This window comes from Lepisma saccharinum, chromosome 11, assembly GCF_977018435.1.
Source record: "Lepisma saccharinum chromosome 11, izLepSacc3.1, whole genome shotgun sequence".
Lineage (NCBI taxonomy): Eukaryota > Metazoa > Arthropoda > Insecta > Zygentoma > Lepismatidae > Lepisma > Lepisma saccharinum.
Window position 1 is genome coordinate 86,704,992 of NC_139239.1, and position 144,179 is coordinate 86,849,170.

The following is a 144,179-nucleotide window of genomic DNA, read 5'->3' on the forward strand; positions in this document are numbered from 1 at the left end:
CTTTCCAGAGAATAAAATGCGCTTTAATTATTACATTTCGCCTGTAGGATCAAAACTTGATTCTTCGAGAAATTCGCGTTAAATGCAAATTTTCATTTGAAACTCATTTTCTTTACAGACCTAGCCAGAAAAGATTTTCATTAAAACGTTGAATTATTAAGCTCTTCAGAGCCTGAAAAACGTTTTAATTATTACATTTCGAATATAGGATCAAAACTTGATTTTTCGAGAAATACGAGTTCAAAGCTAGTACTCGTTTGAAACTCATTTTCTCTACAGACCTATCCAGAGATGATTAACATTTAAATGTTGAATTATTATGCATTTAGAGCATAAAACGCGATTTAATTCTGAAATTTCGACTGTAGGATCAAAACTTAATTTTTGACGAAATTCGCATTCAATGCTAATACTCACTTAAGACTCATTTTCTCTACAAACCTAGCCAGAGCTAATTTTCGTTTGAAACTCATTTTCTTTACAGACCTAGCCAGAAAAGATTTTCATTAAAATGTTGAATTATTAAGCTTTTCAGAGCTTGAAAAGCGTTTTAATTATGACATTTGGACTATGGGATGAATACTTGATTTTTCGACAAATACGCGTTCAATGCTAGTACACGTTTGAAACTCATTTACTCTACAGACCAACACACAGACAATTTTTTTAAAGTGTTGAATCATTATGCATTTCTGAGCCTGAGAACCGTTTTAATTAATTCATCTCGCCTACAGGATCAAAACTTGATTTTTCGAGAAATTTTCGTTAAATGCTAATTTTCGTTTGATACTCATTTTCTCTACTGACCAAGCCAGAGATGATCATATTTAAAACGAGGAATTATTATTTTTTTCAGAGGCTGAAAAGCTTTTTAATTATGACATTTGGACTAAAGGATCAAAACTTGATTTCTCGAGAATTTCGCGTTGATAGCTAATACTCACTTAAGACTAATTTTCTATACAGAAGAAGCCAGAGATGATTTTCTTTAAAATGTTTTATTATTATGCTTTTCAGAGCCTGAACATCGTTTAAATTCTGGCATTTCGTCTACAGGATCAAAACTTTATTTTTAGAGAAATTCGTGTTCAAAGCTAACATTCCTTTTAAACTCATTTTCTATACAAAGTAAACCACAGATAATTTTCGGAAAAATGTTGTATTATTATGCTTCTCAGAGCCTGAATAGCGTTTTAATTCTGAAATTTCGACTATAAGATCAAAACTTGATTTTTCGAGAAATTCTCGTTGAATGCTGATACAACCTTGTATCTTATTTTCTATACAGACCAAACCAGAGATGATTTTCAGAAAAATGTTGTATTATTATGCTTTTCAGAACCTGAAAAGCGTTTTATTTCTGACATTTTGACTATAAAGCTAATACTCGCTTGAAACTTATTTTCTATACAGACCAAACCAGAGATGATTTTCAGGAAACTTACTTACTTACTTCCTCAAGTCCCCTTCTGCCATCATCGCAAAGGGTTGGTTGCCTCGATCCATCTCCTCCATTCCTGTCTGTTTCCCATCATTATCTTCATCATATTTATTGTCTTATTCCTTTCTCTTCCAATCTTTTCCATTCTGTCTTCAATCATTATCCTTGGTCTTCCTTTACCTTTCCTACCTTCCATCTTTACTTCTAGAATTTGCTTTACGTTTTTGTCTTCATTCATTCTGAATACATGTCCATACCACTTAAGCTGTCTCTTATCAATTATTTTCTCTAGCGACTCCTGTTCCACTTCTCTACTTATTCTTTCTTTCCTCACTTTATCTCTCTTAGTCTTATTAACAGCTCTTCTCAGGTATTTCATTCCACTAGCCTGAATTTTACTCAGATGTTTAGCTTGAAGTGGTAAACTTTCCATTCCATATGTTAATGTAGGGACCAATACTGATTTGTATAGCTGCATTTTTGTCTTTACTGCCACTTCTTTCTTTCCCATTATTGTTTTACTGAACTGATAATATACTGTATTTGCTTTTCTTTTCCTATTTATGATTTCTTTATCACACCTACCATCACTTGTTATGATGTTTCCTAAATATTCATATTCATCAACTTCTTCCAAGTTCTCGTTTCCATATCTAATTGCTATTTCATGATCTTTTTCTCCTTTTGCCACCTGCATAACTTTACTTTTCTTAATATTAATCTTCATCCCTTTTCTCGCAATTTCTTCTCCCCAATCTATTAATCTCCTCTGTAAATTCTCTTCACTGCTAGCAATTAAGACTATATCATCAGCATATAGCAGTACTTGCAGTTGTATTACTCTCATATTCCAATATCCTATTTGTACTCTTGGGGTTCTTCTTTTGCAAATTTTAGTTATTTCATCCATTACATTAATGAAAAGTAAAGGACTGACACTATCTCCCTGTTTAATTCCTTTTTCTCTTTGAAGTTCCTTAGACTCGTTTCCTTCTATTCTTGCTATTCCTTTTACAACCTTATATACACTTCTTATTGCTTTAATAAGTTCCTTAGGTTCTTCCTTAGGTAATGCCTCCCATAAATATTTTCTAGGTACCGAGTCAAATGCCGCTTTCAAGTCTAGAAATTCTAAATATATTATTTTATTTTTGTCCAGAATTTTCCCCATCATTGTTCTTAATATAAAAATGTGATCTTGAGTCTGTCTCCCAGGTCTAAATCCAGCTTGTTCCTCTTCAAGTTTTCCCTCCATGATTTATCTCAGCCTCCTTTCCAATATATTCGTATACATCTTATATACACCACATATTGCTCTATTTTTATCACATTCCTAATTACTCCCTTTCTTGTGTACTGGCACAATTATGTTCCTTTTCCACTCTTCTGGTACAGTCTTAGTTCTCCTACTTCCCTTAATGTATTCAGAAGTATTTCAGTCATTCTTGTTCCTCCATATTTTATAAATTCTGGTGCTATTTCATCAAATCCTGCTGCTTTCCCAATTCGTATACGTTTAATTGCTTCTGTCACTTCATTCTCTTATGTCGATGGAACGTGATGAAAAGAGAAGAAAGTGTGACTAAATATCAAGAAGACAATTCAGTCCAATCTATCTCTCAACTAATCATTCACTTTGATAAATGTCCTCGGTTATCTATGAAGTCTTGATTGGCACATCATTTTATGTAAATAACTGTCAAAAATTCAATTCAATGTTATAGCTCAGTAGGTAGGTACGGATATATGTTGAAAAGGAATACCAGCTTACATATGAAGAATAGTGCTTATATAATATAAAATAAATATTTTTATAATTATTACATTGATAAAATAACTAGAATTAACAAGAGTTACAAGATCATCAAATTATGCAATTATTTGAAAGAACATTTATAACATATAATGTTATTTATATGAAGAAAACACTTCTTCCTTGCGAGGCAGAGCAAGTCCTTCTCTAAATATTTTGGCATCTATCAGTTCTACATCTGATCACACTCAACATGTCAAATTCCTCAATCAGGTCTACAAGATGACTTCCTTCAATTTTCAAAACTTCACATTTGGCTTATTCACATCCAAAATGCAGAAAATATTTCACTCACTTAGTCTTATTTCTCATAACATTTCATTTTAGATAATGCAGATGCGAGCAGATAATAATTTCCTGCTTCCAATTATTAAACTAGGCACTTTACACCAGTTCCAAATCTTTCCTTTTTCGTTTTACAGATTATTCCATTATTAAAGCATTTTCAAGCTTCTGTTATCAACAAAATGTCTCTGTATAGTTTAAACAAACTATTAAAGATTAACTTATCAAGTATAATCTCTCAAAATATCCAGATTTTTAACGATATCAAACCTTCACCAATTGCTACATTTTTACTTATCTCCCATCCATCCTCAGATTACCCAAAGTCCAGACAACTAGTATTAGAGCAACTAGTTCAAGCCAGATTTTTTAGTATGAGTTATCTTCAATTGTTTTTGTTTTATACTTTAGTCCATAAGTGCTTAACAGCTTGAATATTTGTGTAGTAAATGTACATATTTGCTCTGTTACTGCTATTTTACTATGTATATCACAATATACTTATCTAATGATTACAATTACCATTTTTTGAATGTTGATACAAAATATCAAGTATGACATCATATTATACATTGAACAATTTTAAAGATTTGACCTTTGTAAACCTTGATGCCAATGCAAATGTACATAATTTCAATAAATTTAATTAAAAATTTGAAAGTATCATATCTTTCTTATCAGAAAGAACACATATGATTTAAAATATTTGTTTTTCATTTTGTCAGTCAAAAATAACTGTTATGAATATGAATTCAGAATATTTCACAAATTTGAAATTTTTGTCATGATATACAAATTGGATTTTTTAAACATCATATTTAATGGAATAGGTTTGCCACATACTTCCATTGCTGCATACAGTATCACTTCCTTAAATTTATCCCACATACTGTCAATTTCCATTCCTCTTATTTCCAATTCATTCAATTTTTCTTCTACTAGTTCCTTATACTGTTTTCTCTTCTCTTCCTTAGCCAGCTGCTTTACTTGTATCTTTTCAAACTTCCTATCTCTTTCTCTATTATTCCTCTTAAATCTTGTTATAGCTATTAGCAGTCTGTGGTCAGTACTCAATTCAGCAGCTCGAATTACCTTTACATCCATAAAGGCATATCGAAGTGCTCTTGTGTAAATTATGTAGTTTATTATACTCTTCGCCTCCCTTCCCTCAGCTTCATAAATAATTTTATGAATTTTCTTATGCTGGAAAGAGGAGTTTCCTTGTAGCAATTGGTTCTCTACACAGAATTCTATTAATCTTTGTCCATTTTCTTTCATCACACTTTCCCCTCCATATGGTCCCATACAACCATGTGACTTTATCCTATTGTTTCCAGTACTACCATTAACATCTCCCATCAATATTACCTTCCTATTCTCTACATTCTCTTTATTCACTACTCTTTGTAATTGAGTATAGAAAACTTCTTTCTCCAATATGTCCTGATCATTTGTCGGGGCATAAACTTGTATTATTGTTATTCTTTCTTCGATTTTCAGTATAACTACTATTATCCTTGAATTCATTGGTTCCCATGATTCCACAATTTCATCCATTTGCTCATTAACTATTATTACAACTCCTTCCTTAGCTCTTCTTCCTCTACCTGCTCCAACATATCTCAGCACATATCCTCTTTCAAGACACATTATACCACTGCCTTTCTTCTTTACTTCACTTAGTCCTAGTACTGCTATTTTATACTTTTCCATTTCTCCTACAATCTCCACTTCTTTTCCATTAATTGTTTTAATATTACAAGTTCCAATTCGAATATTTCATTTCCTTGCTTGCCGTCTTCTACTAAAGCCTTCCTTTCCGAGGCTACCTCTGAATCCGCTAGTTTAGTCTGGCGTGGGGTATTAGCCCAACGACCAGGCTGATTTTTATTTTCAGGGATTATCTCTTTCAGAGCCTGAAAAGCGTTTTCATTCTGACTTTTCGACTATAGGATCAAAACTTGATTTTTCGAGAAATTGGCGTTAAATGATAATTTTCGTTTGAAATTCATTTTCTCTACAGACCTAGCGAGAAAAGATTTTCATTAAAATGTTGAATTATTAAGCTTTTCAGATCCTGATAACCGTTTTAATTATTACATTTAGCCTATAGGTTCAAAACTTGATTTTTCGAGAAATTGGCGCTCAATGTTCATACTCGCTTGAAAATCATTTTCTATACAGACCAAGCCAGGGATGATTTTCTTTAAAATCTTGAATTGTTACGCTTTTCAGAGCCTAAAATTCGCTTTAATTATTACATTTCGCCTGTTTTAATAATGACATTTGGACTATAGGATTAATACTTCATTTTTCGAGAAATACGAGTTCAAAGCTAGTACTCGTTTGAAACTCATTTTCTCTACAGACCTATCTAGAGATGATTAACATTTAAATGTTGAATTATTATGCATTAAAGCATAAAAAGCGTTTTAATCCTGACATTTCGACTGTAGGATCAAAACTTAATTTTTGGCGAAATTCGCATTCAATGCTGATACTCACTTAAGACTCATTTTCTCTACAGACCTAGCCAGAGATGATTTTCATCAAGGTTTTAAGTTATTAAGCTTTTCAGAGCTTGAAAAGCGTTTTAATTATGACATTTGGACTATGGGATGAATACTTAATTTTTTGACAAATATGCGTTCAATGCTAGTACACGTTTGAAACTCATTTTCTCTACAAACCAACCCACAGACGATTTTTTTAAAGTGTTGAATCATTATGCATTTCAGAGCCTGAGAAGCGTTTTAATTAATTCATCTCGCCTACAGGATCAAAACTTGATTTTTCGAGAAATTCTCGTTAAATGCTAATTTTCGTTTGATACTCATTTTCTCTACTGACCAAGCCAGAGATGATCATATTTAAAATGAAGAATTATTATGCTTTTCAGAGCCTGAAAAGCTTTTTAATTATGACATTTGGACTAAAGGATCAAAACTTGATTTCTCGAGAATTTCGCGTTGATTGCTAATACTCACTTAAGACTAATTTTCTATACAGACCAAGCCAGATATGATTTTCTTTAAAATGTTGAAATATTATGCTTTTCAGAGCCTGAAAAGCGTTTTAATTATTACATTTCGCCAATTGATCAAGGCATGATTTTTCGATAAATTCACGTTCACTGCCAAATTTCGTTTGAGACTCATTTTCTCTACAGACGAACCCATAGACGATTTTCTTTAAAATGTAAAATTGTTATGCATTTCAGAGCCTGAAAAGCGTTTTAATTATTACATTTTGCTTAGAAGATAATAACTTGATTTTTAGAAAATTTCGCATTTAATGCTAATTTTCGTTTGAAACTCATATTCTATACAGAAGAAGCCAGAGATGATTTTCTTTAAAATGATTTAGTATTATGCTTTTCAGAGCCTGAACATCGTTTAAATTCTGGCATTTCGTCTACAGGATCAAAACTTTATTTTTAGAGAAATTCGTGTTCAAAGCTATCATTCCTTTTAAACTCATTTTCTATACAAATTAAACCAGAGATAATTTTCGGAAAAATGTTGTATTATCACGATTTTAAGAGCCTGAAAATTCTGACATTTCGACATTAGCATCAAAATTGATTTTTCGAGAAACTCGCGGTGAATACTAACACTAGTTTGAAACTCATTTTCTACACACACCAAACCAGAGATGATTTTCAGAAAAATGTTGTATTATTATGCTTCTCAGAGCCTGAATAGCGTTTTAATTCTGAAATTTCGACTATAAGATCAAAACTTGATTTTTCGAGAAATTATCGTTGAATGCTAATACAACCTTGTATCTTATTTTCTATACAGACCAAACCAGAGATGATTTTCAGAAAAATGTTGTATTATTATGCTTTTCAGGAGCTGAAAAGCGTTTTGTTTCTGACATTTTGACTATAAAGCTAATACTCACTTGAAACTTATTTTCTATACAGACCAAACCAGAGATGATTTTCAGGAAACTTACTTACTTACTTCCTCAAGACCCCTTCTGCCATCATCGCGAAGGGTTGGTTGCCTCGATCCATCTCCTCCATTCCTGTCTGTTTCCCTTCATTATCTTCATCATATTTATTGTCTTATTCCTTTCTCTTCCAATCTTTTCCATTCTGTCTTCAATCATTATCCTTGGTCTTCCTTTACCTCTCCTATCTTCCATCTTTACTTCTAGAATTTACTTTACGTTTTTGTCTTCATTCATTCTGAATACATGTCCCCACCACTTTAGCTGTCTCTTATCAATTATTTTCTCTAGCTACTCCTGTTCCACTTCTCTTCTTATTCTTTCTTTCCTCACTTTATCTCTCCTAGTCTTATTAACAGCTCTTCTCAGGTATTTCATTCCACTAGCCTGGATTTTACTAAGATGTTTAGCTTGAAGTGGTAAACTTTCCATTCCATATGTTAATGTAGGGACCAATACTGATTTGTATAGCTGCATTTTTGTCTTTACTGCCACTTCTTTCTTTCCCATTATTGTTTTACTGAACTGATAATATACTGTATTTGCTTTTCTTTTCCTATTTAGGATTTCTTTATCACACCTACCATCACTTGTTATGATGTTTCCTAAATATTCATATTCATCTACTTCTTCCAAGTTCTCGTTTCCATATCTAATTGCTATTTCATGATGTTTTTCTCCTTTTGCCACCTGCATAACTTTACTTTTCTTATTATTAATCTTCATCCCTTTTCTTCTCCCCATTCTATTACTCTCCTCTGTAAATTCTCTTCACTGCTAGCAATTAAGACTATATCATCTGCATATAGCAGTACTTGCAGTTGCATTACTCTCATATTCCAATATCCTATTTGTACTCTTGGGGTTCTTCTTTTGCAAATTTTAGTTATTTCATCCATTACATTAATGAAAAGTAAAAGACTGACACTATCTCCCTTTTGAATTCCTTTTTCTACTTGAAGTTCCTTAGACTCGTTTCCTTCTATTCTTAGTATTCCTTTTACAACCTTATATACACTTCTTATTGCTTTAATAAGTTCCTTAGGTACTTCCTTAGATAATGCCTCCCATAAATATTTTCTAGGTACCGAGTCAAATGCCGCTTTCAAGTCTAGAAATGCTAAGTATATTCTTTTATTTTTGAACAGCATTTTCCCCATCATTGTTCTTAATATAAAAATGTGATCTTGAGTCTGTCTCCCAGATCTAAATCCAGCATGTTCCTCTTCAAGTTTTCCCTCCATGATTTTTCTCAGCCTCCTTTCCAATATATTCGTATATATCTTATATACACCACATATTGCTCTATAATTATCACATTCCTAATTACTCCCTTTCTTGTGTACTGGCACAAATATGTTCCTTTTCCACTCTTCTGGTATAGTCTTAGTTCTCCATACTTCCCTTAATATATTCAGTAGTATTTCAGCCATTCTTGGTCCTCCATGTTTTATAAATTCTGGTGCTATTTCATCCCATCCTGCTGCTTTTCCAATTCGTATCCGTTTAATTGCTTCCCTCACTTCATTCTCTTATGTCGATGGAACGTAATGAAAAGAGAAGAAAGTGTGACTAAATATCAAGAAGACAATTCAGTCCAATCTATCTCCCAACTAATCATTCACTTTGATAAATGTCCTCGGTTATCTATGAAGTCTTGATTGGCACATCATTTTATGTATATAACTGTCAAAAATTCAAATCAATGTTATAGCTCAGTAGGTAGCTACGGATATATGTTGAAAAGGAATACCAGCTTACATATGAAGAATAGTGCTTATATAATATAAAATAAATATTTTTATAATTATTACATCGATAAAATAACTAGAAATAACAAGAGTTACAAGAGCATCAAATTATGCAATTATTTGAAAGAACATTTATAACATATAATGTTATTTATATGAAGAAAACACTTCTTTACTGTCTCCTTGCGAGGCAGAGCAAGCCCTTCTCTATATATTTTGGCATCTATCAGTTCTACATCTGATCACACTCAACATGTCAAATTCCTCAATCAGGTCTACAAGATGACTTCCTTCAATTTTCAAAACTTCACATTTGGCTTATTCACATCCAAAATGCAGAAAATATTTCACTCACTTAGTCTTATTTCTCATAACATTTCATTTTAGATAATGCAGATGCGAGCAGATAATAATTTCCTGCTTCCAATTATTAAACTAGGCACTTTACACCAGTTCCAAATCTTTCCTTTTTCGTTTTACAGATTATTCCATTATTAAAGCATTTTCAAGCTTCTGTTATCAACAAAATGTCTCTGTATAGTTTAAACAAACTATTAAAGATTAACTTATCAAGTATAATCTCTCAAAATATCCAGATTTTTAACGATATCAAACCTTCACCAATTGCTACATTTTTACTTATCTCCCATCCATCCTCAGATTACCCAAAGTCCAGACAACTAGTATTAGAGCAACTAGTTCAAGCCAGATTTTTTAGTATGAGTTATCTTCAATTGCTTTTGTTTTATACTTTACTCCATAAGTGGTTAACAGCTTGAATATTTGTGTAGTAAATGTACATATTTGCTCTGTTACTGCTATTTTACTATGTATATCACAATATACTTATCTAATGATTACAATTACCATTTTTTGAATGTTGATACAAAATATCAAGTATGACATTCCATTATACATTGAACAATTTTAAAGAGTTGACCTTTGTATATAAACCTTGATGCCAATGCAAATGTACATAATTTCAATAAATTTAATTATAAATTTGAAAGTATCATATCTTTCTTGTCAGAAAGAACACATATGATTTAAAATATTTGTTTTTCATTTTGTCAGTCAAAAATAACTGTTATGAATATGAATTCAGAATATTTCACAAATTTGAAATTTTTGTCATCATATACAAATTGGATTTTTTAAACATCATATTAAATGGAATAGGTTTGCCACATACTTCCATTGCTGCATACAGTATCACTTCCTTAAATTTATCCCACATACTGTCAATTTCCATTTCTCTTATTTCCAATTCATTCAATTTTTCTTCTACTAGTTCCTTATACTGTTTTCTCTTCTCTTCCTTATCCAGCTGCTTTACTTGTATCTTTTCAAACTTCCTATCTCTTTCTCTATTATTCCTCTTAAATCTTGTTATAGCTATTAGCAGTCTGTGGTCAGTACTCAATTCAGCAGCTCGAATTACCTTTACATCCATAAAGGCATATCGAAGTGCTCTTGTGTAAATTATGTAGTTTATTATACTCTTTGCCTCCCTTCCCTCAGCTTCATAAGTAATTTTATGAATTTTCTTATGCTGGAAAAAGGAGTTTCCTTGTAGCAATTGGTTCTCTACACAGAATTCTATTAATCTTTGTCCATTTTCATTTATCACACTTTCCCCTCCATATGGTCCCATACAACCATGTGACTTTATCCTATTGTTTCCAGTACTAGAATTAACATCTCCCATCAATATTACCTTCCTAATCTCTACATTCTCTTTATTCACTACTCTTTGTAATTGAGTATAGAAAACTTCTTTCTCCAATATGTCCTGATCATTTGTCGGGGCATAAACTTGTATTATTGTTATTCTTTCTTCGATTTTCAGTATAACTACTATTATCCTTGAATTCATTGGTTCCCATGATTCCACAATTTCATCCATTTGCTCATTAACTATTATTACAACTCCCTCCTTAGCTCTTCTTCCTGTACCTCCTCCAACATATCTCAGCACATATCCTCTTTCAAGACACATTATACCACTGAGTTTCTTCCTTACTTCACTTAGTCCTAGTACTGCTAGTTTATACTTTTCCATTTCTCCTACAATCTCTACTTCTTTTCCATTAATTGTTTTAATATTACAAGTTCAAATTCGAATATTTCGTTTCCTTGCTTGCCGTCTTCTACTAAATCCTTCCTTTCCGAGGCTACCTCTGAATCCGCTAGTTTTAGTCTGGTGTGGGGGATTAGCCCAACGACCAGGCTGATTTTTATTTTCAGGAATTATCTCTTTCAGAGCCTGAAAATCGTTTTCATTCTGACTTTTCGACTATAGGATCAAAACTTGATTTTTCGAGAAATTCGCGCTCAATGTTCGTACTCGTTTCAAACTCATTTTCTATACAGACCAAGCCAGGGATGATTTTCTTTAAAAATCTTGAATTATTATGCTTTTCAGATCCTGAAAAGCGTTTTAATTATTACATTTAGTCTATTGGATCAAAACTTGATTTTTAGAGAAATTCGCGGTAAATGCTAACACTCACCTGAGACTCAATTTCAATACAGCACAAGCTAGAGATGATTTTCTTTAAAATGTTGAATTGTTATGCTTTCCAGATCATAAAATTCGCTTTAATTATTACATTTAGCCCATAGGATCAAAACTTGATTTTTCGAGAAATTGGCGCTCAATGTTCATATTCGCTTGAAAATCATTTTCTGTACAGACGAAGCCAGGGACGATTTTCTTTAAAATCTTGAATTGTTATGCTTTCCAGAGAATAAAGTGCGCTTTAATTATTACATTTCGCCTGTAGGATCAAAACTTGATTCTTCGAGAAATTCGCGTTAAATGCTAATTTTCGTTTGAAACTCATTTTCTTTACAGACCTAGCCAGAAAAGATTTTCATTAAAATGTTGAATTATTAAGCTCTTCAGAGCCTGAAAAACGTTTTAATTATTACATTTCGAATATAGGATCAAAACTTGATTTTTCGAGAAATACGAGATCAAAGCTAGTACTCGTTTGAAACTCATTTTCTCTACAGACCTATCCAGAGATGATTAACATTTAAATTTTGAATTATTAAGCATTTAGAGCATAAAACGCGATTTAATTCTGAAATTTCGACTGTAGGATCAAAACTTAATTTTTGACGAAATTCGCATTCAATGCTAATACTCACTTAAGACTCATTTTCTCTACAGACCTAGCCAGAGATGATTTTCATCAAGGTTTTAAGTTATTAAGCTTTTCAGAGCTTGAAAAGCGTTTTAATTATGACATTTGGACTATGGGATGAATACTTGATTTTTCGACAAATACGCGTTCAATGCTAGTACACGTTTGAAACTCATTTACTCTACAGACCAACACACAGACAATTTTTTTAAAGTGTTGAATCATTATGCCTTTCAGAGCCTGAGAACCAAAATTAATTCATCTGGCCTACAGGATCAAAACTTGATTTTTCGAGAAATTCTCGTTAAATGCTAATTTTCGTTTGATACTCATTTTCTCTACTGACCAAGCCAGAGATGATCATATTTAAAACGAGGAATTATTATGCTTTTCAGAGGCTGAAAAGCTTTTTAATTATGACATTTGGACTAAAGGATCAAAACTTGATTTCTCGAGAATTTCGCGTTGATTGATAATACTCACTTAAGACTAATTTTCTATACAGAAGAAGCCAGAGATGATTTTCTTTAAAATGTTTTATTATTATGCTTTTCAGAGCCTGAACATCGTTTAAATTCTGTCATTTCGTCTACAGGATCAAAACTTTATTTTAGAGAAATTCGTGTTCAAAGCTAACATTCCTTTTAAACTCATTTTCTATACAAAGTAAACCAGAGATCGGAAAAATGTTGTATTATTATGCTTCTCAGAGCCTGAATAGCGTTTTAATTCTGAAATTTCGACAATAAGATCAAAACTTGATTTTTCGAGAAATTCTCGTTGAATGCTGATACAACCTTGTATCTTATTTTCTATACAGACCAAACCAGAGATGATTTTCAGAAAAATGTTGTATTATTATGCTTTTCAGAACCTGAAAAGCGTTTTATTTCTGACATTTTGACTATAGAGCTAATACTCGCTTGAAACTTATTTTCTATACAGACCAAACCAGAGATGATTTTCAGGAAACTTACTTACTTACTTCCTCAAGTCCCCTTCTACCATCATCGCGAAGGGTTGGTTGCCTCGATCCATCTCCTCCATTCCTGTCTGTTTCCCATCATTATCTTCATCATATTTATTATCTTATTCCTTTCTCTTCCAATCTTTTCCATTCTGTCTTCAATCATTATCCTTGGTCTTCCTTTACCTCTCCTACCTTCCATCTTTACTTCTAGAATTTGCTTTACGTTTTTGTCTTCATTCATTCTGAATACATGTCCCCACCACTTTAGCTGTCTCTTATCAATTGTTTTCTCTAGCGACTCCTGTTCCACTTCTCTTCTTATTCTTTCTTTCCTCACTTTATCTCTCCTAGTCTTATTAACAGCTCTACTGAATTTTACTCAGATGTTTAGCTTGAAGTGGTATACTTTCCATTCCATATGTTAATGTAGGGACCAATACTGATTTGTATAGCTGCATTTTTGTCTTTACTGCCACTTCTTTCTTTCACATTATTGTTTTACTGAACTGATAATATACTGTATTTGCTTTTCTTTTCCTATTTAGGATTTCTTCATCACACCTACCATCACTTGTTATGATGTTTCCTAAATATTCATATTCATCTACTTCTTCCAAGTTCTCGTTTCCATATCTAATTGCTATTTCATGATCTTTTTCTCCTTTTGCCACCTGCATAACTTTATTTTTCTTAATAATAATCTTCATCCCTTTTCTCGCAATTTCTTCTCCCCATTCTATTACTCTCCTCTGTAAATTCTCTTCACTGCTAGCAATTAAGACTATATCATCAGCATATAGCAGTACTTGCAGTTGTATTACTCTCATATTCCAATATCCTATTTGTACTCTTGGGGTTCTTCTTTTGCAAATTTTAGTTATTTCATCCATTACATTAATGAAAAGTAAAGGACTGACACTATCTCCCTTTTGAATTCCTTTTTCTATTTGAAGTTCCTTAGACTCGTTTCCTTCTATTCTTACTATTCCTTTTACAACCTTATATACACTTCTTATTGCTTTAATAAGTTCCTTAGGTACTTCCTTAGGTAATGCCTCCCATAAATATTTTCTAGGTACCGAGTCAAATGCCGCTTTCAAGTCTAGAAATTCTAAATATATTATTTTATTTTTGTCCAGAATTTTCCCCATCATTGTTCTTAATATAAAAATGTGATCTTGAGTCTGTCTCCCAGGTCTAAATCCAGCTTGTTCCTCTTCAAGTTTTCCCTCCATGATTTTTCTCAGCCTCCTTTCCAATATATTCGTATACATCTTATATACACCACATATTGCTCTATTTTTATCACATTCCTAATTACTCCCTTTCTTGTGTACTGGCACAATTATGTTCCTTTTCCACTCTTCTGGTACAGTCTTAGTTCTCCATAATTCCCTTAATGTATTCAGTAGTATTTCAGCCATTCTTGGTCCTCGATATTTTACAACTTCTGGTGCTATTTCATCCCATCCTGCTGCTTTCCCAATTCGTATCCGTTAGTTGCTTCCCTAACTTCATTCTCTTATGTCGATGGAACGTCATGAAAAGAGAAGAAAGTGTGACTAAATATCAAGAATACAATTCAGTCCAATCTATCTCTCAACTAATCATTCACTTTGATAAATGTCCTCGGTTATCTATGAAGTCTTGATTGGCACATCATTTTATGTATATAACTGTCAAAAATTCAAATCAATGTTATAGCTCAGTAGGTAGGTACGGATATATGTTGAAAAGGAATACCAGCTTACGTATGAAGAATAGTGCTTATATAATATAAAATAAATATTTTTATAATTATTACATCGATAAAATAACTAGAAATAACAAGAGTTACAAGAGCATCAAATCATGCAATTATTTGAAAGAACATTTATAACATATAATGTTATTTATATGAAGAAAACACTTCTTTACTGTCTCCTTGCGAGGCAGAGCAAGCCTTTCTCTAAATATTTTGGCATCTATCAGTTCTACATCTGATCACACTCAACATGTCAAATTCCTCAATCAGGTCTACAAGATGACTTCCTTCAATTTTCAAAACTTCACATTTGGCTTATTCACATCCAAAATGCAGAAAATATTTCACTCACTTAGTCTTATTTCTCATAACATTTCATTTTAGATAATGCAGATGCGAGCAGATAATAATTTCCTGCTTCCAATTATTAAACTAGGCACTTTACACCAGTTCCAAATCTTTCCTTTTTCGTTTTACAGATTATTCCATTATTAAAGCATTTTCAAGCTTCTGTTATCAACAAAATGTCTCTGTATAGTTTAAACAAACTATTAAAGATTAACTTATCAAGTATAATCTCTCAAAATATCCAGATTTTTAACGATATCAAACCTTCACCAATTGCTACATTTTTACTTATCTCCCATCCATCCTCAGATTACCCAAAGTCCAGACAACTAGTATTAGAGCAACTAGTTCAAGCCAGATTTTTTAGTATGAGTTATCTTCAATTGCTTTTGTTTTATACTTTAGTCCATAAGTGCTTAACAGCTTGAATATTTGTGTAGTAAATGTACATATTTGCTCTGTTACTGCTATTTTACTATGTATATCACAATATACTTATCTAATGATTACAATTACCATTTTTTGAATGTTGATACAAAATATCAAGTATGACATTCCATTATACATTGAACAATTTTAAAGAGTTGACCTCTGTATATAAACCTTGATGCCAATGCAAATGTACATAATTTCAATAAATTTAATTATAAATTTGAAAGTATCATATCTTTCTTGTCAGAAAGAACACATATGATTTAAAATATTTGTTTTTCATTTTGTCAGTCAAAAATAACTGTTATGAATATGAATTCAGAATATTTCACAAATTTGAAATTTTTGTCATGATATACAAATTGGATTTTTTAAACATCATATTAAATGGAATAGGTTTGCCACATACTTCCATTGCTGCATACAGTATCACTTCCTTAAATTTTTCCCACATACTGTCAATTTCCATTCCTCTTATTTCCAATTCATTCAATTTTTCTTCTACTAGTTCCTTATACTGTTTTCTCTTCTCTTCCTTATCCAGATGCTTTACTTGTATCTTTTCAAACTTCCTATCTCTTTCTCTATTATTCCTCTTAAATCTTGTTATAGCTATTAGCAGTCTGTGGTCAGTACTCAATTCAGCACCTCGAATTACCTTTACATCCATAAAGGCATATCGAAGTGCTCTTGTGTAAATTATATAGTATATTATACTCTTTGCCTCCCTTCTCTCAGCTTCACAAGTGATTTTATGAATTTTCTGATGCTGGAAAAAGGAGTTTCCTTGTAGCAATTGGTTCTCTACACAGAATTCTATTAATCTTTGTCCATTTTCATTTATCACACTTTCCCCTCCATATGGTCCCATACAACCATGTGACTTTATCCTATTGTTTCAAGTTCTACCATTAACATCTCCCATCAATATTACCTTCCTATTCTCTACATTCTCTTTATTCACTACTCTTGGTAATTGAGTATAGAAAACTTCTTTCTCCATTATGTCCTGATCATTTGTCGGGGCATAAACTTGTATTATTGTTATTCTTTCTTCGATTTTCAGTATAACTACTATTATCCTTGAATTCATTGGTTCCCATGATTCCACAATTTCTTCCATTTGCTCATTAACTATTATTACAACTCCCTCCTTAGCTCTTCGTCCTCTACCTGCTCCAGCATATCTCAGCACATATCCTCTTTCAAGACACATTATACCACTGCCTTTCTTCCTTACTTCACTTAGTCCTAGTACTGCTAATTTATACTTTTCCATTTCTCCTACATTCTCCACTTCTTTTCCATTAATTGTTTTAATATTACAAGTTCCAATTCGAATATTCCATTTCCTTGCTTGTCGTCTTCTACTAAATCCTTCCTTTCCGAGGCTACCTCTGAATCCGCTAGTTTTAGTCTGGTGTGGGGGATTAGCCCAACGACCAGGCTGATTTTTATTTTCAGGAATTATCTCTTTCAGAGCCTGAAAAGCGTTTTCATTCTGACTTTTCGACTATTGGATCAAAACTTGATTTTTCGAGAAATTCGCGGTAAATGCTTACACTCACCTGAGACTAAATTTCTATACAGCACAAGCTAGAGATGATTTTCTTTAAAATGTTGAATTGTTATGCTTTCCAGAGCATAAAATTCGCTTTAATTATTACATTTCGCCTGTAGGATCAAAACTTGATTCTTCGAGAAATTCGCGTTAAATGCTAATTTTCGTTTGAAACTTATTTTCTCTACAGACCTAGCCAGAAAAAATTTTCATTAAAATGTTGAATTATTAAGCTTTTCAGATCCTGAAAACCGTTTTAATTATTATATTTAGCCCATAGGATCAAAACTTGATTTTTCGAGAAATTGGCGCTCAATGTTCATACTCGCTTGAAAATCATTTTCTATACAGACCAAGCCAGGGATGATTTTCTTTAAAATCTTGAATTGTTATGCTTTTCAGAGCCTAAAATGCTCTTTAATTATTACATTTCGCCTTTAGGATCAAAACTTGATTCTTCGAGAAATTCGCGTTAAATGCTAATTTTCGTTTGAAACTCATTTTCTTTACAGACCTAGCCAGAAAAGATTTTCATTAAAATGTTGAATTATTAAGCTCTTCAGAGCCTGAAAAACGTTTTAATTATTACATTTCGAATATAGGATCAAAACTTGATTTTTCGAGAAATACGAGATCAAAGCTAGTACTCGTTTGAAACTCATTTTCTCTACAGACCTATCCAGAGATGATTAACATTTAAATGTTGAATTATTATGCATTTAGAGCATAAAACGCGATTTAATTCTGAAATTTCGACTGTAGGATCAAAACTTAATTTTTGACGAAATTCGCATTCAATGCTAATACTCACTTAAGACTCATTTTCTCTACAGACCTAGCCAGAGATGATTTTCATCAAGGTTTTAATTTATTAAGCTTTTCAGAGCTTGAAAAGCGTTTTAATTATGACATTTGGACTATGGGATGAATACTTGATTTTTCGACAAATACGCGTTCAATGCTAGTACACGTTTGAAACTCATTTACTCTACAGACCAACACACAGACAATTTTTTTAAAGTGTTGAATCATTATGCCTTTCAGAGCCTGAGAACCAAAATTAATTCATCTCGCCTACAGGATCAAAACTTGATTTTTCGAGAAATTCTCGTTAAATGCTAATTTTCGTTTGATACTCATTTTCTCTACTGACCAAGCCAGAGATGATCATATTTAAAACGAGGAATTATTATGCTTTTCAGAGGCTGAAAAGCTTTTTAATTATGACATTTGGACTAAAGGATCAAAACTTGATTTCTCGAGAATTTCGCGTTGATTGATAATACTCACTTAAGACTAATTTTCTATACAGAAGAAGCCAGAGATGATTTTCTTTAAAATGTTTTATTATTATGCTTTTCAGAGCCTGAACATCTTTTAAATTCTGGCATTTCGTCTACAGGATCAAAACTTTATTTTTAGAGAAATTCGTGTTCAAAGCTAACATTCCTTTTAAACTCATTTTCTATACAAAGTAAACCAGAGATAATTTTCGGAAAAATGTTGTATTATTATGCTTCTCAGAGCCTGAATAGCGTTTTAATTCTGAAATTTCGACTATAAGATCAAAACTTGATTTTTCGAGAAATTCTCGTTGAATGCTGATACAACCTTGTATCTTATTTTCTATACAGACCAAACCAGAGATGATTTTCAGAAAAATGTTGTATTATTATGCTTTTCAGAACCTGAAAAGCGTTTTATTTCTGACATTTTGACTATAAAGCTAATACTCGCTTGAAACTTATTTTCTATACAGACCAAACCAGAGATGATTTTCAGGAAACTTACTTACTTACTTCCTCAAGTCCCCTTCTACCATCATCGCGAAGGGTTGGTTGCCTCGATCCATCTCCTCCATTCCTGTCTGTTTCCCATCATTATCTTCATCATATTTATTATCTTATTCCTTTCTCTTCCAATCTTTTCCATTCTGTCTTCAATCATTATCCTTGGTCTTCCTTTACCTCTCCTACCTTCCATCTTTACTTCTAGAATTTGCTTTACGTTTTTGTCTTCATTCATTCGGAATACATGTCCCCACCACTTTAGCTGTCTCTTATCAATTGTTTTCTCTAGCGACTCCTGTTCCACTTCTCTTCTTATTCTTTCTTTCCTCACTTTATCTCTCCTAGTCTTATTAACAGCTCTACTGAATTTTACTCAGATGTTTAGCTTGAAGTGGTATACTTTCCATTCCATATGTTAATGTAGGGACCAATACTGATTTGTATAGCTGCATTTTTGTCTTTACTGCCACTTCTTTCTTTCACATTATTGTTTTACTGAACTGATAATATACTGTATTTGCTTTTCTTTTCCTATTTAGGATTTCTTCATCACACCTACCATCACTTGTTATGATGTTTCCTAAATATTCATATTCATCTACTTCTTCCAAGTTCTCGTTTCCATATCTAATTGCTATTTCATGATCTTTTTCTCCTTTTGCCACCTGCATAACTTTATTTTTCTTAATAATAATCTTCATCCCTTTTCTCGCAATTTCTTCTCCCCATTCTATTACTCTCCTCTGTAAATTCTCTTCACTGCTAGCAATTAAGACTATATCATCAGCATATAGCAGTACTTGCAGTTGTATTACTCTCATATTCCAATATCCTATTTGTACTCTTGGGGTTCTTCTTTTGCAAATTTTAGTTATTTCATCCATTACATTAATGAAAAGTAAAGGACTGACACTATCTCCCTTTTGAATTCCTTTTTCTATTTGAAGTTCCTTAGACTCGTTTCCTTCTATTCTTACTATTCCTTTTACAACCTTATATACACTTCTTATTGCTTTAATAAGTTCCTTAGGTAATGCCTCCCATAAATATTTTCTAGGTACCGAGTCAAATGCCGCTTTCAAGTCTAGAAATTCTAAATATATTATTTTATTTTTGTCCAGAATTTTCCCCATCATTGTTCTTAATATAAAAATGTGATCTTGAGTCTGTCTCCCAGGTCTAAATCCAGCTTGTTCCTCTTCAAGTTTTCCCTCCATGATTTTTCTCAGCCTCCTTTCCAATATATTCGTATACATCTTATATACACCACATATTGCTCTATTTTTATCACATTCCTAATTACTCCCTTTCTTGTGTACTGGCACAATTATGTTCCTTTTCCACACTTCTGGTACAGTCTTAGTTCTCCATAATTCCCTTAATGTATTCAGTAGTATTTCAGCCATTCTTGGTCCTCGATATTTTACAACTTCTGGTGCTATTTCATCCCATCCTGCTGCTTTCCCAATTCGTATCCGTTTAATTGCTTCCCTAACTTCATTCTCTTATGTCGATGGAACGTCATGAAAAGAGAAGAAAGTGTGACTAAATATCAAGAATACAATTCAGTCCAATCTATCTCTCAACTAATCATTCACTTTGATAAATGTCCTCGGTTATCTATGAAGTCTTGATTGGCACATCATTTTATGTATATAACTGTCAAAAATTCAAATCAATGTTATAGCTCAGTAGGTAGGTACGGATATATGTTGAAAAGGAATACCAGCTTACGTATGAAGAATAGTGCTTATATAATATAAAATAAATATTTTTATAATTATTACATCGATAAAATAACTAGAAATAAGAAGAGTTACAAGAGCATCAAATTATGCAATTATTTGAAAGAACATTTATAACATATAATGTTATTTATATGAAGAAAACACTTCTTTACTGTCTCCTTGCGAGGCAGAGCAAGCCCTTCTCTATATATTTTGGCATCTATCAGTTCTACATCTGATCACACTCAACATGTCAAATTCCTCAATCAGGTCTACAAGATGACTTCCTTCAATTTTCAAAACTTCACATTTGGCTTATTCACATCCAAAATGCAGAAAATATTTCACTCACTTAGTCTTATTTCTCATAACATTTCATTTTAGATAATGCAGATGCCAGCAGATAATAATTTCCTGCTTCCAATTATTAAACTAGGCACTTTACACCAGTTCCAAATCTTTCCTTTTTCGTTTTACAGATTATTCCATTATTAAAGCATTTTCAAGCTTCTGTTATCAACAAAATGTCTCTGTATAGTTTAAACAAACTATTAAAGATTAACTTATCAAGTATAATCTCTCAAAATATCCAGATTTTTAACGATATCAAACCTTCACCAATTGCTACATTTTTACTTATCTCCCATCCATCCTCAGATTACCCAAAGTCCAGACAACTAGTATTAGAGCAACTAGTTCAAGCCAGATTTTTTAGTATGAGTTATCTTCAATTGCTTTTGTTTTATACTTTAGTCCATAAGTGCTTAACAGCTTGAATATTTGTGTAGTAAATGTACATATTTGCTCTGTTACTGCTATTTTACTATGTATATCACAATATACTTATCTAATGATTACAATTACCATTTTTTGAATGTTGATACAAAATATCAAGTATGACATTCCATTATACATTGAACAATTTTAAAGAGTTGACCTTTGTATATAAACCTTGATGCCAATGCAAATGTACATAATTTCAATAAATTTAATTATAAATTTGAAAGTATCATATCTTTCTTGTCAGAAAGAACACATATGATTTAAAATATTTGTTTTTCATTTTGTCAGTCAAAAATAACTGTTATGAATATGAATTCAGAATATTTCACAAATTTGAAATTTTTGTCATGATATACAAATTGGATTTTTTAAACATCATATTAAATGGAATAGGTTTGCCACATACTTCCATTGCTGCATACAGTATCACTTCCTTAAATTTTTCCCACATACTGTCAATTTCCATTCCTCTTATTTCCAATTCATTCAATTTTTCTTCTACTAGTTCCTTATACTGTTTTCTCTTCTCTTCCTTATCCAGATGCTTTACTTGTATCTTTTCAAACTTCCTATCTCTTTCTCTATTATTCCTCTTAAATCTTGTTATAGCTATTAGCAGTCTGTGGTCAGTACTCAATTCAGCACCTCGAATTACCTTTACATCCATAAAGGCATATCGAAGTGCTCTTGTGTAAATTATATAGTATATTATACTCTTTGCCTCCCTTCTCTCAGCTTCACAAGTGATTTTATGAATTTTCTGATGCTGGAAAAAGGAGTTTCCTTATAGCAATTGGTTCTCTACACAGAATTCTATTAATCTTTGTCCATTTTCATTTATCACACTTTCCCCTCCATATGGTCCCATACAACCATGTGACTTTATCCTATTGTTTCAAGTTCTACCATTAACATCTCCCATCAATATTACCTTCCTATTCTCTACATTCTCTTTATTCACTACTCTTGGTAATTGAGTATAGAAAACTTCTTTCTCCATTATGTCCTGATCATTTGTCGGGGCATAAACTTGTATTATTGTTATTCTTTCTTCGATTTTCAGTATAACTACTATTATCCTTGAATTCATTGGTTCCCATGATTCCACAATTTCTTCCATTTGCTCATTAACTATTATTACAACTCCCTCCTTAGCTCTTCGTCCTCTACCTGCTCCAGCATATCTCAGCACATATCCTCTTTCAAGACACATTATACCACTGCCTTTCTTCCTTACTTCACTTAGTCCTAGTACTGCTAATTTATACTTTTCCATTTCTCCTACATTCTCCACTTCTTTTCCATTAATTGTTTTAATATTACAAGTTCCAATTCGAATATTCCATTTCCTTGCTTGTCGTCTTCTACTAAATCCTTCCTTTCCGAGGCTACCTCTGAATCCGCTAGTTTTAGTCTGGTGTGGGGGATTAGCCCAACGACCAGGCTGATTTTTATTTTCAGGAATTATCTCTTTCAGAGCCTAAAAAGCGTTTTCATTCTGACTTTTCGACTATTGGATCAAAACTTGATTTTTCGAGAAATTCGCGGTAAATGCTTACACTCACCTGAGACTAAATTTCTATACAGCACAAGCTAGAGATGATTTTCTTTAAAATGTTGAATTGTTATGCTTTCCAGAGCATAAAATTCGCTTTAATTATTACATTTCGCCTGTAGGATCAAAACTTGATTCTTCGAGAAATTCGCGTTAAATGCTAATTTTCGTTTGAAACTTATTTTCTCTACAGACCTAGCCAGAAAAAATTTTCATTAAAATGTTGAATTATTAAGCTTTTCAGATCCTGAAAACCGTTTTAATTATTATATTTAGCCCATAGGATCAAAACTTGATTTTTCGAGAAATTGGCGCTCAATGTTCATACTCGCTTGAAAATCATTTTCTATACAGACCAAGCCAGGGATGATTTTCTTTAAAATCTTGAATTGTTATGCTTTTCAGAGCCTAAAATGCTCTTTAATTATTACATTTCGCCTTTAGGATCAAAACTTGATTCTTCGAGAAATTCGCGTTAAAAGCTAATTTTCGTTTGAAACTCATTTTCTTTACAGACCTAGCCAGAAAAGATTTTCATTAAAATGTTGAATTATTAAGCTTTTCAGAGCCTGAAAAACGTTTTAATTATTACATTTCCAATATAGGATCAAAACTTGATTTTTCGGGAAATTCGCGTTCAATGATAATACTCACTTGAGACTCATTTTCTCTACAGACCAACCCAGAGATACTTTCCTTTATAATGTTGAATTATTATGCTTTTCAGAGCCTGAAAAGCGTTTTAATTATTACATTTCGCCAACAGGATCAAAATTTGATTTCTGGTGTAATTCGCGTTAAATGCTAATTTTCGTTTGAAACTCATTTTTTCTACAGACCAAGCTAGAAATGGTGTTCATGAAAATATTGAATTATTATACCTTTGAAATTCTGAAAAACGTTTTAATAATGACATTTTGGACTATAGGATTAATACTTCATTTTTCGAGAAATACGAGTTCAAAGCTAGTACTCGTTTGAAACTCATTTTCTCTACAGACCTATCCAGAGATGATTAACATTTAAATGTTGAATTATTATGCATTTAGAGCATAAAAAGCGTTTTAATTCTGACATTTCGATTGTAGGATCAAAACTTAATTTTTGGCGAAATTCGCATTCAATGCTAATACTCACTTAAGACTCATTTTCTCTACAGACCTAGCCAGAGATGATTTTCATCAAGGTTTTAAGTTATTAAGCTTTTCAGAGCTTGAAAAGCGTTTTAGTTATGACATTTGGACTATGGGATGAATACTTGATTTTTCGACAAATACGCGTTCAACGCTGGTACACGTTTGAAACTCATTTACACTACAGACCAACACACAGTCAATTTTTTTTAAAGTGTTGAATCATTATGCATTTCAGAGCCTGAGAAGCGTTTTAATTAATTCATCTCGACTACAGGATCAAAACTTGATTTTTCGAGAAATTCTCGTTAAATGCTAATTTTCGTTTGATACTCATTTTCTCTACTGACCAAGCCACAGATGATCATATTTAAAACGAAGAATTATTATGCTTTTCAGAGGCTGAAAAGCTTTTTAATTATGACATTTGGACTAAAGGATCAAAACTTGATTTCTCGAGAATTTCGCGTTGATTGCTAATACTCACTTAAGACTAATTTTCTATACAGAAGAAGCCAGAGATGATTTTCTTTAAAATGTTTTATTATTATGCTTTTCAGAGCCTGAACATCGTTTAAATTCTGGCATTTCGTCTACAGGATCAAAACTTTATTTTTAGAGAAATTCGTGTTCAAAGCTAACATTCCTTTTAAACTCATTTTCTATACATAGTAAACCAGAGATAATTTTCGGAAAAATGTTGTATTATGACGCTTCTAAGAGCCTGAAAATTCTGACATTACGACATTAGCATCAAAATTGATTTTTCGAGAAACTCGCGGTGAATACTAACACTAGTTTGAAACTCATTTTCTACACACAGCAAACCAGAGATGATTTTCAGAAAAATGTTGTATTATTATGCTTCTCAGAGCCTGAATAGCGTTTTAATTCTGAAATTTCGACTATAAGATCAAAACTTGATTTTTCGAGAAATTCTCGTTGAATGCTAATACAACCTTGTATCTTATTTTCTATACAGACCAAACCAGAGATGATTTTCAGAAAAATGTTGTATTATTATGCTTTTCAGAACCTGAAAAGCGTTTTATTTCTGACATTTTGACTATAAAGCTAATACTCGCTTGAAACTTATTTTCTATACAGACCAAACCAGAGATGATTTTCAGGAAACTTGCTTACTTACTTCCTCAAGTCCCCTCCTGCCATCATCGCGAAGGGTTGGTTGCCTCGATCCATCTCCTCCATTCCTGTCTGTTTCCCATCATTATCTTCATCATATTTATTGTCTTATTCCTTTCTCTTCCAATCTTTTCCATTCTGTCTTCAATCATTATCCTTGGTCTTCCTTTACCTCTCCTACCTTCCATCTTTACTTCTAGAATTTGCTTTACGTTTTTGTCTTCATTCATTCTGAATACATGTCCCCACCACTTTAGCTGTCTCTTATCAATTATTTTCTCTAGCGACTCCTGTTCCACTTCTCTTCTTATTCTTTCTTTCCTCACTTTATCTCTCCTAGTCTTATTAACAGCTCTACTGAATTTTACTCAGATGTTTAGCTTGAAGTGGTATACTTTCCATTCCATATGTTAATTTAGGGACCAATACTGATTTGTATAGCTGCATTTTTGTCTTTACTGCCACTTCTTTCTTTCACATTATTGTTTTACTGAACTGATAACACCGGGGAACAGTGAAATTGCGGCACAGTGTTTGAGAGCTAATTTAGGGCAATTTCATGCTGCTGAATAATGATATAATAATATATTTCCTGAATTGGCTCTAATTTATGAAATAAATGCAACTAAATCAAAATGGCGGAAACATAAGACATACATATAAATGAACTTCCAACAACAATTTAATATTTCTTTTTGTGATTACAATCATTATTATAAAAATAAATTTATATAGGCCTATGATCATAATAATTAAGAAAATATGTACACAATGACGCAACAAACTACGTGAAACGTTTTCTATACGATTTCCTGCTGTATTGCTTTTTAGGACAATCCCTCCGTAAGCTCCAAGAGTAGTCGGCCATCATGTGGCGATCCCACCGTCCCTGGTACCTTTCTTCCATTATCCTTATATCCTGATGGAACCTTTCTCCCCGTTCTTCACTAAAATCACCATGGTTCTCAGGGAATCTGTCAATGTGGCTATGTAGAAAATGTATCTTCACTCATATTAGCTCCCAATTTCTCAAAATTTTTCAACATATTTCCAACTATATCGGAGTACTTTTCTGCTTTGTGATTCCCCAAAAAGTTTTTGACGACGGACACAAAGCTCAGCCAGGCCTCAGATTCGATGTAAGACATGTAAGTTGTAAAATTGGCATCATTTATAAGTGTACGAATTTGTGGTGGTCCGTCAAAGATTCCTGCCTTCAATTTTTCAATACTTAGTCCTGGAAAAGTGTGGCATATATATTTGAAACAATCAGCACTTGTATGTAAGGCCTTGACAAACTGTTTTATCAACACAAGTTTAATATGCAGTGGCGGAAGGATGATTTTGTCCCTATCTATCAGCGGTTCATGAATGATATTAGCTTTTCCCACTAATATTTTCCCTTGGGGGCCAAACTTTTATCGTCCAATGCTTTTCTCTAGCACGACTATCCCACAAACATAGGAAACAGGGATACTTTGTGTACCCACTTTGCTGTCCTAGTAAAAAATTCACCATCTTCAAATCCACACACACGAGCCACTTATGTTCAGCATATTCAATTTTTTTCTAGTACCATTTTTATGTTTTGGTATTCTTCCTTAAGCTTTGTTGAGTGTCCGATATATTGCCTAGCAATGCTTCATAAGTTGCCTAGCAACAATGTACAAATAAATAAATAAGTTTCTTAATGGGAATTTCAGACCATTATCAAATTTTGATATTACAGAGAAAAGCGTAGAGTAATTTTACCTCCTACATTTTCCATGGTGTGTTTATTTTTATAACTGGAGTCAATTCAACTGAACCAATCATACAATTGGCAATCACAGCTGTTTTGTGTGCTGAAACTGTTATTAAACTTTATGCCGCAAAATAAAATCTTTTTTTTGTTCCCCAGTGTAATATACTGTATTTGCTTTTCTTTTCCTATTTAGGATTTCTTCATCACACCTACCATCACTTGTTATGATGTTTCCTAAATATTCATATTCATCTACTTCTTCCAAGTTCTCGTTTCCATATCTAATTGCTATTTCATGATCTTTTTCTCCTTTTGCCACCTGCATAACTTTATTTTTCTTAATAATAATCTTCATCCCTTTTCTCGCAATTTCTTCTCCCCATTCTATTACTCTCCTCTGTAAATTCTCTTCACTGCTAGCAATTAAGACTATATCATCAGCATATAGCAGTACTTGCAGTTGTATTACTCTCATATTCCAATATCCTATTTGTACTCTTGGGGTTCTTCTTTTGCAAATTTTAGTTATTTCATCCATTACATTAATGAAAAGTAAAGGACTGACACTATCTCCCTTTTGAATTCCTTTTTCTATTTGAAGTTCCTTAGACTCGTTTCCTTCTATTCTTACTATTCCTTTTACAACCTTATATACACTTCTTATTGCTTTAATAAGTTCCTTAGGTAATGCCTCCCATAAATATTTTCTAGGTACCGAGTCAAATGCCGCTTTCAAGTCTAGAAATTCTAAATATATTATTTTATTTTTGTCCAGAATTTTCCCCATCATTGTTCTTAATATAAAAATGTGATCTTGAGTCTGTCTCCCAGGTCTAAATCCAGCTTGTTCCTCTTCAAGTTTTCCCTCCATGATTTTTCTCAGCCTCCTTTCCAATATATTCGTATACATCTTATATACACCACATATTGCTCTATTTTTATCACATTCCTAATTACTCCCTTTCTTGTGTACTGGCACAATTATGTTCCTTTTCCACTCTTCTGGTACAGTCTTAGTTCTCCATAATTCCCTTAATATATTCAGTAGTATTTCAGCCATTCTTGGTCCTCGATATTTTATAAATTCTGGTGCTATTTCATCCCATCCTGCTGCTTTCCCAATTCGTATCCGTTTAATTGCTTCCCTCACTTCATTCTCTTATGTCGATGGAACGTAATGAAAAGAGAAGAAAGTGTGACTAAATATCAAGAAGACAATTCAGTCCAATCTATCTCTCAACTAATCATTCACTTTGATAAATGTCCTCGGTTATCTATGAAGTCTTGATTGGCACATCATTTTATGTATATAACTGTCAAAAATTCAAATCAATGTTATAGCTCAGTAGGTAGGTACGGATATATGTTGAAAAGGAATACCAGCTTACGTATGAAGAATAGTGCTTATATAATATAAAATAAATATTTTTATAATTATTACATCGATAAAATAACTAGAAATAAGAAGAGTTACAAGAGCATCAAATTATGCAATTATTTGAAAGAACATTTATAACATATAATGTTATTTATATGAAGAAAACACTTCTTCCTTGCGAGGCAGAGCAAGTCTTTCTCTAAATATTTTGGCATCTATCAGTTCTACATCTGATCACACTCAACATGTCAAATTCCTCAATCAGGTCTACAAGATGACTTCCTTCAATTTTCAAAACTTCACATTTGGCTTATTCACATCCAAAATGCAGAAAATATTTCACTCACTTAGTCTTATTTCTCATAACATTTCATTTTAGATAATGCAGATGCGAGCAGATAATAATTTCCTGCTTCCAATTATTAAACTAGGCACTTTACACCAGTTCCAAATCTTTCCTTTTTCGTTTTACAGATTATTCCATTATTAAAGCATTTTCAAGCTTCTGTTATCAACAAAATGTCTCTGTATAGTTTAAACAAACTATTAAAGATTAACTTATCAAGTATAATCTCTCAAAATATCCAGATTTTTAACGATATCAAACCTTCACCAATTGCTACATTTTTACTTATCTCCCATCCATCCTCAGATTACCCAAAGTCCAGACAACTAGTATTAGAGCAACTAGTTCAAGCCAGATTTTTTAGTATGAGTTATCTTCAATTGCTTTTGTTTTATACTTTAGTCCATAAGTGCTTAACAGCTTGAATATTTGTGTAGTAAATGTACATATTTGCTCTGTTACTGCTATTTTACTATGTATATCACAATATACTTATCTAATGATTACAATTACCATTTTTTGAATGTTGATACAAAATATCAAGTATGACATTCCATTATACATTGAACAATTTTAAAGAGTTGACCTTTGTATATAAACCTTGATGCCAATGCAAATGTACATAATTTCAATAAATTTAATTATAAATTTGAAAGTATCATATCTTTCTTGTCAGAAAGAACACATATGATTTAAAATATTTGTTTTTCATTTTGTCAGTCAAAAATAACTGTTATGAATATGAATTCAGAATATTTCACAAATTTGAAATTTTTGTCATGATATACAAATTGGATTTTTTAAACATCATATTAAATGGAATAGGTTTGCCACATACTTCCATTGCTGCATACAGTATCACTTCCTTAAATTTTTCCCACATACTGTCAATTTCCATTCCTCTTATTTCCAATTCATTCAATTTTTCTTCTACTAGTTCCTTATACTGTTTTCTCTTCTCTTCCTTATCCAGATGCTTTACTTGTATCTTTTCAAACTTCCTATCTCTTTCTCTATTATTCCTCTTAAATCTTGTTATAGCTATTAGCAGTCTGTGGTCAGTACTCAATTCAGCACCTCGAATTACCTTTACATCCATAAAGGCATATCGAAGTGCTCTTGTGTAAATTATATAGTATATTATACTCTTTGCCTCCCTTCTCTCAGCTTCACAAGTGATTTTATGAATTTTCTGATGCTGGAAAAAGGAGTTTCCTTGTAGCAATTGGTTCTCTACACAGAATTCTATTAATCTTTGTCCATTTTCATTTATCACACTTTCCCCTCCATATGGTCCCATACAACCATGTGACTTTATCCTATTGTTTCAAGTTCTACCATTAACATCTCCCATCAATATTACCTTCCTATTCTCTACATTCTCTTTATTCACTACTCTTGGTAATTGAGTATAGAAAACTTCTTTCTCCATTATGTCCTGATCATTTGTCGGGGCATAAACTTGTATTATTGTTATTCTTTCTTCGATTTTCAGTATAACTACTATTATCCTTGAATTCATTGGTTCCCATGATTCCACAATTTCTTCCATTTGCTCATTAACTATTATTACAACTCCCTCCTTAGCTCTTCGTCCTCTACCTGCTCCAGCATATCTCAGCACATATCCTCTTTCAAGACACATTATACCACTGCCTTTCTTCCTTACTTCACTTAGTCCTAGTACTGCTAATTTATACTTTTCCATTTCTCCTACATTCTCCACTTCTTTTCCATTAATTGTTTTAATATTACAAGTTCCAATTCGAATATTCCATTTCCTTGCTTGTCGTCTTCTACTAAATCCTTCCTTTCCGAGGCTACCTCTGAATCCGCTAGTTTTAGTCTGGTGTGGGGGATTAGCCCAACGACCAGGCTGATTTTTATTTTCAGGAATTATCTCTTTCAGAGCCTGAAAAGCGTTTTCATTCTGACTTTTCGACTATTGGATCAAAACTTGATTTTTCGAGAAATTCGCGGTAAATGCTTACACTCACCTGAGACTAAATTTCTATACAGCACAAGCTAGAGATGATTTTCTTTAAAATGTTGAATTGTTATGCTTTCCAGAGCATAAAATTCGCTTTAATTATTACATTTCGCCTGTAGGATCAAAACTTGATTCTTCGAGAAATTCGCGTTAAATGCTAATTTTCGTTTGAAACTTATTTTCTCTACAGACCTAGCCAGAAAAAATTTTCATTAAAATGTTGAATTATTAAGCTTTTCAGATCCTGAAAACCGTTTTAATTATTATATTTAGCCCATAGGATCAAAACTTGATTTTTCGAGAAATTGGCGCTCAATGTTCATACTCGCTTGAAAATCATTTTCTATACAGACCAAGCCAGGGATGATTTTCTTTAAAATCTTGAATTGTTATGCTTTTCAGAGCCTAAAATGCTCTTTAATTATTACATTTCGCCTTTAGGATCAAAACTTGATTCTTCGAGAAATTCGCGTTAAATGCTAATTTTCGTTTGAAACTCATTTTCTTTACAGACCTAGCCAGAAAAGATTTTCATTAAAATGTTGAATTATTAAGCTTTTCAGAGCCTGAAAAACGTTTTAATTATTACATTTCCAATATAGGATCAAAACTTGATTTTTCGGGAAACTCGCGTTCAATGATAATACTCACTTGAGACTCATTTTCTCTACAGACCAACCCAGAGATACTTTCCTTTATAATGTTGAATTATTATGCTTTTCAGAGCCTGAAAAGCGTTTTAATTATTACATTTCGCCAACAGGATCAAAATTTGATTTCTGGTGTAATTCGCGTTAAATGCTAATTTTCGTTTGAAACTCATTTTTTCTACAGACCAAGCTAGAAATGGTGTTCATGAAAATATTGAATTATTATACCTTTCAAATTCTGAAAAACGTTTTAATAATGACATTTTGGACTATAGGATTAATACTTCATTTTTCGAGAAATACGAGTTCAAAGCTAGTACTCGTTTGAAACTCATTTTCTCTACAGACCTATCCAGAGATGATTAACATTTAAATGTTGAATTATTATGCATTTAGAGCATAAAAAGCGTTTTAATTCTGACATTTCGATTGTAGGATCAAAACTTAATTTTTGGCGAAATTCGCATTCAATGCAAATACTCACTTAAGACTCATTTTCTCTACAGACCTAGCCAGAGATGATTTTCATCAAGTTATTAAGCTTTTCAGAGCTTGAAAAGCGTTTTAGTTATGACATTTGGACTATGGGATGAATACTTGATTTTTCGACAAATACGCGTTCAACGCTGGTACACGTTTGAAACTCATTTACACTACAGACCAACACACAGTCAATTTTTTTTAAAGTGTTGAATCATTATGCATTTCAGAGCCTGAGAAGCGTTTTAATTAATTCATCTCGACTACAGGATCAAAACTTGATTTTTCGAGAAATTCTCGTTAAATGCTAATTTTCGTTTGATACTCATTTTCTCTACTGACCAAGCCACAGATGATCATATTTAAAACGAAGAATTATTATGCTTTTCAGAGGCTGAAAAGCTTTTTAATTATGACATTTGGACTAAAGGATCAAAACTTGATTTCTCGAGAATTTCGCGTTGATTGCTAATACTCACTTAAGACTAATTTTCTATACAGAAGAAGCCAGAGATGATTTTCTTTAAAATGTTTTATTATTATGCTTTTCAGAGCCTGAACATCGTTTAAATTCTGGCATTTCGTCTACAGGATCAAAACTTTATTTTTAGAGAAATTCGTGTTCAAAGCTAACATTCCTTTTAAACTCATTTTCTATACAAAGTAAACCAGAGATAATTTTCGGAAAAATGTTGTATTATGACGCTTCTAAGAGCCTGAAAATTCTGACATTACGACATTAGCATCAAAATTGATTTTTCGAGAAACTCGCGGTGAATACTAACACTAGTTTGAAACTCATTTTCTACACACAGCAAACCAGAGATGATTTTCAGAAAAATGTTGTATTATTATGCTTCTCAGAGCCTGAATAGCGTTTTAATTCTGAAATTTCGACTATAAGATCAAAACTTGATTTTTCGAGAAATTCTCGTTGAATGCTAATACAACCTTGTATCTTATTTTCTATACAGACCAAACCAGCGATGATTTTCAGAAAAATGTTGTATTATTATGCTTTTCAGAACCTGAAAAGCGTTTTATTTCTGACATTTTGACTATAAAGCTAATACTCGCTTGAAACTTATTTTCTATACAGACCAAACCAGAGATGATTTTCAGGAAACTTGCTTACTTACTTCCTCAAGTCCCCTCCTGCCATCATCGCGAAGGGTTGGTTGCCTCGATCCATCTCCTCCATTCCTGTCTGTTTCCCATCATTATCTTCATCATATTTATTGTCTTATTCCTTTCTCTTCCAATCTTTTCCATTCTGTCTTCAATCATTATCCTTGGTCTTCCTTTACCTCTCCTACCTTCCATCTTTACTTCTAGAATTTGCTTTACGTTTTTGTCTTCATTCATTCTGAATACATGTCCCCACCACTTTAGCTGTCTCTTATCAATTATTTTCTCTAGCGACTCCTGTTCCACTTCTCTTCTTATTCTTTCTTTCCTCACTTTATCTCTCCTAGTCTTATTAACAGCTCTACTGAATTTTACTCAGATGTTTAGCTTGAAGTGGTATACTTTCCATTCCATATGTTAATGTAGGGACCAATACTGATTTGTATAGCTGCATTTTTGTCTTTACTGCCACTTCTTTCTTTCACATTATTGTTTTACTGAACTGATAATATACTGTATTTGCTTTTCTTTTCCTATTTAGGATTTCTTCATCACACCTACCATCACTTGTTATGATGTTTCCTAAATATTCATATTCATCTACTTCTTCCAAGTTCTCGTTTCCATATCTAATTGCTATTTCATGATCTTTTTCTCCTTTTGCCACCTGCATAACTTTATTTTTCTTAATAATAATCTTCATCCCTTTTCTCGCAATTTCTTCTCCCCATTCTGTTACTCTCCTCTGTAAATTCTCTTCACTGCTAGCAATTAAGACTATATCATCAGCATATAGCAGTACTTGCAGTTGTATTACTCTGATATTCCAATATCCTATTTGTACTCTTGGGGTTCTTCTTTTGCAAATTTTAGTTATTTCATCCATTACATTAATGAAAAGTAAAGGACTGACACTATCTCCCTTTTGAATTCCTTTTTCTATTTGAAGTTCCTTAGACTCGTTTCCTTCTATTCTTACTATTCCTTTTACAACCTTATATACACTTCTTATTGCTTTAATAAGTTCCTTAGGTAATGCCTCCCATAAATATTTTCTAGGTACCGAGTCAAATGCCGCTTTCAAGTCTAGAAATTCTAAATATATTATTTTATTTTTGTCCAGAATTTTCCCCATCATTGTTCTTAATATAAAAATGTGATCTTGAGTCTGTCTCCCAGGTCTAAATCCAGCTTGTTCCTCTTCAAGTTTTCCCTCCATGATTTTTCTCAGCCTCCTTTCCAATATATTCGTATACATCTTATATACACCACATATTGCTCTATTTTTATCACATTCCTAATTACTCCCTTTCTTGTGTACTGGCACAATTATGTTCCTTTTCCACACTTCTGGTACAGTCTTAGTTCTCCATAATTCCCTTAATGTATTCAGTAGTATTTCAGCCATTCTTGGTCCTCGATATTTTATAAATTCTGGTGCTATTTCATCCCATCCTGCTGCTTTCCCAATTCGTATCCGTTTAATTGCTTCCCTAACTTCATTCTCTTATGTCGATGGAACGTCATGAAAAGAGAAGAAAGTGTGACTAAATATCAAGAATACAATTCAGTCCAATCTATCTCTCAACTAATCATTCACTTTGATTAATGTCCTCGGTTATCTATGAAGTCTTGATTGGCACATCATTTTATGTATATAACTGTCAAAAATTCAAATCAATGTTATAGCTCAGTAGGTAGGTACGGATATATGTTGAAAAGGAATACCAGCTTACGTATGAAGAATAGTGCTTATATAATATAAAATAAATATTTTTATAATTATTACATCGATAAAATAACTAGAAATAAGAAGAGTTACAAGAGCATCAAATTATGCAATTATTTGAAAGAACATTTATAACATATAATGTTATTTATATGAAGAAAACACTTCTTCCTTGCGAGGCAGAGCAAGTCTTTCTCTAAATATTTTGGCATCTATCAGTTCTACATCTGATCACACTCAACATGTCAAATTCCTCAATCAGGTCTACAAGATGACTTCCTTCAATTTTCAAAACTTCACATTTGGCTTATTCACATCCAAAATGCAGAAAATATTTCACTCACTTAGTCTTATTTCTCATAACATTTCATTTTAGATAATGCAGATGCGAGCAGATAATAATTTCCTGCTTCCAATTATTAAACTAGGCACTTTACACCAGTTCCAAATCTTTCCTTTTTCGTTTTACAGATTATTCCATTATTAAAGCATTTTCAAGCTTCTGTTATCAACAAAATGTCTCTGTATAGTTTAAACAAACTATTAAAGATTAACTTATCAAGTATAATCTCTCAAAATATCCAGATTTTTAACGATATCAAACCTTCACCAATTGCTACATTTTTACTTATCTCCCATCCATCCTCAGATTACCCAAAGTCCAGACAACTAGTATTAGAGCAACTAGTTCAAGCCAGATTTTTTAGTATGAGTTATCTTCAATTGCTTTTGTTTTATACTTTACTCCATAAGTGCTTAACAGCTTGAATATTTGTGTAGTAAATGTACATATTTGCTCTGTTACTGCTATTTTACTATGTATATCACAATATACTTATCTAATGATTACAATTACCATTTTTTGAATGTTGATACAAAATATCAAGTATGACATTCCATTATACATTGAACAATTTTAAAGAGTTGACCTTTGTATATAAACCTTGATGCCAATGCAAATGTACATAATTTCAATAAATTTAATTATAAATTTGAAAGTATCATATCTTTCTTGTCAGAAAGAACACCTATGATTTAAAATATTTGTTTTTCATTTTGTCAGTCAAAAATAACTGTTATGAATATGAATTCAGAATATTTCACAAATTTGAAATTTTTGTCATGATATACAAATTGGATTTTTTAAACATCATATTAAATGGAATAGGTTTGCCACATACTTCCATTGCTGCATACAGTATCACTTCCTTAAATTTTTCCCACATACTGTCAATTTCCATTCCTCTTATTTCCAATTCATTCAATTTTTCTTCTACTAGTTCCTTATACTGTTTTCTCTTCTCTTCCTTATCCAGATGCTTTACTTGTATCTTTTCAAACTTCCTATCTCTTTCTCTATTATTCCTCTTAAATCTTGTTATAGCTATTAGCAGTCTGTGGTCAGTACTCAATTCAGCACCTCGAATTACCTTTACATCCATAAAGGCATATCGAAGTGCTCTTGTGTAAATTATATAGTATATTATACTCTTTGCCTCCCTTCTCTCAGCTTCACAAGTGATTTTATGAATTTTCTGATGCTGGAAAAAGGAGTTTCCTTGTAGCAATTGGTTCTCTACACAGAATTCTATTAATCTTTGTCCATTTTCATTTATCACACTTTCCCCTCCATATGGTCCCATACAACCATGTGACTTTATCCTATTGTTTCAAGTTCTACCATTAACATCTCCCATCAATATTACCTTCCTATTCTCTACATTCTCTTTATTCACTACTCTTTGTAATTGAGTATAGAAAACTTCTTTCTCCATTATGTCCTGATCATTTGTCGGGGCATAAACTTGTATTATTGTTATTCTTTCTTCGATTTTCAGTATAACTACTATTATCCTTGAATTCATTGGTTCCCATGATTCCACAATTTCTTCCATTTGCTCATTAACTATTATTACAACTCCCTCCTTAGCTCTTCGTCCTCTACCTGCTCCAGCATATCTCAGCACATATCCTCTTTCAAGACACATTATACCACTGCCTTTCTTCCTTACTTCACTTAGTCCTAGTACTGCTAATTTATACTTTTCCATTTCTCCTACATTCTCCACTTCTTTTCCATTAATTGTTTTAATATTACAAGTTCCAATTCGAATATTCCATTTCCTTGCTTGTCGTCTTCTACTAAATCCTTCCTTTCCGAGGCTACCTCTGAATCCGCTAGTTTTAGTCTGGTGTGGGGGATTAGCCCAACGACCAGGCTGATTTTTATTTTCAGGAATTATCTCTTTCAGAGCCTGAAAAGCGTTTTCATTCTGACTTTTCGACTATTGGATCAAAACTTGATTTTTCGAGAAATTCGCGGTAAATGCTTACACTCACCTGAGACTAAATTTCTATACAGCACAAGCTAGAGATGATTTTCTTTAAAATGTTGAATTGTTATGCTTTCCAGAGCATAAAATTCGCTTTAATTATTACATTTCGCCTGTAGGATCAAAACTTGATTCTTCGAGAAATTCGCGTTAAATGCTAATTTTCGTTTGAAACTTATTTTCTCTACAGACCTAGCCAGAAAAAATTTTCATTAAAATGTTGAATTATTAAGCTTTTCAGATCCTGAAAACCGTTTTAATTATTATATTTAGCCCATAGGATCAAAACTTGATTTTTCGAGAAATTGGCGCTCAATGTTCATACTCGCTTGAAAATCATTTTCTATACAGACCAAGCCAGGGATGATTTTCTTTAAAATCTTGAATTGTTATGCTTTTCAGAGCCTAAAATGCTCTTTAATTATTACATTTCGCCTTTAGGATCAAAACTTGATTCTTCGAGAAATTCGCGTTAAATGCTAATTTTCGTTTGAAACTCATTTTCTTTACAGACCTAGCCAGAAAAGATTTTCATTAAAATGTTGAATTATTAAGCTTTTCAGAGCCTGAAAAACGTTTTAATTATTACATTTCCAATATAGGATCAAAACTTGATTTTTCGGGAAACTCGCGTTCAATGATAATACTCACTTGAGACTCATTTTCTCTACAGACCAACCCAGAGATACTTTCCTTTATAATGTTGAATTATTATGCTTTTCAGAGCATGAAAAGCGTTTTAATTATTACATTTCGCCAACAGGATCAAAATTTGATTTCTGGTGTAATTCGCGTTAAATGCTAATTTTCGTTTGAAACTCATTTTTTCTACAGACCAAGCTAGAAATGGTGTTCATGAAAATATTGAATTATTATACCTTTCAAATTCTGAAAAACGTTTTAATAATGACATTTTGGACTATAGGATTAATACTTCATTTTTCGAGAAATACGAGTTCAAAGCTAGTACTCGTTTGAAACTCATTTTCTCTACAGACCTATCCAGAGATGATTAACATTTAAATGTTGAATTATTATGCATTTAGAGCATAAAAAGCGTTTTAATTCTGACATTTCGATTGTAGGATCAAAACTTAATTTTTGGCGAAATTCGCATTCAATGCAAATACTCACTTAAGACTCATTTTCTCTACAGACCTAGCCAGAGATGATTTTCATCAAGTTATTAAGCTTTTCAGAGCTTGAAAAGCGTTTTAGTTATGACATTTGGACTATGGGATGAATACTTGATTTTTCGACAAATACGCGTTCAACGCTGGTACACGTTTGATACTCATTTACACTACAGACCAACACACAGTCAATTTTTTTTAAAGTGTTGAATCATTATGCATTTCAGAGCCTGAGAAGCGTTTTAATTAATTCATCTCGACTACAGGATCAAAACTTGATTTTTCGAGAAATTCTCGTTAAATGCTAATTTTCGTTTGATACTCATTTTCTCTACTGACCAAGCCACAGATGATCATATTTAAAACGAAGAATTATTATGCTTTTCAGAGGCTGAAAAGCTTTTTAATTATGACATTTGGACTAAAGGATCAAAACTTGATTTCTCGAGAATTTCGCGTTGATTGCTAATACTCACTTAAGACTAATTTTCTATACAGAAGAAGCCAGAGATGATTTTCTTTAAAATGTTTTATTATTATGCTTTTCAGAGCCTGAACATCGTTTAAATTCTGGCATTTCGTCTACAGGATCAAAACTTTATTTTTAGAGAAATTCGTGTTCAAAGCTAACATTCCTTTTAAACTCATTTTCTATACAAAGTAAACCAGAGATAATTTTCGGAAAAATGTTGTATTATGACGCTTCTAAGAGCCTGAAAATTCTGACATTACGACATTAGCATCAAAATTGATTTTTCGAGAAACTCGCGGTGAATACTAACACTAGTTTGAAACTCATTTTCTACACACAGCAAACCAGAGATGATTTTCAGAAAAATGTTGTATTATTATGCTTCTCAGAGCCTGAATAGCGTTTTAATTCTGAAATTTCGACTATAAGATCAAAACTTGATTTTTCGAGAAATTCTCGTTGAATGCTAATACAACCTTGTATCTTATTTTCTATACAGACCAAACCAGCGATGATTTTCAGAAAAATGTTGTATTATTATGCTTTTCAGAACCTGAAAAGCGTTTTATTTCTGACATTTTGACTATAAAGCTAATACTCGCTTGAAACTTATTTTCTATACAGACCAAACCAGAGATGATTTTCAGGAAACTTGCTTACTTACTTCCTCAAGTCCCCTCCTGCCATCATCGCGAAGGGTTGGTTGCCTCGATCCATCTCCTCCATTCCTGTCTGTTTCCCATCATTATCTTCATCATATTTATTGTCTTATTCCTTTCTCTTCCAATCTTTTCCATTCTGTCTTCAATCATTATCCTTGGTCTTCCTTTACCTCTCCTACCTTCCATCTTTACTTCTAGAATTTGCTTTACGTTTTTGTCTTCATTCATTCTGAATACATGTCCCCACCACTTTAGCTGTCTCTTATCAATTATTTTCTCTAGCGACTCCTGTTCCACTTCTCTTCTTATTCTTTCTTTCCTCACTTTATCTCTCCTAGTCTTATTAACAGCTCTACTGAATTTTACTCAGATGTTTAGCTTGAAGTGGTATACTTTCCATTCCATATGTTAATGTAGGGACCAATACTGATTTGTATAGCTGCATTTTTGTCTTTACTGCCACTTCTTTCTTTCACATTATTGTTTTACTGAACTGATAATATACTGTATTTGCTTTTCTTTTCCTATTTAGGATTTCTTCATCACACCTACCATCACTTGTTATGATGTTTCCTAAATATTCATATTCATCTACTTCTTCCAAGTTCTCGTTTCCATATCTAATTGCTATTTCATGATCTTTTTCTCCTTTTGCCACCTGCATAACTTTATTTTTCTTAATAATAATCTTCATCCCTTTTCTCGCAATTTCTTCTCCCCATTCTATTACTCTCCTCTGTAAATTCTCTTCACTGCTAGCAATTAAGACTATATCATCAGCATATAGCAGTACTTGCAGTTGTATTACTCTGATATTCCAATATCCTATTTGTACTCTTGGGGTTCTTCTTTTGCAAATTTTAGTTATTTCATCCATTACATTAATGAAAAGTAAAGGACTGACACTATCTCCCTTTTGAATTCCTTTTTCTATTTGAAGTTCCTTAGACTCGTTTCCTTCTATTCTTACTATTCCTTTTACAACCTTATATACACTTCTTATTGCTTTAATAAGTTCCTTAGGTAATGCCTCCCATAAATATTTTCTAGGTACCGAGTCAAATGCCGCTTTCAAGTCTAGAAATTCTAAATATATTATTTTATTTTTGTCCAGAATTTTCCCCATCATTGTTCTTAATATAAAAATGTGATCTTGAGTCTGTCTCCCAGGTCTAAATCCAGCTTGTTCCTCTTCAAGTTTTCCCTCCATGATTTTTCTCAGCCTCCTTTCCAATATATTCGTATACATCTTATATACACCACATATTGCTCTATTTTTATCACATTCCTAATTACTCCCTTTCTTGTGTACTGGCACAATTATGTTCCTTTTCCACACTTCTGGTACAGTCTTAGTTCTCCATAATTCCCTTAATGTATTCAGTAGTATTTCAGCCATTCTTGGTCCTCGATATTTTATAAATTCTGGTGCTATTTCATCCCATCCTGCTGCTTTCCCAATTCGTATCCGTTTAATTGCTTCCCTAACTTCATTCTCTTATGTCGATGGAACGTCATGAAAAGAGAAGAAAGTGTGACTAAATATCAAGAATACAATTCAGTCCAATCTATCTCTCAACTAATCATTCACTTTGATTAATGTCCTCGGTTATCTATGAAGTCTTGATTGGCACATCATTTTATGTATATAACTGTCAAAAATTCAAATCAATGTTATAGCTCAGTAGGTAGGTACGGATATATGTTGAAAAGGAATACCAGCTTACGTATGAAGAATAGTGCTTATATAATATAAAATAAATATTTTTATAATTATTACATCGATAAAATAACTAGAAATAAGAAGAGTTACAAGAGCATCAAATTATGCAATTATTTGAAAGAACATTTATAACATATAATGTTATTTATATGAAGAAAACACTTCTTTACTGTCTCCTTGCGAGGCAGAGCAAGCCCTTCTCTATATATTTTGGCATCTATCAGTTCTACATCTGATCACACTCAACATGTCAAATTCCTCAATCAGGTCTACAAGATGACTTCCTTCAATTTTCAAAACTTCACATTTGGCTTATTCACATCCAAAATGCAGAAAATATTTCACTCACTTAGTCTTATTTCTCATAACATTTCATTTTAGATAATGCAGATGCGAGCAGATAATAATTTCCTGCTTCCAATTATTAAACTAGGCACTTTACACCAGTTCCAAATCTTTCCTTTTTCGTTTTACAGATTATTCCATTATTAAAGCATTTTCAAGCTTCTGTTATCAACAAAATGTCTCTGTATAGTTTAAACAAACTATTAAAGATTAACTTATCAAGTATAATCTCTCAAAATATCCAGATTTTTAACGATATCAAACCTTCACCAATTGCTACATTTTTACTTATCTCCCATCCATCCTCAGATTACCCAAAGTCCAGACAACTAGTATTAGAGCAACTAGTTCAAGCCAGATTTTTTAGTATGAGTTATCTTCAATTGCTTTTGTTTTATACTTTACTCCATAAGTGCTTAACAGCTTGAATATTTGTGTAGTAAATGTACATATTTGCTCTGTTACTGCTATTTTACTATGTATATCACAATATACTTATCTAATGATTACAATTACCATTTTTTGAATGTTGATACAAAATATCAAGTATGACATTCCATTATACATTGAACAATTTTAAAGAGTTGACCTTTGTATATAAACCTTGATGCCAATGCAAATGTACATAATTTCAATAAATTTAATTATAAATTTGAAAGTATCATATCTTTCTTGTCAGAAAGAACACCTATGATTTAAAATATTTGTTTTTCATTTTGTCAGTCAAAAATAACTGTTATGAATATGAATTCAGAATATTTCACAAATTTGAAATTTTTGTCATGATATACAAATTGGATTTTTTAAACATCATATTAAATGGAATAGGTTTGCCACATACTTCCATTGCTGCATACAGTATCACTTCCTTAAATTTTTCCCACATACTGTCAATTTCCATTCCTCTTATTTCCAATTCATTCAATTTTTCTTCTACTAGTTCCTTATACTGTTTTCTCTTCTCTTCCTTATCCAGATGCTTTACTTGTATCTTTTCAAACTTCCTATCTCTTTCTCTATTATTCCTCTTAAATCTTGTTATAGCTATTAGCAGTCTGTGGTCAGTACTCAATTCAGCACCTCGAATTACCTTTACATCCATAAAGGCATATCGAAGTGCTCTTGTGTAAATTATATAGTATATTATACTCTTTGCCTCCCTTCTCTCAGCTTCACAAGTGATTTTATGAATTTTCTGATGCTGGAAAAAGGAGTTTCCTTGTAGCAATTGGTTCTCTACACAGAATTCTATTAATCTTTGTCCATTTTCATTTATCACACTTTCCCCTCCATATGGTCCCATACAACCATGTGACTTTATCCTATTGTTTCAAGTTCTACCATTAACATCTCCCATCAATATTACCTTCCTATTCTCTACATTCTCTTTATTCACTACTCTTTGTAATTGAGTATAGAAAACTTCTTTCTCCATTATGTCCTGATCATTTGTCGGGGCATAAACTTGTATTATTGTTATTCTTTCTTCGATTTTCAGTATAACTACTATTATCCTTGAATTCATTGGTTCCCATGATTCCACAATTTCTTCCATTTGCTCATTAACTATTATTACAACTCCCTCCTTAGCTCTTCGTCCTCTACCTGCTCCAGCATATCTCAGCACATATCCTCTTTCAAGACACATTATACCACTGCCTTTCTTCCTTACTTCACTTAGTCCTAGTACTGCTAATTTATACTTTTCCATTTCTCCTACATTCTCCACTTCTTTTCCATTAATTGTTTTAATATTACAAGTTCCAATTCGAATATTCCATTTCCTTGCTTGTCGTCTTCTACTAAATCCTTCCTTTCCGAGGCTACCTCTGAATCCGCTAGTTTTAGTCTGGTGTGGGGGATTAGCCCAACGACCAGGCTGATTTTTATTTTCAGGAATTATCTCTTTCAGAGCCTGAAAAGCGTTTTCATTCTGACTTTTCGACTATTGGATCAAAACTTGATTTTTCGAGAAATTCGCGGTAAATGCTTACACTCACCTGAGACTAAATTTCTATACAGCACAAGCTAGAGATGATTTTCTTTAAAATGTTGAATTGTTATGCTTTCCAGAGCATAAAATTCGCTTTAATTATTACATTTCGCCTGTAGGATCAAAACTTGATTCTTCGAGAAATTCGCGTTAAATGCTAATTTTCGTTTGAAACTTATTTTCTCTACAGACCTAGCCAGAAAAAATTTTCATTAAAATGTTGAATTATTAAGCTTTTCAGATCCTGAAAACCGTTTTAATTATTATATTTAGCCCATAGGATCAAAACTTGATTTTTCGAGAAATTGGCGCTCAATGTTCATACTCGCTTGAAAATCATTTTCTATACAGACCAAGCCAGGGATGATTTTCTTTAAAATCTTGAATTGTTATGCTTTTCAGAGCCTAAAATGCTCTTTAATTATTACATTTCGCCTTTAGGATCAAAACTTGATTCTTCGAGAAATTCGCGTTAAATGCTAATTTTCGTTTGAAACTCATTTTCTTTACAGACCTAGCCAGAAAAGATTTTCATTAAAATGTTGAATTATTAAGCTTTTCAGAGCCTGAAAAACGTTTTAATTATTACATTTCCAATATAGGATCAAAACTTGATTTTTCGGGAAACTCGCGTTCAATGATAATACTCACTTGAGACTCATTTTCTCTACAGACCAACCCAGAGATACTTTCCTTTATAATGTTGAATTATTATGCTTTTCAGAGCCTGAAAAGCGTTTTAATTATTACATTTCGCCAACAGGATCAAAATTTGATTTCTGGTGTAATTCGCGTTAAATGCTAATTTTCGTTTGAAACTCATTTTTTCTACAGACCAAGCTAGAAATGGTGTTCATGAAAATATTGAATTATTATACCTTTCAAATTCTGAAAAACGTTTTAATAATGACATTTTGGACTATAGGATTAATACTTCATTTTTCGAGAAATACGAGTTCAAAGCTAGTACTCGTTTGAAACTCATTTTCTCTACAGACCTATCCAGAGATGATTAACATTTAAATGTTGAATTATTATGCATTTAGAGCATAAAAAGCGTTTTAATTCTGACATTTCGATTGTAGGATCAAAACTTAATTTTTGGCGAAATTCGCATTCAATGCAAATACTCACTTAAGACTCATTTTCTCTACAGACCTAGCCAGAGATGATTTTCATCAAGTTATTAAGCTTTTCAGAGCTTGAAAAGCGTTTTAGTTATGACATTTGGACTATGGGATGAATACTTGATTTTTCGACAAATACGCGTTCAACGCTGGTACACGTTTGATACTCATTTACACTACAGACCAACACACAGTCAATTTTTTTTAAAGTGTTGAATCATTATGCATTTCAGAGCCTGAGAAGCGTTTTAATTAATTCATCTCGACTACAGGATCAAAACTTGATTTTTCGAGAAATTCTCGTTAAATGCTAATTTTCGTTTGATACTCATTTTCTCTACTGACCAAGCCACAGATGATCATATTTAAAACGAAGAATTATTATGCTTTTCAGAGGCTGAAAAGCTTTTTAATTATGACATTTGGACTAAAGGATCAAAACTTGATTTCTCGAGAATTTCGCGTTGATTGCTAATACTCACTTAAGACTAATTTTCTATACAGAAGAAGCCAGAGATGATTTTCTTTAAAATGTTTTATTATTATGCTTTTCAGAGCCTGAACATCGTTTAAATTCTGGCATTTCGTCTACAGGATCAAAACTTTATTTTTAGAGAAATTCGTGTTCAAAGCTAACATTCCTTTTAAACTCATTTTCTATACAAAGTAAACCAGAGATAATTTTCGGAAAAATGTTGTATTATGACGCTTCTAAGAGCCTGAAAATTCTGACATTACGACATTAGCATCAAAATTGATTTTTCGAGAAACTCGCGGTGAATACTAACACTAGTTTGAAACTCATTTTCTACACACAGCAAACCAGAGATGATTTTCAGAAAAATGTTGTATTATTATGCTTCTCAGAGCCTGAATAGCGTTTTAATTCTGAAATTTCGACTATAAGATCAAAACTTGATTTTTCGAGAAATTCTCGTTGAATGCTAATACAACCTTGTATCTTATTTTCTATACAGACCAAACCAGCGATGATTTTCAGAAAAATGTTGTATTATTATGCTTTTCAGAACCTGAAAAGCGTTTTATTTCTGACATTTTGACTATAAAGCTAATACTCGCTTGAAACTTATTTTCTATACAGACCAAACCAGAGATGATTTTCAGGAAACTTGCTTACTTACTTCCTCAAGTCCCCTCCTGCCATCATCGCGAAGGGTTGGTTGCCTCGATCCATCTCCTCCATTCCTGTCTGTTTCCCATCATTATCTTCATCATATTTATTGTCTTATTCCTTTCTCTTCCAATCTTTTCCATTCTGTCTTCAATCATTATCCTTGGTCTTCCTTTACCTCTCCTACCTTCCATCTTTACTTCTAGAATTTGCTTTACGTTTTTGTCTTCATTCATTCTGAATACATGTCCCCACCACTTTAGCTGTCTCTTATCAATTATTTTCTCTAGCGACTCCTGTTCCACTTCTCTTCTTATTCTTTCTTTCCTCACTTTATCTCTCCTAGTCTTATTAACAGCTCTACTGAATTTTACTCAGATGTTTAGCTTGAAGTGGTATACTTTCCATTCCATATGTTAATGTAGGGACCAATACTGATTTGTATAGCTGCATTTTTGTCTTTACTGCCACTTCTTTCTTTCACATTATTGTTTTACTGAACTGATAATATACTGTATTTGCTTTTCTTTTCCTATTTAGGATTTCTTCATCACACCTACCATCACTTGTTATGATGTTTCCTAAATATTCATATTCATCTACTTCTTCCAAGTTCTCGTTTCCATATCTAATTGCTATTTCATGATCTTTTTCTCCTTTTGCCACCTGCATAACTTTATTTTTCTTAATAATAATCTTCATCCCTTTTCTCGCAATTTCTTCTCCCCATTCTATTACTCTCCTCTGTAAATTCTCTTCACTGCTAGCAATTAAGACTATATCATCAGCATATAGCAGTACTTGCAGTTGTATTACTCTGATATTCCAATATCCTATTTGTACTCTTGGGGTTCTTCTTTTGCAAATTTTAGTTATTTCATCCATTACATTAATGAAAAGTAAAGGACTGACACTATCTCCCTTTTGAATTCCTTTTTCTATTTGAAGTTCCTTAGACTCGTTTCCTTCTATTCTTACTATTCCTTTTACAACCTTATATACACTTCTTATTGCTTTAATAAGTTCCTTAGGTAATGCCTCCCATAAATATTTTCTAGGTACCGAGTCAAATGCCGCTTTCAAGTCTAGAAATTCTAAATATATTATTTTATTTTTGTCCAGAATTTTCCCCATCATTGTTCTTAATATAAAAATGTGATCTTGAGTCTGTCTCCCAGGTCTAAATCCAGCTTGTTCCTCTTCAAGTTTTCCCTCCATGATTTTTCTCAGCCTCCTTTCCAATATATTCGTATACATCTTATATACACCACATATTGCTCTATTTTTATCACATTCCTAATTACTCCCTTTCTTGTGTACTGGCACAATTATGTTCCTTTTCCACACTTCTGGTACAGTCTTAGTTCTCCATAATTCCCTTAATGTATTCAGTAGTATTTCAGCCATTCTTGGTCCTCGATATTTTATAAATTCTGGTGCTATTTCATCCCATCCTGCTGCTTTCCCAATTCGTATCCGTTTAATTGCTTCCCTAACTTCATTCTCTTATGTCGATGGAACGTCATGAAAAGAGAAGAAAGTGTGACTAAATATCAAGAATACAATTCAGTCCAATCTATCTCTCAACTAATCATTCACTTTGATTAATGTCCTCGGTTATCTATGAAGTCTTGATTGGCACATCATTTTATGTATATAACTGTCAAAAATTCAAATCAATGTTATAGCTCAGTAGGTAGGTACGGATATATGTTGAAAAGGAATACCAGCTTACGTATGAAGAATAGTGCTTATATAATATAAAATAAATATTTTTATAATTATTACATCGATAAAATAACTAGAAATAAGAAGAGTTACAAGAGCATCAAATTATGCAATTATTTGAAAGAACATTTATAACATATAATGTTATTTATATGAAGAAAACACTTCTTTACTGTCTCCTTGCGAGGCAGAGCAAGCCCTTCTCTATATATTTTGGCATCTATCAGTTCTACATCTGATCACACTCAACATGTCAAATTCCTCAATCAGGTCTACAAGATGACTTCCTTCAATTTTCAAAACTTCACATTTGGCTTATTCACATCCAAAATGCAGAAAATATTTCACTCACTTAGTCTTATTTCTCATAACATTTCATTTTAGATAATGCAGATGCGAGCAGATAATAATTTCCTGCTTCCAATTATTAAACTAGGCACTTTACACCAGTTCCAAATCTTTCCTTTTTCGTTTTACAGATTATTCCATTATTAAAGCATTTTCAAGCTTCTGTTATCAACAAAATGTCTCTGTATAGTTTAAACAAACTATTAAAGATTAACTTATCAAGTATAATCTCTCAAAATATCCAGATTTTTAACGATATCAAACCTTCACCAATTGCTACATTTTTACTTATCTCCCATCCATCCTCAGATTACCCAAAGTCCAGACAACTAGTATTAGAGCAACTAGTTCAAGCCAGATTTTTTAGTATGAGTTATCTTCAATTGCTTTTGTTTTATACTTTAGTCCATAAGTGCTTAACAGCTTGAATATTTGTGTAGTAAATGTACATATTTGCTCTGTTACTGCTATTTTACTATGTATATCACAATATACTTATCTAATGATTACAATTACCATTTTTTGAATGTTGATACAAAATATCAAGTATGACATTCCATTATACATTGAACAATTTTAAAGAGTTGACCTTTGTATATAAACCTTGATGCCAATGCAAATGTACATAATTTCAATAAATTTAATTATAAATTTGAAAGTATCATATCTTTCTTGTCAGAAAGAACACATATGATTTAAAATATTTGTTTTTCATTTTGTCAGTCAAAAATAACTGTTATGAATATGAATTCAGAATATTTCACAAATTTGAAATTTTTGTCATGATATACAAATTGGATTTTTTAAACATCATATTAAATGGAATAGGTTTGCCACATACTTCCATTGCTGCATACAGTATCACTTCCTTAAATTTTTCCCACATACTGTCAATTTCCATTCCTCTTATTTCCAATTCATTCAATTTTTCTTCTACTAGTTCCTTATACTGTTTTCTCTTCTCTTCCTTATCCAGATGCTTTACTTGTATCTTTTCAAACTTCCTATCTCTTTCTCTATTATTCCTCTTAAATCTTGTTATAGCTATTAGCAGTCTGTGGTCAGTACTCAATTCAGCACCTCGAATTACCTTTACATCCATAAAGGCATATCGAAGTGCTCTTGTGTAAATTATATAGTATATTATACTCTTTGCCTCCCTTCTCTCAGCTTCACAAGTGATTTTATGAATTTTCTGATGCTGGAAAAAGGAGTTTCCTTGTAGCAATTGGTTCTCTACACAGAATTCTATTAATCTTTGTCCATTTTCATTTATCACACTTTCCCCTCCATATGGTCCCATACAACCATGTGACTTTATCCTATTGTTTCAAGTTCTACCATTAACATCTCCCATCAATATTACCTTCCTATTCTCTACATTCTCTTTATTCACTACTCTTGGTAATTGAGTATAGAAAACTTCTTTCTCCATTATGTCCTGATCATTTGTCGGGGCATAAACTTGTATTATTGTTATTCTTTCTTCGATTTTCAGTATAACTACTATTATCCTTGAATTCATTGGTTCCCATGATTCCACAATTTCTTCCATTTGCTCATTAACTATTATTACAACTCCCTCCTTAGCTCTTCGTCCTCTACCTGCTCCAGCATATCTCAGCACATATCCTCTTTCAAGACACATTATACCACTGCCTTTCTTCCTTACTTCACTTAGTCCTAGTACTGCTAATTTATACTTTTCCATTTCTCCTACATTCTCCACTTCTTTTCCATTAATTGTTTTAATATTACAAGTTCCAATTCGAATATTCCATTTCCTTGCTTGTCGTCTTCTACTAAATCCTTCCTTTCCGAGGCTACCTCTGAATCCGCTAGTTTTAGTCTGGTGTGGGGGATTAGCCCAACGACCAGGCTGATTTTTATTTTCAGGAATTATCTCTTTCAGAGCCTGAAAAGCGTTTTCATTCTGACTTTTCGACTATTGGATCAAAACTTGATTTTTCGAGAAATTCGCGGTAAATGCTTACACTCACCTGAGACTAAATTTCTATACAGCACAAGCTAGAGATGATTTTCTTTAAAATGTTGAATTGTTATGCTTTCCAGAGCATAAAATTCGCTTTAATTATTACATTTCGCCTGTAGGATCAAAACTTGATTCTTCGAGAAATTCGCGTTAAATGCTAATTTTCGTTTGAAACTTATTTTCTCTACAGACCTAGCCAGAAAAAATTTTCATTAAAATGTTGAATTATTAAGCTTTTCAGATCCTGAAAACCGTTTTAATTATTATATTTAGCCCATAGGATCAAAACTTGATTTTTCGAGAAATTGGCGCTCAATGTTCATACTCGCTTGAAAATCATTTTCTATACAGACCAAGCCAGGGATGATTTTCTTTAAAATCTTGAATTGTTATGCTTTTCAGAGCCTAAAATGCTCTTTAATTATTACATTTCGCCTTTAGGATCAAAACTTGATTCTTCGAGAAATTCGCGTTAAATGCTAATTTTCGTTTGAAACTCATTTTCTTTACAGACCTAGCCAGAAAAGATTTTCATTAAAATGTTGAATTATTAAGCTTTTCAGAGCCTGAAAAACGTTTTAATTATTACATTTCCAATATAGGATCAAAACTTGATTTTTCGGGAAACTCGCGTTCAATGATAATACTCACTTGAGACTCATTTTCTCTACAGACCAACCCAGAGATACTTTCCTTTATAATGTTGAATTATTATGCTTTTCAGAGCATGAAAAGCGTTTTAATTATTACATTTCGCCAACAGGATCAAAATTTGATTTCTGGTGTAATTCGCGTTAAATGCTAATTTTCGTTTGAAACTCATTTTTTCTACAGACCAAGCTAGAAATGGTGTTCATGAAAATATTGAATTATTATACCTTTCAAATTCTGAAAAACGTTTTAATAATGACATTTTGGACTATAGGATTAATACTTCATTTTTCGAGAAATACGAGTTCAAAGCTAGTACTCGTTTGAAACTCATTTTCTCTACAGACCTATCCAGAGATGATTAACATTTAAATGTTGAATTATTATGCATTTAGAGCATAAAAAGCGTTTTAATTCTGACATTTCGATTGTAGGATCAAAACTTAATTTTTGGCGAAATTCGCATTCAATGCAAATACTCACTTAAGACTCATTTTCTCTACAGACCTAGCCAGAGATGATTTTCATCAAGTTATTAAGCTTTTCAGAGCTTGAAAAGCGTTTTAGTTATGACATTTGGACTATGGGATGAATACTTGATTTTTCGACAAATACGCGTTAAACGCTGGTACACGTTTGATACTCATTTACACTACAGACCAACACACAGTCAATTTTTTTTAAAGTGTTGAATCATTATGCATTTCAGAGCCTGAGAAGCGTTTTAATTAATTCATCTCGACTACAGGATCAAAACTTGATTTTTCGAGAAATTCTCGTTAAATGCTAATTTTCGTTTGATACTCATTTTCTCTACTGACCAAGCCACAGATGATCATATTTAAAACGAAGAATTATTATGCTTTTCAGAGGCTGAAAAGCTTTTTAATTATGACATTTGGACTAAAGGATCAAAACTTGATTTCTCGAGAATTTCGCGTTGATTGCTAATACTCACTTAAGACTAATTTTCTATACAGAAGAAGCCAGAGATGATTTTCTTTAAAATGTTTTATTATTATGCTTTTCAGAGCCTGAACATCGTTTAAATTCTGGCATTTCGTCTACAGGATCAAAACTTTATTTTTAGAGAAATTCGTGTTCAAAGCTAACATTCCTTTTAAACTCATTTTCTATACAAAGTAAACCAGAGATAATTTTCGGAAAAATGTTGTATTATGACGCTTCTAAGAGCCTGAAAATTCTGACATTACGACATTAGCATCAAAATTGATTTTTCGAGAAACTCGCGGTGAATACTAACACTAGTTTGAAACTCATTTTCTACACACAGCAAACCAGAGATGATTTTCAGAAAAATGTTGTATTATTATGCTTCTCAGAGCCTGAATAGCGTTTTAATTCTGAAATTTCGACTATAAGATCAAAACTTGATTTTTCGAGAAATTCTCGTTGAATGCTAATACAACCTTGTATCTTATTTTCTATACAGACCAAACCAGCGATGATTTTCAGAAAAATGTTGTATTATTATGCTTTTCAGAACCTGAAAAGCGTTTTATTTCTGACATTTTGACTATAAAGCTAATACTCGCTTGAAACTTATTTTCTATACAGACCAAACCAGAGATGATTTTCAGGAAACTTGCTTACTTACTTCCTCAAGTCCCCTCCTGCCATCATCGCGAAGGGTTGGTTGCCTCGATCCATCTCCTCCATTCCTGTCTGTTTCCCATCATTATCTTCATCATATTTATTGTCTTATTCCTTTCTCTTCCAATCTTTTCCATTCTGTCTTCAATCATTATCCTTGGTCTTCCTTTACCTCTCCTACCTTCCATCTTTACTTCTAGAATTTGCTTTACGTTTTTGTCTTCATTCATTCTGAATACATGTCCCCACCACTTTAGCTGTCTCTTATCAATTATTTTCTCTAGCGACTCCTGTTCCACTTCTCTTCTTATTCTTTCTTTCCTCACTTTATCTCTCCTAGTCTTATTAACAGCTCTACTGAATTTTACTCAGATGTTTAGCTTGAAGTGGTATACTTTCCATTCCATATGTTAATGTAGGGACCAATACTGATTTGTATAGCTGCATTTTTGTCTTTACTGCCACTTCTTTCTTTCACATTATTGTTTTACTGAACTGATAATATACTGTATTTGCTTTTCTTTTCCTATTTAGGATTTCTTCATCACACCTACCATCACTTGTTATGATGTTTCCTAAATATTCATATTCATCTACTTCTTCCAAGTTCTCGTTTCCATATCTAATTGCTATTTCATGATCTTTTTCTCCTTTTGCCACCTGCATAACTTTATTTTTCTTAATAATAATCTTCATCCCTTTTCTCGCAATTTCTTCTCCCCATTCTATTACTCTCCTCTGTAAATTCTCTTCACTGCTAGCAATTAAGACTATATCATCAGCATATAGCAGTACTTGCAGTTGTATTACTCTGATATTCCAATATCCTATTTGTACTCTTGGGGTTCTTCTTTTGCAAATTTTAGTTATTTCATCCATTACATTAATGAAAAGTAAAGGACTGACACTATCTCCCTTTTGAATTCCTTTTTCTATTTGAAGTTCCTTAGACTCGTTTCCTTCTATTCTTACTATTCCTTTTACAACCTTATATACACTTCTTATTGCTTTAATAAGTTCCTTAGGTAATGCCTCCCATAAATATTTTCTAGGTACCGAGTCAAATGCCGCTTTCAAGTCTAGAAATTCTAAATATATTATTTTATTTTTGTCCAGAATTTTCCCCATCATTGTTCTTAATATAAAAATGTGATCTTGAGTCTGTCTCCCAGGTCTAAATCCAGCTTGTTCCTCTTCAAGTTTTCCCTCCATGATTTTTCTCAGCCTCCTTTCCAATATATTCGTATACATCTTATATACACCACATATTGCTCTATTTTTATCACATTCCTAATTACTCCCTTTCTTGTGTACTGGCACAATTATGTTCCTTTTCCACACTTCTGGTACAGTCTTAGTTCTCCATAATTCCCTTAATGTATTCAGTAGTATTTCAGCCATTCTTGGTCCTCGATATTTTATAAATTCTGGTGCTATTTCATCCCATCCTGCTGCTTTCCCAATTCGTATCCGTTTAATTGCTTCCCTAACTTCATTCTCTTATGTCGATGGAACGTCATGAAAAGAGAAGAAAGTGTGACTAAATATCAAGAATACAATTCAGTCCAATCTATCTCTCAACTAATCATTCACTTTGATTAATGTCCTCGGTTATCTATGAAGTCTTGATTGGCACATCATTTTATGTATATAACTGTCAAAAATTCAAATCAATGTTATAGCTCAGTAGGTAGGTACGGATATATGTTGAAAAGGAATACCAGCTTACGTATGAAGAATAGTGCTTATATAATATAAAATAAATATTTTTATAATTATTACATCGATAAAATAACTAGAAATAAGAAGAGTTACAAGAGCATCAAATTATGCAATTATTTGAAAGAACATTTATAACATATAATGTTATTTATATGAAGAAAACACTTCTTTACTGTCTCCTTGCGAGGCAGAGCAAGCCCTTCTCTATATATTTTGGCATCTATCAGTTCTACATCTGATCACACTCAACATGTCAAATTCCTCAATCAGGTCTACAAGATGACTTCCTTCAATTTTCAAAACTTCACATTTGGCTTATTCACATCCAAAATGCAGAAAATATTTCACTCACTTAGTCTTATTTCTCATAACATTTCATTTTAGATAATGCAGATGCGAGCAGATAATAATTTCCTGCTTCCAATTATTAAACTAGGCACTTTACACCAGTTCCAAATCTTTCCTTTTTCGTTTTACAGATTATTCCATTATTAAAGCATTTTCAAGCTTCTGTTATCAACAAAATGTCTCTGTATAGTTTAAACAAACTATTAAAGATTAACTTATCAAGTATAATCTCTCAAAATATCCAGATTTTTAACGATATCAAACCTTCACCAATTGCTACATTTTTACTTATCTCCCATCCATCCTCAGATTACCCAAAGTCCAGACAACTAGTATTAGAGCAACTAGTTCAAGCCAGATTTTTTAGTATGAGTTATCTTCAATTGCTTTTGTTTTATACTTTAGTCCATAAGTGCTTAACAGCTTGAATATTTGTGTAGTAAATGTACATATTTGCTCTGTTACTGCTATTTTACTATGTATATCACAATATACTTATCTAATGATTACAATTACCATTTTTTGAATGTTGATACAAAATATCAAGTATGACATTCCATTATACATTGAACAATTTTAAAGAGTTGACCTTTGTATATAAACCTTGATGCCAATGCAAATGTACATAATTTCAATAAATTTAATTATAAATTTGAAAGTATCATATCTTTCTTGTCAGAAAGAACACATATGATTTAAAATATTTGTTTTTCATTTTGTCAGTCAAAAATAACTGTTATGAATATGAATTCAGAATATTTCACAAATTTGAAATTTTTGTCATGATATACAAATTGGATTTTTTAAACATCATATTAAATGGAATAGGTTTGCCACATACTTCCATTGCTGCATACAGTATCACTTCCTTAAATTTTTCCCACATACTGTCAATTTCCATTCCTCTTATTTCCAATTCATTCAATTTTTCTTCTACTAGTTCCTTATACTGTTTTCTCTTCTCTTCCTTATCCAGATGCTTTACTTGTATCTTTTCAAACTTCCTATCTCTTTCTCTATTATTCCTCTTAAATCTTGTTATAGCTATTAGCAGTCTGTGGTCAGTACTCAATTCAGCACCTCGAATTACCTTTACATCCATAAAGGCATATCGAAGTGCTCTTGTGTAAATTATATAGTATATTATACTCTTTGCCTCCCTTCTCTCAGCTTCACAAGTGATTTTATGAATTTTCTGATGCTGGAAAAAGGAGTTTCCTTGTAGCAATTGGTTCTCTACACAGAATTCTATTAATCTTTGTCCATTTTCATTTATCACACTTTCCCCTCCATATGGTCCCATACAACCATGTGACTTTATCCTATTGTTTCAAGTTCTACCATTAACATCTCCCATCAATATTACCTTCCTATTCTCTACATTCTCTTTATTCACTACTCTTGGTAATTGAGTATAGAAAACTTCTTTCTCCATTATGTCCTGATCATTTGTCGGGGCATAAACTTGTATTATTGTTATTCTTTCTTCGATTTTCAGTATAACTACTATTATCCTTGAATTCATTGGTTCCCATGATTCCACAATTTCTTCCATTTGCTCATTAACTATTATTACAACTCCCTCCTTAGCTCTTCGTCCTCTACCTGCTCCAGCATATCTCAGCACATATCCTCTTTCAAGACACATTATACCACTGCCTTTCTTCCTTACTTCACTTAGTCCTAGTACTGCTAATTTATACTTTTCCATTTCTCCTACATTCTCCACTTCTTTTCCATTAATTGTTTTAATATTACAAGTTCCAATTCGAATATTCCATTTCCTTGCTTGTCGTCTTCTACTAAATCCTTCCTTTCCGAGGCTACCTCTGAATCCGCTAGTTTTAGTCTGGTGTGGGGGATTAGCCCAACGACCAGGCTGATTTTTATTTTCAGGAATTATCTCTTTCAGAGCCTGAAAAGCGTTTTCATTCTGACTTTTCGACTATTGGATCAAAACTTGATTTTTCGAGAAATTCGCGGTAAATGCTTACACTCACCTGAGACTAAATTTCTATACAGCACAAGCTAGAGATGATTTTCTTTAAAATGTTGAATTGTTATGCTTTCCAGAGCATAAAATTCGCTTTAATTATTACATTTCGCCTGTAGGATCAAAACTTGATTCTTCGAGAAATTCGCGTTAAATGCTAATTTTCGTTTGAAACTTATTTTCTCTACAGACCTAGCCAGAAAAAATTTTCATTAAAATGTTGAATTATTAAGCTTTTCAGATCCTGAAAACCGTTTTAATTATTATATTTAGCCCATAGGATCAAAACTTGATTTTTCGAGAAATTGGCGCTCAATGTTCATACTCGCTTGAAAATCATTTTCTATACAGACCAAGCCAGGGATGATTTTCTTTAAAATCTTGAATTGTTATGCTTTTCAGAGCCTAAAATGCTCTTTAATTATTACATTTCGCCTTTAGGATCAAAACTTGATTCTTCGAGAAATTCGCGTTAAATGCTAATTTTCGTTTGAAACTCATTTTCTTTACAGACCTAGCCAGAAAAGATTTTCATTAAAATGTTGAATTATTAAGCTTTTCAGAGCCTGAAAAACGTTTTAATTATTACATTTCCAATATAGGATCAAAACTTGATTTTTCGGGAAACTCGCGTTCAATGATAATACTCACTTGAGACTCATTTTCTCTACAGACCAACCCAGAGATACTTTCCTTTATAATGTTGAATTATTATGCTTTTCAGAGCATGAAAAGCGTTTTAATTATTACATTTCGCCAACAGGATCAAAATTTGATTTCTGGTGTAATTCGCGTTAAATGCTAATTTTCGTTTGAAACTCATTTTTTCTACAGACCAAGCTAGAAATGGTGTTCATGAAAATATTGAATTATTATACCTTTCAAATTCTGAAAAACGTTTTAATAATGACATTTTGGACTATAGGATTAATACTTCATTTTTCGAGAAATACGAGTTCAAAGCTAGTACTCGTTTGAAACTCATTTTCTCTACAGACCTATCCAGAGATGATTAACATTTAAATGTTGAATTATTATGCATTTAGAGCATAAAAAGCGTTTTAATTCTGACATTTCGATTGTAGGATCAAAACTTAATTTTTGGCGAAATTCGCATTCAATGCAAATACTCACTTAAGACTCATTTTCTCTACAGACCTAGCCAGAGATGATTTTCATCAAGTTATTAAGCTTTTCAGAGCTTGAAAAGCGTTTTAGTTATGACATTTGGACTATGGGATGAATACTTGATTTTTCGACAAATACGCGTTCAACGCTGGTACACGTTTGATACTCATTTACACTACAGACCAACACACAGTCAATTTTTTTTAAAGTGTTGAATCATTATGCATTTCAGAGCCTGAGAAGCGTTTTAATTAATTCATCTCGACTACAGGATCAAAACTTGATTTTTCGAGAAATTCTCGTTAAATGCTAATTTTCGTTTGATACTCATTTTCTCTACTGACCAAGCCACAGATGATCATATTTAAAACGAAGAATTATTATGCTTTTCAGAGGCTGAAAAGCTTTTTAATTATGACATTTGGACTAAAGGATCAAAACTTGATTTCTCGAGAATTTCGCGTTGATTGCTAATACTCACTTAAGACTAATTTTCTATACAGAAGAAGCCAGAGATGATTTTCTTTAAAATGTTTTATTATTATGCTTTTCAGAGCCTGAACATCGTTTAAATTCTGGCATTTCGTCTACAGGATCAAAACTTTATTTTTAGAGAAATTCGTGTTCAAAGCTAACATTCCTTTTAAACTCATTTTCTATACAAAGTAAACCAGAGATAATTTTCGGAAAAATGTTGTATTATGACGCTTCTAAGAGCCTGAAAATTCTGACATTACGACATTAGCATCAAAATTGATTTTTCGAGAAACTCGCGGTGAATACTAACACTAGTTTGAAACTCATTTTCTACACACAGCAAACCAGAGATGATTTTCAGAAAAATGTTGTATTATTATGCTTCTCAGAGCCTGAATAGCGTTTTAATTCTGAAATTTCGACTATAAGATCAAAACTTGATTTTTCGAGAAATTCTCGTTGAATGCTAATACAACCTTGTATCTTATTTTCTATACAGACCAAACCAGCGATGATTTTCAGAAAAATGTTGTATTATTATGCTTTTCAGAACCTGAAAAGCGTTTTATTTCTGACATTTTGACTATAAAGCTAATACTCGCTTGAAACTTATTTTCTATACAGACCAAACCAGAGATGATTTTCAGGAAACTTGCTTACTTACTTCCTCAAGTCCCCTCCTGCCATCATCGCGAAGGGTTGGTTGCCTCGATCCATCTCCTCCATTCCTGTCTGTTTCCCATCATTATCTTCATCATATTTATTGTCTTATTCCTTTCTCTTCCAATCTTTTCCATTCTGTCTTCAATCATTATCCTTGGTCTTCCTTTACCTCTCCTACCTTCCATCTTTACTTCTAGAATTTGCTTTACGTTTTTGTCTTCATTCATTCTGAATACATGTCCCCACCACTTTAGCTGTCTCTTATCAATTATTTTCTCTAGCGACTCCTGTTCCACTTCTCTTCTTATTCTTTCTTTCCTCACTTTATCTCTCCTAGTCTTATTAACAGCTCTACTGAATTTTACTCAGATGTTTAGCTTGAAGTGGTATACTTTCCATTCCATATGTTAATGTAGGGACCAATACTGATTTGTATAGCTGCATTTTTGTCTTTACTGCCACTTCTTTCTTTCACATTATTGTTTTACTGAACTGATAATATACTGTATTTGCTTTTCTTTTCCTATTTAGGATTTCTTCATCACACCTACCATCACTTGTTATGATGTTTCCTAAATATTCATATTCATCTACTTCTTCCAAGTTCTCGTTTCCATATCTAATTGCTATTTCATGATCTTTTTCTCCTTTTGCCACCTGCATAACTTTATTTTTCTTAATAATAATCTTCATCCCTTTTCTCGCAATTTCTTCTCCCCATTCTATTACTCTCCTCTGTAAATTCTCTTCACTGCTAGCAATTAAGACTATATCATCAGCATATAGCAGTACTTGCAGTTGTATTACTCTGATATTCCAATATCCTATTTGTACTCTTGGGGTTCTTCTTTTGCAAATTTTAGTTATTTCATCCATTACATTAATGAAAAGTAAAGGACTGACACTATCTCCCTTTTGAATTCCTTTTTCTATTTGAAGTTCCTTAGACTCGTTTCCTTCTATTCTTACTATTCCTTTTACAACCTTATATACACTTCTTATTGCTTTAATAAGTTCCTTAGGTAATGCCTCCCATAAATATTTTCTAGGTACCGAGTCAAATGCCGCTTTCAAGTCTAGAAATGCTAAGTATATTCTTTTATTTTTGTCCAGCATTTTCCCCATCATTGTTCTTAATATAAAAATGTGATCTTGAGTCTGTCTCCCAGGTCTAAATCCAGCTTGTTCCTCTTCAAGTTTTCCCTCCATGATTTTTCTCAGCCTCCTTTCCAATATATTCGTATACATCTTATATACACCACATATTGCTCTATTTTTATCACATTCCTAATTACTCCCTTTCTTGTGTACTGGCACAATTATGTTCCTTTTCCACACTTCTGGTACAGTCTTAGTTCTCCATAATTCCCTTAATGTATTCAGTAGTATTTCAGCCATTCTTGGTCCTCGATATTTTATAAATTCTGGTGCTATTTCATCCCATCCTGCTGCTTTCCCAATTCGTATCCGTTTAATTGCTTCCCTAACTTCATTCTCTTATGTCGATGGAACGTCATGAAAAGAGAAGAAAGTGTGACTAAATATCAAGAATACAATTCAGTCCAATCTATCTCTCAACTAATCATTCACTTTGATTAATGTCCTCGGTTATCTATGAAGTCTTGATTGGCACATCATTTTATGTATATAACTGTCAAAAATTCAAATCAATGTTATAGCTCAGTAGGTAGGTACGGATATATGTTGAAAAGGAATACCAGCTTACGTATGAAGAATAGTGCTTATATAATATAAAATAAATATTTTTATAATTATTACATCGATAAAATAACTAGAAATAAGAAGAGTTACAAGAGCATCAAATTATGCAATTATTTGAAAGAACATTTATAACATATAATGTTATTTATATGAAGAAAACACTTCTTTACTGTCTCCTTGCGAGGCAGAGCAAGCCCTTCTCTATATATTTTGGCATCTATCAGTTCTACATCTGATCACACTCAACATGTCAAATTCCTCAATCAGGTCTACAAGATGACTTCCTTCAATTTTCAAAACTTCACATTTGGCTTATTCACATCCAAAATGCAGAAAATATTTCACTCACTTAGTCTTATTTCTCATAACATTTCATTTTAGATAATGCAGATGCGAGCAGACAATAATTTCCTGCTTCCAATTATTAAACTAGGCACTTTACACCAGTTCCAAATCTTTCCTTTTTCGTTTTACAGATTATTCCATTATTAAAGCATTTTCAAGCTTCTGTTATCAACAAAATGTCTCTGTATAGTTTAAACAAACTATTAAAGATTAACTTATCAAGTATAATCTCTCAAAATATCCAGATTTTTAACGATATCAAACCTTCACCAATTGCTACATTTTTACTTATCTCCCATCCATCCTCAGATTACCCAAAGTCCAGACAACTAGTATTAGAGCAACTAGTTCAAGCCAGATTTTTTAGTATGAGTTATCTTCAATTGCTTTTGTTTTATACTTTACTCCATAAGTGCTTAACAGCTTGAATATTTGTGTAGTAAATGTACATATTTGCTCTGTTACTGCTATTTTACTATGTATATCACAATATACTTATCTAATGATTACAATTACCATTTTTTGAATGTTGATACAAAATATCAAGTATGACATTCCATTATACATTGAACAATTTTAAAGAGTTGACCTTTGTATATAAACCTTGATGCCAATGCAAATGTACATAATTTCAATAAATTTAATTATAAATTTGAAAGTATCATATCTTTCTTGTCAGAAAGAACACCTATGATTTAAAATATTTGTTTTTCATTTTGTCAGTCAAAAATAACTGTTATGAATATGAATTCAGAATATTTCACAAATTTGAAATTTTTGTCATGATATACAAATTGGATTTTTTAAACATCATATTAAATGGAATAGGTTTGCCACATACTTCCATTGCTGCATACAGTACCACTTCCTTAAATTTTTCCCACATACTGTCAATTTCCATTCCTCTTATTTCCAATTCATTCAATTTTTCTTCTACTAGTTCCTTATACTGTTTTCTCTTCTCTTCCTTATCCAGATGCTTTACTTGTATCTTTTCAAACTTCCTATCTCTTTCTCTATTATTCCTCTTAAATCTTGTTATAGCTATTAGCAGTCTGTGGTCAGTACTCAATTCAGCACCTCGAATTACCTTTACATCCATAAAGGCATATCGAAGTGCTCTTGTGTAAATTATATAGTATATTATACTCTTTGCCTCCCTTCTCTCAGCTTCACAAGTGATTTTATGAATTTTCTGATGCTGGAAAAAGGAGTTTCCTTGTAGCAATTGGTTCTCTACACAGAATTCTATTAATCTTTGTCCATTTTCATTTATCACACTTTCCCCTCCATATGGTCCCATACAACCATGTGACTTTATCCTATTGTTTCAAGTTCTACCATTAACATCTCCCATCAATATTACCTTCCTATTCTCTACATTCTCTTTATTCACTACTCTTGGTAATTGAGTATAGAAAACTTCTTTCTCCATTATGTCCTGATCATTTGTCGGGGCATAAACTTGTATTATTGTTATTCTTTCTTCGATTTTCAGTATAACTACTATTATCCTTGAATTCATTGGTTCCCATGATTCCACAATTTCTTCCATTTGCTCATTAACTATTATTACAACTCCCTCCTTAGCTCTTCGTCCTCTACCTGCTCCAGCATATCTCAGCACATATCCTCTTTCAAGACACATTATACCACTGCCTTTCTTCCTTACTTCACTTAGTCCTAGTACTGCTAATTTATACTTTTCCATTTCTCCTACATTCTCCACTTCTTTTCCATTAATTGTTTTAATATTACAAGTTCCAATTCGAATATTCCATTTCCTTGCTTGTCGTCTTCTACTAAATCCTTCCTTTCCGAGGCTACCTCTGAATCCGCTAGTTTTAGTCTGGTGTGGGGGATTAGCCCAACGACCAGGCTGATTTTTATTTTCAGGAATTATCTCTTTCAGAGCCTGAAAAGCGTTTTCATTCTGACTTTTCGACTATTGGATCAAAACTTGATTTTTCGAGAAATTCGCGGTAAATGCTTACACTCACCTGAGACTAAATTTCTATACAGCACAAGCTAGAGATGATTTTCTTTAAAATGTTGAATTGTTATGCTTTCCAGAGCATAAAATTCGCTTTAATTATTACATTTCGCCTGTAGGATCAAAACTTGATTCTTCGAGAAATTCGCGTTAAATGCTAATTTTCGTTTGAAACTTATTTTCTCTACAGACCTAGCCAGAAAAAATTTTCATTAAAATGTTGAATTATTAAGCTTTTCAGATCCTGAAAACCGTTTTAATTATTATATTTAGCCCATAGGATCAAAACTTGATTTTTCGAGAAATTGGCGCTCAATGTTCATACTCGCTTGAAAATCATTTTCTATACAGACCAAGCCAGGGATGATTTTCTTTAAAATCTTGAATTGTTATGCTTTTCAGAGCCTAAAATGCTCTTTAATTATTACATTTCGCCTTTAGGATCAAAACTTGATTCTTCGAGAAATTCGCGTTAAATGCTAATTTTCGTTTGAAACTCATTTTCTTTACAGACCTAGCCAGAAAAGATTTTCATTAAAATGTTGAATTATTAAGCTTTTCAGAGCCTGAAAAACGTTTTAATTATTACATTTCCAATATAGGATCAAAACTTGATTTTTCGGGAAACTCGCGTTCAATGATAATACTCACTTGAGACTCATTTTCTCTACAGACCAACCCAGAGATACTTTCCTTTATAATGTTGAATTATTATGCTTTTCAGAGCCTGAAAAGCGTTTTAATTATTACATTTCGCCAACAGGATCAAAATTTGATTTCTGGTGTAATTCGCGTTAAATGCTAATTTTCGTTTGAAACTCATTTTTTCTACAGACCAAGCTAGAAATGGTGTTCATGAAAATATTGAATTATTATACCTTACAAATTCTGAAAAACGTTTTAATAATGACATTTTGGACTATAGGATTAATACTTCATTTTTCGAGAAATACGAGTTCAAAGCTAGTACTCGTTTGAAACTCATTTTCTCTACAGACCTATCCAGAGATGATTAACATTTAAATGTTGAATTATTATGCATTTAGAGCATAAAAAGCGTTTTAATTCTGACATTTCGATTGTAGGATCAAAACTTAATTTTTGGCGAAATTCGCATTCAATGCAAATACTCACTTAAGACTCATTTTCTCTACAGACCTAGCCAGAGATGATTTTCATCAAGTTATTAAGCTTTTCAGAGCTTGAAAAGCGTTTTAGTTATGACATTTGGACTATGGGATGAATACTTGATTTTTCGACAAATACGCGTTCAACGCTGGTACACGTTTGATACTCATTTACACTACAGACCAACACACAGTCAATTTTTTTTAAAGTGTTGAATCATTATGCATTTCAGAGCCTGAGAAGCGTTTTAATTAATTCATCTCGACTACAGGATCAAAACTTGATTTTTCGAGAAATTCTCGTTAAATGCTAATTTTCGTTTGATACTCATTTTCTCTACTGACCAAGCCACAGATGATCATATTTAAAACGAAGAATTATTATGCTTTTCAGAGGCTGAAAAGCTTTTTAATTATGACATTTGGACTAAAGGATCAAAACTTGATTTCTCGAGAATTTCGCGTTGATTGCTAATACTCACTTAAGACTAATTTTCTATACAGAAGAAGCCAGAGATGATTTTCTTTAAAATGTTTTATTATTATGCTTTTCAGAGCCTGAACATCGTTTAAATTCTGGCATTTCGTCTACAGGATCAAAACTTTATTTTTAGAGAAATTCGTGTTCAAAGCTAACATTCCTTTTAAACTCATTTTCTATACAAAGTAAACCAGAGATAATTTTCGGAAAAATGTTGTATTATGACGCTTCTAAGAGCCTGAAAATTCTGACATTACGACATTAGCATCAAAATTGATTTTTCGAGAAACTCGCGGTGAATACTAACACTAGTTTGAAACTCATTTTCTACACACAGCAAACCAGAGATGATTTTCAGAAAAATGTTGTATTATTATGCTTCTCAGAGCCTGAATAGCGTTTTAATTCTGAAATTTCGACTATAAGATCAAAACTTGATTTTTCGAGAAATTCTCGTTGAATGCTAATACAACCTTGTATCTTATTTTCTATACAGACCAAACCAGCGATGATTTTCAGAAAAATGTTGTATTATTATGCTTTTCAGAACCTGAAAAGCGTTTTATTTCTGACATTTTGACTATAAAGCTAATACTCGCTTGAAACTTATTTTCTATACAGACCAAACCAGAGATGATTTTCAGGAAACTTGCTTACTTACTTCCTCAAGTCCCCTCCTGCCATCATCGCGAAGGGTTGGTTGCCTCGATCCATCTCCTCCATTCCTGTCTGTTTCCCATCATTATCTTCATCATATTTATTGTCTTATTCCTTTCTCTTCCAATCTTTTCCATTCTGTCTTCAATCATTATCCTTGGTCTTCCTTTACCTCTCCTACCTTCCATCTTTACTTCTAGAATTTGCTTTACGTTTTTGTCTTCATTCATTCTGAATACATGTCCCCACCACTTTAGCTGTCTCTTATCAATTATTTTCTCTAGCGACTCCTGTTCCACTTCTCTTCTTATTCTTTCTTTCCTCACTTTATCTCTCCTAGTCTTATTAACAGCTCTACTGAATTTTACTCAGATGTTTAGCTTGAAGTGGTATACTTTCCATTCCATATGTTAATGTAGGGACCAATACTGATTTGTATAGCTGCATTTTTGTCTTTACTGCCACTTCTTTCTTTCACATTATTGTTTTACTGAACTGATAATATACTGTATTTGCTTTTCTTTTCCTATTTATGATTTCTTTATCACACCTACCATCACTTGTTATGATGTTTCCTAAATATTCATATTCATCTACTTCTTCCAAGTTCTCGTTTCCATATCTAATTGCTATTTCATGATCTTTTTCTCCTTTTGCCACCTGCATAACTTTATTTTTCTTAATAATAATCTTCATCCCTTTTCTCGCAATTTCTTCTCCCCATTCTATTACTCTCCTCTGTAAATTCTCTTCACTGCTAGCAATTAAGACTATATCATCAGCATATAGCAGTACTTGCAGTTGTATTACTCTGATATTCCAATATCCTATTTGTACTCTTGGGGTTCTTCTTTTGCAAATTTTAGTTATTTCATCCATTACATTAATGAAAAGTAAAGGACTGACACTATCTCCCTTTTGAATTCCTTTTTCTATTTGAAGTTCCTTAGACTCGTTTCCTTCTATTCTTACTATTCCTTTTACAACCTTATATACACTTCTTATTGCTTTAATAAGTTCCTTAGGTAATGCCTCCCATAAATATTTTCTAGGTACCGAGTCAAATGCCGCTTTCAAGTCTAGAAATGCTAAGTATATTCTTTTATTTTTGTCCAGCATTTTCCCCATCATTGTTCTTAATATAAAAATGTGATCTTGAGTCTGTCTCCCAGGTCTAAATCCAGCTTGTTCCTCTTCAAGTTTTCCCTCCATGATTTTTCTCAGCCTCCTTTCCAATATATTCGTATACATCTTATATACACCACATATTGCTCTATTTTTATCACATTCCTAATTACTCCCTTTCTTGTGTACTGGCACAATTATGTTCCTTTTCCACACTTCTGGTACAGTCTTAGTTCTCCATAATTCCCTTAATGTATTCAGTAGTATTTCAGCCATTCTTGGTCCTCGATATTTTATAAATTCTGGTGCTATTTCATCCCATCCTGCTGCTTTCCCAATTCGTATCCGTTTAATTGCTTCCCTAACTTCATTCTCTTATGTCGATGGAACGTCATGAAAAGAGAAGAAAGTGTGACTAAATATCAAGAATACAATTCAGTCCAATCTATCTCTCAACTAATCATTCACTTTGATTAATGTCCTCGGTTATCTATGAAGTCTTGATTGGCACATCATTTTATGTATATAACTGTCAAAAATTCAAATCAATGTTATAGCTCAGTAGGTAGGTACGGATATATGTTGAAAAGGAATACCAGCTTACGTATGAAGAATAGTGCTTATATAATATAAAATAAATATTTTTATAATTATTACATCGATAAAATAACTAGAAATAACAAGAGTTACAAGAGCATCAAATTATGCAATTATTTGAAAGAACATTTATAACATATAATGTTATTTATATGAAGAAAACACTTCTTTACTGTCTCCTTGCGAGGCAGAGCAAGCCCTTCTCTATATATTTTGGCATCTATCAGTTCTACATCTGATCACACTCAACATGTCAAATTCCTCAATCAGGTCTACAAGATGACTTCCTTCAATTTTCAAAACTTCACATTTGGCTTATTCACATCCAAAATGCAGAAAATATTTCACTCACTTAGTCTTATTTCTCATAACATTTCATTTTAGATAATGCAGATGCGAGCAGATAATAATTTCCTGCTTCCAATTATTAAACTAGGCACTTTACACCAGTTCCAAATCTTTCCTTTTTCGTTTTACAGATTATTCCATTATTAAAGCATTTTCAAGCTTCTGTTATCAACAAAATGTCTCTGTATAGTTTAAACAAACTATTAAAGATTAACTTATCAAGTATAATCTCTCAAAATATCCAGATTTTTAACGATATCAAACCTTCACCAATTGCTACATTTTTACTTATCTCCCATCCATCCTCAGATTACCCAAAGTCCAGACAACTAGTATTAGAGCAACTAGTTCAAGCCAGATTTTTTAGTATGAGTTATCTTCAATTGCTTTTGTTTTATACTTTACTCCATAAGTGCTTAACAGCTTGAATATTTGTGTAGTAAATGTACATATTTGCTCTGTTACTGCTATTTTACTATGTATATCACAATATACTTATCTAATGATTACAATTACCATTTTTTGAATGTTGATACAAAATATCAAGTATGACATTCCATTATACATTGAACAATTTTAAAGAGTTGACCTTTGTATATAAACCTTGATGCCAATGCAAATGTACATAATTTCAATAAATTTAATTATAAATTTGAAAGTATCATATCTTTCTTGTCAGAAAGAACACCTATGATTTAAAATATTTGTTTTTCATTTTGTCAGTCAAAAATAACTGTTATGAATATGAATTCAGAATATTTCACAAATTTGAAATTTTTGTCATGATATACAAATTGGATTTTTTAAACATCATATTAAATGGAATAGGTTTGCCACATACTTCCATTGCTGCATACAGTATCACTTCCTTAAATTTTTCCCACATACTGTCAATTTCCATTCCTCTTATTTCCAATTCATTCAATTTTTCTTCTACTAGTTCCTTATACTGTTTTCTCTTCTCTTCCTTATCCAGATGCTTTACTTGTATCTTTTCAAACTTCCTATCTCTTTCTCTATTATTCCTCTTAAATCTTGTTATAGCTATTAGCAGTCTGTGGTCAGTACTCAATTCAGCACCTCGAATTACCTTTACATCCATAAAGGCATATCGAAGTGCTCTTGTGTAAATTATATAGTATATTATACTCTTTGCCTCCCTTCTCTCAGCTTCACAAGTGATTTTATGAATTTTCTGATGCTGGAAAAAGGAGTTTCCTTGTAGCAATTGGTTCTCTACACAGAATTCTATTAATCTTTGTCCATTTTCATTTATCACACTTTCCCCTCCATATGGTCCCATACAACCATGTGACTTTATCCTATTGTTTCAAGTTCTACCATTAACATCTCCCATCAATATTACCTTCCTATTCTCTACATTCTCTTTATTCACTACTCTTGGTAATTGAGTATAGAAAACTTCTTTCTCCATTATGTCCTGATCATTTGTCGGGGCATAAACTTGTATTATTGTTATTCTTTCTTCGATTTTCAGTATAACTACTATTATCCTTGAATTCATTGGTTCCCATGATTCCACAATTTCTTCCATTTGCTCATTAACTATTATTACAACTCCCTCCTTAGCTCTTCGTCCTCTACCTGCTCCAGCATATCTCAGCACATATCCTCTTTCAAGACACATTATACCACTGCCTTTCTTCCTTACTTCACTTAGTCCTAGTACTGCTAATTTATACTTTTCCATTTCTCCTACATTCTCCACTTCTTTTCCATTAATTGTTTTAATATTACAAGTTCCAATTCGAATATTCCATTTCCTTGCTTGTCGTCTTCTACTAAATCCTTCCTTTCCGAGGCTACCTCTGAATCCGCTAGTTTTAGTCTGGTGTGGGGGATTAGCCCAACGACCAGGCTGATTTTTATTTTCAGGAATTATCTCTTTCAGAGCCTGAAAAGCGTTTTCATTCTGACTTTTCGACTATTGGATCAAAACTTGATTTTTCGAGAAATTCGCGGTAAATGCTTACACTCACCTGAGACTAAATTTCTATACAGCACAAGCTAGAGATGATTTTCTTTAAAATGTTGAATTGTTATGCTTTCCAGAGCATAAAATTCGCTTTAATTATTACATTTCGCCTGTAGGATCAAAACTTGATTCTTCGAGAAATTCGCGTTAAATGCTAATTTTCGTTTGAAACTTATTTTCTCTACAGACCTAGCCAGAAAAAATTTTCATTAAAATGTTGAATTATTAAGCTTTTCAGATCCTGAAAACCGTTTTAATTATTATATTTAGCCCATAGGATCAAAACTTGATTTTTCGAGAAATTGGCGCTCAATGTTCATACTCGCTTGAAAATCATTTTCTATACAGACCAAGCCAGGGATGATTTTCTTTAAAATCTTGAATTGTTATGCTTTTCAGAGCCTAAAATGCTCTTTAATTATTACATTTCGCCTTTAGGATCAAAACTTGATTCTTCGAGAAATTCGCGTTAAATGCTAATTTTCGTTTGAAACTCATTTTCTTTACAGACCTAGCCAGAAAAGATTTTCATTAAAATGTTGAATTATTAAGCTTTTCAGAGCCTGAAAAACGTTTTAATTATTACATTTCCAATATAGGATCAAAACTTGATTTTTCGGGAAACTCGCGTTCAATGATAATACTCACTTGAGACTCATTTTCTCTACAGACCAACCCAGAGATACTTTCCTTTATAATGTTGAATTATTATGCTTTTCAGAGCCTGAAAAGCGTTTTAATTATTACATTTCGCCAACAGGATCAAAATTTGATTTCTGGTGTAATTCGCGTTAAATGCTAATTTTCGTTTGAAACTCATTTTTTCTACAGACCAAGCTAGAAATGGTGTTCATGAAAATATTGAATTATTATACCTTTCAAATTCTGAAAAACGTTTTAATAATGACATTTTGGACTATAGGATTAATACTTCATTTTTCGAGAAATACGAGTTCAAAGCTAGTACTCGTTTGAAACTCATTTTCTCTACAGACCTATCCAGAGATGATTAACATTTAAATGTTGAATTATTATGCATTTAGAGCATAAAAAGCGTTTTAATTCTGACATTTCGATTGTAGGATCAAAACTTAATTTTTGGCGAAATTCGCATTCAATGCAAATACTCACTTAAGACTCATTTTCTCTACAGACCTAGCCAGAGATGATTTTCATCAAGTTATTAAGCTTTTCAGAGCTTGAAAAGCGTTTTAGTTATGACATTTGGACTATGGGATGAATACTTGATTTTTCGACAAATACGCGTTCAACGCTGGTACACGTTTGATACTCATTTACACTACAGACCAACACACAGTCAATTTTTTTTAAAGTGTTGAATCATTATGCATTTCAGAGCCTGAGAAGCGTTTTAATTAATTCATCTCGACTACAGGATCAAAACTTGATTTTTCGAGAAATTCTCGTTAAATGCTAATTTTCGTTTGATACTCATTTTCTCTACTGACCAAGCCACAGATGATCATATTTAAAACGAAGAATTATTATGCTTTTCAGACGCTGAAAAGCTTTTTAATTATGACATTTGGACTAAAGGATCAAAACTTGATTTCTCGAGAATTTCGCGTTGATTGCTAATACTCACTTAAGACTAATTTTCTATACAGAAGAAGCCAGAGATGATTTTCTTTAAAATGTTTTATTATTATGCTTTTCAGAGCCTGAACATCGTTTAAATTCTGGCATTTCGTCTACAGGATCAAAACTTTATTTTTAGAGAAATTCGTGTTCAAAGCTAACATTCCTTTTAAACTCATTTTCTATACAAAGTAAACCAGAGATAATTTTCGGAAAAATGTTGTATTATGACGCTTCTAAGAGCCTGAAAATTCTGACATTACGACATTAGCATCAAAATTGATTTTTCGAGAAACTCGCGGTGAATACTAACACTAGTTTGAAACTCATTTTCTACACACAGCAAACCAGAGATGATTTTCAGAAAAATGTTGTATTATTATGCTTCTCAGAGCCTGAATAGCGTTTTAATTCTGAAATTTCGACTATAAGATCAAAACTTGATTTTTCGAGAAATTCTCGTTGAATGCTAATACAACCTTGTATCTTATTTTCTATACAGACCAAACCAGCGATGATTTTCAGAAAAATGTTGTATTATTATGCTTTTCAGAACCTGAAAAGCGTTTTATTTCTGACATTTTGACTATAAAGCTAATACTCGCTTGAAACTTATTTTCTATACAGACCAAACCAGAGATGATTTTCAGGAAACTTGCTTACTTACTTCCTCAAGTCCCCTCCTGCCATCATCGCGAAGGGTTGGTTGCCTCGATCCATCTCCTCCATTCCTGTCTGTTTCCCATCATTATCTTCATCATATTTATTGTCTTATTCCTTTCTCTTCCAATCTTTTCCATTCTGTCTTCAATCATTATCCTTGGTCTTCCTTTACCTCTCCTACCTTCCATCTTTACTTCTAGAATTTGCTTTACGTTTTTGTCTTCATTCATTCTGAATACATGTCCCCACCACTTTAGCTGTCTCTTATCAATTATTTTCTCTAGCGACTCCTGTTCCACTTCTCTTCTTATTCTTTCTTTCCTCACTTTATCTCTCCTAGTCTTATTAACAGCTCTACTGAATTTTACTCAGATGTTTAGCTTGAAGTGGTATACTTTCCATTCCATATGTTAATGTAGGGACCAATACTGATTTGTATAGCTGCATTTTTGTCTTTACTGCCACTTCTTTCTTTCACATTATTGTTTTACTGAACTGATAATATACTGTATTTGCTTTTCTTTTCCTATTTAGGATTTCTTCATCACACCTACCATCACTTGTTATGATGTTTCCTAAATATTCATATTCATCTACTTCTTCCAAGTTCTCGTTTCCATATCTAATTGCTATTTCATGATCTTTTTCTCCTTTTGCCACCTGCATAACTTTATTTTTCTTAATAATAATCTTCATCCCTTTTCTCGCAATTTCTTCTCCCCATTCTATTACTCTCCTCTGTAAATTCTCTTCACTGCTAGCAATTAAGACTATATCATCAGCATATAGCAGTACTTGCAGTTGTATTACTCTGATATTCCAATATCCTATTTGTACTCTTGGGGTTCTTCTTTTGCAAATTTTAGTTATTTCATCCATTACATTAATGAAAAGTAAAGGACTGACACTATCTCCCTTTTGAATTCCTTTTTCTATTTGAAGTTCCTTAGACTCGTTTCCTTCTATTCTTACTATTCCTTTTACAACCTTATATACACTTCTTATTGCTTTAATAAGTTCCTTAGGTAATGCCTCCCATAAATATTTTCTAGGTACCGAGTCAAATGCCGCTTTCAAGTCTAGAAATTCTAAATATATTATTTTATTTTTGTCCAGAATTTTCCCCATCATTGTTCTTAATATAAAAATGTGATCTTGAGTCTGTCTCCCAGGTCTAAATCCAGCTTGTTCCTCTTCAAGTTTTCCCTCCATGATTTTTCTCAGCCTCCTTTCCAATATATTCGTATACATCTTATATACACCACATATTGCTCTATTTTTATCACATTCCTAATTACTCCCTTTCTTGTGTACTGGCACAATTATGTTCCTTTTCCACACTTCTGGTACAGTCTTAGTTCTCCATAATTCCCTTAATGTATTCAGTAGTATTTCAGCCATTCTTGGTCCTCGATATTTTATAAATTCTGGTGCTATTTCATCCCATCCTGCTGCTTTCCCAATTCGTATCCGTTTAATTGCTTCCCTAACTTCATTCTCTTATGTCGATGGAACGTCATGAAAAGAGAAGAAAGTGTGACTAAATATCAAGAATACAATTCAGTCCAATCTATCTCTCAACTAATCATTCACTTTGATTAATGTCCTCGGTTATCTATGAAGTCTTGATTGGCACATCATTTTATGTATATAACTGTCAAAAATTCAAATCAATGTTATAGCTCAGTAGGTAGGTACGGATATATGTTGAAAAGGAATACCAGCTTACGTATGAAGAATAGTGCTTATATAATATAAAATAAATATTTTTATAATTATTACATCGATAAAATAACTAGAAATAACAAGAGTTACAAGAGCATCAAATTATGCAATTATTTGAAAGAACATTTATAACATATAATGTTATTTATATGAAGAAAACACTTCTTTACTGTCTCCTTGCGAGGCAGAGCAAGCCCTTCTCTATATATTTTGGCATCTATCAGTTCTACATCTGATCACACTCAACATGTCAAATTCCTCAATCAGGTCTACAAGATGACTTCCTTCAATTTTCAAAACTTCACATTTGGCTTATTCACATCCAAAATGCAGAAAATATTTCACTCACTTAGTCTTATTTCTCATAACATTTCATTTTAGATAATGCAGATGCGAGCAGATAATAATTTCCTGCTTCCAATTATTAAACTAGGCACTTTACACCAGTTCCAAATCTTTCCTTTTTCGTTTTACAGATTATTCCATTATTAAAGCATTTTCAAGCTTCTGTTATCAACAAAATGTCTCTGTATAGTTTAAACAAACTATTAAAGATTAACTTATCAAGTATAATCTCTCAAAATATCCAGATTTTTAACGATATCAAACCTTCACCAATTGCTACATTTTTACTTATCTCCCATCCATCCTCAGATTACCCAAAGTCCAGACAACTAGTATTAGAGCAACTAGTTCAAGCCAGATTTTTTAGTATGAGTTATCTTCAATTGCTTTTGTTTTATACTTTACTCCATAAGTGCTTAACAGCTTGAATATTTGTGTAGTAAATGTACATATTTGCTCTGTTACTGCTATTTTACTATGTATATCACAATATACTTATCTAATGATTACAATTACCATTTTTTGAATGTTGATACAAAATATCAAGTATGACATTCCATTATACATTGAACAATTTTAAAGAGTTGACCTTTGTATATAAACCTTGATGCCAATGCAAATGTACATAATTTCAATAAATTTAATTATAAATTTGAAAGTATCATATCTTTCTTGTCAGAAAGAACACCTATGATTTAAAATATTTGTTTTTCATTTTGTCAGTCAAAAATAACTGTTATGAATATGAATTCAGAATATTTCACAAATTTGAAATTTTTGTCATGATATACAAATTGGATTTTTTAAACATCATATTAAATGGAATAGGTTTGCCACATACTTCCATTGCTGCATACAGTATCACTTCCTTAAATTTTTCCCACATACTGTCAATTTCCATTCCTCTTATTTCCAATTCATTCAATTTTTCTTCTACTAGTTCCTTATACTGTTTTCTCTTCTCTTCCTTATCCAGATGCTATCTTTTCAAACTTCCTATCTCTTTCTCTATTATTCCTCTTAAATCTTGTTATAGCTATTAGCAGTCTGTGGTCAGTACTCAATTCAGCACCTCGAATTACCTTTACATCCATAAAGGCATATCGAAGTGCTCTTGTGTAAATTATATAGTATATTATACTCTTTGCCTCCCTTCTCTCAGCTTCACAAGTGATTTTATGAATTTTCTGATGCTGGAAAAAGGAGTTTCCTTGTAGCAATTGGTTCTCTACACAGAATTCTATTAATCTTTGTCCATTTTCATTTATCACACTTTCCCCTCCATATGGTCCCATACAACCATGTGACTTTATCCTATTGTTTCAAGTTCTACCATTAACATCTCCCATCAATATTACCTTCCTATTCTCTACATTCTCTTTATTCACTACTCTTGGTAATTGAGTATAGAAAACTTCTTTCTCCATTATGTCCTGATCATTTGTCGGGGCATAAACTTGTATTATTGTTATTCTTTCTTCGATTTTCAGTATAACTACTATTATCCTTGAATTCATTGGTTCCCATGATTCCACAATTTCTTCCATTTGCTCATTAATTATTATTACAACTCCCTCCTTAGCTCTTCGTCCTCTACCTGCTCCAGCATATCTCAGCACATATCCTCTTTCAAGACACATTATACCACTGCCTTTCTTCCTTACTTCACTTAGTCCTAGTACTGCTAATTTATACTTTTCCATTTCTCCTACATTCTCCACTTCTTTTCCATTAATTGTTTTAATATTACAAGTTCCAATTCGAATATTCCATTTCCTTGCTTGTCGTCTTCTACTAAATCCTTCCTTTCCGAGGCTACCTCTGAATCCGCTAGTTTTAGTCTGGGGTGGGGGATTAGCCCAACGACCAGGCTGATTTTTATTTTCAGGAATTATCTCTTTCAGAGCCTGAAAAGCGTTTTCATTCTGACTTTTCGACTATTGGATCAAAACTTGATTTTTCGAGAAATTCGCGGTAAATGCTTACACTCACCTGAGACTAAATTTCTATACAGCACAAGCTAGAGATGATTTTCTTTAAAATGTTGAATTGTTATGCTTTCCAGAGCATAAAATTCGCTTTAATTATTACATTTCGCCTGTAGGATCAAAACTTGATTCTTCGAGAAATTCGCGTTAAATGCTAATTTTCGTTTGAAACTTATTTTCTCTACAGACCTAGCCAGAAAAAATTTTCATTAAAATGTTGAATTATTAAGCTTTTCAGATCCTGAAAACCGTTTTAATTATTATATTTAGCCCATAGGATCAAAACTTGATTTTTCGAGAAATTCGCGTTAAATGCTAATTTTCGTTTGAAACTCATTTTCTTTACAGACCTAGCCAGAAAAGATTTTCATTAAAATGTTGAATTATTAAGCTTTTCAGAGCCTGAAAAACGTTTTAATTATTACATTTCCAATATAGGATCAAAACTTGATTTTTCGGGAAACTCGCGTTCAATGATAATACTCACTTGAGACTCATTTTCTCTACAGACCAACCCAGAGATACTTTCCTTTATAATGTTGAATTATTATGCTTTTCAGAGCCTGAAAAGCGTTTTAATTATTACATTTCGCCAACAGGATCAAAATTTGATTTCTGGTGTAATTCGCGTTAAATGCTAATTTTCGTTTGAAACTCATTTTTTCTACAGACCAAGCTAGAAATGGTGTTCATGAAAATATTGAATTATTATACCTTTCAAATTCTGAAAAACGTTTTAATAATGACATTTTGGACTATAGGATTAATACTTCATTTTTCGAGAAATACGAGTTCAAAGCTAGTACTCGTTTGAAACTCATTTTCTCTACAGACCTATCCAGAGATGATTAACATTTAAATGTTGAATTATTATGCATTTAGAGCATAAAAAGCGTTTTAATTCTGACATTTCGATTGTAGGATCAAAACTTAATTTTTGGCGAAATTCGCATTCAATGCAAATACTCACTTAAGACTCATTTTCTCTACAGACCTAGCCAGAGATGATTTTCATCAAGTTATTAAGCTTTTCAGAGCTTGAAAAGCGTTTTAGTTATGACATTTGGACTATGGGATGAATACTTGATTTTTCGACAAATACGCGTTCAACGCTGGTACACGTTTGATACTCATTTACACTACAGACCAACACACAGTCAATTTTTTTTAAAGTGTTGAATCATTATGCATTTCAGAGCCTGAGAAGCGTTTTAATTAATTCATCTCGACTACAGGATCAAAACTTGATTTTTCGAGAAATTCTCGTTAAATGCTAATTTTCGTTTGATACTCATTTTCTCTACTGACCAAGCCACAGATGATCATATTTAAAACGAAGAATTATTATGCTTTTCAGAGGCTGAAAAGCTTTTTAATTATGACATTTGGACTAAAGGATCAAAACTTGATTTCTCGAGAATTTCGCGTTGATTGCTAATACTCACTTAAGACTAATTTTCTATACAGAAGAAGCCAGAGATGATTTTCTTTAAAATGTTTTATTATTATGCTTTTCAGAGCCTGAACATCGTTTAAATTCTGGCATTTCGTCTACAGGATCAAAACTTTATTTTTAGAGAAATTCGTGTTCAAAGCTAACATTCCTTTTAAACTCATTTTCTATACAAAGTAAACCAGAGATAATTTTCGGAAAAATGTTGTATTATGACGCTTCTAAGAGCCTGAAAATTCTGACATTACGACATTAGCATCAAAATTGATTTTTCGAGAAACTCGCGGTGAATACTAACACTAGTTTGAAACTCATTTTCTACACACAGCAAACCAGAGATGATTTTCAGAAAAATGTTGTATTATTATGCTTCTCAGAGCCTGAATAGCGTTTTAATTCTGAAATTTCGACTATAAGATCAAAACTTGATTTTTCGAGAAATTCTCGTTGAATGCTAATACAACCTTGTATCTTATTTTCTATACAGACCAAACCAGCGATGATTTTCAGAAAAATGTTGTATTATTATGCTTTTCAGAACCTGAAAAGCGTTTTATTTCTGACATTTTGACTATAAAGCTAATACTCGCTTGAAACTTATTTTCTATACAGACCAAACCAGAGATGATTTTCAGGAAACTTGCTTACTTACTTCCTCAAGTCCCCTCCTGCCATCATCGCGAAGGGTTGGTTGCCTCGATCCATCTCCTCCATTCCTGTCTGTTTCCCATCATTATCTTCATCATATTTATTGTCTTATTCCTTTCTCTTCCAATCTTTTCCATTCTGTCTTCAATCATTATCCTTGGTCTTCCTTTACCTCTCCTACCTTCCATCTTTACTTCTAGAATTTGCTTTACGTTTTTGTCTTCATTCATTCTGAATACATGTCCCCACCACTTTAGCTGTCTCTTATCAATTATTTTCTCTAGCGACTCCTGTTCCACTTCTCTTCTTATTCTTTCTTTCCTCACTTTATCTCTCCTAGTCTTATTAACAGCTCTACTGAATTTTACTCAGATGTTTAGCTTGAAGTGGTATACTTTCCATTCCATATGTTAATGTAGGGACCAATACTGATTTGTATAGCTGCATTTTTGTCTTTACTGCCACTTCTTTCTTTCACATTATTGTTTTACTGAACTGATAATATACTGTATTTGCTTTTCTTTTCCTATTTAGGATTTCTTCATCACACCTACCATCACTTGTTATGATGTTTCCTAAATATTCATATTCATCTACTTCTTCCAAGTTCTCGTTTCCATATCTAATTGCTATTTCATGATCTTTTTCTCCTTTTGCCACCTGCATAACTTTATTTTTCTTAATAATAATCTTCATCCCTTTTCTCGCAATTTCTTCTCCCCATTCTATTACTCTCCTCTGTAAATTCTCTTCACTGCTAGCAATTAAGACTATATCATCAGCATATAGCAGTACTTGCAGTTGTATTACTCTGATATTCCAATATCCTATTTGTACTCTTGGGGTTCTTCTTTTGCAAATTTTAGTTATTTCATCCATTACATTAATGAAAAGTAAAGGACTGACACTATCTCCCTTTTGAATTCCTTTTTCTATTTGAAGTTCCTTAGACTCGTTTCCTTCTATTCTTACTATTCCTTTTACAACCTTATATACACTTCTTATTGCTTTAATAAGTTCCTTAGGTAATGCCTCCCATAAATATTTTCTAGGTACCGAGTCAAATGCCGCTTTCAAGTCTAGAAATTCTAAATATATTATTTTATTTTTGTCCAGAATTTTCCCCATCATTGTTCTTAATATAAAAATGTGATCTTGAGTCTGTCTCCCAGGTCTAAATCCAGCTTGTTCCTCTTCAAGTTTTCCCTCCATGATTTTTCTCAGCCTCCTTTCCAATATATTCGTATACATCTTATATACACCACATATTGCTCTATTTTTATCACATTCCTAATTACTCCCTTTCTTGTGTACTGGCACAATTATGTTCCTTTTCCACACTTCTGGTACAGTCTTAGTTCTCCATAATTCCCTTAATGTATTCAGTAGTATTTCAGCCATTCTTGGTCCTCGATATTTTATAAATTCTGGTGCTATTTCATCCCATCCTGCTGCTTTCCCAATTCGTATCCGTTTAATTGCTTCCCTAACTTCATTCTCTTATGTCGATGGAACGTCATGAAAAGAGAAGAAAGTGTGACTAAATATCAAGAATACAATTCAGTCCAATCTATCTCTCAACTAATCATTCACTTTGATTAATGTCCTCGGTTATCTATGAAGTCTTGATTGGCACATCATTTTATGTATATAACTGTCAAAAATTCAAATCAATGTTATAGCTCAGTAGGTAGGTACGGATATATGTTGAAAAGGAATACCAGCTTACGTATGAAGAATAGTGCTTATATAATATAAAATAAATATTTTTATAATTATTACATCGATAAAATAACTAGAAATAACAAGAGTTACAAGAGCATCAAATTATGCAATTATTTGAAAGAACATTTATAACATATAATGTTATTTATATGAAGAAAACACTTCTTTACTGTCTCCTTGCGAGGCAGAGCAAGTCCTTCTCTAAATATTTTGGCATCTATCAGTTCTACATCTGATCACACTCAACATGTCAAATTCCTCAATCAGGTCTACAACATGACTTCCTTCAATTTTCAAAACTTCACATTTGGCTTATTCACATCCAAAATGCAGAAAATATTTCACTCACTTAGTCTTATTTCTCATAACATTTCATTTTAGATAATGCAGATGCGAGCAGATAATAATTTCCTGCTTCCAATTATTAAACTAGGCACTTTACACCAGTTCCAAATCTTTCCTTTTTCGTTTTACAGATTATTCCATTATTAAAGCATTTTCAAGCTTCTGTTATCAACAAAATGTCTCTGTATAGTTTAAACAAACTATTAAAGATTAACTTATCAAGTATAATCTCTCAAAATATCCAGATTTTTAACGATATCAAACCTTCACCAATTGCTACATTTTTACTTATCTCCCATCCATCCTCAGATTACCCAAAGTCCAGACAACTAGTATTAGAGCAACTAGTTCAAGCCAGATTTTTTAGTATGAGTTATCTTCAATTGCTTTTGTTTTATACTTTACTCCATAAGTGCTTAACAGCTTGAATATTTGTGTAGTAAATGTACATATTTGCTCTGTTACTGCTATTTTACTATGTATATCACAATATACTTATCTAATGATTACAATTACCATTTTTTGAATGTTGATACAAAATATCAAGTATGACATTCCATTATACATTGAACAATTTTAAAGAGTTGACCTTTGTATATAAACCTTGATGCCAATGCAAATGTACATAATTTCAATAAATTTAATTATAAATTTGAAAGTATCATATCTTTCTTGTCAGAAAGAACACCTATGATTTAAAATATTTGTTTTTCATTTTGTCAGTCAAAAATAACTGTTATGAATATGAATTCAGAATATTTCACAAATTTGAAATTTTTGTCATGATATACAAATTGGATTTTTTAAACATCATATTAAATGGAATAGGTTTGCCACATACTTCCATTGCTGCATACAGTATCACTTCCATAAATTTTTCCCACATACTGTCAATTTCCATTCCTCTTATTTCCAATTCATTCAATTTTTCTTCTACTAGTTCCTTATACTGTTTTCTCTTCTCTTCCTTATCCAGATGCTATCTTTTCAAACTTCCTATCTCTTTCTCTATTATTCCTCTTAAATCTTGTTATAGCTATTAGCAGTCTGTGGTCAGTACTCAATTCAGCACCTCGAATTACCTTTACATCCATAAAGGCATATCGAAGTGCTCTTGTGTAAATTATATAGTATATTATACTCTTTGCCTCCCTTCTCTCAGCTTCACAAGTGATTTTATGAATTTTCTGATGCTGGAAAAAGGAGTTTCCTTGTAGCAATTGGTTCTCTACACAGAATTCTATTAATCTTTGTCCATTTTCATTTATCACACTTTCCCCTCCATATGGTCCCATACAACCATGTGACTTTATCCTATTGTTTCAAGTTCTACCATTAACATCTCCCATCAATATTACCTTCCTATTCTCTACATTCTCTTTATTCACTACTCTTGGTAATTGAGTATAGAAAACTTCTTTCTCCATTATGTCCTGATCATTTGTCGGGGCATAAACTTGTATTATTGTTATTCTTTCTTCGATTTTCAGTATAACTACTATTATCCTTGAATTCATTGGTTCCCATGATTCCACAATTTCTTCCATTTGCTCATTAACTATTATTACAACTCCCTCCTTAGCTCTTCGTCCTCTACCTGCTCCAGCATATCTCAGCACATATCCTCTTTCAAGACACATTATACCACTGCCTTTCTTCCTTACTTCACTTAGTCCTAGTACTGCTAATTTATACTTTTCCATTTCTCCTACATTCTCCACTTCTTTTCCATTAATTGTTTTAATATTACAAGTTCCAATTCGAATATTCCATTTCCTTGCTTGTCGTCTTCTACTAAATCCTTCCTTTCCGAGGCTACCTCTGAATCCGCTAGTTTTAGTCTGGTGTGGGGGATTAGCCCAACGACCAGGCTGATTTTTATTTTCAGGAATTATCTCTTTCAGAGCCTGAAAAGCGTTTTCATTCTGACTTTTCGACTATTGGATCAAAACTTGATTTTTCGAGAAATTCGCGGTAAATGCTTACACTCACCTGAGACTAAATTTCTATACAGCACAAGCTAGAGATGATTTTCTTTAAAATGTTGAATTGTTATGCTTTCCAGAGCATAAAATTCGCTTTAATTATTACATTTCGCCTGTAGGATCAAAACTTGATTCTTCGAGAAATTCGCGTTAAATGCTAATTTTCGTTTGAAACTTATTTTCTCTACAGACCTAGCCAGAAAAAATTTTCATTAAAATGTTGAATTATTAAGCTTTTCAGATCCTGAAAACCGTTTTAATTATTATATTTAGCCCATAGGATCAAAACTTGATTTTTCGAGAAATTGGCGCTCAATGTTCATACTCGCTTGAAAATCATTTTCTATACAGACCAAGCCAGGGATGATTTTCTTTAAAATCTTGAATTGTTATGCTTTTCAGAGCCTAAAATGCTCTTTAATTATTACATTTCGCCTTTAGGATCAAAACTTGATTCTTCGAGAAATTCGCGTTAAATGCTAATTTTCGTTTGAAACTCATTTTCTTTACAGACCTAGCCAGAAAAGATTTTCATTAAAATGTTGAATTATTAAGCTTTTCAGAGCCTGAAAAACGTTTTAATTATTACATTTCCAATATAGGATCAAAACTTGATTTTTCGGGAAACTCGCGTTCAATGATAATACTCACTTGAGACTCATTTTCTCTACAGACCAACCCAGAGATACTTTCCTTTATAATGTTGAATTATTATGCTTTTCAGAGCCTGAAAAGCGTTTTAATTATTACATTTCGCCAACAGGATCAAAATTTGATTTCTGGTGTAATTCGCGTTAAATGCTAATTTTCGTTTGAAACTCATTTTTTCTACAGACCAAGCTAGAAATGGTGTTCATGAAAATATTGAATTATTATACCTTTCAAATTCTGAAAAACGTTTTAATAATGACATTTTGGACTATAGGATTAATACTTCATTTTTCGAGAAATACGAGTTCAAAGCTAGTACTCGTTTGAAACTCATTTTCTCTACAGACCTATCCAGAGATGATTAACATTTAAATGTTGAATTATTATGCATTTAGAGCATAAAAAGCGTTTTAATTCTGACATTTCGATTGTAGGATCAAAACTTAATTTTTGGCGAAATTCGCATTCAATGCAAATACTCACTTAAGACTCATTTTCTCTACAGACCTAGCCAGAGATGATTTTCATCAAGTTATTAAGCTTTTCAGAGCTTGAAAAGCGTTTTAGTTATGACATTTGGACTATGGGATGAATACTTGATTTTTCGACAAATACGCGTTCAACGCTGGTACACGTTTGATACTCATTTACACTACAGACCAACACACAGTCAATTTTTTTTAAAGTGTTGAATCATTATGCATTTCAGAGCCTGAGAAGCGTTTTAATTAATTCATCTCGACTACAGGATCAAAACTTGATTTTTCGAGAAATTCTCGTTAAATGCTAATTTTCGTTTGATACTCATTTTCTCTACTGACCAAGCCACAGATGATCATATTTAATACGAAGAATTATTATGCTTTTCAGAGGCTGAAAAGCTTTTTAATTATGACATTTGGACTAAAGGATCAAAACTTGATTTCTCGAGAATTTCGCGTTGATTGCTAATACTCACTTAAGACTAATTTTCTATACAGAAGAAGCCAGAGATGATTTTCTTTAAAATGTTTTATTATTATGCTTTTCAGAGCCTGAACATCGTTTAAATTCTGGCATTTCGTCTACAGGATCAAAACTTTATTTTTAGAGAAATTCGTGTTCAAAGCTAACATTCCTTTTAAACTCATTTTCTATACAAAGTAAACCAGAGATAATTTTCGGAAAAATGTTGTATTATGACGCTTCTAAGAGCCTGAAAATTCTGACATTACGACATTAGCATCAAAATTGATTTTTCGAGAAACTCGCGGTGAATACTAACACTAGTTTGAAACTCATTTTCTACACACAGCAAACCAGAGATGATTTTCAGAAAAATGTTGTATTATTATGCTTCTCAGAGCCTGAATAGCGTTTTAATTCTGAAATTTCGACTATAAGATCAAAACTTGATTTTTCGAGAAATTCTCGTTGAATGCTAATACAACCTTGTATCTTATTTTCTATACAGACCAAACCAGCGATGATTTTCAGAAAAATGTTGTATTATTATGCTTTTCAGAACCTGAAAAGCGTTTTATTTCTGACATTTTGACTATAAAGCTAATACTCGCTTGAAACTTATTTTCTATACAGACCAAACCAGAGATGATTTTCAGGAAACTTGCTTACTTACTTCCTCAAGTCCCCTCCTGCCATCATCGCGAAGGGTTGGTTGCCTCGATCCATCTCCTCCATTCCTGTCTGTTTCCCATCATTATCTTCATCATATTTATTGTCTTATTCCTTTCTCTTCCAATCTTTTCCATTCTGTCTTCAATCATTATCCTTGGTCTTCCTTTACCTCTCCTACCTTCCATCTTTACTTCTAGAATTTGCTTTACGTTTTTGTCTTCATTCATTCTGAATACATGTCCCCACCACTTTAGCTGTCTCTTATCAATTATTTTCTCTAGCGACTCCTGTTCCACTTCTCTTCTTATTCTTTCTTTCCTCACTTTATCTCTCCTAGTCTTATTAACAGCTCTACTGAATTTTACTCAGATGTTTAGCTTGAAGTGGTATACTTTCCATTCCATATGTTAATGTAGGGACCAATACTGATTTGTATAGCTGCATTTTTGTCTTTACTGCCACTTCTTTCTTTCACATTATTGTTTTACTGAACTGATAATATACTGTATTTGCTTTTCTTTTCCTATTTAGGATTTCTTCATCACACCTACCATCACTTGTTATGATGTTTCCTAAATATTCATATTCATCTACTTCTTCCAAGTTCTCGTTTCCATATCTAATTGCTATTTCATGATCTTTTTCTCCTTTTGCCACCTGCATAACTTTATTTTTCTTAATAATAATCTTCATCCCTTTTCTCGCAATTTCTTCTCCCCATTCTATTACTCTCCTCTGTAAATTCTCTTCACTGCTAGCAATTAAGACTATATCATCAGCATATAGCAGTACTTGCAGTTGTATTACTCTGATATTCCAATATCCTATTTGTACTCTTGGGGTTCTTCTTTTGCAAATTTTAGTTATTTCATCCATTACATTAATGAAAAGTAAAGGACTGACACTATCTCCCTTTTGAATTCCTTTTTCTATTTGAAGTTCCTTAGACTCGTTTCCTTCTATTCTTACTATTCCTTTTACAACCTTATATACACTTCTTATTGCTTTAATAAGTTCCTTAGGTAATGCCTCCCATAAATATTTTCTAGGTACCGAGTCAAATGCCGCTTTCAAGTCTAGAAATGCTAAGTATATTCTTTTATTTTTGTCCAGCATTTTCCCCATCATTGTTCTTAATATAAAAATGTGATCTTGAGTCTGTCTCCCAGGTCTAAATCCAGCTTGTTCCTCTTCAAGTTTTCCCTCCATGATTTTTCTCAGCCTCCTTTCCAATATATTCGTATACATCTTATATACACCACATATTGCTCTATTTTTATCACATTCCTAATTACTCCCTTTCTTGTGTACTGGCACAATTATGTTCCTTTTCCACACTTCTGGTACAGTCTTAGTTCTCCATAATTCCCTTAATGTATTCAGTAGTATTTCAGCCATTCTTGGTCCTCGATATTTTATAAATTCTGGTGCTATTTCATCCCATCCTGCTGCTTTCCCAATTCGTATCCGTTTAATTGCTTCCCTAACTTCATTCTCTTATGTCGATGGAACGTCATGAAAAGAGAAGAAAGTGTGACTAAATATCAAGAATACAATTCAGTCCAATCTATCTCTCAACTAATCATTCACTTTGATTAATGTCCTCGGTTATCTATGAAGTCTTGATTGGCACATCATTTTATGTATATAACTGTCAAAAATTCAAATCAATGTTATAGCTCAGTAGGTAGGTACGGATATATGTTGAAAAGGAATACCAGCTTACGTATGAAGAATAGTGCTTATATAATATAAAATAAATATTTTTATAATTATTACATCGATAAAATAACTAGAAATAACAAGAGTTACAAGAGCATCAAATTATGCAATTATTTGAAAGAACATTTATAACATATAATGTTATTTATATGAAGAAAACACTTCTTTACTGTCTCCTTGCGAGGCAGAGCAAGCCCTTCTCTATATATTTTGGCATCTATCAGTTCTACATCTGATCACACTCAACATGTCAAATTCCTCAATCAGGTCTACAAGATGACTTCCTTCAATTTTCAAAACTTCACATTTGGCTTATTCACATCCAAAATGCAGAAAATATTTCACTCACTTAGTCTTATTTCTCATAACATTTCATTTTAGATAATGCAGATGCGAGCAGATAATAATTTCCTGCTTCCAATTATTAAACTAGGCACTTTACACCAGTTCCAAATCTTTCCTTTTTCGTTTTACAGATTATTCCATTATTAAAGCATTTTCAAGCTTCTGTTATCAACAAAATGTCTCTGTATAGTTTAAACAAACTATTAAAGATTAACTTATCAAGTATAATCTCTCAAAATATCCAGATTTTTAACGATATCAAACCTTCACCAATTGCTACATTTTTACTTATCTCCCATCCATCCTCAGATTACCCAAAGTCCAGACAACTAGTATTAGAGCAACTAGTTCAAGCCAGATTTTTTAGTATGAGTTATCTTCAATTGCTTTTGTTTTATACTTTACTCCATAAGTGCTTAACAGCTTGAATATTTGTGTAGTAAATGTACATATTTGCTCTGTTACTGCTATTTTACTATGTATATCACAATATACTTATCTAATGATTACAATTACCATTTTTTGAATGTTGATACAAAATATCAAGTATGACATTCCATTATACATTGAACAATTTTAAAGAGTTGACCTTTGTATATAAACCTTGATGCCAATGCAAATGTACATAATTTCAATAAATTTAATTATAAATTTGAAAGTATCATATCTTTCTTGTCAGAAAGAACACCTATGATTTAAAATATTTGTTTTTCATTTTGTCAGTCAAAAATAACTGTTATGAATATGAATTCAGAATATTTCACAAATTTGAAATTTTTGTCATGATATACAAATTGGATTTTTTAAACATCATATTAAATGGAATAGGTTTGCCACATACTTCCATTGCTGCATACAGTATCACTTCCTTAAATTTTTCCCACATACTGTCAATTTCCATTCCTCTTATTTCCAATTCATTCAATTTTTCTTCTACTAGTTCCTTATACTGTTTTCTCTTCTCTTCCTTATCCAGATGCTATCTTTTCAAACTTCCTATCTCTTTCTCTATTATTCCTCTTAAATCTTGTTATAGCTATTAGCAGTCTGTGGTCAGTACTCAATTCAGCACCTCGAATTACCTTTACATCCATAAAGGCATATCGAAGTGCTCTTGTGTAAATTATATAGTATATTATACTCTTTGCCTCCCTTCTCTCAGCTTCACAAGTGATTTTATGAATTTTCTGATGCTGGAAAAAGGAGTTTCCTTGTAGCAATTGGTTCTCTACACAGAATTCTATTAATCTTTGTCCATTTTCATTTATCACACTTTCCCCTCCATATGGTCCCATACAACCATGTGACTTTATCCTATTGTTTCAAGTTCTACCATTAACATCTCCCATCAATATTACCTTCCTATTCTCTACATTCTCTTTATTCACTACTCTTGGTAATTGAGTATAGAAAACTTCTTTCTCCATTATGTCCTGATCATTTGTCGGGGCATAAACTTGTATTATTGTTATTCTTTCTTCGATTTTCAGTATAACTACTATTATCCTTGAATTCATTGGTTCCCATGATTCCACAATTTCTTCCATTTGCTCATTAACTATTATTACAACTCCCTCCTTAGCTCTTCGTCCTCTACCTGCTCCAGCATATCTCAGCACATATCCTCTTTCAAGACACATTATACCACTGCCTTTCTTCCTTACTTCACTTAGTCCTAGTACTGCTAATTTATACTTTTCCATTTCTCCTACATTCTCCACTTCTTTTCCATTAATTGTTTTAATATTACAAGTTCCAATTCGAATATTCCATTTCCTTGCTTGTCGTCTTCTACTAAATCCTTCCTTTCCGAGGCTACCTCTGAATCCGCTAGTTTTAGTCTGGTGTGGGGGATTAGCCCAACGACCAGGCTGATTTTTATTTTCAGGAATTATCTCTTTCAGAGCCTGAAAAGCGTTTTCATTCTGACTTTTCGACTATTGGATCAAAACTTGATTTTTCGAGAAATTCGCGGTAAATGCTTACACTCACCTGAGACTAAATTTCTATACAGCACAAGCTAGAGATGATTTTCTTTAAAATGTTGAATTGTTATGCTTTCCAGAGCATAAAATTCGCTTTAATTATTACATTTCGCCTGTAGGATCAAAACTTGATTCTTCGAGAAATTCGCGTTAAATGCTAATTTTCGTTTGAAACTTATTTTCTCTACAGACCTAGCCAGAAAAAATTTTCATTAAAATGTTGAATTATTAAGCTTTTCAGATCCTGAAAACCGTTTTAATTATTATATTTAGCCCATAGGATCAAAACTTGATTTTTCGAGAAATTGGCGCTCAATGTTCATACTCGCTTGAAAATCATTTTCTATACAGACCAAGCCAGGGATGATTTTCTTTAAAATCTTGAATTGTTATGCTTTTCAGAGCCTAAAATGCTCTTTAATTATTACATTTCGCCTTTAGGATCAAAACTTGATTCTTCGAGAAATTCGCGTTAAATGCTAATTTTCGTTTGAAACTCATTTTCTTTACAGACCTAGCCAGAAAAGATTTTCATTAAAATGTTGAATTATTAAGCTTTTCAGAGCCTGAAAAACGTTTTAATTATTACATTTCCAATATAGGATCAAAACTTGATTTTTCGGGAAACTCGCGTTCAATGATAATACTCACTTGAGACTCATTTTCTCTACAGACCAACCCAGAGATACTTTCCTTTATAATGTTGAATTATTATGCTTTTCAGAGCCTGAAAAGCGTTTTAATTATTACATTTCGCCAACAGGATCAAAATTTGATTTCTGGTGTAATTCGCGTTAAATGCTAATTTTCGTTTGAAACTCATTTTTTCTACAGACCAAGCTAGAAATGGTGTTCATGAAAATATTGAATTATTATACCTTTCAAATTCTGAAAAACGTTTTAATAATGACATTTTGGACTATAGGATTAATACTTCATTTTTCGAGAAATACGAGTTCAAAGCTAGTACTCGTTTGAAACTCATTTTCTCTACAGACCTATCCAGAGATGATTAACATTTAAATGTTGAATTATTATGCATTTAGAGCATAAAAAGCGTTTTAATTCTGACATTTCGATTGTAGGATCAAAACTTAATTTTTGGCGAAATTCGCATTCAATGCAAATACTCACTTAAGACTCATTTTCTCTACAGACCTAGCCAGAGATGATTTTCATCAAGTTATTAAGCTTTTCAGAGCTTGAAAAGCGTTTTAGTTATGACATTTGGACTATGGGATGAATACTTGATTTTTCGACAAATACGCGTTCAACGCTGGTACACGTTTGATACTCATTTACACTACAGACCAACACACAGTCAATTTTTTTTAAAGTGTTGAATCATTATGCTTTTCAGAGCCTGAGAAGCGTTTTAATTAATTCATCTCGACTACAGGATCAAAACTTGATTTTTCGAGAAATTCTCGTTAAATGCTAATTTTCGTTTGATACTCATTTTCTCTACTGACCAAGCCACAGATGATCATATTTAAAACGAAGAATTATTATGCTTTTCAGACGCTGAAAAGCTTTTTAATTATGACATTTGGACTAAAGGATCAAAACTTGATTTCTCGAGAATTTCGCGTTGATTGCTAATACTCACTTAAGACTAATTTTCTATACAGAAGAAGCCAGAGATGATTTTCTTTAAAATGTTTTATTATTATGCTTTTCAGAGCCTGAACATCGTTTAAATTCTGGCATTTCGTCTACAGGATCAAAACTTTATTTTTAGAGAAATTCGTGTTCAAAGCTAACATTCCTTTTAAACTCATTTTCTATACAAAGTAAACCAGAGATAATTTTCGGAAAAATGTTGTATTATGACGCTTCTAAGAGCCTGAAAATTCTGACATTACGACATTAGCATCAAAATTGATTTTTCGAGAAACTCGCGGTGAATACTAACACTAGTTTGAAACTCATTTTCTACACACAGCAAACCAGAGATGATTTTCAGAAAAATGTTGTATTATTATGCTTCTCAGAGCCTGAATAGCGTTTTAATTCTGAAATTTCGACTATAAGATCAAAACTTGATTTTTCGAGAAATTCTCGTTGAATGCTAATACAACCTTGTATCTTATTTTCTATACAGACCAAACCAGCGATGATTTTCAGAAAAATGTTGTATTATTATGCTTTTCAGAACCTGAAAAGCGTTTTATTTCTGACATTTTGACTATAAAGCTAATACTCGCTTGAAACTTATTTTCTATACAGACCAAACCAGAGATGATTTTCAGGAAACTTGCTTACTTACTTCCTCAAGTCCCCTCCTGCCATCATCGCGAAGGGTTGGTTGCCTCGATCCATCTCCTCCATTCCTGTCTGTTTCCCATCATTATCTTCATCATATTTATTGTCTTATTCCTTTCTCTTCCAATCTTTTCCATTCTGTCTTCAATCATTATCCTTGGTCTTCCTTTACCTCTCCTACCTTCCATCTTTACTTCTAGAATTTGCTTTACGTTTTTGTCTTCATTCATTCTGAATACATGTCCCCACCACTTTAGCTGTCTCTTATCAATTATTTTCTCTAGCGACTCCTGTTCCACTTCTCTTCTTATTCTTTCTTTCCTCACTTTATCTCTCCTAGTCTTATTAACAGCTCTACTGAATTTTACTCAGATGTTTAGCTTGAAGTGGTATACTTTCCATTCCATATGTTAATGTAGGGACCAATACTGATTTGTATAGCTGCATTTTTGTCTTTACTGCCACTTCTTTCTTTCACATTATTGTTTTACTGAACTGATAATATACTGTATTTGCTTTTCTTTTCCTATTTAGGATTTCTTCATCACACCTACCATCACTTGTTATGATGTTTCCTAAATATTCATATTCATCTACTTCTTCCAAGTTCTCGTTTCCATATCTAATTGCTATTTCATGATCTTTTTCTCCTTTTGCCACCTGCATAACTTTATTTTTCTTAATAATAATCTTCATCCCTTTTCTCGCAATTTCTTCTCCCCATTCTATTACTCTCCTCTGTAAATTCTCTTCACTGCTAGCAATTAAGACTATATCATCAGCATATAGCAGTACTTGCAGTTGTATTACTCTGATATTCCAATATCCTATTTGTACTCTTGGGGTTCTTCTTTTGCAAATTTTAGTTATTTCATCCATTACATTAATGAAAAGTAAAAGACTGACACTATCTCCCTTTTGAATTCCTTTTTCTATTTGAAGTTCCTTAGACTCGTTTCCTTCTATTCTTACTATTCCTTTTACAACCTTATATACACTTCTTATTGTTTTAATAAGTTCCTTAGGTACTTCCTTAGATAATGCCTCCCATAAATATTTTGTAGGTACCGAGTCAAATGCCGCTTTCAAGTCTAGAAATTCTAAATATATTATTTTATTTTTGTCCAGAATTTTCCCCATCATTGTTCTTAATATAAAAATGTGATCTTGAGTCTGTCTCCCAGGTCTAAATCCAGCTTGTTCCTCTTCAAGTTTTCCCTCCATGATTTTTCTCAGCCTCCTTTCCAATATATTCGTATACATCTTATATACACCACATATTGCTCTATTTTTATCACATTCCTAATTACTCCCTTTCTTGTGTACTGGCACAATTATGTTCCTTTTCCACACTTCTGGTACAGTCTTAGTTCTCCATAATTCCCTTAATGTATTCAGTAGTATTTCAGCCATTCTTGGTCCTCGATATTTTATAAATTCTGGTGCTATTTCATCCCATCCTGCTGCTTTCCCAATTCGTATCCGTTTAATTGCTTCCCTAACTTCATTCTCTTATGTCGATGGAACGTCATGAAAAGAGAAGAAAGTGTGACTAAATATCAAGAATACAATTCAGTCCAATCTATCTCTCAACTAATCATTCACTTTGATTAATGTCCTCGGTTATCTATGAAGTCTTGATTGGCACATCATTTTATGTATATAACTGTCAAAAATTCAAATCAATGTTATAGCTCAGTAGGTAGGTACGGATATATGTTGAAAAGGAATACCAGCTTACGTATGAAGAATAGTGCTTATATAATATAAAATAAATATTTTTATAATTATTACATCGATAAAATAACTAGAAATAACAAGAGTTACAAGAGCATCAAATTATGCAATTATTTGAAAGAACATTTATAACATATAATGTTATTTATATGAAGAAAACACTTCTTTACTGTCTCCTTGCGAGGCAGAGCAAGCCCTTCTCTATATATTTTGGCATCTATCAGTTCTACATCTGATCACACTCAACATGTCAAATTCCTCAATCAGGTCTACAAGATGACTTCCTTCAATTTTCAAAACTTCACATTTGGCTTATTCACATCCAAAATGCAGAAAATATTTCACTCACTTAGTCTTATTTCTCATAACATTTCATTTTAGATAATGCAGATGCGAGCAGATAATAATTTCCTGCTTCCAATTATTAAACTAGGCACTTTACACCAGTTCCAAATCTTTCCTTTTTCGTTTTACAGATTATTCCATTATTAAAGCATTTTCAAGCTTCTGTTATCAACAAAATGTCTCTGTATAGTTTAAACAAACTATTAAAGATTAACTTATCAAGTATAATCTCTCAAAATATCCAGATTTTTAACGATATCAAACCTTCACCAATTGCTACATTTTTACTTATCTCCCATCCATCCTCAGATTACCCAAAGTCCAGACAACTAGTATTAGAGCAACTAGTTCAAGCCAGATTTTTTAGTATGAGTTATCTTCAATTGCTTTTGTTTTATACTTTACTCCATAAGTGCTTAACAGCTTGAATATTTGTGTAGTAAATGTACATATTTGCTCTGTTACTGCTATTTTACTATGTATATCACAATATACTTATCTAATGATTACAATTACCATTTTTTGAATGTTGATACAAAATATCAAGTATGACATTCCATTATACATTGAACAATTTTAAAGAGTTGACCTTTGTATATAAACCTTGATGCCAATGCAAATGTACATAATTTCAATAAATTTAATTATAAATTTGAAAGTATCATATCTTTCTTGTCAGAAAGAACACCTATGATTTAAAATATTTGTTTTTCATTTTGTCAGTCAAAAATAACTGTTATGAATATGAATTCAGAATATTTCACAAATTTGAAATTTTTGTCATGATATACAAATTGGATTTTTTAAACATCATATTAAATGGAATAGGTTTGCCACATACTTCCATTGCTGCATACAGTATCACTTCCTTAAATTTTTCCCACATACTGTCAATTTCCATTCCTCTTATTTCCAATTCATTCAATTTTTCTTCTACTAGTTCCTTATACTGTTTTCTCTTCTCTTCCTTATCCAGATGCTATCTTTTCAAACTTCCTATCTCTTTCTCTATTATTCCTCTTAAATCTTGTTATAGCTATTAGCAGTCTGTGGTCAGTACTCAATTCAGCACCTCGAATTACCTTTACATCCATAAAGGCATATCGAAGTGCTCTTGTGTAAATTATATAGTATATTATACTCTTTGCCTCCCTTCTCTCAGCTTCACAAGTGATTTTATGAATTTTCTGATGCTGGAAAAAGGAGTTTCCTTGTAGCAATTGGTTCTCTACACAGAATTCTATTAATCTTTGTCCATTTTCATTTATCACACTTTCCCCTCCATATGGTCCCATACAACCATGTGACTTTATCCTATTGTTTCAAGTTCTACCATTAACATCTCCCATCAATATTACCTTCCTATTCTCTACATTCTCTTTATTCACTACTCTTGGTAATTGAGTATAGAAAACTTCTTTCTCCATTATGTCCTGATCATTTGTCGGGGCATAAACTTGTATTATTGTTATTCTTTCTTCGATTTTCAGTATAACTACTATTATCCTTGAATTCATTGGTTCCCATGATTCCACAATTTCTTCCATTTGCTCATTAATTATTATTACAACTCCCTCCTTAGCTCTTCGTCCTCTACCTGCTCCAGCATATCTCAGCACATATCCTCTTTCAAGACACATTATACCACTGCCTTTCTTCCTTACTTCACTTAGTCCTAGTACTGCTAATTTATACTTTTCCATTTCTCCTACATTCTCCACTTCTTTTCCATTAATTGTTTTAATATTACAAGTTCCAATTCGAATATTCCATTTCCTTGCTTGTCGTCTTCTACTAAATCCTTCCTTTCCGAGGCTACCTCTGAATCCGCTAGTTTTAGTCTGGGGTGGGGGATTAGCCCAACGACCAGGCTGATTTTTATTTTCAGGAATTATCTCTTTCAGAGCCTGAAAAGCGTTTTCATTCTGACTTTTCGACTATTGGATCAAAACTTGATTTTTCGAGAAATTCGCGGTAAATGCTTACACTCACCTGAGACTAAATTTCTATACAGCACAAGCTAGAGATGATTTTCTTTAAAATGTTGAATTGTTATGCTTTCCAGAGCATAAAATTCGCTTTAATTATTACATTTCGCCTGTAGGATCAAAACTTGATTCTTCGAGAAATTCGCGTTAAATGCTAATTTTCGTTTGAAACTTATTTTCTCTACAGACCTAGCCAGAAAAAATTTTCATTAAAATGTTGAATTATTAAGCTTTTCAGATCCTGAAAACCGTTTTAATTATTATATTTAGCCCATAGGATCAAAACTTGATTTTTCGAGAAATTCGCGTTAAATGCTAATTTTCGTTTGAAACTCATTTTCTTTACAGACCTAGCCAGAAAAGATTTTCATTAAAATGTTGAATTATTAAGCTTTTCAGAGCCTGAAAAACGTTTTAATTATTACATTTCCAATATAGGATCAAAACTTGATTTTTCGGGAAACTCGCGTTCAATGATAATACTCACTTGAGACTCATTTTCTCTACAGACCAACCCAGAGATACTTTCCTTTATAATGTTGAATTATTATGCTTTTCAGAGCCTGAAAAGCGTTTTAATTATTACATTTCGCCAACAGGATCAAAATTTGATTTCTGGTGTAATTCGCGTTAAATGCTAATTTTCGTTTGAAACTCATTTTTTCTACAGACCAAGCTAGAAATGGTGTTCATGAAAATATTGAATTATTATACCTTTCAAATTCTGAAAAACGTTTTAATAATGACATTTTGGACTATAGGATTAATACTTCATTTTTCGAGAAATACGAGTTCAAAGCTAGTACTCGTTTGAAACTCATTTTCTCTACAGACCTATCCAGAGATGATTAACATTTAAATGTTGAATTATTATGCATTTAGAGCATAAAAAGCGTTTTAATTCTGACATTTCGATTGTAGGATCAAAACTTAATTTTTGGCGAAATTCGCATTCAATGCAAATACTCACTTAAGACTCATTTTCTCTACAGACCTAGCCAGAGATGATTTTCATCAAGTTATTAAGCTTTTCAGAGCTTGAAAAGCGTTTTAGTTATGACATTTGGACTATGGGATGAATACTTGATTTTTCGACAAATACGCGTTCAACGCTGGTACACGTTTGATACTCATTTACACTACAGACCAACACACAGTCAATTTTTTTTAAAGTGTTGAATCATTATGCATTTCAGAGCCTGAGAAGCGTTTTAATTAATTCATCTCGACTACAGGATCAAAACTTGATTTTTCGAGAAATTCTCGTTAAATGCTAATTTTCGTTTGATACTCATTTTCTCTACTGACCAAGCCACAGATGATCATATTTAAAACGAAGAATTATTATGCTTTTCAGAGGCTGAAAAGCTTTTTAATTATGACATTTGGACTAAAGGATCAAAACTTGATTTCTCGAGAATTTCGCGTTGATTGCTAATACTCACTTAAGATTAATTTTCTATACAGAAGAAGCCAGAGATGATTTTCTTTAAAATGTTTTATTATTATGCTTTTCAGAGCCTGAACATCGTTTAAATTCTGGCATTTCGTCTACAGGATCAAAACTTTATTTTTAGAGAAATTCGTGTTCAAAGCTAACATTCCTTTTAAACTCATTTTCTATACAAAGTAAACCAGAGATAATTTTCGGAAAAATGTTGTATTATGACGCTTCTAAGAGCCTGAAAATTCTGACATTACGACATTAGCATCAAAATTGATTTTTCGAGAAACTCGCGGTGAATACTAACACTAGTTTGAAACTCATTTTCTACACACAGCAAACCAGAGATGATTTTCAGAAAAATGTTGTATTATTATGCTTCTCAGAGCCTGAATAGCGTTTTAATTCTGAAATTTCGACTATAAGATCAAAACTTGATTTTTCGAGAAATTCTCGTTGAATGCTAATACAACCTTGTATCTTATTTTCTATACAGACCAAACCAGCGATGATTTTCAGAAAAATGTTGTATTATTATGCTTTTCAGAACCTGAAAAGCGTTTTATTTCTGACATTTTGACTATAAAGCTAATACTCGCTTGAAACTTATTTTCTATACAGACCAAACCAGAGATGATTTTCAGGAAACTTGCTTACTTACTTCCTCAAGTCCCCTCCTGCCATCATCGCGAAGGGTTGGTTGCCTCGATCCATCTCCTCCATTCCTGTCTGTTTCCCATCATTATCTTCATCATATTTATTGTCTTATTCCTTTCTCTTCCAATCTTTTCCATTCTGTCTTCAATCATTATCCTTGGTCTTCCTTTACCTCTCCTACCTTCCATCTTTACTTCTAGAATTTGCTTTACGTTTTTGTCTTCATTCATTCTGAATACATGTCCCCACCACTTTAGCTGTCTCTTATCAATTATTTTCTCTAGCGACTCCTGTTCCACTTCTCTTCTTATTCTTTCTTTCCTCACTTTATCTCTCCTAGTCTTATTAACAGCTCTACTGAATTTTACTCAGATGTTTAGCTTGAAGTGGTATACTTTCCATTCCATATGTTAATGTAGGGACCAATACTGATTTGTATAGCTGCATTTTTGTCTTTACTGCCACTTCTTTCTTTCACATTATTGTTTTACTGAACTGATAATATACTGTATTTGCTTTTCTTTTCCTATTTAGGATTTCTTCATCACACCTACCATCACTTGTTATGATGTTTCCTAAATATTCATATTCATCTACTTCTTCCAAGTTCTCGTTTCCATATCTAATTGCTATTTCATGATCTTTTTCTCCTTTTGCCACCTGCATAACTTTATTTTTCTTAATAATAATCTTCATCCCTTTTCTCGCAATTTCTTCTCCCCATTCTATTACTCTCCTCTGTAAATTCTCTTCACTGCTAGCAATTAAGACTATATCATCAGCATATAGCAGTACTTGCAGTTGTATTACTCTGATATTCCAATATCCTATTTGTACTCTTGGGGTTCTTCTTTTGCAAATTTTAGTTATTTCATCCATTACATTAATGAAAAGTAAAGGACTGACACTATCTCCCTTTTGAATTCCTTTTTCTATTTGAAGTTCCTTAGACTCGTTTCCTTCTATTCTTACTATTCCTTTTACAACCTTATATACACTTCTTATTGTTTTAATAAGTTCCTTAGGTACTTCCTTAGATAATGCCTCCCATAAATATTTTGTAGGTACCGAGTCAAATGCCGCTTTCAAGTCTAGAAATTCTAAATATATTATTTTATTTTTGTCCAGAATTTTCCCCATCATTGTTCTTAATATAAAAATGTGATCTTGAGTCTGTCTCCCAGGTCTAAATCCAGCTTGTTCCTCTTCAAGTTTTCCCTCCATGATTTTTCTCAGCCTCCTTTCCAATATATTCGTATACATCTTATATACACCACATATTGCTCTATTTTTATCACATTCCTAATTACTCCCTTTCTTGTGTACTGGCACAATTATGTTCCTTTTCCACTCTTCTGGTACAGTCTTAGTTCTCCATAATTCCCTTAATATATTCAGTAGTATTTCAGCCATTCTTGGTCCTCGATATTTTATAAATTCTGGTGCTATTTCATCCCATCCTGCTGCTTTCCCAATTCGTATCCGTTTAATTGCTTCCCTAAATTCATTCTCTTATGTCGATGGAACGTCATCAAAAGAGAAGAAAGTGTGACTAAATATCAAGAATACAATTCAGTCCAATCTATCTCTCAACTAATCATTCACTTTGATAAATGTCCTCGGTTATCTATGAAGCCTTGATTGGCACATCATTTTATGTATATAACTGTCAAAAATTCAAATCAATGTTATAGCTCAGTAGGTAGGTACGGATATATGTTGAAAAGGAATACCAGCTTACGTATGAAGAATAGTGCTTATATAATATAAAATAAATATTTTTATAATTATTACATCGATAAAATAACTAGAAATAACAAGAGTTACAAGAGCATCAAATTATGCAATTATTTGAAAGAACATTTATAACATATAATGTTATTTATATGAAGAAAACACTTCTTTACTGTCTCCTTGCGAGGCAGAGCAAGCCCTTCTCTATATATTTTGGCATCTATCAGTTCTACATCTGATCACACTCAACATGTCAAATTCCTCAATCAGGTCTACAAGATGACTTCCTTCAATTTTCAAAACTTCACATTTGGCTTATTCACATCCAAAATGCAGAAAATATTTCACTCACTTAGTCTTATTTCTCATAACATTTCATTTTAGATAATGCAGATGCGAGCAGATAATAATTTCCTGCTTCCAATTATTAAACTAGGCACTTTACACCAGTTCCAAATCTTTCCTTTTTCGTTTTACAGATTATTCCATTATTAAAGCATTTTCAAGCTTCTGTTATCAACAAAATGTCTCTGTATAGTTTAAACAAACTATTAAAGATTAACTTATCAAGTATAATCTCTCAAAATATCCAGATTTTTAACGATATCAAACCTTCACCAATTGCTACATTTTTACTTATCTCCCATCCATCCTCAGATTACCCAAAGTCCAGACAACTAGTATTAGAGCAACTAGTTCAAGCCAGATTTTTTAGTATGAGTTATCTTCAATTGCTTTTGTTTTATACTTTACTCCATAAGTGCTTAACAGCTTGAATATTTGTGTAGTAAATGTACATATTTGCTCTGTTACTGCTATTTTACTATGTATATCACAATATACTTATCTAATGATTACAATTACCATTTTTTGAATGTTGATACAAAATATCAAGTATGACATTCCATTATACATTGAACAATTTTAAAGAGTTGACCTTTGTATATAAACCTTGATGCCAATGCAAATGTACATAATTTCAATAAATTTAATTATAAATTTGAAAGTATCATATCTTTCTTGTCAGAAAGAACACCTATGATTTAAAATATTTGTTTTTCATTTTGTCAGTCAAAAATAACTGTTATGAATATGAATTCAGAATATTTCACAAATTTGAAATTTTTGTCATGATATACAAATTGGATTTTTTAAACATCATATTAAATGGAATAGGTTTGCCACATACTTCCATTGCTGCATACAGTATCACTTCCTTAAATTTTTCCCACATACTGTCAATTTCCATTCCTCTTATTTCCAATTCATTCAATTTTTCTTCTACTAGTTCCTTATACTGTTTTCTCTTCTCTTCCTTATCCAGATGCTATCTTTTCAAACTTCCTATCTCTTTCTCTATTATTCCTCTTAAATCTTGTTATAGCTATTAGCAGTCTGTGGTCAGTACTCAATTCAGCACCTCGAATTACCTTTACATCCATAAAGGCATATCGAAGTGCTCTTGTGTAAATTATATAGTATATTATACTCTTTGCCTCCCTTCTCTCAGCTTCACAAGTGATTTTATGAATTTTCTGATGCTGGAAAAAGGAGTTTCCTTGTAGCAATTGGTTCTCTACACAGAATTCTATTAATCTTTGTCCATTTTCATTTATCACACTTTCCCCTCCATATGGTCCCATACAACCATGTGACTTTATCCTATTGTTTCAAGTTCTACCATTAACATCTCCCATCAATATTACCTTCCTATTCTCTACATTCTCTTTATTCACTACTCTTGGTAATTGAGTATAGAAAACTTCTTTCTCCATTATGTCCTGATCATTTGTCGGGGCATAAACTTGTATTATTGTTATTCTTTCTTCGATTTTCAGTATAACTACTATTATCCTTGAATTCATTGGTTCCCATGATTCCACAATTTCTTCCATTTGCTCATTAATTATTATTACAACTCCCTCCTTAGCTCTTCGTCCTCTACCTGCTCCAGCATATCTCAGCACATATCCTCTTTCAAGACACATTATACCACTGCCTTTCTTCCTTACTTCACTTAGTCCTAGTACTGCTAATTTATACTTTTCCATTTCTCCTACATTCTCCACTTCTTTTCCATTAATTGTTTTAATATTACAAGTTCCAATTCGAATATTCCATTTCCTTGCTTGTCGTCTTCTACTAAATCCTTCCTTTCCGAGGCTACCTCTGAATCCGCTAGTTTTAGTCTGGGGTGGGGGATTAGCCCAACGACCAGGCTGATTTTTATTTTCAGGAATTATCTCTTTCAGAGCCTGAAAAGCGTTTTCATTCTGACTTTTCGACTATTGGATCAAAACTTGATTTTTCGAGAAATTCGCGGTAAATGCTTACACTCACCTGAGACTAAATTTCTATACAGCACAAGCTAGAGATGATTTTCTTTAAAATGTTGAATTGTTATGCTTTCCAGAGCATAAAATTCGCTTTAATTATTACATTTCGCCTGTAGGATCAAAACTTGATTCTTCGAGAAATTCGCGTTAAATGCTAATTTTCGTTTGAAACTTATTTTCTCTACAGACCTAGCCAGAAAAAATTTTCATTAAAATGTTGAATTATTAAGCTTTTCAGATCCTGAAAACCGTTTTAATTATTATATTTAGCCCATAGGATCAAAACTTGATTTTTCGAGAAATTCGCGTTAAATGCTAATTTTCGTTTGAAACTCATTTTCTTTACAGACCTAGCCAGAAAAGATTTTCATTAAAATGTTGAATTATTAAGCTTTTCAGAGCCTGAAAAACGTTTTAATTATTACATTTCCAATATAGGATCAAAACTTGATTTTTCGGGAAACTCGCGTTCAATGATAATACTCACTTGAGACTCATTTTCTCTACAGACCAACCCAGAGATACTTTCCTTTATAATGTTGAATTATTATGCTTTTCAGAGCCTGAAAAGCGTTTTAATTATTACATTTCGCCAACAGGATCAAAATTTGATTTCTGGTGTAATTCGCGTTAAATGCTAATTTTCGTTTGAAACTCATTTTTTCTACAGACCAAGCTAGAAATGGTGTTCATGAAAATATTGAATTATTATACCTTTCAAATTCTGAAAAACGTTTTAATAATGACATTTTGGACTATAGGATTAATACTTCATTTTTCGAGAAATACGAGTTCAAAGCTAGTACTCGTTTGAAACTCATTTTCTCTACAGACCTATCCAGAGATGATTAACATTTAAATGTTGAATTATTATGCATTTAGAGCATAAAAAGCGTTTTAATTCTGACATTTCGATTGTAGGATCAAAACTTAATTTTTGGCGAAATTCGCATTCAATGCAAATACTCACTTAAGACTCATTTTCTCTACAGACCTAGCCAGAGATGATTTTCATCAAGTTATTAAGCTTTTCAGAGCTTGAAAAGCGTTTTAGTTATGACATTTGGACTATGGGATGAATACTTGATTTTTCGACAAATACGCGTTCAACGCTGGTACACGTTTGATACTCATTTACACTACAGACCAACACACAGTCAATTTTTTTTAAAGTGTTGAATCATTATGCATTTCAGAGCCTGAGAAGCGTTTTAATTAATTCATCTCGACTACAGGATCAAAACTTGATTTTTCGAGAAATTCTCGTTAAATGCTAATTTTCGTTTGATACTCATTTTCTCTACTGACCAAGCCACAGATGATCATATTTAAAACGAAGAATTATTATGCTTTTCAGAGGCTGAAAAGCTTTTTAATTATGACATTTGGACTAAAGGATCAAAACTTGATTTCTCGAGAATTTCGCGTTGATTGCTAATACTCACTTAAGATTAATTTTCTATACAGAAGAAGCCAGAGATGATTTTCTTTAAAATGTTTTATTATTATGCTTTTCAGAGCCTGAACATCGTTTAAATTCTGGCATTTCGTCTACAGGATCAAAACTTTATTTTTAGAGAAATTCGTGTTCAAAGCTAACATTCCTTTTAAACTCATTTTCTATACAAAGTAAACCAGAGATAATTTTCGGAAAAATGTTGTATTATGACGCTTCTAAGAGCCTGAAAATTCTGACATTACGACATTAGCATCAAAATTGATTTTTCGAGAAACTCGCGGTGAATACTAACACTAGTTTGAAACTCATTTTCTACACACAGCAAACCAGAGATGATTTTCAGAAAAATGTTGTATTATTATGCTTCTCAGAGCCTGAATAGCGTTTTAATTCTGAAATTTCGACTATAAGATCAAAACTTGATTTTTCGAGAAATTCTCGTTGAATGCTAATACAACCTTGTATCTTATTTTCTATACAGACCAAACCAGCGATGATTTTCAGAAAAATGTTGTATTATTATGCTTTTCAGAACCTGAAAAGCGTTTTATTTCTGACATTTTGACTATAAAGCTAATACTCGCTTGAAACTTATTTTCTATACAGACCAAACCAGAGATGATTTTCAGGAAACTTGCTTACTTACTTCCTCAAGTCCCCTCCTGCCATCATCGCGAAGGGTTGGTTGCCTCGATCCATCTCCTCCATTCCTGTCTGTTTCCCATCATTATCTTCATCATATTTATTGTCTTATTCCTTTCTCTTCCAATCTTTTCCATTCTGTCTTCAATCATTATCCTTGGTCTTCCTTTACCTCTCCTACCTTCCATCTTTACTTCTAGAATTTGCTTTACGTTTTTGTCTTCATTCATTCTGAATACATGTCCCCACCACTTTAGCTGTCTCTTATCAATTATTTTCTCTAGCGACTCCTGTTCCACTTCTCTTCTTATTCTTTCTTTCCTCACTTTATCTCTCCTAGTCTTATTAACAGCTCTACTGAATTTTACTCAGATGTTTAGCTTGAAGTGGTATACTTTCCATTCCATATGTTAATGTAGGGACCAATACTGATTTGTATAGCTGCATTTTTGTCTTTACTGCCACTTCTTTCTTTCACATTATTGTTTTACTGAACTGATAATATACTGTATTTGCTTTTCTTTTCCTATTTAGGATTTCTTCATCACACCTACCATCACTTGTTATGATGTTTCCTAAATATTCATATTCATCTACTTCTTCCAAGTTCTCGTTTCCATATCTAATTGCTATTTCATGATCTTTTTCTCCTTTTGCCACCTGCATAACTTTATTTTTCTTAATAATAATCTTCATCCCTTTTCTCGCAATTTCTTCTCCCCATTCTATTACTCTCCTCTGTAAATTCTCTTCACTGCTAGCAATTAAGACTATATCATCAGCATATAGCAGTACTTGCAGTTGTATTACTCTGATATTCCAATATCCTATTTGTACTCTTGGGGTTCTTCTTTTGCAAATTTTAGTTATTTCATCCATTACATTAATGAAAAGTAAAGGACTGACACTATCTCCCTTTTGAATTCCTTTTTCTATTTGAAGTTCCTTAGACTCGTTTCCTTCTATTCTTACTATTCCTTTTACAACCTTATATACACTTCTTATTGCTTTAATAAGTTCCTTAGGTACTTCCTTAGATAATGCCTCCCATAAATATTTTGTAGGTACCGAGTCAAATGCCGCTTTCAAGTCTAGAAATTCTAAATATATTATTTTATTTTTGTCCAGAATTTTCCCCATCATTGTTCTTAATATAAAAATGTGATCTTGAGTCTGTCTCCCAGGTCTAAATCCAGCTTGTTCCTCTTCAAGTTTTCCCTCCATGATTTTTCTCAGCCTCCTTTCCAATATATTCGTATACATCTTATATACACCACATATTGCTCTATTTTTATCACATTCCTAATTACTCCCTTTCTTGTGTACTGGCACAATTATGTTCCTTTTCCACTCTTCTGGTACAGTCTTAGTTCTCCATAATTCCCTTAATATATTCAGTAGTATTTCAGCCATTCTTGGTCCTCGATATTTTATAAATTCTGGTGCTATTTCATCCCATCCTGCTGCTTTCCCAATTCGTATCCGTTTAATTGCTTCCCTAAATTCATTCTCTTATGTCGATGGAACGTCATCAAAAGAGAAGAAAGTGTGACTAAATATCAAGAATACAATTCAGTCCAATCTATCTCTCAACTAATCATTCACTTTGATAAATGTCCTCGGTTATCTATGAAGCCTTGATTGGCACATCATTTTATGTATATAACTGTCAAAAATTCAAATCAATGTTATAGCTCAGTAGGTAGGTACGGATATATGTTGAAAAGGAATACCAGCTTACGTATGAAGAATAGTGCTTATATAATATAAAATAAATACTTTTATAATTATTACATCGATAAAATAACTAGAAATAAGAAGAGTTACAAGATCATCAAATTATTTGAAAGAACATTTATAACATATAATGTTATTTATATGAAGAAAACACTTCTTCCTTGCGAGGCAGAGCAAGTCTTTCTCTAAATATTTTGGCATCTATCAGTTCTACATCTGATCACACTCAACATGTCAAATTCCTCAATCAGATCTACAAGATGACTTCCTTCAATTTTCAAAACTTCACATTTGGCTTATTCACATCCAAAATGCAGAAAATATTTCACTCACTTAGTCTTATTTCTCATAACATTTCATTTTAGATAATGCAGATGCGAGCAGATAATAATTTCCTGCTTCCAATTATTAAACTAGGCACTTTACACCAGTTCCAAATCTTTCCTTTTTCGTTTTACAGATTATTCCATTATTAAAGCATTTTCAAGCTTCTGTTATCAACAAAATGTCTCTGTATAGTTTAAACAAACTATTAAAGATTAACTTATCAAGTATAATCTCTCAAAATATCCAGATTTTTAACGATATCAAACCTTCACCAATTGCTACATTTTTACTTATCTCCCATCCATCCTCAGATTACCCAAAGTCCAGACAACTAGTATTAGAGCAACTAGTTCAAGCCAGATTTTTTAGTATGAGTTATCTTCAATTGCTTTTGTTTTATACTTTAGTCCATAAGTGCTTAACAGCTTGAATATTTGTGTAGTAAATGTACATATTTGCTCTGTTACTGCTATTTTACTATGTATATCACAATATACTTATCTAATGATTACAATTACCATTTTTTGAATGTTGATACAAAATATCAAGTATGACATTCCATTATACATTGAACAATTTTAAAGAGTTGACCTTTGTATATAAACCTTGATGCCAATGCAAATGTACATAATTTCAATAAATTTAATTATAAATTTGAAAGTATCATATCTTTCTTGTCAGAAAGAACACCTATGATTTAAAATATTTGTTTTTCATTTTGTCAGTCAAAAATAACTGTTATGAATATGAATTCAGAATATTTCACAAATTTGAAATTTTTGTCATGATATACAAATTGGATTTTTTAAACATCATATTAAATGGAATAGGTTTGCCACATACTTCCATTGCTGCATACAGTATCACTTCCTTAAATTTTTCCCACATACTGTCAATTTCCATTCCTCTTATTTCCAATTCATTCAATTTTTCTTCTACTAGTTCCTTATACTGTTTTCTCTTCTCTTCCTTATCCAGATGCTATCTTTTCAAACTTCCTATCTCTTTCTCTATTATTCCTCTTAAATCTTGTTATAGCTATTAGCAGTCTGTGGTCAGTACTCAATTCAGCACCTCGAATTACCTTTACATCCATAAAGGCATATCGAAGTGCTCTTGTGTAAATTATATAGTATATTATACTCTTTGCCTCCCTTCTCTCAGCTTCACAAGTGATTTTATGAATTTTCTGATGCTGGAAAAAGGAGTTTCCTTGTAGCAATTGGTTCTCTACACAGAATTCTATTAATCTTTGTCCATTTTCATTTATCACACTTTCCCCTCCATATGGTCCCATACAACCATGTGACTTTATCCTATTGTTTCAAGTTCTACCATTAACATCTCCCATCAATATTACCTTCCTATTCTCTACATTCTCTTTATTCACTACTCTTGGTAATTGAGTATAGAAAACTTCTTTCTCCATTATGTCCTGATCATTTGTCGGGGCATAAACTTGTATTATTGTTATTCTTTCTTCGATTTTCAGTATAACTACTATTATCCTTGAATTCATTGGTTCCCATGATTCCACAATTTCTTCCATTTGCTCATTAACTATTATTACAACTCCCTCCTTAGCTCTTCGTCCTCTACCTGCTCCAGCATATCTCAGCACATATCCTCTTTCAAGACACATTATACCACTGCCTTTCTTCCTTACTTCACTTAGTCCTAGTACTGCTAATTTATACTTTTCCATTTCTCCTACTTCTCCACTTCTTTTCCATTAATTGTTTTAATATTACAAGTTCCAATTCGAATATTCCATTTCCTTGCTTGTCGTCTTCTACTAAATCCTTCCTTTCCGAGGCTACCTCTGAATCCGCTAGTTTTAGTCTGGTGTGGGGGATTAGCCCAACGACCAGGCTGATTTTTATTTTCAGGAATTATCTCTTTCAGAGCCTGAAAAGCGTTTTCATTCTGACTTTTCGACTATTGGATCAAAACTTGATTTTTCGAGAAATTCGCGGTAAATGCTTACACTCACCTGAGACTAAATTTCTATACAGCACAAGCTAGAGATGATTTTCTTTAAAATGTTGAATTGTTATGCTTTCCAGAGCATAAAATTCGCTTTAATTATTACATTTCGCCTGTAGGATCAAAACTTGATTCTTCGAGAAATTCGCGTTAAATGCTAATTTTCGTTTGAAACTTATTTTCTCTGCAGACCTAGCCAGAAAAAATTTTCATTAAAATGTTGAATTATTAAGCTTTTCAGATCCTGAAAACCGTTTTAATTATTATATTTAGCCCATAGGATCAAAACTTGATTTTTCGAGAAATTGGCGCTCAATGTTCATACTCGCTTGAAAATCATTTTCTATACAGACCAAGCCAGGGATGATTTTCTTTAAAATCTTGAATTGTTATGCTTTTCAGAGCCTAAAATGCTCTTTAATTATTACATTTCGCCTTTAGGATCAAAACTTGATTCTTCGAGAAATTCGCGTTAAATGCTAATTTTCGTTTGAAACTCATTTTCTTTACAGACCTAGCCAGAAAAGATTTTCATTAAAATGTTGAATTATTAAGCTTTTCAGAGCCTGAAAAACGTTTTAATTATTACATTTCCAATATAGGATCAAAACTTGATTTTTCGGGAAACTCGCGTTCAATGATAATACTCACTTGAGACTCATTTTCTCTACAGACCAACCCAGAGATACTTTCCTTTATAATGTTGAATTATTATGCTTTTCAGAGCCTGAAAAGCGTTTTAATTATTACATTTCGCCAACAGGATCAAAATTTGATTTCTGGTGTAATTCGCGTTAAATGCTAATTTTCGTTTGAAACTCATTTTTTCTACAGACCAAGCTAGAAATGGTGTTCATGAAAATATTGAATTATTATACCTTTCAAATTCTGAAAAACGTTTTAATAATGACATTTTGGACTATAGGATTAATACTTCATTTTTCGAGAAATACGAGTTCAAAGCTAGTACTCGTTTGAAACTCATTTTCTCTACAGACCTATCCAGAGATGATTAACATTTAAATGTTGAATTATTATGCATTTAGAGCATAAAAAGCGTTTTAATTCTGACATTTCGATTGTAGGATCAAAACTTAATTTTTGGCGAAATTCGCATTCAATGCAAATACTCACTTAAGACTCATTTTCTCTACAGACCTAGCCAGAGATGATTTTCATCAAGTTATTAAGCTTTTCAGAGCTTGAAAAGCGTTTTAGTTATGACATTTGGACTATGGGATGAATACTTGATTTTTCGACAAATACGCGTTCAACGCTGGTACACGTTTGATACTCATTTACACTACAGACCAACACACAGTCAATTTTTTTTAAAGTGTTGAATCATTATGCATTTCAGAGCCTGAGAAGCGTTTTAATTAATTCATCTCGACTACAGGATCAAAACTTGATTTTTCGAGAAATTCTCGTTAAATGCTAATTTTCGTTTGATACTCATTTTCTCTACTGACCAAGCCACAGATGATCATATTTAAAACGAAGAATTATTATGCTTTTCAGAGGCTGAAAAGCTTTTTAATTATGACATTTGGACTAAAGGATCAAAACTTGATTTCTCGAGAATTTCGCGTTGATTGCTAATACTCACTTAAGACTAATTTTCTATACAGAAGAAGCCAGAGATGATTTTCTTTAAAATGTTTTATTATTATGCTTTTCAGAGCCTGAACATCGTTTAAATTCTGGCATTTCGTCTACAGGATCAAAACTTTATTTTTAGAGAAATTCGTGTTCAAAGCTAACATTCCTTTTAAACTCATTTTCTATACAAAGTAAACCAGAGATAATTTTCGGAAAAATGTTGTATTATGACGCTTCTAAGAGCCTGAAAATTCTGACATTACGACATTAGCATCAAAATTGATTTTTCGAGAAACTCGCGGTGAATACTAACACTAGTTTGAAACTCATTTTCTACACACAGCAAACCAGAGATGATTTTCAGAAAAATGTTGTATTATTATGCTTCTCAGAGCCTGAATAGCGTTTTAATTCTGAAATTTCGACTATAAGATCAAAACTTGATTTTTCGAGAAATTCTCGTTGAATGCTAATACAACCTTGTATCTTATTTTCTATACAGACCAAACCAGCGATGATTTTCAGAAAAATGTTGTATTATTATGCTTTTCAGAACCTGAAAAGCGTTTTATTTCTGACATTTTGACTATAAAGCTAATACTCGCTTGAAACTTATTTTCTATACAGACCAAACCAGAGATGATTTTCAGGAAACTTGCTTACTTACTTCCTCAAGTCCCCTCCTGCCATCATCGCGAAGGGTTGGTTGCCTCGATCCATCTCCTCCATTCCTGTCTGTTTCCCATCATTATCTTCATCATATTTATTGTCTTATTCCTTTCTCTTCCAATCTTTTCCATTCTGTCTTCAATCATTATCCTTGGTCTTCCTTTACCTCTCCTACCTTCCATCTTTACTTCTAGAATTTGCTTTACGTTTTTGTCTTCATTCATTCTGAATACATGTCCCCACCACTTTAGCTGTCTCTTATCAATTATTTTCTCTAGCGACTCCTGTTCCACTTCTCTTCTTATTCTTTCTTTCCTCACTTTATCTCTCCTAGTCTTATTAACAGCTCTACTGAATTTTACTCAGATGTTTAGCTTGAAGTGGTATACTTTCCATTCCATATGTTAATGTAGGGACCAATACTGATTTGTATAGCTGCATTTTTGTCTTTACTGCCACTTCTTTCTTTCACATTATTGTTTTACTGAACTGATAATATACTGTATTTGCTTTTCTTTTCCTATTTAGGATTTCTTCATCACACCTACCATCACTTGTTATGATGTTTCCTAAATATTCATATTCATCTACTTCTTCCAAGTTCTCGTTTCCATATCTAATTGCTATTTCATGATCTTTTTCTCCTTTTGCCACCTGCATAACTTTATTTTTCTTAATAATAATCTTCATCCCTTTTCTCGCAATTTCTTCTCCCCATTCTATTACTCTCCTCTGTAAATTCTCTTCACTGCTAGCAATTAAGACTATATCATCAGCATATAGCAGTACTTGCAGTTGTATTACTCTGATATTCCAATATCCTATTTGTACTCTTGGGGTTCTTCTTTTGCAAATTTTAGTTATTTCATCCATTACATTAATGAAAAGTAAAGGACTGACACTATCTCCCTTTTGAATTCCTTTTTCTATTTGAAGTTCCTTAGACTCGTTTCCTTCTATTCTTACTATTCCTTTTACAACCTTATATACACTTCTTATTGCTTTAATAAGTTCCTTAGGTAATGCCTCCCATAAATATTTTCTAGGTACCGAGTCAAATGCCGCTTTCAAGTCTAGAAATTCTAAATATATTATTTTATTTTTGTCCAGAATTTTCCCCATCATTGTTCTTAATATAAAAATGTGATCTTGAGTCTGTCTCCCAGGTCTAAATCCAGCTTGTTCCTCTTCAAGTTTTCCCTCCATGATTTTTCTCAGCCTCCTTTCCAATATATTCGTATACATCTTATATACACCACATATTGCTCTATTTTTATCACATTCCTAATTACTCCCTTTCTTGTGTACTGGCACAATTATGTTCCTTTTCCACACTTCTGGTACAGTCTTAGTTCTCCATAATTCCCTTAATGTATTCAGTAGTATTTCAGCCATTCTTGGTCCTCGATATTTTATAAATTCTGGTGCTATTTCATCCCATCCTGCTGCTTTCCCAATTCGTATCCGTTTAATTGCTTCCCTAACTTCATTCTCTTATGTCGATGGAACGTCATGAAAAGAGAAGAAAGTGTGACTAAATATCAAGAATACAATTCAGTCCAATCTATCTCTCAACTAATCATTCACTTTGATTAATGTCCTCGGTTATCTATGAAGTCTTGATTGGCACATCATTTTATGTATATAACTGTCAAAAATTCAAATCAATGTTATAGCTCAGTAGGTAGGTACGGATATATGTTGAAAAGGAATACCAGCTTACGTATGAAGAATAGTGCTTATATAATATAAAATAAATATTTTTATAATTATTACATCGATAAAATAACTAGAAATAAGAAGAGTTACAAGAGCATCAAATTATGCAATTATTTGAAAGAACATTTATAACATATAATGTTATTTATATGAGGAAAACACTTCTTTACTGTCTCCTTGCGAGGCAGAGCAAGCCCTTCTCTATATATTTTGGCATCTATCAGTTCTACATCTGATCACACTCAACATGTCAAATTCCTCAATCAGGTCTACAAGATGACTTCCTTCAATTTTCAAAACTTCACATTTGGCTTATTCACATCCAAAATGCAGAAAATATTTCACTCACTTAGTCTTATTTCTCATAACATTTCATTTTAGATAATGCAGATGCGAGCAGATAATAATTTCCTGCTTCCAATTATTAAACTAGGCACTTTACACCAGTTCCAAATCTTTCCTTTTTCGTTTTACAGATTATTCCATTATTAAAGCATTTTCAAGCTTCTGTTATCAACAAAATGTCTCTGTATAGTTTAAACAAACTATTAAAGATTAACTTATCAAGTATAATCTCTCAAAATATCCAGATTTTTAACGATATCAAACCTTCACCAATTGCTACATTTTTACTTATCTCCCATCCATCCTCAGATTACCCAAAGTCCAGACAACTAGTATTAGAGCAACTAGTTCAAGCCAGATTTTTTAGTATGAGTTATCTTCAATTGCTTTTGTTTTATACTTTACTCCATAAGTGCTTAACAGCTTGAATATTTGTGTAGTAAATGTACATATTTGCTCTGTTACTGCTATTTTACTATGTATATCACAATATACTTATCTAATGATTACAATTACCATTTTTTGAATGTTGATACAAAATATCAAGTATGACATTCCATTATACATTGAACAATTTTAAAGAGTTGACCTTTGTATATAAACCTTGATGCCAATGCAAATGTACATAATTTCAATAAATTTAATTATAAATTTGAAAGTATCATATCTTTCTTGTCAGAAAGAACACCTATGATTTAAAATATTTGTTTTTCATTTTGTCAGTCAAAAATAACTGTTATGAATATGAATTCAGAATATTTCACAAATTTGAAATTTTTGTCATGATATACAAATTGGATTTTTTAAACATCATATTAAATGGAATAGGTTTGCCACATACTTCCATTGCTGCATACAGTATCACTTCCTTAAATTTTTCCCACATACTGTCAATTTCCATTCCTCTTATTTCCAATTCATTCAATTTTTCTTCTACTAGTTCCTTATACTGTTTTCTCTTCTCTTCCTTATCCAGATGCTATCTTTTCAAACTTCCTATCTCTTTCTCTATTATTCCTCTTAAATCTTGTTATAGCTATTAGCAGTCTGTGGTCAGTACTCAATTCAGCACCTCGAATTACCTTTACATCCATAAAGGCATATTGAAGTGCTCTTGTGTAAATTATATAGTATATTATACTCTTTGCCTCCCTTCTCTCAGCTTCACAAGTGATTTTATGAATTTTCTGATGCTGGAAAAAGGAGTTTCCTTGTAGCAATTGGTTCTCTACACAGAATTCTATTAATCTTTGTCCATTTTCATTTATCACACTTTCCCCTCCATATGGTCCCATACAACCATGTGACTTTATCCTATTGTTTCAAGTTCTACCATTAACATCTCCCATCAATATTACCTTCCTATTCTCTACATTCTCTTTATTCACTACTCTTGGTAATTGAGTATAGAAAACTTCTTTCTCCATTATGTCCTGATCATTTGTCGGGGCATAAACTTGTATTATTGTTATTCTTTCTTCGATTTTCAGTATAACTACTATTATCCTTGAATTCATTGGTTCCCATGATTCCACAATTTCTTCCATTTGCTCATTAACTATTATTACAACTCCCTCCTTAGCTCTTCGTCCTCTACCTGCTCCAGCATATCTCAGCACATATCCTCTTTCAAGACACATTATACCACTGCCTTTCTTCCTTACTTCACTTAGTCCTAGTACTGCTAATTTATACTTTTCCATTTCTCCTACTTCTCCACTTCTTTTCCATTAATTGTTTTAATATTACAAGTTCCAATTCGAATATTCCATTTCCTTGCTTGTCGTCTTCTACTAAATCCTTCCTTTCCGAGGCTACCTCTGAATCCGCTAGTTTTAGTCTGGTGTGGGGGATTAGCCCAACGACCAGGCTGATTTTTATTTTCAGGAATTATCTCTTTCAGAGCCTGAAAAGCGTTTTCATTCTGACTTTTCGACTATTGGATCAAAACTTGATTTTTCGAGAAATTCGCGGTAAATGCTTACACTCACCTGAGACTAAATTTCTATACAGCACAAGCTAGAGATGATTTTCTTTAAAATGTTGAATTGTTATGCTTTCCAGAGCATAAAATTCGCTTTAATTATTACATTTCGCCTGTAGGATCAAAACTTGATTCTTCGAGAAATTCGCGTTAAATGCTAATTTTCGTTTGAAACTTATTTTCTCTACAGACCTAGCCAGAAAAAATTTTCATTAAAATGTTGAATTATTAAGCTTTTCAGATCCTGAAAACCGTTTTAATTATTATATTTAGCCCATAGGATCAAAACTTGATTTTTCGAGAAATTGGCGCTCAATGTTCATACTCGCTTGAAAATCATTTTCTATACAGACCAAGCCAGGGATGATTTTCTTTAAAATCTTGAATTGTTATGCTTTTCAGAGCCTAAAATGCTCTTTAATTATTACATTTCGCCTTTAGGATCAAAACTTGATTCTTCGAGAAATTCGCGTTAAATGCTAATTTTCGTTTGAAACTCATTTTCTTTACAGACCTAGCCAGAAAAGATTTTCATTAAAATGTTGAATTATTAAGCTTTTCAGAGCCTGAAAAACGTTTTAATTATTACATTTCCAATATAGGATCAAAACTTGATTTTTCGGGAAACTCGCGTTCAATGATAATACTCACTTGAGACTCATTTTCTCTACAGACCAACCCAGAGATACTTTCCTTTATAATGTTGAATTATTATGCTTTTCAGAGCCTGAAAAGCGTTTTAATTATTACATTTCGCCAACAGGATCAAAATTTGATTTCTGGTGTAATTCGCGTTAAATGCTAATTTTCGTTTGAAACTCATTTTTTCTACAGACCAAGCTAGAAATGGTGTTCATGAAAATATTGAATTATTATACCTTTCAAATTCTGAAAAACGTTTTAATAATGACATTTTGGACTATAGGATTAATACTTCATTTTTCGAGAAATACGAGTTCAAAGCTAGTACTCGTTTGAAACTCATTTTCTCTACAGACCTATCCAGAGATGATTAACATTTAAATGTTGAATTATTATGCATTTAGAGCATAAAAAGCGTTTTAATTCTGACATTTCGATTGTAGGATCAAAACTTAATTTTTGGCGAAATTCGCATTCAATGCAAATACTCACTTAAGACTCATTTTCTCTACAGACCTAGCCAGAGATGATTTTCATCAAGTTATTAAGCTTTTCAGAGCTTGAAAAGCGTTTTAGTTATGACATTTGGACTATGGGATGAATACTTGATTTTTCGACAAATACGCGTTCAACGCTGGTACACGTTTGATACTCATTTACACTACAGACCAACACACAGTCAATTTTTTTTAAAGTGTTGAATCATTATGCATTTCAGAGCCTGAGAAGCGTTTTAATTAATTCATCTCGACTACAGGATCAAAACTTGATTTTTCGAGAAATTCTCGTTAAATGCTAATTTTCGTTTGATACTCATTTTCTCTACTGACCAAGCCACAGATGATCATATTTAAAACGAAGAATTATTATGCTTTTCAGAGGCTGAAAAGCTTTTTAATTATGACATTTGGACTAAAGGATCAAAACTTGATTTCTCGAGAATTTCGCGTTGATTGCTAATACTCACTTAAGACTAATTTTCTATACAGAAGAAGCCAGAGATGATTTTCTTTAAAATGTTTTATTATTATGCTTTTCAGAGCCTGAACATCGTTTAAATTCTGGCATTTCGTCTACAGGATCAAAACTTTATTTTTAGAGAAATTCGTGTTCAAAGCTAACATTCCTTTTAAACTCATTTTCTATACAAAGTAAACCAGAGATAATTTTCGGGAAAATGTTGTATTATGACGCTTCTAAGAGCCTGAAAATTCTGACATTACGACATTAGCATCAAAATTGATTTTTCGAGAAACTCGCGGTGAATACTAACACTAGTTTGAAACTCATTTTCTACACACAGCAAACCAGAGATGATTTTCAGAAAAATGTTGTATTATTATGCTTCTCAGAGCCTGAATAGCGTTTTAATTCTGAAATTTCGACTATAAGATCAAAACTTGATTTTTCGAGAAATTCTCGTTGAATGCTAATACAACCTTGTATCTTATTTTCTATACAGACCAAACCAGCGATGATTTTCAGAAAAATGTTGTATTATTATGCTTTTCAGAACCTGAAAAGCGTTTTATTTCTGACATTTTGACTATAAAGCTAATACTCGCTTGAAACTTATTTTCTATACAGACCAAACCAGAGATGATTTTCAGGAAACTTGCTTACTTACTTCCTCAAGTCCCCTCCTGCCATCATCGCGAAGGGTTGGTTGCCTCGATCCATCTCCTCCATTCCTGTCTGTTTCCCATCATTATCTTCATCATATTTATTGTCTTATTCCTTTCTCTTCCAATCTTTTCCATTCTGTCTTCAATCATTATCCTTGGTCTTCCTTTACCTCTCCTACCTTCCATCTTTACTTCTAGAATTTGCTTTACGTTTTTGTCTTCATTCATTCTGAATACATGTCCCCACCACTTTAGCTGTCTCTTATCAATTATTTTCTCTAGCGACTCCTGTTCCACTTCTCTTCTTATTCTTTCTTTCCTCACTTTATCTCTCCTAGTCTTATTAACAGCTCTACTGAATTTTACTCAGATGTTTAGCTTGAAGTGGTATACTTTCCATTCCATATGTTAATGTAGGGACCAATACTGATTTGTATAGCTGCATTTTTGTCTTTACTGCCACTTCTTTCTTTCACATTATTGTTTTACTGAACTGATAATATACTGTATTTGCTTTTCTTTTCCTATTTAGGATTTCTTCATCACACCTACCATCACTTGTTATGATGTTTCCTAAATATTCATATTCATCTACTTCTTCCAAGTTCTCGTTTCCATATCTAATTGCTATTTCATGATCTTTTTCTCCTTTTGCCACCTGCATAACTTTATTTTTCTTAATAATAATCTTCATCCCTTTTCTCGCAATTTCTTCTCCCCATTCTATTACTCTCCTCTGTAAATTCTCTTCACTGCTAGCAATTAAGACTATATCATCAGCATATAGCAGTACTTGCAGTTGTATTACTCTGATATTCCAATATCCTATTTGTACTCTTGGGGTTCTTCTTTTGCAAATTTTAGTTATTTCATCCATTACATTAATGAAAAGTAAAGGACTGACACTATCTCCCTTTTGAATTCCTTTTTCTATTTGAAGTTCCTTAGACTCGTTTCCTTCTATTCTTACTATTCCTTTTACAACCTTATATACACTTCTTATTGCTTTAATAAGTTCCTTAGGTAATGCCTCCCATAAATATTTTCTAGGTACCGAGTCAAATGCCGCTTTCAAGTCTAGAAATTCTAAATATATTATTTTATTTTTGTCCAGAATTTTCCCCATCATTGTTCTTAATATAAAAATGTGATCTTGAGTCTGTCTCCCAGGTCTAAATCCAGCTTGTTCCTCTTCAAGTTTTCCCTCCATGATTTTTCTCAGCCTCCTTTCCAATATATTCGTATACATCTTATATACACCACATATTGCTCTATTTTTATCACATTCCTAATTACTCCCTTTCTTGTGTACTGGCACAATTATGTTCCTTTTCCACACTTCTGGTACAGTCTTAGTTCTCCATAATTCCCTTAATGTATTCAGTAGTATTTCAGCCATTCTTGGTCCTCGATATTTTATAAATTCTGGTGCTATTTCATCCCATCCTGCTGCTTTCCCAATTCGTATCCGTTTAATTGCTTCCCTAACTTCATTCTCTTATGTCGATGGAACGTCATGAAAAGAGAAGAAAGTGTGACTAAATATCAAGAATACAATTCAGTCCAATCTATCTCTCAACTAATCATTCACTTTGATTAATGTCCTCGGTTATCTATGAAGTCTTGATTGGCACATCATTTTATGTATATAACTGTCAAAAATTCAAATCAATGTTATAGCTCAGTAGGTAGGTACGGATATATGTTGAAAAGGAATACCAGCTTACGTATGAAGAATAGTGCTTATATAATATAAAATAAATATTTTTATAATTATTACATCGATAAAATAACTAGAAATAAGAAGAGTTACAAGAGCATCAAATTATGCAATTATTTGAAAGAACATTTATAACATATAATGTTATTTATATGAGGAAAACACTTCTTTACTGTCTCCTTGCGAGGCAGAGCAAGCCCTTCTCTATATATTTTGGCATCTATCAGTTCTACATCTGATCACACTCAACATGTCAAATTCCTCAATCAGGTCTACAAGATGACTTCCTTCAATTTTCAAAACTTCACATTTGGCTTATTCACATCCAAAATGCAGAAAATATTTCACTCACTTAGTCTTATTTCTCATAACATTTCATTTTAGATAATGCAGATGCGAGCAGATAATAATTTCCTGCTTCCAATTATTAAACTAGGCACTTTACACCAGTTCCAAATCTTTCCTTTTTCGTTTTACAGATTATTCCATTATTAAAGCATTTTCAAGCTTCTGTTATCAACAAAATGTCTCTGTATAGTTTAAACAAACTATTAAAGATTAACTTATCAAGTATAATCTCTCAAAATATCCAGATTTTTAACGATATCAAACCTTCACCAATTGCTACATTTTTACTTATCTCCCATCCATCCTCAGATTACCCAAAGTCCAGACAACTAGTATTAGAGCAACTAGTTCAAGCCAGATTTTTTAGTATGAGTTATCTTCAATTGCTTTTGTTTTATACTTTACTCCATAAGTGCTTAACAGCTTGAATATTTGTGTAGTAAATGTACATATTTGCTCTGTTACTGCTATTTTACTATGTATATCACAATATACTTATCTAATGATTACAATTACCATTTTTTGAATGTTGATACAAAATATCAAGTATGACATTCCATTATACATTGAACAATTTTAAAGAGTTGACCTTTGTATATAAACCTTGATGCCAATGCAAATGTACATAATTTCAATAAATTTAATTATAAATTTGAAAGTATCATATCTTTCTTGTCAGAAAGAACACCTATGATTTAAAATATTTGTTTTTCATTTTGTCAGTCAAAAATAACTGTTATGAATATGAATTCAGAATATTTCACAAATTTGAAATTTTTGTCATGATATACAAATTGGATTTTTTAAACATCATATTAAATGGAATAGGTTTGCCACATACTTCCATTGCTGCATACAGTATCACTTCCTTAAATTTTTCCCACATACTGTCAATTTCCATTCCTCTTATTTCCAATTCATTCAATTTTTCTTCTACTAGTTCCTTATACTGTTTTCTCTTCTCTTCCTTATCCAGATGCTATCTTTTCAAACTTCCTATCTCTTTCTCTATTATTCCTCTTAAATCTTGTTATAGCTATTAGCAGTCTGTGGTCAGTACTCAATTCAGCACCTCGAATTACCTTTACATCCATAAAGGCATATTGAAGTGCTCTTGTGTAAATTATATAGTATATTATACTCTTTGCCTCCCTTCTCTCAGCTTCACAAGTGATTTTATGAATTTTCTGATGCTGGAAAAAGGAGTTTCCTTGTAGCAATTGGTTCTCTACACAGAATTCTATTAATCTTTGTCCATTTTCATTTATCACACTTTCCCCTCCATATGGTCCCATACAACCATGTGACTTTATCCTATTGTTTCAAGTTCTACCATTAACATCTCCCATCAATATTACCTTCCTATTCTCTACATTCTCTTTATTCACTACTCTTGGTAATTGAGTATAGAAAACTTCTTTCTCCATTATGTCCTGATCATTTGTCGGGGCATAAACTTGTATTATTGTTATTCTTTCTTCGATTTTCAGTATAACTACTATTATCCTTGAATTCATTGGTTCCCATGATTCCACAATTTCTTCCATTTGCTCATTAACTATTATTACAACTCCCTCCTTAGCTCTTCGTCCTCTACCTGCTCCAGCATATCTCAGCACATATCCTCTTTCAAGACACATTATACCACTGCCTTTCTTCCTTACTTCACTTAGTCCTAGTACTGCTAATTTATACTTTTCCATTTCTCCTACTTCTCCACTTCTTTTCCATTAATTGTTTTAATATTACAAGTTCCAATTCGAATATTCCATTTCCTTGCTTGTCGTCTTCTACTAAATCCTTCCTTTCCGAGGCTACCTCTGAATCCGCTAGTTTTAGTCTGGTGTGGGGGATTAGCCCAACGACCAGGCTGATTTTTATTTTCAGGAATTATCTCTTTCAGAGCCTGAAAAGCGTTTTCATTCTGACTTTTCGACTATTGGATCAAAACTTGATTTTTCGAGAAATTCGCGGTAAATGCTTACACTCACCTGAGACTAAATTTCTATACAGCACAAGCTAGAGATGATTTTCTTTAAAATGTTGAATTGTTATGCTTTCCAGAGCATAAAATTCGCTTTAATTATTACATTTCGCCTGTAGGATCAAAACTTGATTCTTCGAGAAATTCGCGTTAAATGCTAATTTTCGTTTGAAACTTATTTTCTCTACAGACCTAGCCAGAAAAAATTTTCATTAAAATGTTGAATTATTAAGCTTTTCAGATCCTGAAAACCGTTTTAATTATTATATTTAGCCCATAGGATCAAAACTTGATTTTTCGAGAAATTGGCGCTCAATGTTCATACTCGCTTGAAAATCATTTTCTATACAGACCAAGCCAGGGATGATTTTCTTTAAAATCTTGAATTGTTATGCTTTTCAGAGCCTAAAATGCTCTTTAATTATTACATTTCGCCTTTAGGATCAAAACTTGATTCTTCGAGAAATTCGCGTTAAATGCTAATTTTCGTTTGAAACTCATTTTCTTTACAGACCTAGCCAGAAAAGATTTTCATTAAAATGTTGAATTATTAAGCTTTTCAGAGCCTGAAAAACGTTTTAATTATTACATTTCCAATATAGGATCAAAACTTGATTTTTCGGGAAACTCGCGTTCAATGATAATACTCACTTGAGACTCATTTTCTCTACAGACCAACCCAGAGATACTTTCCTTTATAATGTTGAATTATTATGCTTTTCAGAGCCTGAAAAGCGTTTTAATTATTACATTTCGCCAACAGGATCAAAATTTGATTTCTGGTGTAATTCGCGTTAAATGCTAATTTTCGTTTGAAACTCATTTTTTCTACAGACCAAGCTAGAAATGGTGTTCATGAAAATATTGAATTATTATACCTTTCAAATTCTGAAAAACGTTTTAATAATGACATTTTGGACTATAGGATTAATACTTCATTTTTCGAGAAATACGAGTTCAAAGCTAGTACTCGTTTGAAACTCATTTTCTCTACAGACCTATCCAGAGATGATTAACATTTAAATGTTGAATTATTATGCATTTAGAGCATAAAAAGCGTTTTAATTCTGACATTTCGATTGTAGGATCAAAACTTAATTTTTGGCGAAATTCGCATTCAATGCAAATACTCACTTAAGACTCATTTTCTCTACAGACCTAGCCAGAGATGATTTTCATCAAGTTATTAAGCTTTTCAGAGCTTGAAAAGCGTTTTAGTTATGACATTTGGACTATGGGATGAATACTTGATTTTTCGACAAATACGCGTTCAACGCTGGTACACGTTTGATACTCATTTACACTACAGACCAACACACAGTCAATTTTTTTTAAAGTGTTGAATCATTATGCATTTCAGAGCCTGAGAAGCGTTTTAATTAATTCATCTCGACTACAGGATCAAAACTTGATTTTTCGAGAAATTCTCGTTAAATGCTAATTTTCGTTTGATACTCATTTTCTCTACTGACCAAGCCACAGATGATCATATTTAAAACGAAGAATTATTATGCTTTTCAGAGGCTGAAAAGCTTTTTAATTATGACATTTGGACTAAAGGATCAAAACTTGATTTCTCGAGAATTTCGCGTTGATTGCTAATACTCACTTAAGACTAATTTTCTATACAGAAGAAGCCAGAGATGATTTTCTTTAAAATGTTTTATTATTATGCTTTTCAGAGCCTGAACATCGTTTAAATTCTGGCATTTCGTCTACAGGATCAAAACTTTATTTTTAGAGAAATTCGTGTTCAAAGCTAACATTCCTTTTAAACTCATTTTCTATACAAAGTAAACCAGAGATAATTTTCGGGAAAATGTTGTATTATGACGCTTCTAAGAGCCTGAAAATTCTGACATTACGACATTAGCATCAAAATTGATTTTTCGAGAAACTCGCGGTGAATACTAACACTAGTTTGAAACTCATTTTCTACACACAGCAAACCAGAGATGATTTTCAGAAAAATGTTGTATTATTATGCTTCTCAGAGCCTGAATAGCGTTTTAATTCTGAAATTTCGACTATAAGATCAAAACTTGATTTTTCGAGAAATTCTCGTTGAATGCTAATACAACCTTGTATCTTATTTTCTATACAGACCAAACCAGCGATGATTTTCAGAAAAATGTTGTATTATTATGCTTTTCAGAACCTGAAAAGCGTTTTATTTCTGACATTTTGACTATAAAGCTAATACTCGCTTGAAACTTATTTTCTATACAGACCAAACCAGAGATGATTTTCAGGAAACTTGCTTACTTACTTCCTCAAGTCCCCTCCTGCCATCATCGCGAAGGGTTGGTTGCCTCGATCCATCTCCTCCATTCCTGTCTGTTTCCCATCATTATCTTCATCATATTTATTGTCTTATTCCTTTCTCTTCCAATCTTTTCCATTCTGTCTTCAATCATTATCCTTGGTCTTCCTTTACCTCTCCTACCTTCCATCTTTACTTCTAGAATTTGCTTTACGTTTTTGTCTTCATTCATTCTGAATACATGTCCCCACCACTTTAGCTGTCTCTTATCAATTATTTTCTCTAGCGACTCCTGTTCCACTTCTCTTCTTATTCTTTCTTTCCTCACTTTATCTCTCCTAGTCTTATTAACAGCTCTACTGAATTTTACTCAGATGTTTAGCTTGAAGTGGTATACTTTCCATTCCATATGTTAATGTAGGGACCAATACTGATTTGTATAGCTGCATTTTTGTCTTTACTGCCACTTCTTTCTTTCACATTATTGTTTTACTGAACTGATAATATACTGTATTTGCTTTTCTTTTCCTATTTAGGATTTCTTCATCACACCTACCATCACTTGTTATGATGTTTCCTAAATATTCATATTCATCTACTTCTTCCAAGTTCTCGTTTCCATATCTAATTGCTATTTCATGATCTTTTTCTCCTTTTGCCACCTGCATAACTTTATTTTTCTTAATAATAATCTTCATCCCTTTTCTCGCAATTTCTTCTCCCCATTCTATTACTCTCCTCTGTAAATTCTCTTCACTGCTAGCAATTAAGACTATATCATCAGCATATAGCAGTACTTGCAGTTGTATTACTCTGATATTCCAATATCCTATTTGTACTCTTGGGGTTCTTCTTTTGCAAATTTTAGTTATTTCATCCATTACATTAATGAAAAGTAAAGGACTGACACTATCTCCCTTTTGAATTCCTTTTTCTATTTGAAGTTCCTTAGACTCGTTTCCTTCTATTCTTACTATTCCTTTTACAACCTTATATACACTTCTTATTGCTTTAATAAGTTCCTTAGGTAATGCCTCCCATAAATATTTTCTAGGTACCGAGTCAAATGCCGCTTTCAAGTCTAGAAATTCTAAATATATTATTTTATTTTTGTCCAGAATTTTCCCCATCATTGTTCTTAATATAAAAATGTGATCTTGAGTCTGTCTCCCAGGTCTAAATCCAGCTTGTTCCTCTTCAAGTTTTCCCTCCATGATTTTTCTCAGCCTCCTTTCCAATATATTCGTATACATCTTATATACACCACATATTGCTCTATTTTTATCACATTCCTAATTACTCCCTTTCTTGTGTACTGGCACAATTATGTTCCTTTTCCACACTTCTGGTACAGTCTTAGTTCTCCATAATTCCCTTAATGTATTCAGTAGTATTTCAGCCATTCTTGGTCCTCGATATTTTATAAATTCTGGTGCTATTTCATCCCATCCTGCTGCTTTCCCAATTCGTATCCGTTTAATTGCTTCCCTAACTTCATTCTCTTATGTCGATGGAACGTCATGAAAAGAGAAGAAAGTGTGACTAAATATCAAGAATACAATTCAGTCCAATCTATCTCTCAACTAATCATTCACTTTGATTAATGTCCTCGGTTATCTATGAAGTCTTGATTGGCACATCATTTTATGTATATAACTGTCAAAAATTCAAATCAATGTTATAGCTCAGTAGGTAGGTACGGATATATGTTGAAAAGGAATACCAGCTTACGTATGAAGAATAGTGCTTATATAATATAAAATAAATATTTTTATAATTATTACATCGATAAAATAACTAGAAATAAGAAGAGTTACAAGAGCATCAAATTATGCAATTATTTGAAAGAACATTTATAACATATAATGTTATTTATATGAGGAAAACACTTCTTTACTGTCTCCTTGCGAGGCAGAGCAAGCCCTTCTCTATATATTTTGGCATCTATCAGTTCTACATCTGATCACACTCAACATGTCAAATTCCTCAATCAGGTCTACAAGATGACTTCCTTCAATTTTCAAAACTTCACATTTGGCTTATTCACATCCAAAATGCAGAAAATATTTCACTCACTTAGTCTTATTTCTCATAACATTTCATTTTAGATAATGCAGATGCGAGCAGATAATAATTTCCTGCTTCCAATTATTAAACTAGGCACTTTACACCAGTTCCAAATCTTTCCTTTTTCGTTTTACAGATTATTCCATTATTAAAGCATTTTCAAGCTTCTGTTATCAACAAAATGTCTCTGTATAGTTTAAACAAACTATTAAAGATTAACTTATCAAGTATAATCTCTCAAAATATCCAGATTTTTAACGATATCAAACCTTCACCAATTGCTACATTTTTACTTATCTCCCATCCATCCTCAGATTACCCAAAGTCCAGACAACTAGTATTAGAGCAACTAGTTCAAGCCAGATTTTTTAGTATGAGTTATCTTCAATTGCTTTTGTTTTATACTTTACTCCATAAGTGCTTAACAGCTTGAATATTTGTGTAGTAAATGTACATATTTGCTCTGTTACTGCTATTTTACTATGTATATCACAATATACTTATCTAATGATTACAATTACCATTTTTTGAATGTTGATACAAAATATCAAGTATGACATTCCATTATACATTGAACAATTTTAAAGAGTTGACCTTTGTATATAAACCTTGATGCCAATGCAAATGTACATAATTTCAATAAATTTAATTATAAATTTGAAAGTATCATATCTTTCTTGTCAGAAAGAACACCTATGATTTAAAATATTTGTTTTTCATTTTGTCAGTCAAAAATAACTGTTATGAATATGAATTCAGAATATTTCACAAATTTGAAATTTTTGTCATGATATACAAATTGGATTTTTTAAACATCATATTAAATGGAATAGGTTTGCCACATACTTCCATTGCTGCATACAGTATCACTTCCTTAAATTTTTCCCACATACTGTCAATTTCCATTCCTCTTATTTCCAATTCATTCAATTTTTCTTCTACTAGTTCCTTATACTGTTTTCTCTTCTCTTCCTTATCCAGATGCTATCTTTTCAAACTTCCTATCTCTTTCTCTATTATTCCTCTTAAATCTTGTTATAGCTATTAGCAGTCTGTGGTCAGTACTCAATTCAGCACCTCGAATTACCTTTACATCCATAAAGGCATATCGAAGTGCTCTTGTGTAAATTATATAGTATATTATACTCTTTGCCTCCCTTCTCTCAGCTTCACAAGTGATTTTATGAATTTTCTGATGCTGGAAAAAGGAGTTTCCTTGTAGCAATTGGTTCTCTACACAGAATTCTATTAATCTTTGTCCATTTTCATTTATCACACTTTCCCCTCCATATGGTCCCATACAACCATGTGACTTTATCCTATTGTTTCAAGTTCTACCATTAACATCTCCCATCAATATTACCTTCCTATTCTCTACATTCTCTTTATTCACTACTCTTGGTAATTGAGTATAGAAAACTTCTTTCTCCATTATGTCCTGATCATTTGTCGGGGCATAAACTTGTATTATTGTTATTCTTTCTTCGATTTTCAGTATAACTACTATTATCCTTGAATTCATTGGTTCCCATGATTCCACAATTTCTTCCATTTGCTCATTAACTATTATTACAACTCCCTCCTTAGCTCTTCGTCCTCTACCTGCTCCAGCATATCTCAGCACATATCCTCTTTCAAGACACATTATACCACTGCCTTTCTTCCTTACTTCACTTAGTCCTAGTACTGCTAATTTATACTTTTCCATTTCTCCTACTTCTCCACTTCTTTTCCATTAATTGTTTTAATATTACAAGTTCCAATTCGAATATTCCATTTCCTTGCTTGTCGTCTTCTACTAAATCCTTCCTTTCCGAGGCTACCTCTGAATCCGCTAGTTTTAGTCTGGTGTGGGGGATTAGCCCAACGACCAGGCTGATTTTTATTTTCAGGAATTATCTCTTTCAGAGCCTGAAAAGCGTTTTCATTCTGACTTTTCGACTATTGGATCAAAACTTGATTTTTCGAGAAATTCGCGGTAAATGCTTACACTCACCTGAGACTAAATTTCTATACAGCACAAGCTAGAGATGATTTTCTTTAAAATGTTGAATTGTTATGCTTTCCAGAGCATAAAATTCGCTTTAATTATTACATTTCGCCTGTAGGATCAAAACTTGATTCTTCGAGAAATTCGCGTTAAATGCTAATTTTCGTTTGAAACTTATTTTCTCTACAGACCTAGCCAGAAAAAAATTTCATTAAAATGTTGAATTATTAAGCTTTTCAGATCCTGAAAACCGTTTTAATTATTATATTTAGCCCATAGGATCAAAACTTGATTTTTCGAGAAATTGGCGCTCAATGTTCATACTCGCTTGAAAATCATTTTCTATACAGACCAAGCCAGGGATGATTTTCTTTAAAATCTTGAATTGTTATGCTTTTCAGAGCCTAAAATGCTCTTTAATTATTACATTTCGCCTTTAGGATCAAAACTTGATTCTTCGAGAAATTCGCGTTAAATGCTAATTTTCGTTTGAAACTCATTTTCTTTACAGACCTAGCCAGAAAAGATTTTCATTAAAATGTTGAATTATTAAGCTTTTCAGAGCCTGAAAAACGTTTTAATTATTACATTTCCAATATAGGATCAAAACTTGATTTTTCGGGAAACTCGCGTTCAATGATAATACTCACTTGAGACTCATTTTCTCTACAGACCAACCCAGAGATACTTTCCTTTATAATGTTGAATTATTATGCTTTTCAGAGCCTGAAAAGCGTTTTAATTATTACATTTCGCCAACAGGATCAAAATTTGATTTCTGGTGTAATTCGCGTTAAATGCTAATTTTCGTTTGAAACTCATTTTTTCTACAGACCAAGCTAGAAATGGTGTTCATGAAAATATTGAATTATTATACCTTTCAAATTCTGAAAAACGTTTTAATAATGACATTTTGGACTATAGGATTAATACTTCATTTTTCGAGAAATACGAGTTCAAAGCTAGTACTCGTTTGAAACTCATTTTCTCTACAGACCTATCCAGAGATGATTAACATTTAAATGTTGAATTATTATGCATTTAGAGCATAAAAAGCGTTTTAATTCTGACATTTCGATTGTAGGATCAAAACTTAATTTTTGGCGAAATTCGCATTCAATGCAAATACTCACTTAAGACTCATTTTCTCTACAGACCTAGCCAGAGATGATTTTCATCAAGTTATTAAGCTTTTCAGAGCTTGAAAAGCGTTTTAGTTATGACATTTGGACTATGGGATGAATACTTGATTTTTCGACAAATACGCGTTCAACGCTGGTACACGTTTGATACTCATTTACACTACAGACCAACACACAGTCAATTTTTTTTAAAGTGTTGAATCATTATGCATTTCAGAGCCTGAGAAGCGTTTTAATTAATTCATCTCGACTACAGGATCAAAACTTGATTTTTCGAGAAATTCTCGTTAAATGCTAATTTTCGTTTGATACTCATTTTCTCTACTGACCAAGCCACAGATGATCATATTTAAAACGAAGAATTATTATGCTTTTCAGAGGCTGAAAAGCTATTTAATTATGACATTTGGACTAAAGGATCAAAACTTGATTTCTCGAGAATTTCGCGTTGATTGCTAATACTCACTTAAGACTAATTTTCTATACAGAAGAAGCCAGAGATGATTTTCTTTAAAATGTTTTATTATTATGCTTTTCAGAGCCTGAACATCGTTTAAATTCTGGCATTTCGTCTACAGGATCAAAACTTTATTTTTAGAGAAATTCGTTTTCAAAGCTAACATTCCTTTTAAACTCATTTTCTATACAAAGTAAACCAGAGATAATTTTCGGAAAAATGTTGTATTATGACGCTTCTAAGAGCCTGAAAATTCTGACATTACGACATTAGCATCAAAATTGATTTTTCGAGAAACTCGCGGTGAATACTAACACTAGTTTGAAACTCATTTTCTACACACAGCAAACCAGAGATGATTTTCAGAAAAATGTTGTATTATTATGCTTCTCAGAGCCTGAATAGCGTTTTAATTCTGAAATTTCGACTATAAGATCAAAACTTGATTTTTCGAGAAATTCTCGTTGAATGCTAATACAACCTTGTATCTTATTTTCTATACAGACCAAACCAGCGATGATTTTCAGAAAAATGTTGTATTATTATGCTTTTCAGAACCTGAAAAGCGTTTTATTTCTGACATTTTGACTATAAAGCTAATACTCGCTTGAAACTTATTTTCTATACAGACCAAACCAGAGATGATTTTCAGGAAACTTGCTTACTTACTTCCTCAAGTCCCCTCCTGCCATCATCGCGAAGGGTTGGTTGCCTCGATCCATCTCCTCCATTCCTGTCTGTTTCCCATCATTATCTTCATCATATTTATTGTCTTATTCCTTTCTCTTCCAATCTTTTCCATTCTGTCTTCAATCATTATCCTTGGTCTTCCTTTACCTCTCCTACCTTCCATCTTTACTTCTAGAATTTGCTTTACGTTTTTGTCTTCATTCATTCTGAATACATGTCCCCACCACTTTAGCTGTCTCTTATCAATTATTTTCTCTAGCGACTCCTGTTCCACTTCTCTTCTTATTCTTTCTTTCCTCACTTTATCTCTCCTAGTCTTATTAACAGCTCTACTGAATTTTACTCAGATGTTTAGCTTGAAGTGGTATACTTTCCATTCCATATGTTAATGTAGGGACCAATACTGATTTGTATAGCTGCATTTTTGTCTTTACTGCCACTTCTTTCTTTCACATTATTGTTTTACTGAACTGATAATATACTGTATTTGCTTTTCTTTTCCTATTTAGGATTTCTTCATCACACCTACCATCACTTGTTATGATGTTTCCTAAATATTCATATTCATCTACTTCTTCCAAGTTCTCGTTTCCATATCTAATTGCTATTTCATGATCTTTTTCTCCTTTTGCCACCTGCATAACTTTATTTTTCTTAATAATAATCTTCATCCCTTTTCTCGCAATTTCTTCTCCCCATTCTATTACTCTCCTCTGTAAATTCTCTTCACTGCTAGCAATTAAGACTATATCATCAGCATATAGCAGTACTTGCAGTTGTATTACTCTGATATTCCAATATCCTATTTGTACTCTTGGGGTTCTTCTTTTGCAAATTTTAGTTATTTCATCCATTACATTAATGAAAAGTAAAGGACTGACACTATCTCCCTTTTGAATTCCTTTTTCTATTTGAAGTTCCTTAGACTCGTTTCCTTCTATTCTTACTATTCCTTTTACAACCTTATATACACTTCTTATTGCTTTAATAAGTTCCTTAGGTAATGCCTCCCATAAATATTTTCTAGGTACCGAGTCAAATGCCGCTTTCAAGTCTAGAAATTCTAAATATATTATTTTATTTTTGTCCAGAATTTTCCCCATCATTGTTCTTAATATAAAAATGTGATCTTGAGTCTGTCTCCCAGGTCTAAATCCAGCTTGTTCCTCTTCAAGTTTTCCCTCCATGATTTTTCTCAGCCTCCTTTCCAATATATTCGTATACATCTTATATACACCACATATTGCTCTATTTTTATCACATTCCTAATTACTCCCTTTCTTGTGTACTGGCACAATTATGTTCCTTTTCCACACTTCTGGTACAGTCTTAGTTCTCCATAATTCCCTTAATGTATTCAGTAGTATTTCAGCCATTCTTGGTCCTCGATATTTTATAAATTCTGGTGCTATTTCATCCCATCCTGCTGCTTTCCCAATTCGTATCCGTTTAATTGCTTCCCTAACTTCATTCTCTTATGTCGATGGAACGTCATGAAAAGAGAAGAAAGTGTGACTAAATATCAAGAATACAATTCAGTCCAATCTATCTCTCAACTAATCATTCACTTTGATTAATGTCCTCGGTTATCTATGAAGTCTTGATTGGCACATCATTTTATGTATATAACTGTCAAAAATTCAAATCAATGTTATAGCTCAGTAGGTAGGTACGGATATATGTTGAAAAGGAATACCAGCTTACGTATGAAGAATAGTGCTTATATAATATAAAATAAATATTTTTATAATTATTACATCGATAAAATAACTAGAAATAACAAGAGTTACAAGAGCATCAAATTATGCAATTATTTGAAAGAACATTTATAACATATAATGTTATTTATATGAAGAAAACACTTCTTTACTGTCTCCTTGCGAGGCAGAGCAAGCCCTTCTCTATATATTTTGGCATCTATCAGTTCTACATCTGATCACACTCAACATGTCAAATTCCTCAATCAGGTCTACAAGATGACTTCCTTCAATTTTCAAAACTTCACATTTGGCTTATTCACATCCAAAATGCAGAAAATATTTCACTCACTTAGTCTTATTTCTCATAACATTTCATTTTAGATAATGCAGATGCGAGCAGATAATAATTTCCTGCTTCCAATTATTAAACTAGGCACTTTACACCAGTTCCAAATCTTTCCTTTTTCGTTTTACAGATTATTCCATTATTAAAGCATTTTCAAGCTTCTGTTATCAACAAAATGTCTCTGTATAGTTTAAACAAACTATTAAAGATTAACTTATCAAGTATAATCTCTCAAAATATCCAGATTTTTAACGATATCAAACCTTCACCAATTGCTACATTTTTACTTATCTCCCATCCATCCTCAGATTACCCAAAGTCCAGACAACTAGTATTAGAGCAACTAGTTCAAGCCAGATTTTTTAGTATGAGTTATCTTCAATTACTTTTGTTTTATACTTTACTCCATAAGTGCTTAACAGCTTGAATATTTGTGTAGTAAATGTACATATTTGCTCTGTTACTGCTATTTTACTATGTATATCACAATATACTTATCTAATGATTACAATTACCATTTTTTGAATGTTGATACAAAATATCAAGTATGACATTCCATTATACATTGAACAATTTTAAAGAGTTGACCTTTGTATATAAACCTTGATGCCAATGCAAATGTACATAATTTCAATAAATTTAATTATAAATTTGAAAGTATCATATCTTTCTTGTCAGAAAGAACACCTATGATTTAAAATATTTGTTTTTCATTTTGTCAGTCAAAAATAACTGTTATGAATATGAATTCAGAATATTTCACAAATTTGAAATTTTTGTCATGATATACAAATTGGATTTTTTAAACATCATATTAAATGGAATAGGTTTGCCACATACTTCCATTGCTGCATACAGTATCACTTCCTTAAATTTTTCCCACATACTGTCAATTTCCATTCCTCTTATTTCCAATTCATTCAATTTTTCTTCTACTAGTTCCTTATACTGTTTTCTCTTCTCTTCCTTATCCAGATGCTTTACTTGTATCTTTTCAAACTTCCTATCTCTTTCTCTATTATTCCTCTTAAATCTTGTTATAGCTATTAGCAGTCTGTGGTCAGTACTCAATTCAGCACCTCGAATTACCTTTACATCCATAAAGGCATATCGAAGTGCTCTTGTGTAAATTATATAGTATATTATACTCTTTGCCTCCCTTCTCTCAGCTTCACAAGTGATTTTATGAATTTTCTGATGCTGGAAAAAGGAGTTTCCTTGTAGCAATTGGTTCTCTACACAGAATTCTATTAATCTTTGTCCATTTTCATTTATCACACTTTCCCCTCCATATGGTCCCATACAACCATGTGACTTTATCCTATTGTTTCAAGTTCTACCATTAACATCTCCCATCAATATTACCTTCCTATTCTCTACATTCTCTTTATTCACTACTCTTGGTAATTGAGTATAGAAAACTTCTTTCTCCATTATGTCCTGATCATTTGTCGGGGCATAAACTTGTATTATTGTTATTCTTTCTTCGATTTTCAGTATAACTACTATTATCCTTGAATTCATTGGTTCCCATGATTCCACAATTTCTTCCATTTGCTCATTAACTATTATTACAACTCCCTCCTTAGCTCTTCGTCCTCTACCTGCTCCAGCATATCTCAGCACATATCCTCTTTCAAGACACATTATACCACTGCCTTTCTTCCTTACTTCACTTAGTCCTAGTACTGCTAATTTATACTTTTCCATTTCTCCTACTTCTCCACTTCTTTTCCATTAATTGTTTTAATATTACAAGTTCCAATTCGAATATTCCATTTCCTTGCTTGTCGTCTTCTACTAAATCCTTCCTTTCCGAGGCTACCTCTGAATCCGCTAGTTTTAGTCTGGTGTGGGGGATTAGCCCAACGACCAGGCTGATTTTTATTTTCAGGAATTATCTCTTTCAGAGCCTGAAAAGCGTTTTCATTCTGACTTTTCGACTATTGGATCAAAACTTGATTTTTCGAGAAATTCGCGGTAAATGCTTACACTCACCTGAGACTAAATTTCTATACAGCACAAGCTAGAGATGATTTTCTTTAAAATGTTGAATTGTTATGCTTTCCAGAGCATAAAATTCGCTTTAATTATTACATTTCGCCTGTAGGATCAAAACTTGATTCTTCGAGAAATTCGCGTTAAATGCTAATTTTCGTTTGAAACTTATTTTCTCTACAGACCTAGCCAGAAAAAAATTTCATTAAAATGTTGAATTATTAAGCTTTTCAGATCCTGAAAACCGTTTTAATTATTATATTTAGCCCATAGGATCAAAACTTGATTTTTCGAGAAATTGGCGCTCAATGTTCATACTCGCTTGAAAATCATTTTCTATACAGACCAAGCCAGGGATGATTTTCTTTAAAATCTTGAATTGTTATGCTTTTCAGAGCCTAAAATGCTCTTTAATTATTACATTTCGCCTTTAGGATCAAAACTTGATTCTTCGAGAAATTCGCGTTAAATGCTAATTTTCGTTTGAAACTCATTTTCTTTACAGACCTAGCCAGAAAAGATTTTCATTAAAATGTTGAATTATTAAGCTTTTCAGAGCCTGAAAAACGTTTTAATTATTACATTTCCAATATAGGATCAAAACTTGATTTTTCGGGAAACTCGCGTTCAATGATAATACTCACTTGAGACTCATTTTCTCTACAGACCAACCCAGAGATACTTTCCTTTATAATGTTGAATTATTATGCTTTTCAGAGCCTGAAAAGCGTTTTAATTATTACATTTCGCCAACAGGATCAAAATTTGATTTCTGGTGTAATTCGCGTTAAATGCTAATTTTCGTTTGAAACTCATTTTTTCTACAGACCAAGCTAGAAATGGTGTTCATGAAAATATTGAATTATTATACCTTTCAAATTCTGAAAAACGTTTTAATAATGACATTTTGGACTATAGGATTAATACTTCATTTTTCGAGAAATACGAGTTCAAAGCTAGTACTCGTTTGAAACTCATTTTCTCTACAGACCTATCCAGAGATGATTAACATTTAAATGTTGAATTATTATGCATTTAGAGCATAAAAAGCGTTTTAATTCTGACATTTCGATTGTAGGATCAAAACTTAATTTTAGGCGAAATTCGCATTCAATGCAAATACTCACTTAAGACTCATTTTCTCTACAGACCTAGCCAGAGATGATTTTCATCAAGTTATTAAGCTTTTCAGAGCTTGAAAAGCGTTTTAGTTATGACATTTGGACTATGGGATGAATACTTGATTTTTCGACAAATACGCGTTCAACGCTGGTACACGTTTGATACTCATTTACACTACAGACCAACACACAGTCAATTTTTTTTAAAGTGAATCATTATGCATTTCAGAGCCTGAGAAGCGTTTTAATTAATTCATCTCGACTACAGGATCAAAACTTGATTTTTCGAGAAATTCTCGTTAAATGCTAATTTTCGTTTGATACTCATTTTCTCTACTGACCAAGCCACAGATGATCATATTTAAAACGAAGAATTATTATGCTTTTCAGAGGCTGAAAAGCTTTTTAATTATGACATTTGGACTAAAGGATCAAAACTTGATTTCTCGAGAATTTCGCGTTGATTGCTAATACTCACTTAAGACTAATTTTCTATACAGAAGAAGCCAGAGATGATTTTCTTTAAAATGTTTTATTATTATGCTTTTCAGAGCCTGAACATCGTTTAAATTCTGGCATTTCGTCTACAGGATCAAAACTTTATTTTTAGAGAAATTCGTGTTCAAAGCTAACATTCCTTTTAAACTCATTTTCTATACAAAGTAAACCAGAGATAATTTTCGGAAAAATGTTGTATTATGACGCTTCTAAGAGCCTGAAAATTCTGACATTACGACATTAGCATCAAAATTGATTTTTCGAGAAACTCGCGGTGAATACTAACACTAGTTTGAAACTCATTTTCTACACACAGCAAACCAGAGATGATTTTCAGAAAAATGTTGTATTATTATGCTTCTCAGAGCCTGAATAGCGTTTTAATTCTGAAATTTCGACTATAAGATCAAAACTTGATTTTTCGAGAAATTCTCGTTGAATGCTAATACAACCTTGTATCTTATTTTCTATACAGACCAAACCAGCGATGATTTTCAGAAAAATGTTGTATTATTATGCTTTTCAGAACCTGAAAAGCGTTTTATTTCTGACATTTTGACTATAAAGCTAATACTCGCTTGAAACTTATTTTCTATACAGACCAAACCAGAGATGATTTTCAGGAAACTTGCTTACTTACTTCCTCAAGTCCCCTCCTGCCATCATCGCGAAGGGTTGGTTGCCTCGATCCATCTCCTCCATTCCTGTCTGTTTCCCATCATTATCTTCATCATATTTATTGTCTTATTCCTTTCTCTTCCAATCTTTTCCATTCTGTCTTCAATCATTATCCTTGGTCGTCCTTTACCTCTCCTACCTTCCATCTTTACTTCTAGAATTTGCTTTACGTTTTTGTCTTCATTCATTCTGAATACATGTCCCCACCACTTTAGCTGTCTCTTATCAATTATTTTCTCTAGCGACTCCTGTTCCACTTCTCTTCTTATTCTTTCTTTCCTCACTTTATCTCTCCTAGTCTTATTAACAGCTCTACTGAATTTTACTCAGATGTTTAGCTTGAAGTGGTATACTTTCCATTCCATATGTTAATGTAGGGACCAATACTGATTTGTATAGCTGCATTTTTGTCTTTACTGCCACTTCTTTCTTTCACATTATTGTTTTACTGAACTGATAATATACTGTATTTGCTTTTCTTTTCCTATTTAGGATTTCTTCATCACACCTACCATCACTTGTTATGATGTTTCCTAAATATTCATATTCATCTACTTCTTCCAAGTTCTCGTTTCCATATCTAATTGCTATTTCATGATCTTTTTCTCCTTTTGCCACCTGCATAACTTTATTTTTCTTAATAATAATCTTCATCCCTTTTCTCGCAATTTCTTCTCCCCATTCTATTACTCTCCTCTGTAAATTCTCTTCACTGCTAGCAATTAAGACTATATCATCAGCATATAGCAGTACTTGCAGTTGTATTACTCTGATATTCCAATATCCTATTTGTACTCTTGGGGTTCTTCTTTTGCAAATTTTAGTTATTTCATCCATTACATTAATGAAAAGTAAAGGACTGACACTATCTCCCTTTTGAATTCCTTTTTCTATTTGAAGTTCCTTAGACTCGTTTCCTTCTATTCTTACTATTCCTTTTACAACCTTATATACACTTCTTATTGCTTTAATAAGTTCCTTAGGTAATGCCTCCCATAAATATTTTCTAGGTACCGAGTCAAATGCCGCTTTCAAGTCTAGAAATTCTAAATATATTATTTTATTTTTGTCCAGAATTTTCCCCATCATTGTTCTTAATATAAAAATGTGATCTTGAGTCTGTCTCCCAGGTCTAAATCCAGCTTGTTCCTCTTCAAGTTTTCCCTCCATGATTTTTCTCAGCCTCCTTTCCAATATATTCGTATACATCTTATATACACCACATATTGCTCTATTTTTATCACATTCCTAATTACTCCCTTTCTTGTGTACTGGCACAATTATGTTCCTTTTCCACACTTCTGGTACAGTCTTAGTTCTCCATAATTCCCTTAATGTATTCAGTAGTATTTCAGCCATTCTTGGTCCTCGATATTTTATAAATTCTGGTGCTATTTCATCCCATCCTGCTGCTTTCCCAATTCGTATCCGTTTAATTGCTTCCCTAACTTCATTCTCTTATGTCGATGGAACGTCATGAAAAGAGAAGAAAGTGTGACTAAATATCAAGAATACAATTCAGTCCAATCTATCTCTCAACTAATCATTCACTTTGATTAATGTCCTCGGTTATCTATGAAGTCTTGATTGGCACATCATTTTATGTATATAACTGTCAAAAATTCAAATCAATGTTATAGCTCAGTAGGTAGGTACGGATATATGTTGAAAAGGAATACCAGCTTACGTATGAAGAATAGTGCTTATATAATATAAAATAAATATTTTTATAATTATTACATCGATAAAATAACTAGAAATAACAAGAGTTACAAGAGCATCAAATTATGCAATTATTTGAAAGAACATTTATAACATATAATGTTATTTATATGAAGAAAACACTTCTTTACTGTCTCCTTGCGAGGCAGAGCAAGCCCTTCTCTATATATTTTGGCATCTATCAGTTCTACATCTGATCACACTCAACATGTCAAATTCCTCAATCAGGTCTACAAGATGACTTCCTTCAATTTTCAAAACTTCACATTTGGCTTATTCACATCCAAAATGCAGAAAATATTTCACTCACTTAGTCTTATTTCTCATAACATTTCATTTTAGATAATGCAGATGCGAGCAGATAATAATTTCCTGCTTCCAATTATTAAACTAGGCACTTTACACCAGTTCCAAATCTTTCCTTTTTCGTTTTACAGATTATTCCATTATTAAAGCATTTTCAAGCTTCTGTTATCAACAAAATGTCTCTGTATAGTTTAAACAAACTATTAAAGATTAACTTATCAAGTATAATCTCTCAAAATATCCAGATTTTTAACGATATCAAACCTTCACCAATTGCTACATTTTTACTTATCTCCCATCCATCCTCAGATTACCCAAAGTCCAGACAACTAGTATTAGAGCAACTAGTTCAAGCCAGATTTTTTAGTATGAGTTATCTTCAATTGCTTTTGTTTTATACTTTACTCCATAAGTGCTTAACAGCTTGAATATTTGTGTAGTAAATGTACATATTTGCTCTGTTACTGCTATTTTACTATGTATATCACAATATACTTATCTAATGATTACAATTACCATTTTTTGAATGTTGATACAAAATATCAAGTATGACATTCCATTATACATTGAACAATTTTAAAGAGTTGACCTTTGTATATAAACCTTGATGCCAATGCAAATGTACATAATTTCAATAAATTTAATTATAAATTTGAAAGTATCATATCTTTCTTGTCAGAAAGAACACCTATGATTTAAAATATTTGTTTTTCATTTTGTCAGTCAAAAATAACTGTTATGAATATGAATTCAGAATATTTCACAAATTTGAAATTTTTGTCATGATATACAAATTGGATTTTTTAAACATCATATTAAATGGAATAGGTTTGCCACATACTTCCATTGCTGCATACAGTATCACTTCCTTAAATTTTTCCCACATACTGTCAATTTCCATTCCTCTTATTTCCAATTCATTCAATTTTTCTTCTACTAGTTCCTTATACTGTTTTCTCTTCTCTTCCTTATCCAGATGCTATCTTTTCAAACTTCCTATCTCTTTCTCTATTATTCCTCTTAAATCTTGTTATAGCTATTAGCAGTCTGTGGTCAGTACTCAATTCAGCACCTCGAATTACCTTTACATCCATAAAGGCATATCGAAGTGCTCTTGTGTAAATTATATAGTATATTATACTCTTTGCCTCCCTTCTCTCAGCTTCACAAGTGATTTTATGAATTTTCTGATGCTGGAAAAAGGAGTTTCCTTGTAGCAATTGGTTCTCTACACAGAATTCTATTAATCTTTGTCCATTTTCATTTATCACACTTTCCCCTCCATATGGTCCCATACAACCATGTGACTTTATCCTATTGTTTCAAGTTCTACCATTAACATCTCCCATCAATATTACCTTCCTATTCTCTACATTCTCTTTATTCACTACTCTTGGTAATTGAGTATAGAAAACTTCTTTCTCCATTATGTCCTGATCATTTGTCGGGGCATAAACTTGTATTATTGTTATTCTTTCTTCGATTTTCAGTATAACTACTATTATCCTTGAATTCATTGGTTCCCATGATTCCACAATTTCTTCCATTTGCTCATTAACTATTATTACAACTCCCTCCTTAGCTCTTCGTCCTCTACCTGCTCCAGCATATCTCAGCACATATCCTCTTTCAAGACACATTATACCACTGCCTTTCTTCCTTACTTCACTTAGTCCTAGTACTGCTAATTTATACTTTTCCATTTCTCCTACATTCTCCACTTCTTTTCCATTAATTGTTTTAATATTACAAGTTCCAATTCGAATATTCCATTTCCTTGCTTGTCGTCTTCTACTAAATCCTTCCTTTCCGAGGCTACCTCTGAATCCGCTAGTTTTAGTCTGGTGTGGGGGATTAGCCCAACGACCAGGCTGATTTTTATTTTCAGGAATTATCTCTTTCAGAGCCTGAAAAGCGTTTTCATTCTGACTTTTCGACTATTGGATCAAAACTTGATTTTTCGAGAAATTCGCGGTAAATGCTTACACTCACCTGAGACTAAATTTCTATACAGCACAAGCTAGAGATGATTTTCTTTAAAATGTTGAATTGTTATGCTTTCCAGAGCATAAAATTCGCTTTAATTATTACATTTCGCCTGTAGGATCAAAACTTGATTCTTCGAGAAATTCGCGTTAAATGCTAATTTTCGTTTGAAACTTATTTTCTCTACAGACCTAGCCAGAAAAAATTTTCATTAAAATGTTGAATTATTAAGCTTTTCAGATCCTGAAAACCGTTTTAATTATTATATTTAGCCCATAGGATCAAAACTTGATTTTTCGAGAAATTGGCGCTCAATGTTCATACTCGCTTGAAAATCATTTTCTATACAGACCAAGCCAGGGATGATTTTCTTTAAAATCTTGAATTGTTATGCTTTTCAGAGCCTAAAATGCTCTTTAATTATTACATTTCGCCTTTAGGATCAAAACTTGATTCTTCGAGAAATTCGCGTTAAATGCTAATTTTCGTTTGAAACTCATTTTCTTTACAGACCTAGCCAGAAAAGATTTTCATTAAAATGTTGAATTATTAAGCTTTTCAGAGCCTGAAAAACGTTTTAATTATTACATTTCCAATATAGGATCAAAACTTGATTTTTCGGGAAACTCGCGTTCAATGATAATACTCACTTGAGACTCATTTTCTCTACAGACCAACCCAGAGATACTTTCCTTTATAATGTTGAATTATTATGCTTTTCAGAGCCTGAAAAGCGTTTTAATTATTACATTTCGCCAACAGGATCAAAATTTGATTTCTGGTGTAATTCGCGTTAAATGCTAATTTTCGTTTGAAACTCATTTTTTCTACAGACCAAGCTAGAAATGGTGTTCATGAAAATATTGAAATATTATACCTTTCAAATTCTGAAAAACGTTTTAATAATGACATTTTGGACTATAGGATTAATACTTCATTTTTCGAGAAATACGAGTTCAAAGCTAGTACTCGTTTGAAACTCATTTTCTCTACAGACCTATCCAGAGATGATTAACATTTAAATGTTGAATTATTATGCATTTAGAGCATAAAAAGCGTTTTAATTCTGACATTTCGATTGTAGGATCAAAACTTAATTTTTGGCGAAATTCGCATTCAATGCAAATACTCACTTAAGACTCATTTTCTCTACAGACCTAGCCAGAGATGATTTTCATCAAGTTATTAAGCTTTTCAGAGCTTGAAAAGCGTTTTAGTTATGACATTTGGACTATGGGATGAATACTTGATTTTTCGACAAATACGCGTTCAACGCTGGTACACGTTTGATACTCATTTACACTACAGACCAACACACAGTCAATTTTTTTTAAAGTGTTGAATCATTATGCATTTCAGAGCCTGAGAAGCGTTTTAATTAATTCATCTCGACTACAGGATCAAAACTTGATTTTTCGAGAAATTCTCGTTAAATGCTAATTTTCGTTTGATACTCATTTTCTCTACTGACCAAGCCACAGATGATCATATTTAAAACGAAGAATTATTATGCTTTTCAGAGGCTGAAAAGCTTTTTAATTATGACATTTGGACTAAAGGATCAAAACTTGATTTCTCGAGAATTTCGCGTTGATTGCTAATACTCACTTAAGACTAATTTTCTATACAGAAGAAGCCAGAGATGATTTTCTTTAAAATGTTTTATTATTATGCTTTTCAGAGCCTGAACATCGTTTAAATTCTGGCATTTCGTCTACAGGATCAAAACTTTATTTTTAGAGAAATTCGTGTTCAAAGCTAACATTCCTTTTAAACTCATTTTCTATACAAAGTAAACCAGAGATAATTTTCGGAAAAATGTTGTATTATGACGCTTCTAAGAGCCTGAAAATTCTGACATTACGACATTAGCATCAAAATTGATTTTTCGAGAAACTCGCGGTGAATACTAACACTAGTTTGAAACTCATTTTCTACACACAGCAAACCAGAGATGATTTTCAGAAAAATGTTGTATTATTATGCTTCTCAGAGCCTGAATAGCGTTTTAATTCTGAAATTTCGACTATAAGATCAAAACTTGATTTTTCGAGAAATACTCGTTGAATGCTAATACAACCTTGTATCTTATTTTCTATACAGACCAAACCAGCGATGATTTTCAGAAAAATGTTGTATTATTATGCTTTTCAGAACCTGAAAAGCGTTTTATTTCTGACATTTTGACTATAAAGCTAATACTCGCTTGAAACTTATTTTCTATACAGACCAAACCAGAGATGATTTTCAGGAAACTTGCTTACTTACTTCCTCAAGTCCCCTCCTGCCATCATCGCGAAGGGTTGGTTGCCTCGATCCATCTCCTCCATTCCTGTCTGTTTCCCATCATTATCTTCATCATATTTATTGTCTTATTCCTTTCTCTTCCAATCTTTTCCATTCTGTCTTCAATCATTATCCTTGGTCTTCCTTTACCTCTCCTACCTTCCATCTTTACTTCTAGAATTTGCTTTACGTTTTTGTCTTCATTCATTCTGAATACATGTCCCCACCACTTTAGCTGTCTCTTATCAATTATTTTCTCTAGCGACTCCTGTTCTACTTCTCTTCTTATTCTTTCTTTCCTCACTTTATCTCTCCTAGTCTTATTAACAGCTCTACTGAATTTTACTCAGATGTTTAGCTTGAAGTGGTATACTTTCCATTCCATATGTTAATGTAGGGACCAATACTGATTTGTATAGCTGCATTTTTGTCTTTACTGCCACTTCTTTCTTTCACATTATTGTTTTACTGAACTGATAATATACTGTATTTGCTTTTCTTTTCCTATTTAGGATTTCTTCATCACACCTACCATCACTTGTTATGATGTTTCCTAAATATTCATATTCATCTACTTCTTCCAAGTTCTCGTTTCCATATCTAATTGCTATTTCATGATCTTTTTCTCCTTTTGCCACCTGCATAACTTTATTTTTCTTAATAATAATCTTCATCCCTTTTCTCGCAATTTCTTCTCCCCATTCTATTACTCTCCTCTGTAAATTCTCTTCACTGCTAGCAATTAAGACTATATCATCAGCATATAGCAGTACTTGCAGTTGTATTACTCTGATATTCCAATATCCTATTTGTACTCTTGGGGTTCTTCTTTTGCAAATTTTAGTTATTTCATCCATTACATTAATGAAAAGTAAAGGACTGACACTATCTCCCTTTTGAATTCCTTTTTCTATTTGAAGTTCCTTAGACTCGTTTCCTTCTATTCTTACTATTCCTTTTACAACCTTATATACACTTCTTATTGCTTTAATAAGTTCCTTAGGTAATGCCTCCCATAAATATTTTCTAGGTACCGAGTCAAATGCCGCTTTCAAGTCTAGAAATTCTAAATATATTATTTTATTTTTGTCCAGAATTTTCCCCATCATTGTTCTTAATATAAAAATGTGATCTTGAGTCTGTCTCCCAGGTCTAAATCCAGCTTGTTCCTCTTCAAGTTTTCCCTCCATGATTTTTCTCAGCCTCCTTTCCAATATATTCGTATACATCTTATATACACCACATATTGCTCTATTTTTATCACATTCCTAATTACTCCCTTTCTTGTGTACTGGCACAATTATGTTCCTTTTCCACACTTCTGGTACAGTCTTAGTTCTCCATAATTCCCTTAATGTATTCAGTAGTATTTCAGCCATTCTTGGTCCTCGATATTTTATAAATTCTGGTGCTATTTCATCCCATCCTGCTGCTTTCCCAATTCGTATCCGTTTAATTGCTTCCCTAACTTCATTCTCTTATGTCGATGGAACGTCATGAAAAGAGAAGAAAGTGTGACTAAATATCAAGAATACAATTCAGTCCAATCTATCTCTCAACTAATCATTCACTTTGATTAATGTCCTCGGTTATCTATGAAGTCTTGATTGGCACATCATTTTATGTATATAACTGTCAAAAATTCAAATCAATGTTATAGCTCAGTAGGTAGGTACGGATATATGTTGAAAAGGAATACCAGCTTACGTATGAAGAATAGTGCTTATATAATATAAAATAAATATTTTTATAATTATTACATCGATAAAATAACTAGAAATAACAAGAGTTACAAGAGCATCAAATTATGCAATTATTTGAAAGAACATTTATAACATATAATGTTATTTATATGAAGAAAACACTTCTTTACTGTCTCCTTGCGAGGCAGAGCAAGCCCTTCTCTATATATTTTGGCATCTATCAGTTCTACATCTGATCACACTCAACATGTCAAATTCCTCAATCAGGTCTACAAGATGACTTCCTTCAATTTTCAAAACTTCACATTTGGCTTATTCACATCCAAAATGCAGAAAATATTTCACTCACTTAGTCTTATTTCTCATAACATTTCATTTTAGATAATGCAGATGCGAGCAGATAATAATTTCCTGCTTCCAATTATTAAACTAGGCACTTTACACCAGTTCCAAATCTTTCCTTTTTCGTTTTACAGATTATTCCATTATTAAAGCATTTTCAAGCTTCTGTTATCAACAAAATGTCTCTGTATAGTTTAAACAAACTATTAAAGATTAACTTATCAAGTATAATCTCTCAAAATATCCAGATTTTTAACGATATCAAACCTTCACCAATTGCTACATTTTTACTTATCTCCCATCCATCCTCAGATTACCCAAAGTCCAGACAACTAGTATTAGAGCAACTAGTTCAAGCCAGATTTTTTAGTATGAGTTATCTTCAATTGCTTTTGTTTTATACTTTACTCCATAAGTGCTTAACAGCTTGAATATTTGTGTAGTAAATGTACATATTTGCTCTGTTACTGCTATTTTACTATGTATATCACAATATACTTATCTAATGATTACAATTACCATTTTTTGAATGTTGATACAAAATATCAAGTATGACATTCCATTATACATTGAACAATTTTAAAGAGTTGACCTTTGTATATAAACCTTGATGCCAATGCAAATGTACATAATTTCAATAAATTTAATTATAAATTTGAAAGTATCATATCTTTCTTGTCAGAAAGAACACCTATGATTTAAAATATTTGTTTTTCATTTTGTCAGTCAAAAATAACTGTTATGAATATGAATTCAGAATATTTCACAAATTTGAAATTTTTGTCATGATATACAAATTGGATTTTTTAAACATCATATTAAATGGAATAGGTTTGCCACATACTTCCATTGCTGCATACAGTATCACTTCCTTAAATTTTTCCCACATACTGTCAATTTCCATTCCTCTTATTTCCAATTCATTCAATTTTTCTTCTACTAGTTCCTTATACTGTTTTCTCTTCTCTTCCTTATCCAGATGCTTTACTTGTATCTTTTCAAACTTCCTATCTCTTTCTCTATTATTCCTCTTAAATCTTGTTATAGCTATTAGCAGTCTGTGGTCAGTACTCAATTCAGCACCTCGAATTACCTTTACATCCATAAAGGCATATCGAAGTGCTCTTGTGTAAATTATATAGTATATTATACTCTTTGCCTCCCTTCTCTCAGCTTCACAAGTGATTTTATGAATTTTCTGATGCTGGAAAAAGGAGTTTCCTTGTAGCAATTGGTTCTCTACACAGAATTCTATTAATCTTTGTCCATTTTCATTTATCACACTTTCCCCTCCATATGGTCCCATACAACCATGTGACTTTATCCTATTGTTTCAAGTTCTACCATTAACATCTCCCATCAATATTACCTTCCTATTCTCTACATTCTCTTTATTCACTACTCTTGGTAATTGAGTATAGAAAACTTCTTTCTCCATTATGTCCTGATCATTTGTCGGGGCATAAACTTGTATTATTGTTATTCTTTCTTCGATTTTCAGTATAACTACTATTATCCTTGAATTCATTGGTTCCCATGATTCCACAATTTCTTCCATTTGCTCATTAACTATTATTACAACTCCCTCCTTAGCTCTTCGTCCTCTACCTGCTCCAGCATATCTCAGCACATATCCTCTTTCAAGACACATTATACCACTGCCTTTCTTCCTTACTTCACTTAGTCCTAGTACTGCTAATTTATACTTTTCCATTTCTCCTACATTCTCCACTTCTTTTCCATTAATTGTTTTAATATTACAAGTTCCAATTCGAATATTCCATTTC